The 144179-nt window shown below is 42.7% G+C and overlaps 2 protein-coding genes, 12 non-coding genes and 1 pseudogene across 14 annotated transcripts; 14 read left to right on the top strand and 1 right to left on the bottom strand.

Annotated features, from left to right (window-relative positions):
• Positions 1-33827: 33827 nt before the first annotated feature.
• LOC120052313 lies at positions 33828-56133 on the bottom strand (annotated as a pseudogene).
• A 23269-nt stretch (positions 56134-79402) lies between these two features.
• On the top strand, positions 79403-79475 carry trnaf-gaa. The gene has a single exon. It is a non-coding gene; the product is annotated as a tRNA-Phe (tRNA).
• Positions 79476-80540: 1065 nt separating this feature from the next.
• On the top strand, positions 80541-80613 carry trnaf-gaa. The gene has a single exon. It is a non-coding gene; the product is annotated as a tRNA-Phe (tRNA).
• Positions 80614-81034: 421 nt separating this feature from the next.
• trnam-cau lies at positions 81035-81106 on the top strand. The gene has a single exon. It is a non-coding gene; the product is annotated as a tRNA-Met (tRNA).
• A 574-nt stretch (positions 81107-81680) lies between these two features.
• On the top strand, positions 81681-81753 carry trnaf-gaa. Its single transcript has one exon. It is a non-coding gene; the product is annotated as a tRNA-Phe (tRNA).
• A 421-nt stretch (positions 81754-82174) lies between these two features.
• trnam-cau lies at positions 82175-82246 on the top strand. Its single transcript has one exon. It is a non-coding gene; the product is annotated as a tRNA-Met (tRNA).
• Positions 82247-82820: 574 nt separating this feature from the next.
• trnaf-gaa lies at positions 82821-82892 on the top strand. Its single transcript has one exon. It is a non-coding gene; the product is annotated as a tRNA-Phe (tRNA).
• A 421-nt stretch (positions 82893-83313) lies between these two features.
• On the top strand, positions 83314-83385 carry trnam-cau. The gene has a single exon. It is a non-coding gene; the product is annotated as a tRNA-Met (tRNA).
• A 574-nt stretch (positions 83386-83959) lies between these two features.
• On the top strand, positions 83960-84032 carry trnaf-gaa. The gene has a single exon. It is a non-coding gene; the product is annotated as a tRNA-Phe (tRNA).
• Positions 84033-84453: 421 nt separating this feature from the next.
• trnam-cau lies at positions 84454-84525 on the top strand. The gene has a single exon. It is a non-coding gene; the product is annotated as a tRNA-Met (tRNA).
• A 574-nt stretch (positions 84526-85099) lies between these two features.
• trnaf-gaa lies at positions 85100-85172 on the top strand. The gene has a single exon. It is a non-coding gene; the product is annotated as a tRNA-Phe (tRNA).
• Positions 85173-85593: 421 nt separating this feature from the next.
• trnam-cau lies at positions 85594-85665 on the top strand. Its single transcript has one exon. It is a non-coding gene; the product is annotated as a tRNA-Met (tRNA).
• A 574-nt stretch (positions 85666-86239) lies between these two features.
• On the top strand, positions 86240-86312 carry trnaf-gaa. The gene has a single exon. It is a non-coding gene; the product is annotated as a tRNA-Phe (tRNA).
• A 7324-nt stretch (positions 86313-93636) lies between these two features.
• On the top strand, positions 93637-96569 carry LOC120056003 (GTP-binding protein RAD-like). Its single transcript, XM_039004125.1, has 5 exons — positions 93637-93734; positions 94069-94434; positions 94953-95026; positions 95235-95439; positions 95618-96569. The coding sequence occupies exons 2-5, from the start codon at positions 94080-94082 to the stop codon at positions 95893-95895; spliced, it is 912 nt and encodes a 303-aa protein (XP_038860053.1). The 5' UTR covers positions 93637-93734; positions 94069-94079; the 3' UTR covers positions 95896-96569.
• Positions 96570-100110: 3541 nt separating this feature from the next.
• Positions 100111-125348, top strand: LOC120052304 (cadherin-17-like). Its single transcript, XM_038999139.1, has 19 exons — positions 100111-100134; positions 101034-101168; positions 101911-102040; positions 102813-102971; positions 103486-103682; positions 103825-103974; positions 107958-108083; positions 108424-108450; positions 109499-109649; positions 109883-110095; positions 110458-110534; positions 112240-112356; positions 113036-113227; positions 115634-115875; positions 116013-116143; positions 116851-117090; positions 123295-123411; positions 124839-124955; positions 125248-125348. Exons 1-19 carry the CDS (start codon positions 100111-100113, stop codon positions 125346-125348), a joined length of 2646 nt encoding a protein of 881 aa, XP_038855067.1.
• Positions 125349-144179: the final 18831 nt, after the last annotated feature.

Raw genomic sequence — 144179 nt, 5'->3', positions numbered from 1 at the left:
ATGGTGACCAGTGAGCTGAGATAAGGCGGGGCTTTACCTAGCAAAGACTTATAGAAGACCTGGAGCCAGTGGATTTGGCGACGAGTATGAAGCGAGGGCCAGCCAACGAGAGCGTACAGGTCGCAGTGGTGGGTAGTATATGGGGCTTTGGTGACAAAACAGATGGCACTGTGATAGACTGCATCCAATTTGTTGAGTAGAGTGTTGGAGGCTATTTTGTAAATGACATCGCCAAAGTCGAGGATCGGTAGGATGGTCAGTTTTACGAGGGTATGATTGGCAGCATGAGTGAAGGATGCTTTGTTGCGAAATAGGATGCCGATTCTAGATTTAATTTTGGATTGGAGATGCTTAATGTGAGTCTGGAAGGAGAGTTTACAGTCTAGCCAGACATCTAGGTATTTGTGGTTGTCCACATATTCTAAGTCAAAACCATCCAGAGTAGTGATGCTGGACGGGCGGGCAGGTGCGGGCAGCGATCGGTTGAAGAGCATGCATTTAGTTTTACTTGCATTTAAGAGCAGTTGGAGGCCACGGAAGGAGAGTTGTATGGCATTGAAGCTCGTCTGGAGGTTAGTTAACACAGTGTCCAAAGAGGGGCCAGAAGTATACAGAAAGGTGTCATCTACGTAGAGGTGGATCAGAGAATCCGTGTCCAAAGATCTAAAGGTCCCTGGTTTCGGCAGGCACTCTTTTTGAGACAGTTCTAATTGAAGCCAGAAAACAGGGTTGCTGGTTTGAATCCCAGGTTCAAAGAGAAAATCTGGTGTGGAGAGATTGTAGGAAGATTCTCGTTTGGACAAAATACCATCCTCAACTCCTCCATCCTTCCTCTGTGACCCAACCTGGTCTCAGAGCATTTCATATTATTCAGTAATTATATCAAAGATACAATATGAAATGTAACATATACTAAATGGTGTATGTATTATTTGTGGATGTCCATCATCCATTTCGTATGAGATGTTATGAATTACAATTTGTATGATGTTACGAATTTCCTAAATGTACTATACGTTACGAATTAGCAAAATGTACAATATGTTAAGATTTTGCAAAACGTATGATATGTTACGAATTCCAATTTGTCTTTCACAACTGACTTAATTTGTTTTTATGACTTTACACATTTATTTTGGGATCCAACACTGTAAACGTACATTTTCTGATGAAGCGCGAGTGGAAAAGGAGCTTCTCATTTCATACAAGCGCATTTGTGTCCAAGTTGACTCTCCTTGCCGCTTCTCCTCGATTACATTTGACCTTTTTCAAAATGAGGGGAGAGAATACGCAGGAGAGATGACGCAGGACATGAACAAAACTAATTGAGAAAATACCAATTAGTTAGGCGAACGGAGGAGTGTCCAAACCTGCTTGAAAGCCTCGGCTCGGAGAGGAAGCACAAGATCATCCTACCTGAGTCCTTTGCGGAAGAGTTTTGAGATCTGCCACACCCCCTTTGAATCAGCTGTTGTTTACTGGGAGGAGAAAAGCACGCACATATTTTAAAACAATATGCTACTTATCCTTTTATCTATAAAATGTCTAGCAAAACTAGCTACATGTCTTGTCACTACTTTACACATTTCATTTGTGATTAAACCCTTGTAGTCTAAATGTAATTAATTATACTTAATTACACTTAATTATATATCATTGTAATTATTTGTGTTCAATTTGTTTGTCCCTCTGTGGTGTTTATTTAACTGTATTACTATTTTTCAAGCTTATACAGCATAATTTTTCATTGATGTATTGCTCAACAGCAGTCTCCCCTTCCTCTTAATTCAGTCTGAGCACAAAAGCCCATATCTGGATGCTCTAATTACATTTTGATCAATTAATGCTCCATTGTATAAACTACACTGAACCAAAATATAAATGCAACATGCAACAGTTTCAAAGATTTTACTGAGTTACATATAAGGAAGTTAGTCAATTGAAAATAATTCATTAGGCCCTAATCTATGGATTTCACATGACTGGGAATACAGATATGCATCTGTTGGTCAAAGATACCTTTAAAAAAGGTAGGGGCGTGGATCAGAAAACCAGTCAGTATCTGGTGTGACCATCATTTGCCTCATGCAGCGCAACACATCTCCTTCACATAGAGTTGATCAGGCTGTTGATTGTGGCCTGTGGAATGTTGTCCCACTCCTCTTCAATGGCTGTGTGAAGTTGCTGGATATTGGCGGGAACTGGAACAGGCTGTCGTACACGTCGATCCAGAGCATCCCAAACATGCTCAATGGTTGACATGTCTGGTCAGTATGCAGGACATGGAAGAACTGGGACATTTTCAGCTTCCAGGAATGGTGTACAGATCCTTGTGACACGGGACCCTGCATTATCATGCTGAAACATGAGGTGATGGCGGTGGATGAATGGCACGACAATGGGCCTCAGGATCTCGTCACGGCATCTCTGTGCATTCAAATTGCCATCAATAAAATGCAATTCTGTTCCTTGTCCGTAGTTTATGCCTGCCCATACCATAACCCCCACCGCCACCATGGGGCAGTCTGTTCACAACGTAGACATCAGCACGATGCGATACACGTTTTCTGCCATCTGCCCCGGTACAGTTGAAGTGAGGATGATGAGCACGCAGAAATTCTTCGGTTGTGGAAACACACAGTTTCATCAGCTGTACGTGTGGCTGGTCTCAGACAATCCTGCAGGTGAAGAAGCCAGATGTGGAGGTCCTGGGCTGGCGTGGTTACAAGTGGTCTGCGGTTGTGAGGCCGGTTGGACGTACTGCCAAATTCTCTAAAATGACGTTGGAGGCGGCTTATGGTAGAGAAATGAAGATTCAATTATCAACAGCTCTGGTGGACATTCTTGCAGTCAGCATGCCAATTGTATGCTTCAACTTGAGACATATCTGGCATTGTGTTGTGTGACAAAACTGTACATTTTAGAGTGGCTTTTTATTGTCCCCCAGCACAAGGTGTACCTGTGTAATGATCATGCTGTTTAATCAGCTTCAGCTTAATCGGTCCTGCCCCCAAACCAGGCGCGAACGGTACTTGCAAGCAGTGAATTGCGAGTGAGGAGTGCCGGTGGAGCATCATGTCTCTGCTTCCTAAAGAAAAATCTGGCTTCCAACGAAAAGAAAGACAGGAGAGAGAAAATAAAGGGCAATGGTATGTCACCCAATTCTTCACAAAGGAAGGTGGGTGTAGTCTGCGGGGGGTGGAAATGAACCTGTTAGCTTAGTCCATAGTGAAATAGGCTACTTTTGCTCCCCTAACATTTCGCCTCTCTTTTAGCCGACATTTAATCAATGCAGGCAAACTTTTAGCAAGCTATTCATACTAAATCAGTTGTCCCTGCCCCTGCCTGGTGCCAGGCCCAACAGATGCAGCTTCAGGCTCAACAGCCCTGTCTCCCCATCCCCATACCAACTGAAGAAGGAGGTGAGCAGCATTGTGTTGAATGACACGTCAGTTGGCATAATTGCAGGTACTGCAATGCATTGATTAAAGGAATGTGATTCTCCAGTCAGGAAAAATCTCACTTGACACAGAGGCAGCCAATTACAGAGCCTTAAAGGAAATAAAGACTCTTAGAGATGGATGGGAGTTTCTCCTGTCTGAGGCAACACTGACTGCTACGCAAATGGATGTTGTACCTCAATTTAGCAAGGAACACAGCCGCCAGAGGAAAAGCAAGAGATTCCATGATGAGACCTCTCAAGAGGAGTGTCACGAACCGGCTCAAAGCCCGTAACAAAAGGGAGACAACATGGAGATAAGGAATAACAAAATATATTTATTAACTAAGTACAATATACAATGGTGTGTGTAATCAGTAGTGTAAGTGAGTGTTTTGCATGCATGAATGCGATAATGCAGGGTGTTGAAAGGTGCTAAAGCAAACAACCAAAAAACCACCAAGATACACAACAAAATCTATAAAGGTGTCTGCATGGAGAGAGTCTCCTCCATGAATGGGGAAGTGGTGTATTTATTCTATGACACAGCGGGGCCAGGTGTTTCCCATGTAGCTGACGACCCTCCCAACTCCGCCCACCGGCATCCTAATAAGGAAACAAGAACAAAGAGAGAATACGGCAGACAGAGTGGGAGGGTCGTCACAAGGAGACAGCTCAGGACAGTGCAGCAATGGTGTTTCGGAACAGTGTTTTTTACTGCTATGGACAACATTATAAGTGACTTAGACACCAGGTTCCACACCACTGCAAAAATTGTAGAATAATTTTCTGCTGTTCTGAAAGTTGGGTAGATTAGTGAGGATAAAGTCCCTTCTTTGTGCCAACCACTGATGATGAAGTATTCCAGAGATCTTACACTTGAGTTTCAAAATGAAGTAAGACACCTGAACACTGTATATGCTGCCACTTTCCCCCCCGTCTGCTGAATGCAATTGGTAAGATGCACCTGCAAAGCATTTTTGGAGAAGTGTGCATTGCTTTACGTATATTTTGTACACTGCCTGTGACTGGTGCTGGTGGCGAGAGAGCTTTCAGTAAGCTAAAACTGATAAAAAACTATTTGAGGTCCACTATGTCCCAGGACATGCTTTGCAGTCTTGCCATGCTGTCCATTGAAAGTCAGTTAGCTAGAAAGCTGAACTTCAAACACTTGATCAGTGACTTTCCTAGCAAGAAGGCTCAGCGCTGGGCTCTTGGTGAGTAAGGCTGAGCAAGGGCCAGTTATACATTTTAAATGTTACGGCTATGGATATTGGATCACTACACACAATGCCCACAGGCTGAGAACAAGATATATCTCAAAGTAATGGCTGGATTGCCATAACATTTGTTGTGCACAATCAAGACCCCAAGTGGAAGAAACCTATTCATTTGGTGACCACTTGACCTTTCCTCTAGCACTACCATCAGGCCTTTTCATTTCCGTTACCATTTTGTTTTCCATTTCCACATTTACAGCTGCTTATTTTGTAGTTGGTATGTATACTTAGTTAAAAAAATCTGCTGCTGATTTGATTATTTTGCTTGTTATATAATTCTATAGATGATAATGTTAATCTTTTTTAATTGAAGAGGTTAATGTATATTTAAGTTATATTTATTTAAAATTATTCATTAATGTTAAGAGAATTTTCCCATTAAAATTACATATCAAATCAAACTTCATTTGTCACATGCGCCGAATACAACAAGTGTAGACTTTACCATGAAATGCTTACTTACAAGCCCTTAACCAACAGTGCAGTTCAAGAAGAAGAAAATATTTACCAAGTACACTAAAATGAAAAGTAATAATAAAAAGTAACAATAAGAATAAGAATAACGAGGCTATATACAGGGGGCACCGGTACCGAGTCAGTGTGCGGGGGTACAGGCTAGTTGAGGTAATCTGTATATGTAGGTGGGAGCGAAGTGACTATGCATAGGTAACAAACAAACAGCGAGTAGCAGCAGTGTACAAAAGGGAGGGGGGAGGGGAGGTCAATGTAAATTGTCCGGTGGCGATTTTATGAATTGTTCAGCAGTCTAATGGCTTGGGGGTAGAAGCTGTTGAGGAGCCTTTTGGTCCTAGACTTGGCGCTCCGGTACTGCTTGCCGTGCGGTAGCAGAGAAAACAGTCTATAACTTGGGTGACTGGAGTCATTTTATGGGCTTTCCTCTGACACCACCTATTATATAGGTCATGGATGGCAGGAAGCTTGGCCCCAGTGATGTACTGGGCCGTTCGCACTATCCTCTGTAGCGCTTTACGGTCAGATGCCAAGCAGTTGCCATACCAGGCGGTGATGCAACCGGTCAGGAGGCTCTCGATGGTGCAGCTGTAGAACCTTTTGAGGGACCCATGCCAAATCTTTTCAGTCTCCTGAGGGGGAAAAGGTTTTGTGGTGCTCTCTTCACGACTGTCTTGGTATGTTTGGACCATGATAGTTTGTTGGGGATGCGGACACCAAGGAACTTGAAACTCTCGACCCGCTCCACTATAGCTCCATCGATGTTAATGGGGGCCTGATCGGCCCGCCTTTTCCTGTGGTCCACGATCATCTCCTTAGTCTTGCTCACATTGAGGGAGAGGTTGTTGTCCTGGCACCACACTGCCAGTTCTCTGACCTCCTCTCTATAGGCCGTCTCATCGTTGTCGGTGATCCTACCACTGTTGTGTCATCAGCAAACTTAATGATGGTGTTGGAGTCGTGTTTGGCCATGCAGTCGTGGGTGAACAGGGAATACAGGCGGGGACTAAGTACTCATCCCAGAGGGGCCCCAGTGTTAAGGATCAGCTTGGCAGACGTGTTGTTGCCTACTCTTATCACCTGGGGGCGGCCCGTCAGGAAGTCCAGGATCCAGTTGCAGAGGGAGGTGTTTAGTCCCAGAGTCCTTAGCTTAGTGATGAGCTTCCTGGGCACTATGGTGTTGAACGCTGAGCTGTAGTCAATGAACAGCATTCTCACATAGGTGTTCCTTTTGTTCAGGTGAGAAAGGGCAGTGTGGAGTGCGATTGAGATTGCGTCATCTGTGGATCTGTTGGGGCAGTATGTGAATTGGAATGGGTCTAGGGTGTCCGAGAGGATGCTGTTGATGTGAGCCATGACCAGCCTTTCAAAGCACTTCATGGCTACCGACATGAGTGCCACGGGGCGGTAATCATTAGGCAGGTTACCTTCGCTTCCTTGGGCACAGAGACTATGGTGGTCTGCTTGAAACATGTAGGTATTACAGACTCGGTCTGGGAGAGGTTGAAAATGTCAGTGAAGACACTTCACTGACAGGAAGGGTGCCCGATCTGCGGCTTCTTTTCCGGTGTCTTTTCTTCACACAAAAGGCGTGGATCTGGGTGTCACGCTGGTATAAAGTATTTTGGAGACAGGCGCAGGAATACACAATAGGTGTTTTTAATACACCCAAAACAAACACATATTTAAAAACTCTGGGCTGTGCCCCAAACAAAAGAGCGAGGGTAAACCTTGTTGAACGCCAAGGGACGATACCCGTAATACACAATATATATAGCACGCAGCATAACAGCTGCACCAATGCATAGGTACTCGCACCACCAACGGACATGGGAACAATAACCGACAGAGGGAACAGAGGGCACATATATAACATACTAATCAGGGGAAATGGGAATCAGGTGTGTGTAATCAGACAAGACAGTCCGGGATTGATGATAATGAATCCCGTTCAGTGAAGCCTAGAAAGCCGGTGACGTAGACCTCCGGAACTGGTGAACAGAATGAGCATCAGTACCGGGGGGATCCGTGACACTGGGCCTGTTGCAGTGAAAGCAGGATATCCTTCTCGTCTGACTCGTTACAGGAAAAAGTTTCTTCCCGTCCGTGGTGAGTAATCGCTTTTCTGATGTCCAGAAGTTATTTTCGGTCATAAGAGACAGTAGCAGCAACACTATGAACACAATAAGTAAAAAAATAAGTTACGCAAAAATAATAACAAAAAAGCACAATTGGTTGGGAGAATGTAAAACGTCAACCATGTTCTTCGGCGCCATCTGAAATCCATTTAGACTGTAAAAGATGGCCTTTACCACATTTCTTATAGAGCGTATCAATCTTGCATCAAATAGTGAATTCCACTGTATGCAGAATGTTGCATGCATGTCTGCACAGGTTTATATTTTCACAGCTCACTGTCAGTAAATATCGCACAGTAAATATTGGACTACAAGAGTATTGCAAGCCTGCAAAGGTAGAGTTATTTAAAGCTTTGAATGGGTCGATTGGGTTCGGGAGGTGTGTGTTTACAGCAATTGCGCAGGGTTGGTGTGGCCTGTTGTGTTGGTGCCCAATGTGATATCTTTTCATGAGGCCCAAAATCCCTGGCAGCTCCCCTGCTCGGAAGGCCCTGAAAATGATCTTAAATGTAGATTAAGCCCTTTCTCTTAATTGGGATAAACAAGATTGAACTCCTGTGGTGTTTAGGCTTAACACATTTATCCTTTTACAAGTTTGAATCCTGACGAGGGAGAGCGGTGTAATGGATGGAATTTATTTTGTGCATCTTATCTTTGATGTCATAAACAATCCTTGGTTCCAGTCTGTGTCTGGTCAAGAGAGGAGGGGGAGGGCCCCCTCCGGAGGAACATCTGTCAGAACGCCCAGAATATGTTCTTTAAGTTTAGATAGACAGAGCCAGTCACATGTGTGAAACGATCCAATGAATCATGTTGATGTAGGTTTAGATAGCAGTATGTGTGACGGTTGTCGTCGGAAGGATGAGACCAAGGTGCAGCGTCGTGAGCGTATATTTTCTCTTTATTTGAAAAAGACGCCGAACAAAACAATAAACACTACAAAACCAACCGTGAAGCTACAGGCTATGTGCCCTACACAAAGTCAACTTCCCACAAAGACAGGTGGAAAAAAGGGCTACCTAAGTATGGTTCTCAATCAGAGACAACGATAGACAGCTGTCCCTGATTGAGAACCCTACCCGGCCAAAACATAGAAAACAACACCTAGAAATAAAGAACATGGAATGCCCACCCCAACTCACACCCTGACCAAACCAAAATAGAGACATAAAAAGGATCTCTAAGGTCAGGGTGTGACAGTATGTAAGGAACACCCTTTTAGAGCTCACTTCAGACCGGTACTTATGCATCTAAGTTTGACTGTGACCTCTCCAGCTTGCTGACAATAAAGAGTGATTCATTTAATATTGACCTCGAGTGTCCTATATAAGAATTTCCATAACAATTTGGTGTCAACGAACAGGATCAGTGATTCCCTGTATTTCCCTGTATTTAGCCCATCCATCATTCCTTCAATTCTGACCAGTTTCCCAGTCCCTGCCGATGGAAAAACATCCCCACAGCATGATGCTGCCATTGATTTGCTGGATTGCTGGATTGATTTGCACTTTTCTCACCAAAGTATGTTCATCTCTAGGAGACAGAACACGTCTCCTTCCTGAGCGGTATGACGGCTGCGTGGTCCCATGGTGTTTATAATTACGTATTATTGTGTGTACAGATTAACGTGGTACCTTCAGGCGTTTGGAAATTGCTCCCAAGGATGAACCAGACTTGTGGACGTCTACAATTTTTTTTCTGAGGTCTTGGCTGATTTCTTTTGATTTTCCCATGATGTCAAGCAAAGAGGCACTGAGTTTGAAGGTTGGCCTTGAAATACATCCACAGGTACACCTCCAAATGACTCAAAGGATGTCAATTAGCCTATCAGAAGCTTCTAAAGCCATGACATAATTTTCTGGAATTTTCCAAGCTGTTTAAAAGGCACAGTCAACTTAGTGTATGTAAACTTCTGACCCACTGGAATTGTGATACAGTGAATTATAAGTGAAATAATCTGTCTGTAAACAATTGTTGGAAAAATTACTTGTATCATGCACAAAGTAGATGTGCTAACCGACTTGCCAAAACTATAGTTTGTTAACAAGAAATTTGTGGCGGGGTTGAAAAACGAGTTTTAATGACTCCGACCTAAGTGTATGTAAACTTTCGACTTCAACTGTACATCCTTATTTGATAGACATCGACATGTTATATTTTGGGTGTTTAAATGTACAGTCGTGGCCAAAAGTTTTGAGAATGACACAAATATTAATTTCCACAAAGTTTTCTGCTTCAGTGTCTTTAGATATTTTTGTCAGATGTTACTATGGAATACTGAAGTATAATTACAAGCATTTCATAAGTGTCAAAGGCTTTTATTGACAATTACATGAAGTTGATGCAAACAGTCAATATTTGCAGTGTTGACCCTTCTTTTTCAAGACCTCTGCAATCCACCCTGGCATGCTGTCAGTTAACTTCTGGGCCACATCCTGACTGATGGCAGCCCATTCTTGCATAATCAATGCTTGGAGTTTGTCAGAATTTGTGGGTTTTTGTTTGTCCACCCGCCTCTTGAGGATTGACCACAAGTTCTTAATGGGATTACGGTCTGGGGAGTTTCCTGCCCATGGACTCAAAATATCGATGTTTTGTTCCCCAAGCCACTTAGTTATCACTTATGCCTTATGGCAAGGTGCTCCATCATGCTGGAAAAGGCATTGTTCGTCACCAAACTGTTCCTGGATGGTTGGGAGAAGTTGCTCTCGGAGGATGTGTTGGTACCATTCTTTATATATGGCTGTGTTCTTAGGCAAAATTGTGAGTGAGCCCACTCCCTTGGCTGAGAAGCAGCCTCACACATGAATGGTCTTAGGATGCTTTACTGTTGGCATAACACAGGACTGATGGTAGAGCTCACCTTGTCTTCTCCGGACAAGCTTTTTTCCGGATGCCCCAAACAATCGGAAAGGGGATTCATCAGAGAAAATGACTTTAACCTAGTCCTCAGCAGTCCAATCCCTGTACCTTTTGCAGAATATCAGTCTGTCCCTGATGTTTTTCCTGGAGAGAAGTGGCTTCTTTGCTACCCTTCTTGACACCAGGCCATCCTCCAAAAGTCTTCGCCTCACTGTGCGTGCAGATGCACTCACACCTGCCTGCTGCCATTCCTGAGCAAGCTCTGTACTGGTGGTGCCCTGATCCCGCAGCTGAATCAACTTTAGGAGACGGTCCTGGCGCTTGCTGGACTTTCTTGGGCGCCCTGAAGCCTTCTTCACAACAATTGAACCGCTCTCCTTGAAGTTCTTGATGATCCGATAAATGGTTGATTTAGGTGTAATCTTACTGGCAGCAATATCCTTGCCTGTGAAGTCCTTTTTGTGCAACGCAATGATGACGGCACGTGTTTCCTTGCAGGTAACCATGATTGACAGAGGAAGAACAATGATTCCAAGCACCACCCTCCTTTTGAAGCTTCCAGTCTGTTATTCGAACTCAATCAGCATGACAGAGTGATCTCCAGCCTTGTCCTTGTCAACACTCACACCTGTGTTAACGAGAGAATCACTGACATGATGTCAGCTGGTCCTTTTGTGGCAGGGCTGAATTGCAGTGGAAATGTTTTTTGGGGATTCAGTTCATTTGCATGGCAAATAGGGACTTTGCAATTAATTGCAATTCATCTGATCACTCTTCATAACATTCTGGAGTATATGCAAATTGCCATCATACAAACTGAGGCAGCAGACTTTGTGAAAATTAATATTTGTGTCATTCTCAAAACTTTTGGCCACGACTGTATTGTACTGGTTGGTGGCACATTATTGACAGGGGTGGCCATTAGAGAAAAACTGTCATCACCATGAGAAGTCCTGAGTTTCTTCTGGGCAGCAAGGAATTGTCATGTATCTTTAATTTAATCATTTACTCAGCCTTTTTATTACCTAATAATGATGCTATTTTATAAATGTTTGTAAGGTTAAAGGTATTGTATGTTTAGATCAGCGTTCATGTGCACAGCTGTAGCCTAACATGTAGATTTTGTATGGAGTATACCTGAAATGTATACTTTTCACTCTTTGTGTATTGTTGCATTCAAATCAAATCAAAATCAAATCAAATAAATGTTTATTTGTCACATACACATGGTTAGCAGATGTTAATGCGAGTGTAGCGAAATGCTTGTGCTTCTAGTTCCGACAATGCAGTAATAACCAACGAGTAATCTAACCTAACAATTTCACAACAACTACCTTATACACACAAGTGTAAAGGGATGAAGAATATGTACATAAAAATATATGAATGAGTGATGGTACAAAACGGCATAGGCAAGGTGCAGTAGATGGTATAGAGTACAGTATATACATATGAGATGAGTAATGTAGGGTATGTAAACATATAAAAGTGGCATTGTTTAAAGTGGCTAGTGATACATGTATTACATAAAGATGGCAAGATGCAGTAGATGGTATAGAGTACAGTATATACTGTGACATCCTGGAGGGCAGGTAGTTTGCCCCCGGCGATGCGTTGTGCAGACCTCACTACCCTCTGGAGAGCCTTACGGTTGTGGGCGGAGCAGTTGCCGTACCAGGCGGTGATACAGCCCGACAGGATGCTCTCGATTGTGCATCTGTAAAAGTTTGTGAGTGCTTTTGGTGACAAGCCGAATTTCTTCAGCCTCCTGAGGTTGAAGAGGCGCTGCTGCGCCTTCTTCACCACGCTGTCTGTGTGGGTGGACCAATTCAGTTTGTCCGTGATGTGTACGCCGAGGAACTTAAAACTTACTACCCTCTCCACTACTGTCCCGTCGATGTGGATAGGGGGGTGCTCCCTCTGCTGTTTCCTGAAGTCCACGATCATCTCTTTGTTTTGTTGACGTTGAGTGTGAGGTTATTTTCCTGACACCACACTCTGAGGGCCCTCACCTCCTCCCTGTAGGCCGTCTCGTCGTTGTTGGTAATCAAGCCTACCACTGTAGTGTCGTCTGCAAACTTGATGATTGAGTTGGAGGCGTGCATGGCCACGCAGTCGTGGGTGAACAGGGAGTACAGGAGAGGGCTCAGAACGCACCCTTGTAGGGCCCCAGTGTTGAGGATCAGCGGGGTGGAGATGTTGTTACCTACCCTCACCACCTGGGGGCGGCCCGTCAGGAAGTCCAGTACCCAGTTGCAAAGGGCGGGGTCGAGACCCAGGGTCTCGAGCTTGATGACGAGTTTGGAGGGTACTATGGTGTTAAATGCTGAGCTGTAGTCGATGAACAGCATTCTCACATAGGTATTCCTCTTATCCAGATGGGTTAGGGCAGTGTGCAGTGTGGTTGCGATTGCGTCGTCTGTGGATCTATTGGGGCGGTAAGCAAATTGGAGTGGGTCTAGGGTGTCAGGTAGGGTGGAGGTGATATGGTCCTTGACTAGTCTCTCAAAGCACTTCATGATGACGGAAGTGAGTGCTACGGGGCGGTAGTCGTTTAGCTCAGTTACCTTAGCTTTCTTGGGAGCAGGAACAATGGTGGCCCTCTTGAAGCATGTGGGAATGGCAGACTGGGATAAGGGATGATTGAATATGTCCGTAAACACACCAGCCAGCTGGTCTGCGCATGCTCTGAGGATGCGGCTGGGGATGCCGTCTGGGCCTGCAGCCTTGCTAGGGTTAACACGTTTAAATGTTTTACTCACGTACGCTGCAGTGAAGGAGAGTCCACAGGTTTTGGTAGCGGGCCGTGTCAGTGGCACTGTATTGTCCTCAAAGCGAGCAAAGAAGGTGTTTAGTCTGTCTGGGAGCAAGACATCCTGGTCCGCGACTGGGCTGGTTTTCTTTTTGTAATCCGTGATTGACTGTAGACCCTGCCACATACCTCTTGTGTCTGAGCCGTTGAATTGCGACTCTACTTTGTCTCTATACTGACCCTTAGCTTGTTTGATTGCCCTGGTAACCTTGCCCTGGTTAAAAGCAGTGGTTTGCGCTTTCAGTTTCACGCGAATGCTGCCATCAATCCACGGTTTCTGTTTTGGGAATGTTTTAATAGTTGGTGTGGGTACGACATCGCCGACGCACTTGCTAATAAACTCGCTCACCGAATCAGCGTATTCGTCAATGTTGTTGTTTGACGCAGTGCGGAACATATCCCAATCCACGTGATCGAAGCAATCTTGAAGCGTGGAATCAGATTGGTCGGACCAGCGTTGAACAGACCTGAGCGCGGGAGCTTCCTGTTTTAGTCTCTGTCTATAGGCTGGGTGCAACAAAATGGAGTCGTGGTCAGCTTTTCCAAAAGGAGGGCGGGGGAGGGCCTTATATGCGCCGCGGAAGTTAGAATAACAATGATCCAGGGTTTTACCAGCCCTGGTAGCACAATCAATATGCTGATAGAATTTAGGTTGTCTTGTTTTCAGATTAGCCTTGTTAAAATACCCAGCTACAATGAATGCAGCCTCAGGATATGTGGTTTCCAGTTTACATAGAGTCAAATAAAGTTTGTTCAGGGCGGTCGATGTGTCTGCTTTGGGGGGAATATATGTGGCTGTGATTATAATCAAAGAGAATTCTCTTGGTAGATAATGCGGTCGACATTTAATGTAAGGAATTCTAAGTCGGGTGAACAGAAGGACTTGAGTTCCTGTATGTTGTTATGATCACACCACGTCTCGTTAATCATAAGGCATACCCCCCCCACCCCTCTTCTTACCAGAAAGATGCTTGTTTCTGTCGGCGCAATGCGTGAAGAAACCAGCTGGCTCTACCGACTCCGATAGCGTGTCTCGAGTGAGCCATGTTTCCGTGAAGCAAAGAACGTTACAGTCTCTTATGTCTCTCTAGAATGCTGCCCTTGCTCAGATTTCATCAACCTTGTTGTCAAGAGACTGGACATTGGCGAGTAGTATGCTCGGGAGCAGTGCGCGATGTGCCGGTCTCCGGAGCCTGACCAGAAGACCGCTTCGTCTGCCCCTTTTTCGGCTACGTTGTTTTGGTTCGCCGGCTGGTATCCGATCCATTGTCCTGGGTGGTGGGCAAAACAGAGGATCTGCTTCGGGAAAGTCGTATTCCTGGTCGTAATGAGGGTGAGTTGACGTTGCTCTTATATCCAGTAGTTCCTCCCGACTGTATGTAATAAAACCTAAGATTACCTGGGGTACCAATGTAAGAAATAACACGTAAAAAAACAAAATACTGCATAGTTTCCTAGGAACACGAAGCGAGGCGGCCATCTCTGTCGGCGCAAAATGAACTGTACTGTATATCATCATCCCAGATGTCCTGCTTGTGGTCGAAACCAGATCAATCTTCATAAAACTCAATGTTGCAGGTCACACATTGATAGACCACCTGCAACAGAGACATACACCAAAACACAAAGGGAAAGGGACAGTAAAAAGGAAACTATATTGTATGAACTATGTTGGGTCATTTTTGTCAAGCTGGCCTTTCTGAGACTGTGTCTGTTCTGATCTTGGTAAGGAAATAGGCTGCCATATAGACTGGTATCACAGCAATCAGAGAAGACTGGCTGTCATTAGAAAGAGCCTGTGTCTCTGACTGTGTCCCCCAAGACAAGGTTACCTGGGGTGGCAGGTACCTAGTGGTTAGAGCGTTGGGACAGTAACTGAAAGGTTGCTGGATCGAATCCCTTAGCCGACAAGGTAAAAATCTGTCGTTCTGCCCCTGAACAAGGCAGTTAACACAACAGGAAGTTTCCTTCATGGCCACTGTACCCTAGATACCCACCATGGGGCTTTGGCCCTACTGTCAGTGCCTGTGTGTGTTAAATGTGATTTATGCATTCTTGAAAAATAAGAATGGTTGATTATGACGTTAACAATATGAATATTGAAGTTATAACACTGTTTGAAGTTTAATAAGATACTGTATTTGTAGCAGATTTTTCCCCCCTGACCCATCCCACTCTCTTTTTCCTTCCTGATATGTTGTCGCTAGATTTTTTCATTTGATACCCCCACTACTACCTTCACCTTGAATGGGTAACGTATTTACTGCGTTGTGATCTTTGAACTGAAATTAGAGACTAACTTTAATCAGGAGTATTGTCAGGAGAATCTGCTGGTATGTAACAAGTAGCGTACACAGGGAGGTGTGAGACATGGGGTACAACGCATAATTACTGGCAGTGAATAGAGGGCTGACAATCTCCTTTAGTGGGGGCCTTTTTCAACAGGAGAATGGGGGACCCAGAGCTCACTGTGGACCCAAGAGGACTGTAAACAACCACTAGTTGCCATGGAGATGCCTGTCTTTGGAGGTGCTCTAAATGGAAGGCGACAGGGGCCTTCTTAGACAACTCTGCAGCATTGGGGTGACGGAAAACAGGCGACAAGCATGCAGAGCCTCTTAACCGGTCTGGTGTCTGGAGACAGGGGCAGCACCTGAAGCAAACTTCTCTCATACTCAGACCTTTACTCTGGCTGGACCTATTAATAATGATACTGTTGTCGTGTCTTTGCTATCGTTAAATTGAAGACTTATAGTTTTTATCATAGATTCCTGTAATTAGGGATTACGCGATCACTTGAGTAATAACGTAATTAATTAACTATGAATTCGAGGGCACCAGGGAAAGTTGTTAGATTACAAAGTTATAATTTCCCAATATAACCTTTCAGATATTTTCATATCTGATCAATAGTCTTCTAATTAATGATTTATTTACTCTACCTCACGTTAGTCTCATTCCAAACGTCGTAAATTGTTGATTATCTGCACGAACCCAGTCTTCACTATGAGTCATCCATACATCAATTGTCTTAAATCATTTATTTATTACTAACTAATTAATTCACAGAAATGCATAAACAAACAAACAAACTTAAAATAGTTACATGAAATGATGGGAGAAATATGCCCTAGTGGGCTGAACCGGCATTGCTTGTTAGACAAAGGGGAAATGGCTTTCGACTAAGAATTCACTACAGAGTCCATAATTATAACAATTGACATGCTAATCCTTACACATGAACGCTCACTCATTCGGGAACAATTGCAATCAATATATATATAGTTACGCTCATGTGTGTTGTCTTGATCGTTGGAGAGAAGTTCGTTTTGTTGGAGCGTAGTTATTGTGGATTGTTCAGAGTGACATTCGTTATAGAATGGATGTTTCGACGGTTGTCTTTCTTCGCGTTCAATGATACCGAATTCCTAGCTGCAGACTAGTAGTCAATATCAAAACTTGTTCTTATTCGTATAAGAGTTTAACCACGTGGTATGGTTAAAGATTCAGCAATATTACCTTAACCTTCGTTCTCCCCATTGAGGATAAACATGGTCTGAATGGTAACCTCCTTACTGATTGTAGCTAGACTGACTGTTGCTGGTATTGGTACTGGTGCTCAAAGGGACCAGTTATCCTACCGATTTATTCTGAAATATTATACTACCGGCACACATGATTGGAGCATTTTACTAGTTGTATTGTAGTTGAACCTACACATGGCAAGGAATGATTATTGTTGCCATTGTAACGGTGGTCCTCCTCCTCTTCAACCGAAAAGGAGGAGTAGTGAGGGAACCAAGGCGCAGCGGGTTGTGAACACATAATTTATTTAAAGACAAGACGAAAAAACACGAACTTCACTATAACTAACAAAACAACAAACGGAGTAGACAGACCTGGACGACGAACTTACATTAAACACGAAGAACGCACGAACAGGGAAAATAGACTACACAAAATGACGATGTACAAAAACAAACCGAACAGTCCCGTATGGTGCGACAAACACTGACACAGGAGACAACCACCCACCAACAAACAGTGTGAAAACACCTACCTTAATATGACTCTCAATCAGAGGAAATGAAAAACACCTGCCTCTAATTGAGAGCCATATTAGGTCACCCTTTAAACCAACATAGAAACAGAAAACATAGACTGCCCACCCAAACTCACGTCCTGACCAACTAACACATACAAAACTAACAGAAAACAGGTCAGGAACGTGACATAACCCCCCCCTTAAGGTGCGAACTCCGGGCGCACCAGCACAAAGTCTAGGGGAGGGTCAGGGTGGGCATCTGACCACGGTGGTGGCTCAGGCTCTGGGCGAGGTCCCCACCCCACCATAGTCAATCCCAGCTTACGTCTCTCCCTCAGAATGACCACCCTCTTACTCCACCCACCTAATATACCGGGTAACATCAAAATAAGGGACAGCTCCGGGACAAGGTAGCTCAGGACAGATAGGTAGTTCAGGATAGAGAGGAAGCTCAGGATAGAGAGGTAGCTCAGGATAGAGAGGTAGCTCAGGATAGAGGGGCAACTCCGGACTGAAGGGCAGCTCCGGACAGAGAGACAGCTCTGGACTGAGGGGCAGTTCTGGATACATGGCAGCTCCGGACTGAGGGACAGCTCATGGTTGGCTGACGGCTCTGGACGCTCATGGCTGGCTGACGGCTCTGGACGCTCATGGCTGGCTGACGGCTCTGGACGCTCATGGCTGGCTGACGGCTCTGGACGCTCATGGCTGGCTGACGGCTCTGGACGCTCATGGCTGGCTGACGGCGCTGGACGCTCATGGCTCGCTGACGGCTCTGGCAGATCCTGTCTGGTTGGCGGCTCTGGCAGATCCTGTCTGGTTGGCGGCTCTGGCAGATCCTGTCTGGTTGGCGGCTCTGGCAGATCCTGACTGACGAATGGCTCTAGCGGCTCCTGACTGACTAACGGCTCTGACGGCTCGGGACAGACGGGCGGCTCTAATGGCTCGGGACAGACGGATGGCTCAGACGGCGCTGGGGAGACGGATGGCTCAGACGGCGCTGGGGAGACGGATGGCTCAGACGGCGCTGGGGAGACGGATGGCTCAGACTGATCCTGTCTGGCGGAAGGCTTTGGCTGCTCCTGTCTGGCGGAAGGCTTTAGCGGCTCCTGTCTGGCGGAAGGCTCTAGCGGCTCCAGTCTGGCGGAAGGCTCTGTAGGCTCATGGCAGACGGGCGGCTTTGCAGGCTCATGGCAGACGGGCGGCTTTGAAGGCTCATGGCAGACGGGCAGTTCATGCGGCGCTTGGCAGACGGACAGTTCAGGCGCCATTGGGCAGACGGCAGACTCTGGCCGGCTGAGACGCACTGTAGGCCTGGTGCGTGGTACCGGAACTGGAGGCACCGGACTGGAGACACGCACTTCAAGCCTAGTGCGGGGAGCAGGGACAGGGCACACTGACCTCTCGAAGCGCACTATAGGCCTGGTGCGTGGTGCCGGCACTGGTGGCACCGGGCTGAGTGCACGCACATCAGGACGAGTACGGGGAGAAGGAACAGTGCGTACAGGGCTCTGGAGACGCACAGGAGGCTTAGTGCGTGGTGCCGGAACTGGAGGCACTGGGCTGGAGACACGCACCATAGGGAGAGTGCGTGGAGGAGGAACAGGGCTCTGGAGACGCACTGGAAGCCTGGTGCGTAGTGTAGGCACTGGTGGTACTGGGCTGGGGCGGGGAGGTAGCGCCGGAAATACCGGACCGTGCAAGCGTACTGGCTCCCTTGAGCATTGAGCCTGCCCAACCTTACCTGGTTGAATACTCCCCGTCGCCCGACCAGTGCGGGGAGGTGGAATAACCCGCACCGGGCTATGTAGGCGAACCGGGGACACCATGCGTAAGGCTGGTGCCATGTATGCCGGCCCGAGGAGACGCACTGGAGACCAGACGCGTTGAGCCGGCCTCATGGCACCTGGCTCAATGCCCAATCTAGCCCTACCAGTGCGGGGAGGTGGAATAACCCGCACCGGGCTATGCACACGTACAGGAGACACCGTGCGCTCTACTGCGTAACACGGCGTCTGCCCGTACTCCCGCTCTCCACGGTTAGCCTGGGAAGTGGGCGCAGGTCTCCTACCTGCCCTTGGCCCACTACCTCTTAGCCCCCCCCCCAAGAAATTTTTGGGGTTTCTTCACGGGCTTCCGTGATAGCCACGTACCTTCATAAATCCGGTCTCGAGCTTGATTCTCCGGTTTCCAGCCACGTCTCTTTGCTGCCTCCTCATACCACCGCTCTTGGGCTCTCGCTGCCTCCATCTCCTCACGAGCGCGGCGATATTCCCCAATGTGCGCCCAGTGTCCTTCTCCCTCTAATACTTCCTCCCAAGTCCATGAGTCCTGATCTCTTGGCCGCTGCTCGAACTTGTGCTGCTTGGTTCTGGATAGGTGGGTGGTTCTGTAACGGTGGTCCTCCTCCTCTTCAACCGAAAAGGAGGAGTAGTGAGGGAACCAAGGCGCAGCGGGTTGTGAACACATAATTTATTTAAAGACAAGACGAAAAAACACGAACTTCACTATAACTAACAAAACAACAAACGGAGTAGACAGACCTGGACGACGAACTTACATTAAACACGAAGAACGCACGAACAGGGAAAATAGACTACACAAAATGACGATGTACAAAAACAAACCGAACAGTCCCGTATGGTGCGACAAACACTGACACAGGAGACAACCACCCACCAACAAACAGTGTGAAAACACCTACCTTAATATGACTCTCAATCAGAGGAAATGAAAAACACCTGCCTCTAATTGAGAGCCATATTAGGTCACCCTTTAAACCAACATAGAAACAGAAAACATAGACTGCCCACCCAAACTCACGTCCTGACCAACTAACACATACAAAACTAACAGAAAACAGGTCAGGAACGTGACAGCCATTTGTTTTGGAGGTGGACAAGTCCACTGGACTTCCTTTACGACCAGTGTGGTACACCTCAGTACTATTTTAGATGTGCTCTAAAATAATCCCCGTCTAGGGGCCTGTCTGCTCCTCAATGTTCTCATAGGGGAGTTTACAACTAGATTTGATTTATGCTCTGGCGGCCTCGTACGGTGTTGTCCGTAGTCTTGACCCCCCCACCGGCCTCGATGAGGCTCATCATGGGTCTGGGCTACTATTCCCCCCCTTTGTGTCTCGGGACCCCCCCACCAGCGGGTGGTGTTGGTGTCCGAGGCGCAAATGAAAAGATCGGACCCGATGTACGAGTTGTCAGCGGCCGCGTTGTTATGAGAATGGCTGTAACCTTTCAACCAAATCTCCTGGTGTTTGTGCTTCAAAACGCTCAGTGGCTGTTGAGGCATGTCAGTCCCCACCGCGTGTGGCAACCTCTTCAGTACCTGAGAACTGAGACGAGGATATCGGTCTGTGATATCGCAAAGTGTTTCACCAGTGGGAATCATCGGGTCAGTTGCTGGACTGACGCCATTAGTGTCATTGTAAGGGTTGACCGTCCCCAACAAAGCGGAAGGTGTATCATCGGAAGCAGAGTATACTCTGCGCATCGATGTTTTTCTTGCTGAGACGGCCGCAGTGCTTGCGGAAATGTCTGAAGGGCAAGAGGAGTTCATCTCAACTACCTTATTGCACGACTGCACGGAGGAGGGAAGTTGCTTATTAACAGAGACAGCTGGCTCGAAATCATGAAAAGAATGGTCAATCAGGTTGGCTGATGGAATGTGTCGAGATATTGTAATATCTCCTTGGATCGGATTCTGCCCCAAGAGGTTTTTAAACGTCTTTTCCCCAAGGGGTGCTTTTGACAGATATCCCTCGTGACTGACTGCGTTGCAGCTAGCGTTAGGGGGAGACAGTGTGGTCAGTGGAGAAGGCAGGGTGGCCTGTGACCATACCTGGTTGGTTTTCCAATCCATCAATGGGAGTAACCGATCCATCAAGTCTGCTCCAAGTAGCAGGGGTACAGTTTCGAGGCTGGTAACGTACACAGGGTGAATGAGCGATACGTCCTTGAAGTGTAGCTTCAGCATGACTCTCAATGTGAGAGCCGAGGTAGTCTGAGTGACCCCTCGAAGTGTAGTGTCGCATCGTTCCACTTTTAACCAACGTTTAGTTGGCTTCAAAGCCTTTTTGAGATCATCAAACAATGTTTGAGAGATGAGTGATATTGTCGCACCCAAATCAATTAGCGCATGACAAGTTAAGCAGTCCTCCAGGACTGTTTCCAGGTACGGGCGTTTAGATTCGTGGTTAGTGGACATATTCCCCACAAAGTGGAGTGGTTGTTCGCAACCACGTGAAGTGTCAATTCTGTTCAAGGTGGAAGCAAATCGACTTTTCAGATTTTGAGTGGGCTTAGTTTTAACGAAGCGTTTGACCTTTTTCTTCGCAACCTTTGAATCAGAGTCTATAGACAAAGCCCGGGGTCTAATTTCTTGATCAAGCGGGCCCTGGATAGGGTCTTGAATGAGAGCGGGAGAAATTTGAACTTTAACGTCCTTGCTATGGGTGTTAATTCCTGCGGACCTGGTGTCCGGTAATTCCCCGTCTAGTCCTTGTGACTTATCTTTTACCCTTTTCTCAAATTGTTCTCGCTTTAGTTCTTCCCGTAGTGGAACTGCTGGAGAACATTGGTCTACGTTTTGATTGTCCTTCAACCCTTTGTTACCCTTGTGCTCTGACACTTTGTGTGGGTTGGGTGCAGGAACGTAGCGAACAGGTCGATTGTAGCGGTAGTCATGTTGATTGCGACGTACTTTACAGTTATTTCGACCGCGGAGGTTATTGGAATCATGAACGCGAAGAAAGACAACCGCCGAAACATCCATTCTATAACGAATGTCACTCTGAACAATCCACAATAACTACGCTCCAACAAAACGAACTTCTCTCCAACGATCAAGACGACACATAGATATCCCCATTGAGGATAAACATGGTCTGAATGGTAATTTCTTAGAGTTGGCTTTTATTCAGATAGCAGAGAGGGGTGGTCCTATGGTCTCTGACCAAACTGGCTCAGGGCGGTCCTTGGATTTAGTTCAAATACAACAGGGATTTGTATTTTCCTTCATTAAACAGTTCAAAATCATATTACACAATTATACAAACAGTATCATACTCACTCATTCATTTTATACAACAAACAGGTGTAAACCTCATATCTGAGGTTATTATATAAACAGCGGTATGGTAATGTGGTCCCACAGTCTCTCCTGAGTTTCCCACATGGGGACAAATGGACATGTTAATAGCTAGGATCTTCACCGATCTTTCCTACTTTTGCAGGAACATAAAATATGTTCGTACCTCAAGTTCTGTGAGGTGGAAGAGAATTCCTTTGGCCTGAAAGTTTACCCTCTGTCTATAATACTGTTGGCCATGAGGAGATTCTCAGGAATTTACGACATCTCTCTGTGATCACCGCAGGGGTTGTGGTAGGAAAGGGAGAGGGGGATGGGGTTTGCACTACCCAAGCAGGCGACGTCATGACACTGTCATTGTCTTCCTTTCTACATGGGACAGAAGCTGGGTGCCAGGTGAATGGATATGGGATTGTCCAGCTGTTAAGTTTAGGCATTTGTGTTTTGAGCAAGTGTGGAGGTGTTGCTATAGTCTGGGATAGTCTTTAAGAGGACACGAGGGTCCTACACATTAGTTACTCAAGGTGAAGTGGTCCAATTAACCACAGTCTTAACAGAGCAGAGGGCAGCCCCTGTGACATGGGCCACACTGGAGGATGCTTTTGATTGAGCTATGGATTGGTGGAGTTTGTTGTGTTATGTTAATACAACTGAGGCTTGGTTATAAAGACCGTTCAAACTCCACACACGCTATTCAGACTGGTTGAAAACATTCTCCTCATTACCCGTTGTCATCTCTAAGATCCTCTGTTTGTGTTTCACCTCTGCAGGTTTTAAGGGTGACTGGTGTCATAGTGTGTGAAAACAATCAAGAAAAAACCCTTCACTCACCCGAAGAGAAAGAAATGAGTGTGACACTACAATAACCTTTCTTATAATGAAGAAAGAAGGTTTTGGTGTATTTGCATAATCAACCTCTAATTATTTTACATCAGCATTATGTCATAAAAATAAAAATAAATGACTTTATCATCTTGCTGTTTGTCATTAAATATGGGATTATTAATCTTGAGTGCATCAGTCATAGTAATCTTCCTGACCTTGAGTGACCACCATTGTAGTCCAGCGCTCCCCTGTCCCCAAAACACATGGCCCTTGAACCCCCTTCCCTCCCTATCCATCCCCATACTGGGGCCTGGGAACCAGGCATGGGTCAGCCACTGATGCCGTGCAGACCAGGCCTCTTCCATTATATCAGAGAGAAAGTGTGTTACTGAATGGCAGCACACACATACTGTACAGGTATCCTGGAAGGATATTGACCTCATTCAGTCACTTTTTATTCTTTAAAAGTGCTTTTCTCACAATCTTAAATAAGCATGCCCCATTCAAAAAAGGTAGAACCAGGAACAGATATAGCCCGTGGTTCACTCCAGACCTGACTGCCCTTGACCAGCACAAAAACATCCTGTGGCGTACTGCATTAGCATTGAATAGCCCCCGCTATATGCAACTTTTCATGGAAGTTAGGAACCAGGCAGTTAGGAAAGCAGAGGCTAGCTTTTTCAAACAGAAATGTGCATCCTGCAGCCCAAATCCAAAAAGTTCTGGGACACTGTAAAGTCCATGGAGAATAAGAGCACCTCCTCCCAGCTGCCCACTGCACTGAGGCTAAGAAACACTGTCACCACCGATAAATCCACGATAATTGAGAATTTCAATAAGCATTTTTCTACGGCTGGCCATGCTTTCCACCTGGCCACCCTTACCCTGGTCAACAGCCCTGCACCCTCCACAGCAACTTGCCCAAGCCTCCCCCATTTCTCCTTCACCCATATCCAGATAGCTGATGTTCTGAAAGAGCTGCAAAATCTGGACCCCTGCAAATCAGCAGGACTAGACAATCTGGACCCTCTCTTTCTAAAATTATCTGCCGAAATTGTTGCAACCCCTATTACTAGCCTGTTCAACCTCTCTTTGGTATCGTCTGAGATCCCCAAAGATTGGAAAGCTGCCTCGGTCATCCCCCTCTTCAAAGCGGGAGACACTCTAGACCCAAACTGCTACAGACCTATATATATCCTACATTGCCTTTCTAAGGTCTTCGAAAGCCAAGTTAACAAACAGATCACCGACCATTTTGAATCCCACCGTACCTTCTCCGCTATGCAATCTGGTTTCCGAGCTGGTCATAGGTGCACCTCAGCCACACTCAAGGTTCTAAATGACATCATAACCGCCATCGATAAGAGACATTACTGTGCAGCCGTATTCATCGACCTGGCCAAGGCTTTCGACTCTGTCAATCACCACATTTTTATTGGCAGACTCGACAGCCTTGGTTTCTCAAATGATTGCCTCGCCTGGTTTACCAACTACTTCTCTGATAGAGTTCAGTGTGTGAAATCGGAGGGCCTGTTGTCCGGACCTCTGGCAGTCTCTATGGGTGTGCCACAGGGTTCAATTCTCGGGCCGACTCTCTTCTCTGTATACATCAATGATGTTGCTCTTGCTGCTTGTGATTCTCTGATCCACCTCTACGCAGACGACACCATTCTGTATACTTCTGGCCCCTCTTTGAAAACTGTTAACTAACCTCCAGACGAGCTTCAATGCCATACAACTCTCCTTCCGTGGCCTCCAACTGCTCTTAAACACAAATAAAACTAAATGCATGCTATTCAATCGATCACTGCCCGCACCTGCTCGCCGGTCCAGCATCACTACTCTGGATGGCTCTGACTTAGAATATGTGGACAACTACAAATACCTGGGTGTCTGGTTAGACTGTAAACTCTCCTTCCAGACTCACATTAAGCATCTCCAATCCAAAATTAAATCTAGAATCGGCTTCCTATATCGCAACAAAGCATCCTTCACTCATGCTGCCAAACATACCCTCGTAAAACTGACCATCCTACCGATCCTCGATTTCGGTGATGTCATCTATAAAATAGCCTCCAACACTCTACTCAACAAACTGGATGCAGTCTATCACAGTGCCATCCGTTTTGTCACCAAAGCCCCATACACTACCCACCATTGCGACCTGTACGCTCTCGTTGGTTGGCCCTCGCTTCATACTCGTTGCCAAACCCACTGGCTACAGGTTATCTACAAGTCTCTGCTAGGTAAAGCCCCGCCTTATCTCAGCTCACTGGTCACCATAGCAGCACCCACTCGTAGCACGCGCTCCAGCAGGTATATCTCACTGGTCACCCCCAAAGCCAATTCCTCCTTTGGTCGTCTTTCCTTCCAGTTCTCTGCTGCCAATGAGTGGAACGAACTGCAAAAATCTCTGAAGCTGGAGACTTATATCTCCCTCACTAGCTTTAAGCACCAGCTGTCAGAGCAGCTCACAGATCACTGCACCTGTACATAGCCCATCTGTAAACAGCCCATCTATCTACCTACCTCCTCCCCATACTGTATTTATTTATCTTGCTCCTTTGAACCCCAGTATCTCTACTTGTACATTCATCTTCTGCACATCCAGTGTTTAATTGCTATATTGTAATTAATTCGCCACCATGGCCTATTTATTGCCTTAACTTACCTCATTTGCACTCACTGTATATAGACTTTTTGTTTTCTTTTGTTCTACTGTATTATTGACTGTATGTTTTGTTTATTCCATGTGTAACTCTGTGTTGTTGTATGTGTCGAATTGCTATGTTTTATCTTAGCCAGGTTGCAGTTGCAAATGAGAACTTGTTCTCAACTAGCCTACCTGGTTAAATAAAGGTAAAATTAAAAAAATTAACAGGCAAAGAGACGAAATGGAGGGGATAGTGAGGGATCATGCAGAAATACCCTTCTGTCTGTTGAGCTTTCATATGAAACAATGTAGTTGAACAAAGCTGCATTTGATTATCATCAAAAGTGCACACACATATTCATAATCTTTACCAATGATACTTTATTTCAGATCATGATCATTTATCATTTTCAGGCACAAATATAAATGTTTTGTAAGTAAAATATAACTAGCATGCCAAGCCATATGATTTTGGACCCTCAGGAACTTTACTGTTGGCTGGTCATTAATCAAATGTTGAAAATTATGTAGGTGTTTCACAGTTACTATCACTGCACTCTGAAGATGGACTCCTTTGAATAATGGGACAACTTGAACTTTGGGGTTAAAGGTCAGGGCATGGAAAGTGAATGTGGTGAGCAAGCAAGTCCCCTTGGTTGAAAACAATCTCAGATAACAGATAGAAAATAGGGCGGGGGCGTTGGCTGATTTTGACGGGCCTCTAAATTTTACCAAGCTGCACCTTTTCAGGACTTCAGTGCTTTTTCCCCACAACAAGTGGACAGATATAACTACCCCCCTGAATCCTCCCACCCTAGTCCACAGCAGCATAGTGGCAGGGTTTTGGTATCAAGTGCAACACATAGCATTCATACAAAGTGTGTCAGGGACCTACAGGAGCAAGATATATTTATAAATGCCCAACACTCGCTGTGGAAAAATATTCCACATATCTGAATCGGTGCAAGGCTGTACTGAGGTCGTTCATAAAAATATCCCACCAGGCCAGATAGCATCCGCTGGATAGACTAAAAATAGCCCCACTTTGTCTTCACAGGGGCTATAAGTGGCAACTGGGATTGTATTACTATGATACTAGCAATGGAGTAGTGGCATGCTTATTATAAACAGGTTATCCAGTATTTATAGGCCTAAACGTTTGTATTAATATCCATATAGATATGACCCGGCTGGATATCCCCTGAAGTCAAGCTGAGCTTGCATGCACTCATGCTTTGATGACGTTGCCATGGTGACAGGTGGGTGTAGGTAGTATGACGCGCTGATAGCCCAACATACACTGGAAAAATGTCAACTTTGACCCACTTGCTAACCCCAAATCTTAAACCTGGTGCCGATATAGGATTCTTCTTTTGTCTGAAGGCTGTAGGCACTATCCCTAATTTACAGTGCTATTCTAAATGGATCTATTACCAGATGGTCTTTAACACTTTTCATTGATTAAGATTTTCCAATAGACTGATACTGTATGACCCCATGCCACATCGGCCTATTGGAAACCAGTTTGAAAATAGATAGATACAGTGCCTATTCAGATCCCTTGGATTTCCTTACATTTTAATGTGTTACAAAGTGGGGTTAAAATTTATTTAATTTTCTTTTTTTTGTCAACAATCTACACAAAATACTCTGTAATGTCAATGTGGAAGAAGAATTCTAACATATTTTAAAGATTCAGACAAATTAAATAACTAAAGTATTAGTTATTAGTTAAAGTATTCAGCTCCCTGAGTCAATACATTAGAAACACCTTACGTTAGACACACCTTTGGCATCGATTACAGCTGTGAGTCTTCTTGGGTAAGTCTCTAAGAGCTTTGCACAGCTGGATTGTGCAATATTTGCCCATTATTCTTTAAACAATTCTCAAGCTCTGTCAAGATGTTGGGGATCATGGCAGCAACTTTCAAGTCGTGCCATAGATTTTATAGCAGATTTAAGTCAAAACTGTACATGGCAACTCCAGTGTAGATTTGGCCTTGTGTTGTAGGTTATTGTCCGGCTGAAAGGTGAATTCATCTCCCAGTATCTGGTGTAAAGCAGACTGAAGCAGGTTTTCCTCTAGGCTGTTTCCTGTGCCTCTCTCCATCCCGTTTATTTTTATCCTGAAAAACTCCAGTATTTTCTGATGTCAAGCATACCCATACCATGATGCCGCCACCACCATACTTGAAAATAAGGAGGCAGTTACTCACTGATGCATTGAATTTGCCCCAAAGGCTTTGCATTTAGGGCAAAAAGTGTATTCCTTTGCTGTTTTTTTAGCAGTATTACTTTAGATGCATGTTTTGGAATTTTTTCATTCTGTATATTTGTATTCTTCTTTTCACTCTGTTATTTAGGTCATTATTGTTGAGTCACTACAATGTTGTTGATCCATCCCTAGTTTTCCCATCACAGCCATTGAACTCTAGCTGTTTCAAAATCACCAATGGCCTCATGGTGACATCCCTGAGCAGTTTCATTCATGTCCTGCAGCTCAGTTCAGAAGGTCGACTGTATCTTTGATGTGTCTGGGTGGTTTAATACATAATCCACAGCATAATTATTAACTTGACCATGCTTAGAGATATTGAATGTCTGATTTGTTATTGTTACCCATCTACCAATCACTGCCCTTCTTTATGAGGTTGTCAAAAAGCTCCCTGGTCTTTGTAGTTGAATCTGTGCTTGAAATTCAATACTTGACTGAGGGACCTTACAGATGTTGTATGTAGGGGGGACAGAGGAAGGGGTAGTCATTCAAAAATCATGTCAACTACTATTATTTCTAACTTAGTGAGTCCATGTAACTTGTGATTTATTAAGCCAAATTGTACTTCTGAACTCATTTAGGCTTGTCCAATGACTATATTTTAGCTAAGAATGTTTTATTTATCTTAAATGCATTTTTTGTTTTTTCTCCCACTTTGACATTACAGAATATTTTATGTAGATTGTTGACAAAAAAATGACAATTAAATACATTTGAATCCTACTTTGTAACACAATAGAATGTGAAGAAATCTAAGGGGCCTGAATACTTTTGCAAGAGCTTTAATCAAGAGCTTGATATTCAGATACGACACCAATGCATTTTAATTCGTGTCTGTTGACGGAAATACAGACTAATTTAATTTTGTTTAAAGTCAGTTGTGCTTCAACATTCAACAAACATTTTACAGACAAATCACTGATTTATCTTCCTTCACCTCTCTTCTCTAGAGTACATGTGCTTTTCATGATTTCTGTGATGTTTTGGGTCTGTGACGTGAGTTTATTGTGAGATAGCTGTCACAAGTTTTATCTAACGCACATTAATACTATCTAATCACTAACCTACAGTAGATTCTCATCACTACCACTAACTGATCAACATAAAAGCTCTACACTGGCTATTCTCAAACTGGGTTATGCATACCCTTATGGGTACGCGCAATGCAATCGGGGGTACGCCAAATAAAAATGTGATTCACATTTTCACAGTCCATTTAGATTTTCCAACGGGGCTATACATTTGGGTATTATTTTTTTCTCACCTGAGTATCCTCGTTTCACTGCCAAAAATAAAATTAAACCATCTAGTGTTCAGCGAAATAACACAATGTCAAATACAGGTAGCCTAGTCAAATAATTAACATCCAATCACATTAACCGTTACTCTCTCACGGGAATTCCACTAACGGTCCGTATGTAGCCAAACATAGCTGCTGCTCATTCCATTTGCTCGAAAATGGATAAATGGTTAAAAAAAGACCAATGTCCATAGAGACACATACCAGCTCTACTGGTAGTACTGCTACTACCAGCAGTACAACACCTGCACCTGTTGACGACACAAGTTGTTCTGCTTCCATGAGCACATCCAATGCTAGCATCAGTAATTCTACATTTGTTGTTAGCCCAGCTAGCATGGACACTGACAGTTGTGAATCTGATGCAGCCGATGAGCTACTGCCCCCCTACTCGGGGAAGCACTGAATAACAGACTGGGACGTTGGACCATCGAAGAGGCGCAAATATGATGAGAACTACATTGATTTGGGATTCACTTATATTGGGAGTAGTGCCTTTCCTAAGCCACAGTTTGTTATATGTGCAAAATAACTATCTCACAAATCGATGAAACCGTCACTCTTGCGCAGACATTTAGAAATGAAACATGCCAATTTGAAAAATGAGCCTCAGGAGTTTTTGAGCGAGAATTAAGATGACTTTCGGGCAGTAAGACACGTATAAAAGCAACAGATACCATTAATAAGAATGAGATAGAAGCGTCGTATATGGTGAGCTACCGAGTGGCTAGGACAGGCAAGCCCCGTACTATTGTGGAGGACTTAATTCTTTATGCTGCCGCGGATATGGCTGGGTCAATGCTGGGGGAAAAGGCCCAAGAAACTATAGACAATGCCTTCATCAAACATCACTGTTTCACGACGTATCAGTAACATGGCAGAAGATGTTTTGAAACAATTACTGCTTCACATACAAGCCAGTGAATTATATGCATTACAGCTGGATGAGTCAACAGATGTGGCGGGCCTGGCACAGCTCCTGGTATATGTCCGTTAAGTTTATGGGGGGTCAATTAAGGAAGACATCCTCTTCTGCAAACCACTGGAAACCAGGACAACAGGTAAGGATATTTTTTAAGTACTAGACATCTTTGTGACATTAAATTAACTTTGGTGGTCAAGATCTGTTGGTATCTGTACTGATGGCGCAAAAGCCATGACAGGGAGATATAGTAGAGTGGTAATGCGCGTGCAAGCAGTTGCTCCCGACGCCACTTGGGTACACTGCAGCATCCACCGAGAGGCTCTTGCTGCCAAGGGAAGCCTGACAGCTTGAAAGGAGTTTTGGACACTACAGTGAAAATTGTTAACTTTGTTAAAGCAAGGCCCCTGAACTCTATTGTATTTTCTGCATTATGCAATGATATGGGCAGCGGCCATGTAACGCTTTTACAACATACAGAAGTGCGCTTGTTGTCAAGGGGCAAAGTATTGACACATTTTTTTGAATTGAGAGACGAGCTTAAAATGTTCTTTACTGACCATCATTTTCACTTGTCTGACCGCTTGCATGATGACGAATTTCTCACATGTCTGGACTATCTGGGTGATGTTTTTTCTCGCCTGAATGATATGAATCTTGGATTACAGGGACTCTCCGCAACTATATTCAATGTGCTTGACAAAATTGAGGCTATGATTAAGAAGTTGGAGCTCTTCTCTGTCTGCACTAACAAGGACAACACACAGGTCTTTCCATCATTGTATGATTTTTTGTATGCAAATGAACAAGCTTACGGACAATGTCAAATGTGATATAGCGAAGCACCTGACTGAGCTTGGTGCTCAATCACGCAGGTACTTTCCCGAAACGGACGACACAAACAATTGGATTTGTTATCCCTTTCATGCCATGCCTCCAGTCCACTTACCGATATCTGAACAAGAGAGTCTCATCGAAATTGCAACAAGCGGTTCCATGAAAATTTAATTTAATCAGAAGCTACTGCCAGATTTCAGGATTGGGCTGCGCTCAGAGTATCCTGCCTTGGCAAATCGGCTGTTAAGACACTGATGCCCTTTGCAACCACGTACCTATGTGAGAGTGGATTCTCGGCCCTCACTAGCATGAAAACTAAATACAGACACAGACTGTGTGTGGAAAATGACTGAGACTCTCTCCAATACAACCCAACATTGCAGAGTTATGTGCATCCTTTCAAGCACACCCTTCTCTTTAATCTGTGGTGAGGTAGGTAGCCTAGTGGTTAGAGCATTGGGCTAGTAACTGATAGGTTGCAAGATCAAATCCCTGAGCTGACAAGGTATAAATCTGTCGTTCTGCCCCTGAACAAGGCAGTTAACCCAATGTTCCTAGGCCGTCATTTAAAATAAGAATTTGTTCTTAACAGACTTGCCTAGTTAAATAAAGGTATTAACAATTTTTGATGAACAAATAAGGTTTTATATGGCTAAATAAAGAGCAAAATTATTGATTATTATTATATTATTATTTGTGCCCTGGTCCTATAAGAGCTCTTTGTCACTTCCCACGAGCCGGGTTGTGACAAAAACTCACACTCATTCTTATATTTAAGGGAGGATTAATGGCAGGTGAATACTTGGATCAGGCCCAGGGATTGTTCCAAAGGGAAACAGAGAGGCACAGCTCAATGGAATTGGAGAAAGCCAACTCACTCGCGGGGAGCATTGTAAACTCTCTAGGTTCCGCTCATCTTTGCCAGGGACCTATTGTGTTACTTTTTATTATTACTTTTTATTTTAGTCTACTTGGTAAATATGTTCTTCTTGAACTGCACTGTTGGTTAAGGGCTTGTAAGTAAGCATTTCACAGTAAAGTCTACACTTGTTGTATTCGGCGCATGTGACAAATAAAGTTTGATTTGATAGGCACTGTAGGCCCTCGTCAGCACCAACCCAGGAGCTAGAGTTTGGCCAGGGCCAATTCACACTGGGTCAGAAATAGCCCCACTGCCTCTATTTTTGACCTGTCTGATGCTGTATGGGTATCAGGTCCATGCCTCTCTTGCTCTGGCTACAGGGTATTGAGAGGGGTCTTTTGTGGCGTCACAGTGGCTATAGTTAGGATCTGCTGTGGCGTCAGCTGACGCACACGTCATGGAGAACGGCGACAGAGGTCAAGATCACGCCTGGAGCTGAGCCTTGTGTTTGTCTATCGTCCTCATCCTCTGGGTCTGTCCAGTAAAGGCTGGTCAACGTTTCTACCAAACCTCAAACGGTTACATTCATATTGATCTCCACAATGTAAGTAGTAGTATAAGTTGTCCATGGTTGACCGGGTCCATGGTGTCCTGCTGCTAAAGAATTCTGTTGGTATAAATTGAGTGTGTCAGAAAGGTGAAGGATGGGCCGAGACGGCTTCAGCCAGGATATGCTGAGAAATACGTCTGCCATGTCAGTCTCCGCTAAGATCCCCCAGCAATACCCCAGGGAGCTGTGACGGTAGTGCCAGAGCCCTGCCCCATGGGACAGTGTAAGACAAAACAAATTGCGTATTGTGCCTTGAATCTCCATTATAAACTGGATGGTTCGAGCCCCGCTGATTGGTATTTTATTAGGATCCCCATTAGCTGTTGCAAAAGCAGTAGCTACTCTTATTTGTGCCCACACAAAACATGACATAACACAGAACATTAATAGACAAGAACAGCTTAAGGACAGAACTACATACATAGATTTTTTTAAATGCACACAGTTTGTATCTAGATCAAATAGGGAAGAGGCATTGTGCTGTGAGGTGTTGCTTTATCTGTTTTTTGAAACCAGGATTGCTGTTTATTTGAGCAACATGAGATGGAACAGAGTTCCATGCAATAACGGCTCTATATAAAATGCTGTACACTTTCTTGAATTTGTTCTGGATTTGGGGACTGTGAAAAGAACCCTGGTGGCATGTCTGGTGGGGTAAGTGTGTGTGTCAGAGCTGTGTGTAAGTTGACTACGCAAAACAACTTGGGATTTACAACACATTCATGTTTCTTATAAAAGAAGAAGCGATGCAGTCAGTCTCTCCTCAACTCTTAGCCAAGAGAGACTGGCATAGTATTTACATCAACCCTCTGATTACAATGAAGAGCAAGACATGCAGCTCTGTTCTGTGCCAACTGTAGCTTAGCTGTCTTTCCTTGCAGCACTCGACCACACAACCTGACAATAATCAAGATTAGACAAAACTAGAGCCTGCAGAACTTGCTTTTTGGAGTGTGGTGTCAAAAAAAGCAGAGCATCTCTTTATTACGGCTAGACCTCCTCCCCATCTTTACAACCATTGAATCTATATGTTTTGACCAAGACAGTTTACAATCTAAGCTAACGCCAAGTAATTTAGACTCCTCAACTTGTTCAACAGCCACACCATTCATCACCAGATTCAGCTGAGGTCTAGAACAGCCCTTAGCCGCGGTATATTGGCCATATACCACACCCCCTCAGGTCTTATTGCTTAACTATAGCTTGTACAATCTGTTCTGTGGGACAAGGAAATGTCATCATTCATCGACCCAGACCTCTTCCAGTCAATCATCGCCATCTAGTACCTTAGCAGTGAATTTGAATAATTTAGCCAAAAATATATATATATATTATTAAATAAATTACAACCTATCACATGTCCATCATTGTACTAAAGGGATATCCTTTATTACAAAATATACATAATTCACTCTTCAGAAGCAAGAAAGAAAAAACAATTTGATTATGATAAAAAAGACCCAAACTTAGATGTTCATCGAACATTTTTAAAAGCAATTATTGAGCTTGTTAATTAATCTCAGTTAACAAATAAATCCTAAAGCTGATTTGGCTTTTAGTAAAATAAATGTCATGCTTAAGGATAGTCTTTATAGGGAGAACCTAATGGGCTTGTTCTGAGCTAGTCTGGTGAGTTCTCCTTTTCAACTGGTCATCCTCCCCACCTCCCTCCTCGTCATAGTAGTAGATGACATCGTCCTCCTGAGGCTCCTTCTCACCACCTCTCTTCCTCAGGAACATGAGCAGCAGAAGAGACAACACTGGAGCACAACAAACAGAGCCTTAACACACTAGCACTTCACTGTGTATTAACAATTACATACAGTATGTACGCTTCGAGGACAGCACTGACTAAACACTTTAGTGCCGGGTTAAACAAATGAACAACTTACATAGTTGTAAGACTGCTCCTAGAATTCCCAGAATGCTAGAGGCCGAAGCCTGCTACAGCTTTATCGGTGCACTGGACATCTGCTCCTTTGCAGTCACACACGGAGACCTGGACGGTGCTCTCATGGTGCAGGCCCTGGTTGTCAGACACTCTCAGGACAACCGTGTAATCTCCACTGTCCAACATAGTCTTCAGAGTCAGGATAATGCCAGTCTCTGAAATGGAAAACGGGTAACATATATTGTTAAAAGGGGGAATAGTACTGTAGTTCTGGGAAAAATCAATGCATACTTGTGTCGTTCATTCTGGCAGTCCAGTTAGATTTGGACGACCCCTGAAGCTGTACGGTGTATGGAGCAGCAAAGCCCGCGCTGTCTTTATCAGTGACTGACAGTAGCTGTGGGGAGGACTCCTTGTTGCAGACCTTGATCACACTCTCGTCGATGGTTGGAGCATTATCATTCACATCTTCCAGCTCTATGATAAGGGTGCCAGTGCCAGTTGCCGGGATTTCATCTGCATATCCAAATTAGAGCACTGTTACTCAAAGGGTCAAGTTTAGGGTGTGGTCTTTTACTAAATTTTAAATATTAACATTAGAAAAAGGGAACATTTAAATACCGTTGTCGATGCCCAGAACAATAACAGAGTATTTGTTGTCTTGGACAAAAGTGGATTCTCTGTCCATGAGGCTCTTGACTTTGATCAGCCCAGTGTCTTTGTTAATACTTAGCCATCCAGCAGGATCATTGCGTATCTTGTATCTGTGTAGTAAATGTAAAAAAAATAAAAAAAAGCATTGTACAGTCGTCATTTGAAAAATGTCCCCCTCTTCAAATCTTACAAAACATAAGAAATTTTAAATGTAGTTCTAATCTTACGAGACTTTCTGACTCCTTGCAGTGTCTGGGTCTGTGGCTGGGTACAGAACCAGGTCACTGTCAACAGGGAGGTCCTCAGGTTTCCTGATAATCTTCTCCACTGGGGTGAAGACTGGAGCTTCATTCACATCCTCCACATTCACTACAACAGTAGCAGTGGAGGTGGGCAGGCTGATTGCAAATGGGACTTCATTCTGCACAATGACCAGCAGAGTGTACTTGTTGTTCTTCTCAAAGTCAAGTGGCTGTGTTGAAAGAACAGAAAAGCCCATCAGCATAGGAATCCTTCAGACATTATAGAATCAGGATAATGGTGTTTATATCTACAAGCATATATGGACAGTGTAGCCAAAACATTTTATTTTGCTCTATACTCCAGCATTTTAGATCAAATGTTTCATATGAAGCGACAGTTCATACCGTGACTTTTATTTTAGGGTCTTTTCATAAATATGTTTTACCGTTTATAAAATGTAAGCACTTTATGTATCTAGTCCCCCCATTTGAAGGTGTCATAGGTATAAGGACAAATTCACATAGTGTATTAAACTTGTCAAAAGTATAGTATTTGGTTTCATATTCCTAACACGCAATGACTACATCAAGCCTGCGACTACAAACTTGTTGGATGCATTTTCAGTGTGTTGGTTTTGTTTTGGATTATGTTGTGCCCAATAGAAATTAATTGTAAATAAGAATCACTTTTATTGTAAATAAAAATGTTTCTGAACAATTTTACATTAATGTGGATGCTACCATGATTACGGATAATCCTGAATGAATCCTGAATAATGATGTGAGTGAGAAACATAAAGATCATACCCCCAAAACATTCTAACCTGACTAGGCATCCCCCTTTCCTTTCTATTCTTTAACATCTCACCATTACCAATAATAACAGGGGAGGTTATACTTTTTTTTGGGGGGGGTATGAGGGGTATGATATCGAACTCTCACTCAACGTGATTCAAGATTTAGTCATGATTATCCACAATAATGCTATCATCCACATTAATGTAGAAGCGTTCTATTCTCATTTACAATAAAATAGACTCCCAAATGACAATACATTACTTACCATTCATTTCTATAGACCCTTTCGGACGTCAGGCAGCCTAGTGGTTAGAGCGTTGGGCCAGTAACCAAAAGGTTGCTGGATTGAATCCCTGAGCTGACAAGGTAAAAATCTTCTGTTCTGCACCTGAGCAAGGGAGTTAACCCACTGTTCCCCAAGCACCGAAGACATGGATGTTGATTAAGGCAGCCCTCCGCACCTCTCTGATTCAGAGGGGTTGGGTTAAATGCGGAAGACACATTTCAGTTGAATGCATTCAGTTGTACAACTGACTAGTATCCCCTTTTCCCTTTTTGTGTTTGCAAACATTAATGCACAAGTGCGATGCGTGCAAGTTGTGGCAGAACAAGGGGGAGTTCTTATAGAACGACGGCAAAAAAAAGCATCTCTACATGTTGCTTACGAGTGCAATTCACACTACTTTTGGATTATAATTGGACTCGTAGGAATGCCTGCTTAATATGTTTGTGTCATCATCGCAAATCAACAGCATTATACTTTTTTTTTTAAACACTTAACTTCAACCAGTAAAATGGCTCTTTGGCTAGCTTTTGCTACAGCCTATATCAATAAGCGTAAGCATTCTAGCTAACAACTGCTGCATCCAAAATAGATAATTTTGCAAAGACCACAATCAAATATAACCTTAGCGACTGTCCAAGCAAGACAGTGTTTATTTTTTTGGCTTGCCCGTTTTGCATGTTATTATGACATTAATACGTGTAACATATCAGTTTGCAAACAATGTAAAAAAAAAAAATCATTGATTTGTTTCCTGAGTAAGGCAGCTCCAAAATGCAGGTGTTCCAGCCTAGCTCAGTGCTTTCTGCGGTGGTGGGGCAGCCAGTGGAAAATACGGAGCGTACAGTAGGTGTTGGTAATATTCTCTAGTTGCGCCGTGATTGGCTCAGTGTTCTGTCACTCATGGGGAAACTACGTCACCTCCAAGTCTAAGGGTAGAGCTAGAAAATTCAAGCCCCTTGGGTGCTGCCATAGAGTTACATTAGAAGTGCCCATCCAAGAAGGCTCAAGGTCATTGGCCACAGATAAAATGACGTCAAATCATGTTATATCTACAGTAGCTTTGATTGGACTGATTATAGTTACAAACTCTAAACTAGCGGTCATCATCATGAATCAAGTTGACAATTTACTGGCAAATCCTTTTTAATCCTTGTCATATGAAGGGAAATTACAGATAAGACGTATCGGTGCTCATCGGCCAAACATTACACAACAAGTTGAAATGGAAAATTCAACAATGAGTGGTTTGGAAGGAATCAGTGGCTAACTGCAAGCATTACAAAGCAATCACTAGCCTGCTATTCAGTGGAGTGTCTGTGTGGTCTCAAGTCTAGGATTAAGGGTTTCTTTTCCAAGCTTAAAATGATAAACATTCAACATTGGCCATGCTGTCAATGAAGCATGATTTGTGCCGCGCTCAAAACTGTTAACGCGAAATTTGACTTTAGTGATTTCAAGACAACTAGGAACTCGGGGGGGAAAAACAGCTCCGACTGGGAAAATACGTTTTTTACGGTCATCCAACTCAGAATTGTAAATCCGGAACTTTGGTCTATTCTCACCTCTTATTTTCTCCTACTGTTCTGACTTGGTGGTGCACATGTAGCCTATAACCTGTTTTAGAGAAATGTAATCATTTAATATTATAAGAGCTTTCATTGTCTGCTTATAAGCCCCTTTTATTTATCATACGGTTCTGACTTGGTGTACAGGGACAACACTTTAAGAACTGCCCATGTTCTGAATTCTGTCGCTGTACATTTAAAAAGTGCTGATCAAAATAGTTATATCGACTATGTTCGTCCTAGCTTGCTCGTTCATGTCTTAATCGAAATTACAGATTGCTTCTTATCCGCTTGTCATCCCCTTATGCCATAGTTTGTACATCTCAATTGTCAGTAGAAACCACATTTGTTTAAGCAAGTCAGCCTGATTTTTTAAAAAGGCAGTAAATGTGGCTGAATGAACTGTTTCGCTGCCAGACAAGGCTCTGCTGATAGCCAGGTGTAGCAGTGATAAGGTGTTGGGACTGCTGATGGCACTCTGCTGTTGGGACAGCTTTATGTAGGCCCTAACAACGTGTTCACCGTTATAGCACAATTCATGTATTGTGTAGTGGCTTTGCTGGCATGCATCCCACATTTTTGTTTTGATTGCCCACCAAGATGTACATGCTAAAATTGCCACTGATTGTAAGCGTATGAGAACCCCAAAACGTGATTTTGTTTAGAAGTAATAAAGTAATACATTTAAATCTAGGCCATGTTGAATTGGCGCAAGTGGCGATGACTTTCTTACTGCCGCCAAGAGTCGCGCGCAACTCAAGGGTCTATTGGGCACAACATAATCAGAAACAATGAAAGCAAAGTAGAGTCAAACTTGATGTAATCATTGTGTGCTAGGAATATGGGACCAAAATACTACACTTTTGACTACTTTAATACACCATTAATGAATTTGTCCAAATACTTACTACACCTTCAAAATGGGGGGGCTAGATACATAAAGTACTTTCATTTCTAAACGTTAAAACAGATATGTATGAAAATACCCTCAAATAGAAAGGTCACATTGTGTACTGTTGCCTCATAAAACATTGGATCTCAAATTTAAAAAATGCTAGAGTATAGAGTCAAATTAAAAAATTTCAGCCTTACAGTCCAAATAAATAGGAAGGGGAGTGCAAGATAATTCCTTCAGGAAATCATTCCAGAGTAGCAGCTAAAAAGCTACATTGACAGGCTGCTTTTGCTACACCTCCAGAGTAGCAGCTCAAATATATCTATAGGAAAAAATTTCAACATACCTTGGCTGTTGTAATGATGCCCTCCAGGTTGCTAGGGCCTGTGCTCACACTGAAAAGGCCTTGAGGGTCCCCGTCAACTATCTTGTAGGTGGTGGAACAGGTAGAGGAGTGAGGCGCATCTCCATCAGTCACATCCACTTTAATAACCTGTTGAGGACAGAGGGCGCTGTTTTCACTTTGGGGGAAAATCGTGCCCAATTTAAACGGCCTCGTACTCAATTCTTGCTCGTACAATATGCATATTATTATTACTATTGGATAGAAAACACTCTCTAGTTTCTAAAACCGTTTGAATTATATCTGTGAGTAAAACAGAACTCATTTTGCAGCAAACTTCCTGACAGGAAGTGGAAAATCTGAAATCGATGCTCTGTTCTAGGGCCTGCCTATAAATGTCCTTGATATTTATTAGTATACATGCACTTCAAACGTCTTCCACTAGATGTCGACAGGCAGTGAGAGAAGAAATGGAGTGTATAACTTGATCTGGGGTCGAACAAAATCTCTTGGCATGACGTGTCACCAGTTTCCTGTTTTCTGGAGCGCGCGAGAAGGGACCTGGTATTGCCTTCTGAAAAGCTGTCGTTATAGACGACTAATATCTCCGGCTTTGATTTTATTTGATAAATGTGACAATATCATCGTAAAGTATGTTTTTTCAATATAGTTTTATTAGATTATTGAAATTTATTCGGGACGTTAGGCGTGTTGCGTTGTGTGCCTTTGTTCAGGAAGGAGAGCTTCGCGCTACTTTGCTAGCTTTCCGTGCTAATTGACTGGAGAAGAGGACATTCTAAAACCAAACAACGATTGTTCTGGACAAAGGACCCCTTGTACAACATTCTGATGGAAGATCATCAAAAGTAGGACCCATTTTATGATGCTATTTCATATATCTGTCGAACATGTGAAATAGTAGTTTGCGCCCAGATTTTGGGTACTCTCTCGCTATAACTAAGCTGGATGTCGTAATGAAGTTATTTTTAGAATTCTAACACGGCGATTGCATTAAGAACTAGTGTATCTATAATTTCCTATACAACATGTATTTTCTAGTAACGTTTATGAATAGTTATTTGGTCAGAATAGTTGAGTGTCATAAAAATATCCGCACATTCTGGGAAAAAGATGCTACGTTAGCACAATGTATAACCACTGATTTCAGCTCTAAATATGCACATTTTCGAACAAAACATAAGTGTATGTATAACCTGATGTTATAGGACTGTCATCTGATGAAGGTTTATGAAGGTTAGTGAAAATTAATATATTTTGCTGGTTTATTCGCTATCGCTAACGTGCCTATTGCTATCGCTAACGTGCCTTGATGAATGAATGCGGTAGTGTGGTAGGCTATTGTAGTAAGCTAATATAATGCTATATTGTGTTTTCGCTGTAAAACACTTAAAAAATCGGAAATATTGGCTGGATTCACAAGATGTTTGTCTTTAATTTGCTGTACACCATCGATTTTTCAGAAATGTTTTATGATGAGTATTTAGGTATTTGATGTTGGTGTCTGTAATTACTCTGGCTGCTTCGGTGCTATTTCTGACGGTAGCTGTGATGGTAGCTGCAATGTAAAACTGATTTATACCTCAAATATGCACATTTTTCGAACAAAACATAGATTTATTGTATAACATGTTATAAGACTGTCATCTGATGAAGTTGTTTCTTGGTTAGTTTGGTTGGTTCTTGGTTAGTTAGGTTGGCTTTGTGCATGCTACCTGTGCTGTGAAAAATGTCTGTCCTTTTTTGTATTTGGTGGTGAGCTAACATAAATATATGTGGTGTTTTCGCTGTAAAACATTTTAAAAATCGGACATGTTGACTGGATTCACAAGATGTGTATCTTTCATTTGCTGTATTGGACTTGTTAATGTGTGAAAGTTAAATATTTCTCAAAAATATATTTTGAATTTCGCGCTCTGCCTTTTCAGTGGAATGTGGGAGGAGTTCCGCTAGCGGAACCCCGGTGCCAGACAGGTTAATATCTGAAACTGACACGGTGTACTGCAAAGGAGAGAAGCATGATTATAAAGCAACAAACAGAGGGCAATTCCATTGTGTTTTAAAACAGTTGTAAGGCTTCAATTTGAAATTGTCTTCAGAAATGTGCTTACCGAAGGCGCGTTGTCATTGCTGTCCGTTACTGTAATGATGGCTTTGCCAACGCTGGTAAGGCCATTTCCCTCCATATCGGCAGCTTGGATTGCCAAAGTATATTTGGGAATTTTCTGAAACAAATTAAGTAGCAAATTAAGTCAGGGTCACAAATGTAACGCAAGTAGAATATACACAATGAGTAAATGATCAACAAGACTATTGATTTGAAAAGAGACCAACCTCTCTGTCCAACCCAGCTGCGTTAACCCGAATCCCTCCGGTCACAGAGTTGATGACAAACATGTTGGGGCTTGGTAGTGGAGGCTCCTGACTGATAATGGTGTATCTGACATCAGAATTGGCAGAGCCCTCCTCATCAGCATCAGGGGCCGTTACCCGCATGACCTCGTCACCTGAACAGAGTGAAAATAATTATAGCAAAATATAGCATAATTTTTCTTAAAAAACATCACATCGTTAAGCATTGTAAATACTGAGTGTGTGTGAACAACATACCTGGTTTTGATGCTTCAGGAACTGTTCCCATAAATGGATCTTGGGTAAATTCAGGTTTGTTGTCATTCATATCAATGACTTTCACAATGATCTCCATGCGATCCTCAGCTGTACCTGCACCCACTGCAACAGCATGGGCTAGGAGCTAGAGAGAAAAGTAACGACAAACATTAGTTTAAAACGACATATAATCAGTTTTCAATTAAGTCAAGGGAAGAAAATTAGGATACGCAAACCGTACAATGTATTTGTCTTTTTTCTCCCTGTCCAAAGGCTGGGTCACATAGAGAGTTCCAGAGGAGGTAGGTCTGCCCCAGCGCCAGTGATGCTGTACTGGATCTTCACCTCTTTATCATTGTTGGACCTGATCTGGTTTACAAGGATAATAGAATTCACGTCACTGACGAAATGTCCAACACTGATATTAAAGTCATGGAAAAACGATCCTTAACCTACAAGACACTTACCTGCACCATATTCTTGGGGAACGGGCCTCGGTCATTCTCTGGGAAGTTGATGGGAGGAATGATCCAGTCCCTCTTCCTTCTTTTCAGACCTCCTGAAGACTTGGGGAAGTTCAGAACAGGTAGAGACAGACTTTCTCCTGGCTGTGGAATTGAAACAAACCATGAAATATCAAGTCTATGGTTTTACAAGCACCAAAATACATATATGGAGCATTTTACAAAAACTGCCATCAAACATCATATCTTAACATAACATTTTTTTAAATAAATAAGTTTCAATGACAGAATATTTCCAGCTATTTTGCAATGACCACAACCAAATATAACCTTAGCGACTGTTCAAGCAAGAATCAAAACATCATTGTAAGCTTATGAGAACCCCAAAAAGTTATTTTGTATAGAAGTAATACAAATTGAAATCTAGGCTATGAGGAATGGGCGCAGAAGGCGATGGCTTTCTCTGCCGTCAAGAGTCGCGTGCAACTGTGTGTGACGTCAGTGTGTCATGAACTGGAAAAGGGTCTATTGGGCACAACATAATCAGAAACAACGAAAACTTGATGTAGTCATTGCGTGCTAGGAATACGGGACTAAACTTTTGACTACTTTTATACACCATTAGTGAATTTGTCCAAATACTTATGACACCTTCAAAATGGGGGGACTAGAAACATAAAGTACTTTCATTTCTAAACGTTAAAACAGATATGTATGAAAATACCCTCAAATTAAAAGGTGACATTGTGTACTGTCGCCTCATAAAACATTGTATCTCAAATAAAAAAATGCTAGAGTATAGAGTCAAATTAAAACGTTTTAGCGTCACTGTCCAAATAAATACGAAGGGGAGTGAAAATTGGTTCCTCCAGGATACCATTCCATAATAGCAGCTGAAAAGCTATATTGACAGGTTGCTTTTGCTACGCCCCCAGAGTAGTAGCTCAAATATATCTATTGGAGAGGATTTCAACATACTTTTACTGTCATAATGATGCCCTCCAGCTTGCTGGGGCCTGTGCACACATGGAAAAGGCCTTGAGGGTCCCCGTCAACTATCTTGTAGGTGGTGACCCAGGCAGAGGAGTGAGGCTCATCTCCATCTGTCACTGGCATTTTCACCACCAAGGCATCCACTTTATTCTCTGGGATTGACACGGTGTACTGCAAAGGAGAGAAGCATGATTATAAAGCAACAAAGGGTAATTCCATTATGTGTTAAAACGGTTGTAAGGCTGCAATTTAAAATGTTGCCTTCAGAAATGTGCTTACCGAAGGTGTCACAAACTGTGGCGCGTTGTCATTGCTGTCCGTTACAGTAATGATGGCTTTGCCAACGCTGGTAAGGCCATTTCCCTCCATATCGGCAGCTTGGATTTCCAAAGTATATTTGGTAAATTTCTGAAACAAATTAAGTAGTAAATTTAATCAGAATCACAAATGTAATGCATGTAGAATGTACACAATGAATAAGTGATCGACAAGACTATTGATTTGAAAAGAGACCAACCTCTCTGTCCAACCCAGCTGCGTTAACCCGAATCCCTCCAGTCACAGGGTTGATGACAAACATGTTGGGGCTTGGTAGTGGAGGCTCCTGACTGATAATGGTGTATCTGACATCAGAATTGTCAGAGCCCTCCTCATCAGCATCAGTGGCCGTTATCTGCATGACCTCATCACCTGAACAGAGTGAGGAAAAAAAAAAAATCTGAATCGTCCTAGCATAATTTTCCTTAAAAAACATCATTAAGTATTGTAAATACTGAGTGTGTGTGAACAACATACCTGGTTTTGATGCTTCAGGAACTGTTCCCATAAATGGATCTTGGGTAAATTCAGGTTTGTTGTCATTCATATCAATGACGTTCACAATGATCTCCATGGGATCCTCAGCTATACCTGCACCCACTGCAACAGCATGGGCTAGGAGCTAGAGAGAAAAGTAACGACAAACATTAGTTTAAAACGACATATAATCAGTTTTCAATTAAGTCAAGGGAAGAAAATTAGGATACGCAAACCGTACAATGTATTTGTCTTTTTTCTCCCTGTCCAAAGGCTGGGTCACATAGAGAGTTCCAGAGTTTTTGTCCACAGTGAAGAGTCCCACAGGAGGTAGGTCTGCCCCAGCGCCAGTGATGCTGTACTGGATCTTCACCTCTTTATCATTGTTGGACCTGATCTGGTTTACAAGGATAATAGAATTCACGTCACTGACGAAATGTCCAACACTGATATTAAAGTCATGGAAAAACGATCCTTAACCTACAAGACACTTACCTGCACCATATTCTTGGGGAACGGGCCTCGGTCATTCTCTGGGAAGTTGATGGGAGGAATGATCCAGTCCCTCTTCCTTCTTTTCAGACCTCCTGAAGACTTGGGGAAGTTCAGAACAGGTAGAGACAGACTTTCTCCTGGCTGTGGAATTGAAACAAAAACCATGAAATATCAAGTCCATGGTTTTACAAGCACCAAAATACATAGAGCATTTTACAAAAACTGCCATCAAACTTCAATTGACCTGAAAAAAAAAAATCTGTTTCAATTACAGAATATTTCCAGCTATACATGTCATTGAAACACTTCGAGACGCAGTTGCCCATCTATCCACTAGAGGACACCATAGTCTCATTAATTTAACCAGTCATATACCTTGGGCTGGGTGGTCATCTCATGGTGATTGTGGTGGTGGCCATGTCCTGCCTCATGCAGCACTCTGACTGGAACCATGATCTTCTTGCCCTTGGACTGGGTAGAGACATAGAACTCCTTATGTCCATTATGCAGAGTCAGCCCCCTCTTCAGTTTCAGCGTCCCGTCGCCATCTACTTTGAAGCGTGAATCCTCGGAGTGAAAGAGAAAGCTGGTACGGCTGGTGCAGTCATCAAAAGTCACTGCAAGGTCAAAGAGAAAGGTGGTCAGAGGATAACATTTTTTTTTTTTAAATATCGCAACCATAATACACGTGGGCCTAAAAAGTAACCATTGAAAGCAATTCAACAACAGGAGCAGATTTAAAGCACTGTTGCATTCATTTCAAATTCATATCAGGAGTCATATTCCATCAGTGCCTTCTTGTGAGAAACTGAGAGCCACCACAGACTCTCTCAGTAAATGTATAAATGGAATACTGGTCATAGTAACAAAGCAGCAAAATGGCCTAAAAAAAACCTAGGCCTAGTCGCCTCATGATCGCAGTTCTGATCTGCTGCAAAGACATTATGCAGGGCTTATTATTTGCACAATGTAAAAACCCACAACATGTCGGACTTGCAAAGGAGTAAATTGACCCATATCCTCATGTAATTATTAACATGACATGTATAACTAGTACTGTGCAACTTAGAACAATATACCAGGTAGAGATTAAGCTGTCATGGTATACAAGTAGTCTACTAGAATCATCCTGTGTGGACAGAGAGCAGGGTTGACTTGCCCAGCCCTGGGTTGAGACTCAAGGACAGGCAGCAACATCTGGTTTCACATGACTACTAGAAACATCCTGAGGCATAGGCCTAGCTATACAAAGAGGTCTGAATGTCTCATTATGCTCCTATTAGCTTACAAAAGTTGATTGAATATTATTTAGAAACCCCAAATCAATACACCTCTTTCCAGCCTAATGAACTGGCTAAATGTTATGCAGAAATTGTGCAATGACACAAAACAAGAAATGTGTGGTTGAGAAAGATATGGAAGTGTGGTTTTCAGAAGTAAAACTGAACTGGATGTATGCCACAGTACCCACTTCTGCTTTCTGCTCATTCTTTGGCTTTCTAAAGTATTCACCCCCCTTGGCATTTTTCCTATTTTGTCGCCTTACAACATGGAATTAAAATGGGTTTTTAGGGGGTTTGATTTACACAACATGCCTACCGCTTTCAAGATGCAAAATATTTTTTATTGTAAAACAAAGAAGAAATTAGACAAAAAAACAGAACTTGAGCGTGCATAACTATTCACCCCCCCAAAGTCAATACTTTGTCGAGCAACCTTTTGCAGCAATTTCAGCTGCAAGTCTCGAGGTATGTCTCTTAGCTTGGCACATCTAGCCACTGGGATTTTTGCCCATTCTTCAAGTCAATACTGCTCGAGCTCCTTCAAGTTGGATGGATTCCGCTGGTGTACAGCAATCTTTAAGTCATACCACAAATTCTCAATTGGATTTAGGTCTGGGCTTTGACTAGGCCATTCCAAGATATTTAAATGTTTCCCCTTAAAACCACTCGAGTGTTTCTTTAGCAGTATGCTTAGGGTCATTGTCCTGCTGGAAGGTGAATCTCCGTCCCAGTCTCAAATCTCTGGAAGACTGAAACAGGTTTCCCTCAAGAATTTCCCTGTATTTAGCACCATCCGTCATTCTTTCAATTATGACCAGTTTCCCAGTCCCTGCCGATGAAAAACATCCCCACAGCATGATGCTGCCACCAACATGCTACACTGTGGGGATGGTGTTCTTGGGGTGATGAGAGATGTTGGGTTTGCACCAGACTTAGCGTTCTCCTTGATGGCCAAAAAGCTCAATTTTAGTCTCATCTGACCAGAGTACCTTCTTCCATATGTTTGGGGAGTCTCCCCCATGTCTTTTGGCGAACACTAAATGTGTTTGCTTATTTTTTTCTTTAAGCAATGCCTTGTTTCTGGCCACTCTTCCGTAAAGCCCAGCTCTGTGGAGTGTACGGCTTAAAGTGGCGCTATGGACAGATACTCCAATCTCCACTGTGGAGCTTTGCAGCTCCTTCAGGGTTATCTTTGGTCTCTTTGTTGCCTCTCTGATTAATGTCCTCCTTGCCTGGTCCGTGAGTTCTGGTGGGCGGCCCTCTCTTGGCAGGTTTGTTGTGGTGCCATATTCTTTCCATTTTGTAATAATGGATTTAATGGTGTTCCGTGGGTTGTTCAAAGTTTCTGATATTTTTTTATAACCCAACCCTGATCTTTACTTCTCCACAACTTTGTCCCAGACCTGTTTGGAGAGCTCCTTGGTCTTCATGGTGCCGCTTGCTTGGTGGTGCCCCTTGCTTATTGGTGGTGCAGACTCTGGGGCCTTTCAGAACAGGTGTATAGTATATACTGAGATCATGTGACAGATCATGTGACACTTAGATTGCACCCAGGTGGACTTTAAATAATTATGTGACTTCTGAAGGTAATTGGTTGCACCAAATCTTATTTAGGGGCTTCATAGCAAAGGGGGTGAATACATAAGCATGCACCACATTTCAGTTTTCTTTTTGTTTTTTTCCCTTCCATTTTTTGAAACAAGTAATTTTTTTAATTTCACCAATTTAGACTATTTTGCATATGTCCATTACATGAAATCCAAATATAAATCAATTTAAATTACAGGTTGTCATGCAACAATATAAGAAAAATGCCAAGGGGACGAATACTTTTGCAAGGCACTGTAGTTAGGTATTAGAGAATCAGGTAGGTAGAGGTACAGCAACTACCACTCTTTAGGCAAGATGGCGGTTGTCACCAAAGTTTTGAACAAATTAAAGAAAGATGTAGGTGGTAAAGCTGAAGTCCAGAACAACAAATAATCAGGCCCCCTGTCACAAACACATTTGTTTTACAACTGGCTGTCTCGTTGTTGTTGGTAAATCAGGCCTAACACTGTTGTGTCGTCTGCAAACTCAATGATTGAGTTGGAGATGTGCATGGCCACGCAGTCATGGGTGAACAGGAAGTACAGGAGGGGGATAAATGGAGATTACAGTGACTCAACGGTCAGGTGGTATTTGACTGCGGTCATGCCTCATTTCTGCCAGTGTGGCGGTAATACGATCACCACTACAGCCCTAGGTATAGACTACTGACCATATCAACTTGTTTTCTGAAAATGTCTTCGGTACATAATTAGTCTAGCCTATACTCCAAAATTAAACAAATTCTAGTAATCGTGGGGCCTGTATTATTATGCGAACTGGATGGACTGGCTACCTTATGCTACACTCCAAACTTTCTATCCATGAGTCTAAGAGAGAACATATAGGCCTAGGTGATGAATAACAGGGCATTTTCATAATTAGTAGGCTGACATTAACTTAGCTACAGAATCTCACTGTGCGTCTCCATCTCCTCCCCTCTCATTAATTTCGTTCTTGAGCGTGCATAGAGGGGCTGTCAACAGTTTAATGAAATATGTTTTGTCATGAAAACATGTTACTGTCAATGTTCCCAAACAGATTTCACTTTGTTTCCCAAATTAAGCACTGGGTAGCTGCAGGAGCTGGGTTGGAGAGCCCATGGCATAGAGTTTGGGCAGAATATCACCTGTCGCACAGCAAAAGGCTGCATGCTCCTCAAACAGTGACTGTTGCAGAGTGAAACTATTGTTCTTATAAACCCAGACATTTCTATATGCAATCCCATGTGAAAGCAAAGTTGGTTGCCACTAAAAACAGGAGGATCCCAGCTGCTACTATATTTATTTCTCAGCTGCTAATATTAAGTAGACTACCTGGCAGGAGTGAAAAACGAACTGCGGGAAAGTGGCCTCCAGTCGCTATTCAAGTGCATACAGATGACATGTATTTTGTCTCCCGCCAATTTGATAATGAACAATTCTAAATCAAAACAATTTTGACATATTGGTAAAAGACAAGATTGAATTGAGAATAGTCTGATGGGTGAAAATATGATATCTTGAGAGAACAATGTGTGCAGCAAGCTTTGTTTGGACTTAATCAAATAGCTAATAGCCTATAGTCGCATCAGGGGTCGATTTAGAGTTAAGAAATCTGCATATTCAAAACGCAGACCATCAACAACAAAAAAACGTAGTTTTAAACCATGTCACCTGCGTTTTATATTGAAAGTCAGTGTTTTTTGCTACAATAGAGTGATCAGGGGCGTGCAACTATAGTTTTCATTCACACAAAAGTGTCAAACGATAGAATATAGTGTGGAAGGACCATCAGAGGGCAGGCTGGGCTCACGGATGGTAGCCCAACAAGGCATGGGAGACAAAGTAACCAGAGGCAATTAAGCACAGCTGACACTACTAATGAGATATTCTCCTTCCCCTATAAGAGAGAGTATGGAACCAGCAGAGGGGGGAACTATCTCTGGAAGTTGGCCACCGAGACAGAGGAGCTATCTATGAAGAACCATTAAGACGGTGACAATGCCGTGACTTTTTGTTGTTTAAAGACAATCATATTGTGTTCCTGTTTTGATCTGGAGAAGAAGATATGTTTTCTTTTTCCTTTGGGAGATTTTCGTTGATTACGTTGGAGTGTTTGTGTTGACCAAATGCCCTCAATATAGAACTATGTTCAATCAAGAAAACCTACTCCTGACTCGTTTGTTCCACCTTCCTGCTTTTGAGTGACGCCCAATTACTTGGTCCGCTCACAATAGCTTCATTTTGATCAGATGAGAACAGAAGTGCAATGCTATTTGGCTAGCAGCCATATAAGTAAATGAGCTTACAATTAAAAAGGACGATGCATGGCCATCATATATAAGATATTTATCATAGAATGTAGCCGGCTACATTTAATGTTTTGCTTGAAGTTAATCTTGCATTTAAGATAAAGTAGGCTACACTGAGAAAAGAACTGGAGAAAAGTAGCTACACAGTCAAATAACCGTTTGTGAACTCATGTGGAGAAGTGCAAAGGAAGCACAAAATTAGTCTGATGTCGAGCAGAAATTACAATAAGAACAATTTTAGATCTGCGTTTACAAAACACAGCAAGATACTTAAGCATTATTTTTTTCCGGCGTGAAAAATGCATAATTCTGTATTGAGACCCCTGATCATGCAGCCCAGATAATCTCAGCAAAAAAAGAAACATCCACTCGCTGTCAACTGCGTTTATTTATTTTCAGCAAACTTAACATGTGTAAATATTTGTATGAACATAATATTCAACAGACATAAACTGAACAAGTTCCACAGACATGTGACTAACAGAAACGGAATAATGTGTCCCTGAACAAAGGGGGGGGTCAAGTAAAAAAGTAACAGTCAGTATCTGGTGTGGCCAACAGCTGCATTAAGTACAGCAGTGCATCTCCTCCTCATGGACTGCACCAGATTTGCCAGTTCTTGCTGTGAGATTTTACCCCACTCTTCCACCAAGGCACCTGCAAGTTCCCGGACATTTCTAGGGGGAATGGCCCTGGCCCTCACCCTCCGATCCAACAGCTCCCAGACGTGCTCAATGGGATTGAGATCCGGGCTCCTCGCTGGCCATGGCAGAACACTGACATTCGTGTCTTGCAGGAAATCACGCACAGAACGAGCAGTATGGCTGGTGGCATTGTCATGCTGGAGGGTTATGTCAGGATGAGCCTGCAGGAAGGTGACCACATGAGGGAGGAGGATGCATTCCCTGTAACACACAGTGTTGAGATTGCCTGCAATGACAACAAGCTCAGTTCAATGATGCTGTGACACACCCCCTCAGACCATTGAAGGACCCCCACATCCAAATCGATCCCGCTCCAGAGAGTACAGGCAAGCGCGAATCTGACCATCACCCCTGGTTAGACAAAACCGCGACTTATCAGTGAAGAGCACTTTTTGCCAGTCCTGTCTGGTCCAGCGACGGTGGGTTTGTGGCCATAGGCGACGTTGTTGCCGGTGATGTCTGGTGAGGACCTGCCTTACAACAGGCCTACAAGCCCTCAGTCCAGCCTCTCTCAACCTATTGCGAACAGTCTGAGCACTGATGGAGGGATTGTGCGTTCCTGGTGTAACTCGGACAGTTGTTGTTGCCATCCTGTACCTGTCCCGCAGGTGTGATGTTTGGATGTACCGATCCTGTGCAGGTGTTGTTACATGTGGTCTGCCATTGTGAGGACGATCAGCTGCCCTGCCCTGTCTCCCTGTAGCGCTGTCTTAGGCGTCTCACACTACGGACATTGCAATTTATTGCCCTGGCCACATCTGCAGTCCTCATGCCTCCTTGCAGCATGCCTAAGGCACGTTCACGCAGATGAGCAGGGACCCTGGTCATCTTTCTTTTGGTGTTTTTCAGAGTCAGTAGAAAGGCCTCTTTAGTGTCCTAAGTTTTTATAATTGTGACCTTAATTGCTTACCATCTGTAAGTGTCTTGATGACCGTTCCACAGGTGCATGTTCATTAATTGTTTATGGTTCATTGAACAAGCATGGGAAACAGTGTTTAAACCATTTACAATGAAGATCTGTGAAGTTATTTGGATTTTTACCTATTATCTTTGAAAGACAGGGTCCTGAAAAAGGGACGTTTCTTTTTTTGCTTAGTTTATATGTTTGATTTCTAAGACATTCTAAAAAGGTTTGTATCATTCACAACTAAGTTACCAAATAACTCTAAATCTAGCGTATAGGACTGGTTCCAAATTATCACTTTTATGCTCAACATAGCCAATTCACATGCGAAAATCGGTCCAGAATGGGAAAAGTATCCTTTCTATTTTATTCAGCTGAGCTCAATTACACTCACCAGTTTATTAGGTACATCTAGTACCAGGTGAGACCACCCTTTTCTTCCAGAACAGCATGAATTATTCAGGGCAATTTTTTGTTGAAGGTTCAAATAGATATTTCCCATTCGGAGCTCGTTTTTCCCCCCAAGTTTTGAACACACTGAAGTTGGAGATTTCCGACTTCCCAGTTGTTTTGAACGTGATGTTAGCACAAGACAGGGCAAAAATGTATGACAGTTAGGAAGCTACCATTAGTTAGTTCTTACCTTTCCCAAGACTCTGGCCACTTTGTAAGTGGTTTCTTTCCACTTTGAAAATGTACATTTCTGAATTGAAACCTGGAAGACATTTTGACTCCTCCGACAACCCTGGTTTGAAAGCCTTACAAAAGGAAAAAAGTAAATAAACAGTTTAATTTTTCATAGTCAACTGCACAAGGTCATAAAATAAATATTCACCAGATTTCCATAGAAATGCAATTATACTATGACCATATTACAGACACATATTTCCCTCAGATTACACAGACCCATAAAGAAGTCTAAAACAAATCCATTTGTGATGAACTCCCATATCTATTGGGTGAAATACCACAGTGTGCAATCACAGCAGTAATATTTGTGACCTGTTGCCACAAGAAAAGGGCAACCAGTGAAGAACACCAATGTAAATACAACCTATATCTATTTATTTTCCCATTTGTACTTTAACTATTTGCAAATCATTACAACATTGTATATAGACATAATGACATTTGAAATGTCATTATTTTTGAACTTTTGTAAGTGTAATGTTAACTGTTAATTTTATTGTTCATTTCACTTTTGTTTAGTATCTATTTCACTTGCTTTGGCAATGTAAACATATGTTTCCCATGCCAATAAAGCCCCTTCAATTTCAATTGAACTGTACCCAACGTATTCCCAGGTAAATGGCGTAGCCTACATTACGTGTTACTTTTAAAGTAGAATAAAAAAAATCTTACCTGGAGAAATAATATTAATACGCCCAGCTCCACGAACCAAAATGCCCCCATTTGTTTTAAATAATTTGTGGACAGTCGTTCCACCAACAGTAAAAAGTAATGAGTTTATGCGTAGAGGGGAAACGTCTCTCTCGTTCAAATCTATGCTTTCTGGGTTGTCGCTTAAATAAGACAAATGAGCTTCAGGAGGTAGTGATGTATGCAGGCAGGAGACCTCTCCCATCCGCTCGCTCTAAATTTGGGGATGGTGAAGAACGGCTCCTTATACCCGCACCTATGAAACACAAGTAAATTGTCATAATCCAGAAACCCACAGCAGGGTCCTATGTGCCAAAATATTACATGAGAATATGAGAATTCCAATCGAGAGGAGAAGCACTGATGAAGAAGAGTGGGTTCAGGATCAAACACGAATGTCAGTCATTCCATTTCATGATCTAAGTAGTTTGAAATAAAACAGTCAGCAACACTGACAATAATTTGTCAAAAGCTATAATTTGTCAAACTAAGCTTTACATTTTAACAAATGACTGATAAATACATATATATTTTAATCATGGTAAAACATTTTATTTACCATTACTCCATTTAGCCTAGTCGAAATAAATGCTGTAGATATTCTTCACCATACACTTCCTCAGCTTGTAGTAAAGTCTGTGTCAATGTGAGAGACCCTGTACTATCTCTCAAAGGAACCATTAATTTAGCTAGTTTGACCACAGACTGCATGATCCTAAAGCATCTCCAGTTGGGGAATGAGACTGGGACACTTTATTAAAAACAACCCAATTTCAAAAAAACATCATAGAACTTGAATACTATTTATGTTGATCTCACTTTTACTCCTCAATGCTCATGCTGCTGTACTGTAGTTTACATGGCTGCCCTACACAACTAAACATAATCATAATGAGTAGCCTAAACATCTCCAGTCAGCAGAACATATCAGTAATAAAATGGTGTATTGTAGATGGGCTTTACCACCTGAGGTTTTCTGTGTATCCGATTGGCTACAAATACAGGTAAAATTGCATCAGTAAGTCCTCCATGCATCCTCTTTATCACATCTCCATCATCCTCACCTCAGACATGGTGGCAGAACAACATTACAGACCCTGCTTGCTTTGGATTCCCAGCAGCCTTGTGAAGCAATGGTTGAATGATAAGGGATGCGAATTGACTTATAAGTCTATGGTGTTACCTTGTAGAACCAAATACGTCCTATAGACCTAGTCTTCGGTTGTAAGTAACCTATATAATATCAATCAAATTATTAAGATATGGAGAGACCGGCCTGTTGGAGAAAATAAAGTGTTTGAGGGTTCCAAAGGGAAGGGAAAGTATGACATGCAAGATATTTCTTTATCCATTCAGTCAGTGACCTGAAGAGTACAGATAATATTGTGGATCATGAGTTTCAAATGCGATCAGTTCATGACCCACATCCAAACATCACTTCCTTCACTTTAAAGGCTTTTACTCATGATCCACAATATTGGTATGCATTGCTAGCTAGGATAATCATAACCTCCAAAGTAGTTTGTCACACCCTGATCTGTTTCACCTGTCTTTGTGTTTGTCTCCACCCCCCACCAGGTGTCTTTCATCTCCCCTCATTATCCCCTGTGTATTTATACCGGTGTTCTGTTTGTCTGTTGCTAGTTTGTTTTGTTCGTCAAGCCTAACAGCTTTTTTCCCCCCTTGCGCCGGCCTGTTTCTAGTTTTCACGGTTTTGACCGTTCTGCCTGCTCTGACCCTGCCTGCCGTCCTGTACCTTGTCCCACCACACTGGATTATTGACCTCTGCCTGCCCTGAGACTGCCTGCCGTTCTGTACCTTCTGGACTCTGATCTGGATTACTGATCTTTGCCTGCCATTGACCTGTTTGCCTGCCCCCTGTTCTAGTAATAAACTTAAATAGAGCTTGACCCTGGAGCATCGGACCATAAAACAGGGTTTCCCAACCATCTCCACTGGCCCCCCATAGAAGTTTCACATTTTTGTTTTAACCCTAAATTACCACACCTGATTTAGTTAGTCAAAGGCTTGATGATTAGTTGACTAATTGAACCATGTGTGCCAGTTAAGGGTTAAAACTCAAATGTGAAATGTCTGGAGGGGCCGAGGAGAGGTTTTGGAAACCCTGCCCTAAAGGAACCCCAACGGAGATGCCAAGAGTGAGATCTCCCTTGGGGGATTTCTTAACAGACTTATCAAGGCTAGAATTGTTACACTACTCCCTTGGTTCAGAAAACACAACCGGTGCTTCTCGATCACAAATCCCTAACGCCTTAATAGGATTTGCGTTTGACCTTCATACACTATCCTACTTCTGCTCATTTGACCTGAGGTAGGTTTGAAGCCAGGTCGCTTGACCCTAAGGAAATCACGCTACACACAACCCCAAGAGAGTAAGGGCCTCATCAAGGCCAGAGTCGTTCAACTTGTCAGGCAGCATGACTACCACTTAGGACATTTCTAACTAGTACGAAATGCAGTTGCAATATACTGATGAATTTTAGCTGGCTCATTGGCTTTCATTTCAATGTGGGATTAAAATACAAAATGGTGCTATACAACTTTCAAATCCTCAGACTGATTGACTGTAACCTAAGCCTTTGTCTTGCAGGCATGAACTCTTAGGTTGCATGTATTGAAAATAGATTCAAAATCCTCCCGCAGTACTCATGCTCCTGCACCTATCCCCCCATGATACAGGTACAGTATGCTAGAATGCCAAACCTTTAAAAAATGTAATACAGCCAAGCTATTATTTTCATGAGTTCTCCCTGACTCCCTGATGCAGGACCTACAGGAGCTGATAGAGAGTTTCACAGGGCCAGATTGTCATGTAACTCCAAAGGTGACTTGGGCAGAGTGCATACAAGTGGGGGGGAAAGAGAGGCAATGGTGGACAGCATGCTCTCTGCTGAAGGTACTGTGTTGGGCCAGTGTCAGTATTGCAACAGTGAGGATGCGGTTGTGCTAGAGAGGACTGCCCAGGCATCTTCTCTCTGCCACATGTGACATAGCCACCCACAGCACCAAGGTTTTGTACAACAGAGTCTCTGAAGGAGCAAAGTGTGCGTTTATAGTTTTGCTGTTTCAAATTAAATCTGATAGTACCTCCTGCAATACCAACTTTTTGTCATGCTGCACAATTTAATGCATCAGTCCAAATATATATATATATATAACAATTTACTTGTGATTCTTTGTCACATTTTGGTTTCTAGTTTGTCTTTTACCACAGCTGTGTGGTTGCGCCCCCAGTGCCCTGACAGTGATGAGTGGCAAGCAGGTCATCCTGATTGGAATAAAATGGTAAGTATGTGGTTTTTAAGGACTTTACTTCTATTCACATGCTATTAAAGAACATAATTAATTACTCCTGACTCGGAACTACAACCTGTCCCTTTCTGCTCTGAACTGCTCCGGGTGTCTGAGACATTGGACAGTGGGGGTGGACGAACTTGAAAAGTGGCTACTGGCCAGCCACCGTGACTCACAGGACCATCGTCACAGTGGACCTCTTCAAGTCCTTTGAAGACATGAAGGTGCTGGCCCCAGGATGTGCCCGTCAAGCATTTGTGGGAATGCTTGATGGAAGAACAAAGCACTTTGGTAGAGTAAGTGTGTGTATATACTAATCAAATGATAATTTGAATGAGTCGTTAATATTGCCCTTACACCTCTACGTTTTGCATGTTATTAGAGTGGAAAGATATGTCGACACATTCCAGAAGGCATTCCCCGAATGGATGCATGGGCGGTTGGAAATGGACAAGCTTTGTGTAAACGATCTCCTCCATTGTCCTGCCTGCTGTCATGACTGTCCTGTGAGGATCCAAATAGGTCAGATCAGCTTTGCAGTAAATAACTTCAGCCAGACCCCCTTTCACCCGCAGAGGTGTGAGAAGGGAGCTGGTTGCAGTTGACAGCTCACGCCCTGCTGTAAATCAAGGACAGAACATTCAGCTCTCTCGCTCTCCAAATTCACCGGAGGGATGTGCCTTTGTTTCACATATTTTCCCGCCGAAACTCTAACACGTTTTAAAGCGAATACTGGAACAATATTTCTAAAATAGAATGAGGGGAATGGTCAGAGGCGACCTAAAAGAACACAGATGTCGGTCTGGTTGTTATTTTGTGATGTCATTAAAAAATATATAAAGGAAATACTGTACACACACTACATGTACGAAGTTTCCATCCTCTACGTTGTGCATGAACTATGAAAACATTTTGTTAAGAGGGACATGATTTTTAGGAGCCATAAAATATAAGTTTTGCATAACTTTGTACAAGTGACAAGCCTTGCTCTTAGTTAGGTCAGAGAGCGTGTCAGTCTGACGAACCACCCCTTTTAAAGAACTGTATAAAATGAGGGGTTAAGAGTTAACATATCAGACCAGAGAGGCGTGTAGCTGCAGCTCACGTCCAAAGTGATTTGAACTCTGAAATCTCAACACGAGGTAGAGACGATAAAGTCACCTCCCGGACAAATCACTGGTACGGCTGATTAGCTGTCCTAAGCACCTAGAAAAATGTATTTAAGTGGGACCATTCTATTAGTCTGTTCAAACCATCATATTCTCCTACTTTCATCAACCCCCTGGGAACTATCTTCAAAGAAGCATCTTCCAGAGCGAATGGAAGTAGAATAAACTCTGTTGTCCTGTTCAGGACTACACGACAAGTCACTGGATACCGAACGACTGCAGAGGAGAACAACATTAGAAGACGGGTGGGGACCCCTTTTAGGACAATCAGAGCCTTACAAGCGTGCCGCAAAAAGGCCCAACACCCTTTCCAAAAAGGTCATGTAAAGAGAGAAACCAAGGATTTCACATAAATGAATGATCTTTCTCCAAGCAGGCAGTGGTTCGTATGCAAAGTGAAAGTAGTCTCTAAATGTAACAACATTAAGTGTCTGTCCCTCTCTCGATCTCCCTCCATGTACTTTTATAACAAGCAGCCGTATTGTTGTCAGTCTGCTTGGGACCGGTTTCTAATGTATTAAGTGTATATGTTTATGTTACCATTTAGTTAGCTAGTAAATAAATAATTAAACCAATTTGTGTAGTACTGAATCATAAGGCTCAGGTTTCTGCATATGCCGGAGGTTACGACTGTTCAGAATGATGATATGAGGTTATGATTAATAAGTTGTTTATAGATGAAATAAGTAAAGACCTTGAGTTTAATTTGGGAGATGGTAACTATTTAAAGAACCGCTTCGTGGTGCCCCAAATCCTAATGGGTTAACTGTTACATAATTTAAAATCAGGTAACAACTTAACATAGTTAGTTGATTAGATAAATAAGTCAGATTAAATGTTAAAGTTACCGCACTGCTCACAGGAGATGCATGCTATATCAGTGGATAGGAATCGCAAGCAATACCACTTCCGGAAAGCCTCAGGGGTTGTACTACCTTCTGTGTTGATGTTTTGTTCAGGGTATAATTACACCTTCTTAAAGTGCATGCTGGTCTTCTTTTTGTTATGAAGTATGTGTTTGTGATGTTATATTGTGGGACAGTGATTTGTCTTTTTGCTTTATCTAGATCCCTCCGAGACACACAGACACACACAGAGAGGTTGGGACTTGAACCAGCAACCCACCTCTCTAGGCTACTTGCCACACCCTGGCGGTTTGGTTTTATGTATAATTTTGTGATATAATCTTGCAGTCTGACTCTCTTTTTCATGTTGGAAAGGGCTACTATGATGTCTTCCTGGCGAAAGACGATGTGTCATCCTTCATCAAACATGTCCATACAAAGACCAATCACAGTTTCTATAGCATAGCTTAATGTCACCTAGTTCAGAACTTGTTTCTTTTAAGTTAATCTCTGCACCACTGTGATTTTCATGTTGTAGATGCCAGGCAAAGGAGTTTGTGGCACGTTAGAGTGGACAGCAGCCAAAGAGACTTCGGGAAAATCATCTGCCAAAGTAGATGAGGGCCTAGAGATAGCAGTTTGCCACACGGCATGCTCCTTAAGCCTCTCAATATGTACAGAGGCGAAATATATGCCTAAGCAATGTACTTGCAGAAGGAGCTGTCTTCTACTGGCACGGTGGGCTGCGATGTTGTATGCCAATACTGGCTTTACTTGCAGAAAGTTGTGCAGGCATGCCCAGAGTTAGACCTGCTCCTAAAAATGCACCCTCTCCGTTCTGCATGTGAATGGATGGAATTGCCACCTTGCATGTCTAAGATAAACACTCTGTTGTTATGCAGAAACACTAAGTTCCTCTCACTGGTATTGTCATGGCCTGCCTAAGTCTAGGACCCTCACGGGCATGGAAGTGTATGTGTGGAATAGGACTGTAGTCAGATACCGCCCCCCCCCCAGCGTCTTCTCTCTTCAACTGCTGACCTTATCTCAAGTTGAGTTCCACATCCCTCATTGTCCCAGTTCCACAGAAACTGGCCTGCCTTATCAGGAACTGAATCCAAACTGCTACCCTTTGCCTCCTTCCTTAGAAATATTCATATTCAGCAATAACATGTTTGAACAGAATATGAACTTCTTGCACTTCCCCCTGTCTTACTCAGTAACTTTCCATACCCAAAGTTCCTATTCACCCTTCATTGACCCCTAAAACATACATTTCTTATACTTGTAAAGTAATCAATACTTTCTATTATGATGATAGGAATTAGTATATTTCAAGCCAGAATCCAACAGGTAGAAAAGTGAATGTTTCTCTGACTCAACTTCATAATTGCATTGATGTCAGTGGAGTCATGTTTGTAATATGCCCTGTTTGACAGCCACACTTCAGACAGGGCAGACGGAGCATCTCCAGAAGAGGGTTGAGGGGCTTTACCTCAGTGTGAAACAGAGGAAACACTACCTCTACTGTTTGACAATGAATTAAGCAATAACAGCTGTGTGTGTTTCAATCGATTACATAGTATGAATGTATTATTGATGTAATAAAGTGTTGGTGCAGCATGTTGTAAGTCATTGCTACCCCTTGCAACATTGTAAGTACAACATCTTTCTAATCTGATATTGAGTGGAAGGTACTGTTGCCCAACCCATATAAACTCAGCAAAAAAAGAAACATCCCTTTCAGGACCCTGTCTTTCAAAGATAATTCGTAAAAATCCAAATAACTTCACAGATCTTCATTGTAAAGGGTTTAAACACGGTTTCCCTGCTTGTTCAATGAACCATAAACAATTAATGCACATGCACCTGTTGAACAGTCATTAAGACGCTTACAGACGGCAGGCAATTAAGGTCACAGTTATGAAAACTTAGGACACTAAAGGGGCCTTTCTACTGACTCTGAAAAACACCAAAAGAAAGATGCCCAGGGTCCCTGCTCATCTGCGTTGAAGTGCCTTAGGCATGCTGCAAGGAGGCATGAGGACTGCAGATGTGGCCAGGGCAATAAAATGCAATGTCCGTAGTGTGAGACGCCTAAGACAGCGCTGCAGGGGAGACAGGACGGACAGCTGATCGTCCTCACAGTGGCAGACCACATGTAACACCTGCACTGGATGGGTACATGCAAACATTGCACCTGCGGGACAGGTACAGGATGGCAAGAATAACTGCCCGAGTTACACCAGGAACGCACAATCCCTCCATCAGTGCTCAGACTGTGCGCAACAGGTTGAGAGAGGCTGGACTGAGGGCTTGTAGGCCTGTTGTACGGCAGGTCCTTACCAGACATCACAGGCAACAACGTTGCCTATGGGCACAAACCCACCGTCGCTGGACCAGACAGGACTGGCAAAAAGTGCTCTTCACTGACGAGTCGTGGTTTTGTCTCACCAGGGGTGATGGTCAGATTCACGTTTATCGTTGAAGGAATGAGCATTACAGCGAGGCCTGTACTCTGGAGTGGGATCGATTTGGTAGGGTCCGTCAAGGTCCGGGGCGGTTTGTCACAGCATCATCGGACTGAGCTTGTTGTCATTGCAGGCAATCTCAACGCTGTGCATTAAAGGGAAGACATCCTCCTCCCTCATGTGGTACCTTTCCTGCAGGCTCATCCTGACTTGACCCTCCAGCATGACAATGCCACCAGCCATAATGCACAGAACAAGCATAATTCCCTGCAAGACAGGAATGTCAGTGTTCTGAGGTGAGAGCCAGGATCTCAATCCCATTGAGCACGTATGGGACCTGTTGGATCGGAGAGTGAGGGCTAGGGCCATTCCCCCCAGAAATGTCCAGGAACTTGCAGGTGCCTTGGTGGAAGAGTGGGGTAACATCTCACAGCAAGAACTGGCAAATCCGGTGCAGTCCATGAGGAGGAGATGCACTGCTGTACTTAATGCAGCATGTGGCCAGACCAGCTACTGACTGTTACTTTTGATCCCCCTTTGGTCAGGGACACATTATTACATTTCTTAGTCAGATGTCTGTGGAACTTGTTCAGTTTGTCTCAGTTGTTGAATCTTATGTTCATACAAATATTTACACTTGTTAATTAAGTTTGCTGAAAAATTAAACGCAGTTGACAGTGAGGACTTTTTGTTGTTGCTGCTGTGTTTAATTTGCACTGCATCCTACACCATCATGTGTCCTGTTAAAGCTTAGTGGCTGATGAAGAAAAATAACGTAGCATGACTATTTATAGCAGCATATGATTTAATAGTTGTTCCACCATAATGAATTGATGTCAATTGATATTTTCATGGTATAAAAAAATATAATTTTACATTATAAAGTTCAAACTATAGCCTACTAAGAGGCACCTGGCGCAAAGCTGATTGATATACAGTCCAAGAAAAGTGGGAACCCTTTGTGAATTACCTGGATTTCTGCATAAATTGATTAAACTTGATCTAACCTTCATCTAAGTCACAACAATAGACAGTGTGCTTAAACTAATAACACAAATTGTATTTCTCGTCTATATTGAAAACATCATTTAAAAATTCAGTGTAGGTTGGACAAATGTGTGAACTCCTAGGCTAATGACTTCTCCAAAAGCTAATTGGAGTCAGCTAACCTGGAGTCCAATGAATGAGATTATTGGAGATGTTGGTTAGAGTTGCCCTGCCCTACACAACTCACAAAATTTGAGTTTGCTATTCACAAGGAGCATTGCCTGATGTGAACCATGCCTCGAACAAAAGAGATCTCAGAAGACCTAAGATTAAGAAATGTTGACTTGCATAAAGCTGGAAAGGGTTACACAAATTCTAAAAGCCTTGATGTTCATCAGTCCACATTAAGACAAATTGTCTATAAATGGAGAAAGTTCAGCACTGATGCTACTCTCCCTAGGCGTGGCCATCCTGCAATGATGACTGCAAGAGCACAATGAGGTGAAGAATCCTAGAGTGTCAGCTAAAGACTTACAGAAATCTCTGGAACATGCTAACATCTCTGTTGACGAGTCTACGATACGTAAAACACTAAACAAGAATGGAGTTCATGGGAGAACACCACGGGAGAAAACACTGCTGTCCAAAAAACTAAATCAACAGAATGGCTTCAGAAGAAAATACATCTTATGGAGTGGCCCAGTCAGTCCTGACCTCAACCCGATTGAGATGGTGGCATGACCTCAAGAGAGCGGTTCACATCAGACGTCACAAGAATATTGCTGAACTGGAAGTTTTGTAAAGAGGATTGGTCCAAAATTCCTCCTGATCGTTGTGCAGGTCAGATCCGCAATAACAGAAAACGTTTGGTTGAGGTTATTGTTTCCAAAGGAGGGTCAACCAGTTATTAAATCCAAGGGTTCACATACTTTTTCCACCCTGCACTGAATGTTTACACGGTGTGTTCAATAAAGAAATGCAAACGTATAATTGTTTGTGTGTTATTAGTTGAAGCACACTGTCTATTGTGACTTAGATGAAGGTCAGATCAAAATTGATGACCATTTTATGCAGAAATCAGGATAATTCCAAAGGGTTAACATAACTTTTGCCAATGTAGGTTATGAGCAGTGGATTGGTCTGAACAACTTTAGTAGGCATAATGATTTTGAGGAATGAGAATAAAATCAACAAAAGTGATGGGAATATTGCATTTTGAAAACCAGTGTACCTGCATGAGGGGTGTCAGGAAGAATTAGGGCATTTTGAAAGGGCTGATACAAATGGTAACATTGTAACAGGGAGCAACTTATATTGCCGACTGACCGTCCAATAGGCTACGCAATATAGGACTATTGGCGATAATAAGCGCATCTTCATAGATGAGCCTATTATAGGCCTTTAATAGGCTACGTGTTGCTATAGATTAAAATACACACACGTGTATATATATATATATATATATATATACATATATATACATATATATATATATACATACACTACCATGCTATTATGTTTATTACCTTACGGTCATTATTTTGTAGGCTACCACTGCATCACATTGACACGGCATATTTTCCTACAGGTAGGTTTATCTGTTTGGGTTCTGTGGGCTACTTAAAGGGACATTTTCTGAAGGTGAAAGCCAAATCATAGCACAGCTGCTCTATTTGGCTAGTCAGTGAGAAGTCAGTGCATTATTGTCTTGCTTATCAGAAATATGCTGTGCTGAAGACCATGGTAACAGGTGTATGCGAATAATGGGCATAGGGGTTGAAAGGCCATATAAAGAGTGTAGAATGTTTAAATAGTATATTTCCAAGGATCTCAATGCTCCAATATCAAGATATATATTTTTTTATAAACATGTACAAACACTTGTTCTGCCTTGAAGCTCTATACACTGCAAGAAAACCATATTTTTTAACAAGCCATGTCTGGTCATGGAATCCCCCAAATTGTCATCACAGCAGTTTAGAAACTGCAGTAAAAGTGCATTAACTGCAGTCAGTCTGTCTTGTGTTAGTTTATTCCCTTGCCTGCTGAAAAGCCGATAACGAAAGAGGAAGTTGTACATTTGGTGTGCAAGCCACCCTTCATTGTATATTGGTTTAACACACCAACATTTTGAGAGCGAAGTTAGATAACCTTTGGGTAGTGCAACATCATTGGTTATAAGCTAAGTAAAGAATATTTGTGTTAATCTGCATCCATCCCTTATGGCACATTTCCTCATAGAGTCATATGTCTGTAAAATGCTATGTTCTCATTGCAATATGACATGTATACACTTGCATTCTTAAAACACATGGGAAACAGAGTTGCAGTTCTTGACACTCACACCCGTGCACCTGGCACCCTGTTTAAAGGCACTTCAATATTTTGCCTTCTCAATAAGGGATCATAGCTTTCACCTGGATTTACTTGGTCAGTCTGTCAAGGAAAGAACAAGTATTCACAATGATATTACACTGATTGTACAAAACAAGTATACTTACAGTAGAGTAACTTCTCAAACACAAATCTAAGGGCAGTGTGAGACACCGTCTCCTCCTCTGACAGGCCCCTAGAGGTGGTGAGGACCTGGGCTTTAAACCGCCCCAATGTGCATTTTTATAATCTGTCAATATGTACACAAATTCTTAGGCTAATTGTTTAATATCATAAGAATTCCAGAATGAGGTAGTAAGTAGAGGGTTATTTTGGATATTAAATTGCCCACATCAGGAACAAGATCAATAAACTGATTAAGGCTGATTCAGTTATTGGCCTGACTCGACTCTGGAGGTCATGACATAGCAGAAAACCAGATAGAAACTGGATCTGTATAGCACTTCAAATGACCCTAGGAGTACTTTTAACTGGATTGTAATGCCAAAGTGTTCAGAAAGATTTATGAGGTCCGTTTTACCTAATGCAATAGTTTATTTTTCTATGGCCGTACTTGAGGGTCACGCACAAACGCGCTAGATCATAAAGGAACAATTGTCCAGAGTATTGAGCTTATGAATTCTGTAACTTCCTCCTCCTCTTCATCCGAAGAGGAGGAGCATGGATTGAACCAAGGCGCAGCGTTGTGATAAGACATGATTTATTTAAACAAGACAAAAAACGAACTATACTTGATACTAAACAAAATAACAAAACGAAAGTAGACTGACCTTAACGTAAGAACTTACATGTAACGAAGAACGCACGAACAGGGAAAACAGACTACACAAAACAAACGAACGAACAAACAAACAAACCCGAAACAGTCCCGTGTGGCGCAACATACACAGACACAGGACACAACCACCCACAAACAAACAATGTGACACCACCTACCTTAATATGATTCTCAATCAGAGGAGATGAAAACCACCTGCCTCTAATTGAGAACCATATCAGGTACCCATTAAACCAACATAGAAACACAACACATAGACTGCCCACCCAAACTCACGTCCTGACCAACTAACACATACAAAACTAACAGAAAACAGGTCAGGAATGTGACATAACCCCCCCCCCAAGGTGCGAACTCCGGGCGCACCAGCACAAAGTCTAGGGGAGGGTCTGGGTGGGCATCTGACCACGGTGGTGGCTCAGGCTCTGGGCGAGGTCCCCACCCCACCATAGTCAATCCCAGCTTACGTCTCCCCCTTAGAATGACCACCCTCATCTTACACCCACTTAATTTACCTGGTAACTTTAAGATAAGGGGCAGCACCGGGACAAGGGGCAGCACCGGGATAAGGTAGCTCAGGACAGAGATATAGCTCATGACAGAGAGGTAGGTCAGGATAGAGAGGTAGCTCAGGATAGAGGGGCAACTCCGGACTGAAGGGCAGCTCCGGACAGAGAGACAGCTCTGGACTGAGGGGCAGTTCTGGCTCAATGGCAGCTCTGGGCTGAGGGGCAGCTCATGGCTGGCTGACGGCTCTGGACGCTCATGGCTGGCTGACGGCTCTGGACGCTCATGGCTGGCTGACGGCTCTGGACGCTCATGGCTGGCTGACGGCTCTGGACGCTCATGGCTGGCTGACGGCTCTGGCCGCTCATGGCTCGCTGACGGCTCTGGACGCTCATGGCTGGCTGACGGCTCTGGACTCTCATGGCTTGCTGGCGGCTCTGGCAGATCCTGTCTGGTTGGCGGCTCTGGCAGATCCTGTCTGGTTGGCGGCTCTGGCAGATCCTGTCTGGTTGGCGGCTCTGGCAGATCCTGTCTGGTTGGCGGCTCTGGCAGATCCTGTCTGGTTGGCGGCTCTGGCAGATCCTGACTGACGAATGGCTCTAGCGGCTCCTGACTGACTAACGGCTCTGACGGCTCGGGACAGACGGGCGGCTCTAATGGCTCGGGACAGACGGATGGCTCAGACGGCACTGGGCAGACGGATGGCTCAGACGGCGCTGGGGAGACGGATGGCTCAGACGGCGCTGGGGAGACGGATGGCTCAGACGGCGCTGGGGACACGGATGGCTCAGATGGCGCTGGGGAGACGGATGGCTCAGATGGCGCTGGGGAGACGGATGGCTCAGATGGCGCTGGGGATGACGGATGGCTCAGATGGCGCTGGGGAGACGGATGGCTCAGATGGCGCTGGGGAGACGGATGGCTCAGATGGCGCTGCGGAGACGGATGGCTCTGGCTGATCCTGTCTGGCGGAAAGCTTTGGCTGCTCCTGCCTGGCGGAAGGCTCTAGCGGCTCCTGTCTGGCGGAAGGCTCTAGCGGCTCCTGTCTGGCGGAAGGCTCTGTAGGCTCATGGCAGACGGGCGGCTTTGCAGGCTCATGGCAGAAGGGCGGCTTTGAAGGCTCAATACAGACGGGCAGTTCATGCGGCGCTTGGCAGACGGACAGTTCAGGCGCCGTTGGGCAGACGGCATACTCTGGCCGGCTGAGACGCACTGTAGGCCTGGTGCGTGGTGCCGGAACTGGAGGCACCGGACTGGAGACACGCACTTCAAGCCTAGTGCGGGGAGCAGGGACAGGGCACACTGACCTCTCGAAGCGCACTATAGGCCTGGTGCGTGGTACCGGCACTGGTGGCACCGGGCTGAGTGCACGCACATCAGGACGAGTACGGGGAGAAGGAACAGTGTGTACAGGGCTCTGGAGACGCACAGGTGGCTTAGTGCGTGGTGCCGGAACTGGAGGCACTGGGCTGGAGACACGCACCATAGGGAGAGTGCGTGGAGGAGGAACAGGGCTCTGGAAACGCACTGGAAGCCTGGTGCGTGGAGTAGGCACTTGTGGTACTGGGCTGGGGCGGGGAGGTGGCGCCGGAAATACCGGACCGTGCAGGCGTACTGGCTCCCTTGAGCACCGAGCCTGCCCAACCTTACCTGGTTGAATGCTCCCCGTCGCCCGACCAGTGCGGGGAGGTGGAATAACCCGCACCGGGCTATGTAGGCGAACCGGGGACACCATGCGTAAGGCTGGTGCCATGTAAGCCGGCCCAAGGAGACGTACTGGTGGCCAGATATGTAGAGCCGGCTTCATGGCACTTGGCTCAATGCTCAATCTAGCCCTACCAGTGCGGGGAGGTGGAATAACCCGCACCGGGCTATGAACACGTACAGGAGACACCGTGCGCTCTACTGCGTAACACGGCGTCTGCCCGTACTCCCGCTCTCCACGGTTAGCCTGAGAAGTGGGCGCAGGTCTCCTACCTGCCCTTGGCCCACTACCTCTTAGCCCCCCCCAAGAAATTTTTGGGGTTTCTTCGCGGGCTTCCGTGCTAGCCGAGTACCTTCATATCTCCGGTTCCCTTCTCCGGTTGCCTCTGCTCTCCTCAGTGCCTCCAGCTGTTCCCATGGGAGGCGATCCCTTCCAGCCAGGATCTCCTCCCATGTGTAGCAACCCTTGCCGTTTAATACGTCCTCCCATGTCCATTCCTGTTTCGTGTTCCACTGCTCGAACTCACGCTGCTTGGTTCTGGTTCGGTGGGTGGTTCTGTAACGGTGTTCCTCCTCCTCTTCATCCGAAGAGGAGGAGCATGGATTGAACCAAGGCGCAGATAAGACATGATTTATTTAAACAAGACAAAAAACGAACTATACTTGATACTAAACAAAATAACAAAACGAAAGTAGACTGACCTTAACCTAAGAACTTACATGTAACGAAGAACGCACGAACAGGGAAAACAGACTACACAAAACAAACGAACGAACAAACAAACAAACCCGAAACAGTCCCGTGTGGCGCAACATACACAGACACAGGAGACAACCACCCACAAACAAACAATGTGACACCACCTACCTTAATATGATTCTCAATCAGAGGAGATGAAAACCACCTGCCTCTAATTGAGAACCATATCAGGTACCCATTAAACCAACATAGAAACACAACACATAGACTGCCCACCCAAACTCACGTCCTGACCAACTAACACATACAAAACTAACAGAAAACAGGTCAGGAACGTGACAAATTCACAGTTTGTTAACCACACTTTAAGAAGGTGTAATTATACCCTGAACAAAACAACACAGAAGGTAGTACAAACCCTGAGGCTTTCCGGAAGTGGTATTGCTTGCGATTCCTATCCACTGATATAGCATGCATCTCCTGTGAGCAGTGTGGTGACTTTAACATTTAATCTGACTTATTTATCTAATCAATTAACTATGTTTAGTTGTTATCTGATTTTAAATTATGTAACAATTAACCCATTAGGATTTGGGGCACCACGAAGCGGTTCTTTAAATAGTTACCATCTCCCAAATTAAACTCAAGGTCTTTACTTATTTCATCTATAAACAACTTATTAATCATAACCTCATATCATCATTCTGAACAGTCGTAACCTCCGGCATATGCAAAAACCTGAGCCTTATGATTCAGTACTACACAAATTGGTTTAATTATTTATTTACTAGCTAACTAAATGGTAACATAAACATATACACTTAATACATTAGCAACCGGTCCCTAGCAGACTGACAACAATATGGCTGCTTGTTATACAAGTACATGGAGGGAGATCGAGAGAGGGACAGACACTTAATGTTGTTACATTTAGAGTCTACTTTCACTTTGCATATGAACCACTGCCTGCTTGGAGTAAGATCATTCATTTATATGAAATCCTTGGTTTCTCTCTTTACATGGCCTTTTTGGTAAGGGTGTTGGGCCTTTTTGCGGCACGTTTGTAAGGCTCTGATTGTCCTAAAGGGGTCCCCACCCGTCTTCTAATGTTGTTCTCCTCTGCAGTCGTTCGGTATCCAGTGACTTGTCGTGTAGTCCTGAACAGAACAACAGAGTTTATTCTACTTCCATTCGCTCTGGAAGATGCTTCTTTGAAGATAGTTCCCAGGGGGTTGATGAAAGTAGGAGAATATGATTGTTTGAACAGACTAATAGAATGGTCCCACTTAAATACATGTTTCTAGGTGCTTAGGACAGCTAATCAGCCGTACCAGTGATTTGTCCGGGAGGTGACTTTATCGTCTCTACCTCGTGTTGAGATTTCAGAGTTCAAATCACTTTGGACGTGAGCTGCAGCTACACGCCTCTCTGGTCTGATATGTTAACTCTTAACCCCTCATTTTATAGTTCTTCAAAAGGGGTGGTTCGTCAGACTGACACGCTCTCTGACCTAACTAAGGGCAAGGCTTGTCACCTGTACAAAGTTATGCAAAACTTATCTTTTATGGCTCCTAAAATCATGTCCCTCTTAACAAAATGTTTTCATATTTCATGCACAACGTAGAGGATGGAAACTTCGTACATGTAGTGTGTATACAGATGATTCACATATTTTATTGTATTTAAAAAAGAAAATGCAATAAAGCATCTGATGGAAATCCAACGGCACAAGTATGATACTATCTATCCCCCACCGCCCCAATTTTTATCTTTATTTTTACAGGTGATATATTAACTAAGGCCTTTCTCATTCAGTGTCAGGGCCACTTCCCCAGTCTTTGGGCTTACATGTCAATGCGTACTTTGAGATCACTTCATTTATTAGAGATGTATGCAAATTACGTTTAGGCTACAAGGGTTTAATCACAAATTGTATATGTAAAGTAGTAAAAATACATGTAGCTAGTTTTGCTAGACATTTTATAGATAAAAGGATAAGTAGCATATTGTTTTAAAATATGTGCGTGGTTTTCTCCTCCCAGTAAACAACAGCTGATTCAAAGAGTGTGTAGCGGATATCAAAACTCTTCTGCGAAGGACTCGGGTAGGATACTCTTGTGCCTCCTCTCCGGGAGGAGGCAATCGAGCAGGCGAGGGCACTCCTCCGTTCGCCTAATAACTAATTGGCCTTTTCTCAATTAGATTTGCTCGAGTCCTGTGTTCTCTCTTCTGTGTCCTCTCTCGCCTCCTTTTCAAAAAGGTCAAACTTAATTGAGGAGTGGCGGCAAGGAGAGTCAACGTGGACGACAATGTGTTTGTATGAAATGAGAAGATCCTTCTCCACTCGCGCGTCATCAGGCAAATTACGTTTACAGTGTTGGATCCCACAATAAATGTGTAAAGTCATAAAAACAAATTAAGTCAGTTGTGAAAGACAAATTGGAATTCGTAACATATCATACGTTTAGTAAAATCTTAACGTATTGTACATTTTGCTCATTCGTAATGTATAGTACGTTTTGGAAATTCGTAACATCATACGAATTGTAATTCATAACATCTCATACGAAATGGATGATGGACATTCCCAAATAATACATACAATATGAAACGTAACATATCATACTAAATGGAGTATCTTCGATATACATACAGAATAATATGAAATGCTCCGAGTACAGGTTGGGTCACAGAAAAAGAATGGAGTTGAGGAGAGGATATTCTGTCCAACCGATATTTTCCCTTTGAACCTATGTTTCAATCCTGCAACTCTCCGTTTTCCAGGCCAAATTTAGAAGAACTCAGGCAAAAATGATTTCCTGCCGAGACCCGGGATCGAACCACAAACAGTAGCCTGTGTGGAGTTGGTAAAGTGCATGCCGATCTTCTTTTTGTTATGAAGTATGTGTTTGTGATGTTATATTGTGGGACAGTGATTTGTCTTTTTGCTTTATCTAGATCCCTCCGAGACACACAGACACACACAGAGAGATTGGGACTTGAACCAGCAACCCACCTCTCTAGGCTACTTGCCACACCCTGGCGGTTTGGTTTTATGTATAATTTTGTGATGTATTTCTTGCAGTCTGACTCTCTATTTAATGTTGAGAAGGGCTTCTATGATGTCTTCCTGGCGAAAGACGATGTGTCATCCTTCGTCAAACATGTCCATACAAAGACCAATCACAGTTTTTATAGCATAGCTTAATGTCACCTAGTTTAGAACTTGTTTCTTGTAAGTTAATCTCTGCACCACTGTGATTTTCATGTTGTAGACGCCAGGCAAAGGAGTTTGTGGCACGTCAGAGTGGACAGCAGCCAAAGAGACTTCGGGAAAATCATCTGCCAAAGTAGATGAGGGCCTAGAGATAGCAGTTTGCCACACGGCATGCTCCTTAAGGCCCGGAATATGTACAGAGGCAAAATATATGCCTAAGCAATGTACTTGCAGAAGGAGCTGTCTTCTACTGGCACGGTGGGCTTTTTCTGCTGCGATGTTGCATGCCAATATTGGCTATACTTGCAGAAAGTTGTGCAGGCATGCCCAGAGTTAGAGGAGCTTCTAAAAATGCACCCTCGCCGTTCTGCATGTGAATGGATGGAATTGCCACCTTGCATGTCTAAGATAAACACTCTGTTGTTATGCAGAAACACTAAGTTCCTCTCACTGGTATTGTCATGGCCTGCCTAAGTCTAGGACCCTCACGGGCATGGAAGTGTATGTGTGGAATAGGACTGTAGCCCCCCCCAGCGTCTTCTCTCTTCAACTGCTGACCTTATCTCAAGTTGAGTTCCACACCCCTCATTGTCCCAGTTCCACAGAAACTGGCCTGCCTTATCAGGAACGGAATCCAAACTGCTACCCTTGCCTCCTTCCTTAGAAATATTCATATTCAGCAATAACATGTTTGAACAGAATATGATCTTCTTGCACTTCCCCCTGTCTTACTCAGTAACTTTCCATACCCAAAGTTCCTATTCACCCTTCATTGACCCCTAAAACATACATTTCTTATACCTGTAAAGTAATCAATACTTTCTATTATGATGATAGGAATTAGTATATTTCAAGCCAGAATCCAACAGGTAGAAAAGTGAATGTTTCTCTGACTCAACTTCATAATTGCATTGATGTCAGTGGAGTCATGTTTGTAATATGCCCTGTTTGACAGCCACACTTCAGACAGGGCAGACGGAGCATCTCCAGAAGAGGGTTGAGGGGCTTTACCTCAGTGTGAAACAGAGGAAACACTACCTCTACCGTTTGACAATGAATTAAGCAATAACAGCTGTGTGTGTTTCAATCGATTACATAGTATGAATGTATTATTGATGTAATAAAGTGTTGGTGCAGCATGTTGTAAGTTATTGCTACCCCTTGCAACATTGTAAGTACAACATCTTTCTAATCTGATATTGAGTGGAAGGTACTGTTGCCCAACCCATATAAACTCAGCAAAAAAAGAAACATCCCTTTCAAGACCCTGTATAATAATTCATAAAAATCCAAATAACTTCACAGATCTTCATTGTAAAGAGTTTAAACACTGTTTCCCTGCTTGTTCAATGAACCATAAACAATTAATGCACATGCACCTGTGGAACAGTCATTAAGACGCTTACAGACGGCAGGCAATTAAGGTCACAGTTATGAAAACTTAGGACACTAAAGGGGCCTTTCTACTGACTCTGAAAAACACCAAAAGAAAGATGCCCATGGTCCCTGCTCATCTGCGTTAAAGTGCCTTAGGCATGCTGCAAGGAGGCATGAGGACTGCAGATGTGGCCAGGGCAATAAAATGCAATGTCCGTAGTGTGAGACGCCTAAGACAGCGCTGCAGGGGAGACAGGACGGACAGCTGATCGTCCTCACAGTGGCAGACCACATGTAACACCTGCACTGGATGGGTACATGCAAACATTGCACCTGCGGGACAGGTACAGGATGGCAAGAACAACTGCCCGAGTTACACCAGGAACGCACAATCCCTCCATCAGTGCTCAGACTGTGCGCAACAGGTTGAGAGAGGCTGGACTGAGGGCTTGTAGGCCTGTTGTACGGAAGGTCCTTACCAGACATCACCGGCAACAACGTCGCCTATGGGCACAAACCCACCGTCGCTGGACCAGACAGGACTGGCAAAAAGTGCTCTTCACTGACGAGTCGTGGTTTTGTCTCACCAGGGGTGATGGTCAGATTCACGTTTATCGTTGAAGGAATGAGCATTACAGCGAGGCCTGTACTCTGGAGTGGGATCGATTTGGTAGGGTCCGTCAAGGTCCGGGGCGGTTTGTCACAGCATCATCGGACTGAGCTTGTTGTCATTGCAGGCAATCTCAACGCTGTGCATTAAAGGGAAGACATCCTCCTCCCTCATGTGGTACCTTTCCTGCAGGCTCATCCTGACTTGACCCTCCAGCATGACAATGCCACCAGCCATAATGCACAGAACAAGCATAATTCCCTGCAAGACAGGAATGTCAGTGTTCTGAGGTGAGAGCCAGGATCTCAATCCCATTGAGCACGTATGGGACCTGTTGGATCGGAGAGTGAGGGCTAGGGCCATTCCCCCCAGAAATGTCCAGGAACTTGCAGGTGCCTTGGTGGAAGAGTGGGGTAACATCTCACAGCAAGAACTGGCAAATCCGGTGCAGTCCATGAGGAGGAGATGCACTGCTGTACTTAATGCAGCACGTGGCCAGACCAGCTACTGACTGTTACTTTTGATCCCCCTTTGGTCAGGGACACATTATTACATTTCTTAGTCAGATGTCTGTGGAACTTGTTCAGTTTGTCTCAGTTGTTGAATCTTATGTTCATACAAATATTTACACTTGTTAATTAAGTTTGCTGAAAAATTAAACGCAGTTGACAGTGAGGACTTTTTGTTGTTGCTGCTGTGTTTAATTTGCACTGCATCCTACACCATCATGTGTCCTGTTAAAGCTTAGTGGCTGATGAAGAAAAATAACGTAGCATGACTATTTATAGCAGCATATGATTTAATAGTTGTTCCACCATAATGAATTGATGTCAATTGATATTTTCATGGTATAAAAAAATATCATTTTACATTATAAAGTTCAAACTATAGCCTACTAAGAGGCACCTGGCGCAAAGCTGATTGATATACAGTCCAAGAAAAGTGGGAACCCTTTGTGAATTACCTGGATTTCTGCATAAATTGATTAAACTTGATCTAACCTTCATCTAAGTCACAACAATAGACAGTGTGCTTAAACTAATAACACAAATTGTATTTCTCGTCTATATTGAAAACATCATTTAAAAATTCAGTGTAGGTTGGACAAATGTGTGAACTCCTAGGCTAATGACTTCTCCAAAAGCTAATTGGAGTCAGCTAACCTGGAGTCCAATGAATGAGATTATTGGAGATGTTGGTTAGAGTTGCCCTGCCCTACACAACTCACAAAATTTGAGTTTGCTATTCACAAGGAGCATTGCCTGATGTGAACCATGCCTCGAACAAAAGAGATCTCAGAAGACCTAAGATTAAGAAATGTTGACTTGCATAAAGCTGGAAAGGGTTACACAAATTCTAAAAGCCTTGATGTTCATCAGTCCACATTAAGACAAATTGTCTATAAATGGAGAAAGTTCAGCACTGATGCTACTCTCCCTAGGCGTGGCCATCCTGCAATGATGACTGCAAGAGCACAATGAGGTGAAGAATCCTAGAGTGTCAGCTAAAGACTTACAGAAATCTCTGGAACATGCTAACATCTCTGTTGACGAGTCTACGATACGTAAAACACTAAACAAGAATGGAGTTCATGGGAGAACACCACGGGAGAAAACACTGCTGTCCAAAAAACTAAATCAACAGAATGGCTTCAGAAGAAAATACATCTTATGGAGTGGCCCAGTCAGTCCTGACCTCAACCCGATTGAGATGGTGGCATGACCTCAAGAGAGCGGTTCACATCAGACGTCACAAGAATATTGCTGAACTGGAAGTTTTGTAAAGAGGATTGGTCCAAAATTCCTCCTGATCGTTGTGCAGGTCAGATCCGCAATAACAGAAAACGTTTGGTTGAGGTTATTGTTTCCAAAGGAGGGTCAACCAGTTATTAAATCCAAGGGTTCACATACTTTTTCCACCCTGCACTGAATGTTTACACGGTGTGTTCAATAAAGAAATGCAAACGTATAATTGTTTGTGTGTTATTAGTTGAAGCACACTGTCTATTGTGACTTAGATGAAGGTCAGATCAAAATTGATGACCATTTTATGCAGAAATCAGGATAATTCCAAAGGGTTAACATAACTTTTGCCAATGTAGGTTATGAGCAGTGGATTGGTCTGAACAACTTTAGTAGGCATAATGATTTTGAGGAATGAGAATAAAATCAACAAAAGTGATGGGAATATTGCATTTTGAAAACCAGTGTACCTGCATGAGGGGTGTCAGGAAGAATTAGGGCATTTTGAAAGGGCTGATACAAATGGTAACATTGTAACAGGGAGCAACTTATATTGCCGACTGACCGTCCAATAGGCTACGCAATATAGGACTATTGGCGATAATAAGCGCATCTTCATAGATGAGCCTATTATAGGCCTTTAATAGGCTACGTGTTGCTATAGATTAAAATACACACACGTGTATATATATATATATATATATATATATATACATATATATACATATATATATATACATACACTACCATGCTATTATGTTTATTACCTTACGGTCATTATTTTGTAGGCTACCACTGCATCACATTGACACGGCATATTTTCCTACAGGTAGGTTTATCTGTTTGGGTTCTGTGGGCTACTTAAAGGGACATTTTCTGAAGGTGAAAGCCAAATCATAGCACAGCTGCTCTATTTGGCTAGTCAGTGAGAAGTCAGTGCATTATTGTCTTGCTTATCAGAAATATGCTGTGCTGAAGACCATGGTAACAGGTGTATGCGAATAATGGGCATAGGGGTTGAAAGGCCATATAAAGAGTGTAGAATGTTTAAATAGTATATTTCCAAGGATCTCAATGCTCCAATATCAAGATATATATTTTTTTATAAACATGTACAAACACTTGTTCTGCCTTGAAGCTCTATACACTGCAAGAAAACCATATTTTTTAACAAGCCATGTCTGGTCATGGAATCCCCAAAATTGTCATCACAGCAGTTTAGAAACTGCAGTAAAAGTGCATTAACTGCAGTCAGTCTGTCTTGTGTTAGTTTATTCCCTTGCCTGCTGAAAAGCCGATAACGAAAGAGGAAGTTGTACATTTGGTGTGCAAGCCACCCTTCATTGTATATTGGTTTAACACACCAACATTTTGAGAGCGAAGTTAGATAACCTTTGGGTAGTGCAACATCATTGGTTATAAGCTAAGTAAAGAATATTTGTGTTAATCTGCATCCATCCCTTATGGCACATTTCCTCATAGAGTCATATGTCTGTAAAATGCTATGTTCTCATTGCAATATGACATGTATACACTTGCATTCTTAAAACACATGGGAAACAGAGTTGCAGTTCTTGACACTCACACCCGTGCACCTGGCACCCTGTTTAAAGGCACTTCAATATTTTGTCTTCTCAATAAGGGATCATAGCTTTCACCTGGATTTACTTGGTCAGTCTGTCAAGGAAAGAACAAGTATTCACAATGATATTACACTGATTGTACAAAACAAGTATACTAAAGTCAACTGAATACACCATATTGCATTTTCTTTTAAAAATACAATAAAATACGTGAATGATCATTTGAGTTGTTTTTTTCTCACTTATCTGAGTAAAACAGAACTCAAGTTGGAGCAAACTTCCTGTCAGGAAGTGAGAAATCTGAAATCAGGCACTCTGTTCCAGGGTCAGTTTATTAATTTGCATGTATTCTATTGGTCGACATGCACTGCATACGCCTTCCCCTAGATGTCAGCAAGCTCATCAAAAAGTAAGAACTATTTATGATGTTAATTCGTTGTTCTGTTGAAAAATGTAAAACTACTATTCCGCCATTAATTTCGGTGCGGCCTCGCTTTAACGCACGCTGTATGTCGTAGTAACGTTAATTTTAAAAATCTAACACAGCGGTTGCATTAAGAACTAATGTATCTTTCATTTGCTGTCCAACCTGTATTTTTTAGTCAAGTTTATGATTAGTTATTGATTAGATTAGGTGCCTCTCCCAAGATTTCTCCCGACATTTTCTTTGCAGCTTGGCTACTATTCTCATTGTATAACCACGATTTGTGCCGCTAAATATGCATATTTTCGAACAAACAATATATGTATTGTGTAATATGATGTTATAGGACTGTCATCTGATAAAGTTTTGAGAAAGTTAGTGAAAAATGTAATATCTTTTGCTGGTTTATTCGCTATCGCTAACGTGCATGAATCAATGCTGCTGTGTGGTTGGCTATTGTAGTAAGCTAATATAATGCTAAATTGTGTTTTCGCTGCAAAACACTTAAAGAATCTGAAATATTGGCTGGATTCACAAGATCTATGTCTTTCATTTGCTGTACGCTGTGTATTTTTCATAAATGTTTTATGATGAGTATTTAGCAGTGGTGGGCCGTCAGGGCCTGCAAGGCCTTCTCTGCTGGCCTAAACATCATCAGAATATAATTTTTTTTTAAATATATTTTCCCACAAATATGTATTAAATTATTCCCCAGAGTAAGAGTTATACTCTTCATTTCATAGCTTTCCTCTTGGTTGCACTGCTTCCAGCCCCAGGTTGAGATTTGGAGGGCTGGTCTTTATGTTAGATCTTTTATTCAATCATATTCAGCCATCATGTGTTGCCAGGGGTCTAAAATCTGCCCTCAGGCCTTCAGAATCAACAGTGCGGGCGCTTGTAGCTTATAGTGAATGGAAATGAAAATTTAGTGTCAACCAATCAGCTTTAGAGTTGGCTATTGTACGCCTTCTGGCTGGCTCCAGTGTTACACAGGAGCCAGCTAGCAGGCGTAGTGCGTGCACGTCTTTTGATTGGATTACCAATATTGAGAGGCAGGTCCTATGGAGATCTAGGAAACTGAATTTGATAAACAAATTAATTCGCGTACTACTAAGCTGTTTTTTCAACCCACAATGGCGGAAGGAGGAGAAGATATCGATTTGGTCGAGGATATAATTATAACGCCATTCTCAAGACGAACTTTTCAAGAAAAGTTAGACATTGTAAGGAGAGGTCGCCCGGCTTCGTTCGCTCGCCACTTTCAAAGTTTCAACTACGAGCGCTGTCAATGGCTCACAGGCTCCTTGGCTCCGAGAAGCACTGCAAACTGTACTGCTGGGAATGCCTATTATTTGCAAATGTAAAAGTGATCGATTTGGTGTTTGGAGCCACACTGGCTTTGCAAACTTGAGTTGTCTAACCAAGGCAGCAACGAGACACCAAAGTACGGCTGGGCACTAACAAGCAATGGTGCTTTTGAAAACTTTTGGGGACACCGGAGTGGATCTACAGCTCAAAGAACAAGTGCGCAGGGCAACGGAGCTGCACAATGAAAAGGTGAAGGGAAATATTGAAAAGACTCATTGATTGTGTCATGTTTTTGGGTAAACATGTCAATTTGTCAATTTCAAGGTGACGCAACACCTGGTTATACTGTGTTCTGTCTAAATGTATAGTGTCTAGAGCCATGGCATCATAATGAGGTGGATTAATTCGGGTGGGACTGTGTAGTACCTCACTGAAGGCCCAGGCCCCAGGCCCACGGCACGCCACTGGTATTTAGGTAATTCACGTTGCTCTCTGTAGTTATTCTAGTTGCTTTGGTGAGAGTTGTGATGGTGGCTGCAATGTAAAACTATGATTTATACCTGAAATATGCAAATTTTTCGAACTAAACATATGCTATACAATAAATATGTTATCAGACTATCATCTGATGAAGTTTTCTTGGTTAGTGACTATTTATATCTTTATTTGGTCGAATTTGTGATAGCTACCTATGCAGGAAAAAAATGGTGGAAAAAAAAGTTGTGTCTTTTGCTATGGTGGTTAGCTAATAGAAATACATATTGTGTCTTCCCTGTAAAACATTTTAAAAATCAGAAATGATGGCTGGATTCACAAGATGTATATCTTTCATTTGGTGTCTTGGACTTGTGATTTCATGAACATTTTATTATATGATATCCCTGTGGCTTTAGATTAGGCTATGCTAGTCAGCTTTTTTGATGGGGGGGATCCCGGTGCGGCTTGGTTGGGTTGTGCTTCGGAGGACGCATGGCTTTCGACCTTCGTCTCTCCGGAGCCCGTACGGGAGTTTCGGTCCATGACCCAGGGGTTGATGGATCGAAACCATCCTCTGCTATGTAATTTTAAGTGTGGACAAGGAAAAGAACAAATTAAAAATGTTACATTAAAAGCCTTTATGCAATAGAAATGATACCAGAGTCTCTGGGTAAATACATAGTTATGATTCAACAAAATAAAAGCAGAACTTTATTTTCAAAGAATGTGTTAAAATTGTGTTTGTGAGCAATACTATAACTTATATAATATATCAATTATAAAGAATGAATGGGTCAGTTAGACCACATTAATATTGCGTCATCCTGAAGGGTAAGTGCAAATTTGATGTGTTCACTACCACTTACTCATGGACAGCGGATGAAATAACAGGTCATTTTATCTGAGTAGTTCTAGAAGTTCCACTACACATTGAGAGCCTGTGTCTGTTAGCAAGAAGACTCCCGATCAACTGAGGCTCATTTTCGTACCTGTCGTCAGTAAAAGGTTAGCCTAATTTGAACAAAAATTCAAACTAAAAGTATGTGTGAGTTTGTCAGGGGACCAGCAGGTGGAAGCATTGTCAACCACACACCTTAGAAAATAATGAGAAAGTGTTTTGGGTCACCTTATTGGTGTTTTGGGTGTATTTATGCAGGGCAGCCGAAATAGCTCAGTTGGGAGAGCGTTAGACTGAAGATCTGAATGTCCCTGGTTCGATCCCGGGTTTCGGCAGCAAATCAATTTTGCCAGAGTTCTTCTACATTTGGCCTGGAAAACGGAGAGTTGCAGGTTTGAAACACAGGTTGAACGGGAAAATATCGGTTGGACAAAATATCCTCTCCTCAACTCCTCCATTCTTTCTCTGTGACCCAACCTGTAGTCAGAGCATTTCATATTATTCTGTATGTATATCGAAGATACTCCATTTAGTATGATATTTACGTTTCATATTGTATGTATTATTTGGGAATGTCCATCATCCATTTCGTATGAGATGTTATGAATTACAATTCGTATGATGTTACAAATTTCCAAAACGTACTATACATTATGAATGAGCAAAATGTACAATACGTTAAGATTTTACTAAACGTATGATATGTTACGAATTCCAATTTGTCTTTCACAACTGACTTCCACTATTCACCAGATAGCAGAGTGGCGCAGCTGAAGCGTGCTGGGCCCATAACCCAGAGGTCGATGGATCGAAACCATCCTCTGCTATGTAATTTTAAGTGTGGACAATTCTGCGAAGGGAAAACACAAATTAAAAATGTTACATTAAAAGCCTTTATGCAATAGAAAGATACCTACATAGTTATGATTCAACAAAATAAAAGCAGAACTTTATTTTCAAAGAATGTGTTAAAATTGTGTTTGTGAGCAATACTATAACTTATATAATATATCAATTATAAAGAATGAATGGGTCAGTTAGACCACATTAATATTGCGTCATCCTGAAGGGTAAGTGCAAATTTGATGTGTTCACTACCACTTAGTCATGGACAGCGGATGAAATAACAGGTCATTTTATCTGAGTAGTTCTAGAAGTTCCACTACACATTGAGAGCCTGTGTCTGTTAGCAAGAAGACTCCCGATCAACTGAGGCTCATTTTCGTACCTGTCGTCAGTAAAAGGTTAGCCAAATTTGAACAAAAATTCAAACTAAAAGTATGTGTGAGTTTGTCAGGGGACCAGCAGGTGGAAGCATTGTCAACCACACACCTTAGAAAAATAATGAGAAAGTGTTTTGGGTCACCTTATTGGTGTTTTGGGTGTATTTATGCAGGTTGGCCGAAATAGCTCAGTTGGGAGAGCGTTAGACTGAAGATCTGAATGTCCCTGGTTCGATCCCGGGTTTCGGCAGCGAATCAATTTTGCCAGAGTTCTTCTACATTTGGCCTGGAAAACGGAGAGTTGCAGGTTTGAAACACAGGTTGAAAGGGAAAATATCGGTTGGACAAAATATCCTCTCCTCAACTCCTCCATTCTTTCTCTGTGACCCAACCTGTAGTCAGAGCATTTCATATTATTCTGTATGTATATCGAAGATACTCCATTTAGTATGATATGTTACGTTTCATATTGTATGTATTATTTGGGAATGTCCATCATCCATTTCGTATGAGATGTTATGAATTACAATTCGTATGATGTTACGAATTTCCAAAACGTACTATACATTACGAATGAGCAAAATGTACAATATGTTAAGATTTTACTAAACGTATGATATGTTACGAATTCCAATTTGTCTTTCACAACTGACTTCCACCAATCACCAGATAGCAGAGTGGCGCAGCGGAAGCGTGCTGGGCCCATAACCCAGAGGTCGATGGATCGAAACCATCCTCTGCTATGTAATTTTAAGTGTGGACAATTCTGCGAAGGGAAAACACAAATTAAAAATGTTACATTAAAAGCCTTTATGCAATAGAAATGATACCTACATAGTTATGATTCAACAAAATAAAAGCAGAACTTTATTTTCAAAGAATGTGTTAAAATTGTGTTTGTGAGCAATACTATAACTTATATAATATATCAATTATAAAGAATGAATGGGTCAGTTAGACCACATTAATATTGCGTCATCCTGAAGGGTAAGTGCAAATTTGATGTGTTCACTACCACTTAGTCATGGACAGCGGATGAAATAACAGGTCATTTTATCTGAGTAGTTCTAGAAGTTCCACTACACATTGAGAGCCTGTGTCTGTTAGCAAGAAGACTCCCGATCAACTGAGGCTCATTTTCGTACCTGTCGTCAGTAAAAGGTTAGCCAAATTTGAACAAAAATTCAAACTAAAAGTATGTGTGAGTTTGTCAGGGGACCAGCAGGTGGAAGCATTGTCAACCACACACCTTAGAAAAATAATGAGAAAGTGTTTTGGGTCACCTTATTGGTGTTTTGGGTGTATTTATGCAGGTTGGCCGAAATAGCTCAGTTGGGAGAGCATTAGACTGAAGATCTGAATGTCCCTGGTTCGATCCCGGGTTTCGGCAGCAAATCAATTTTGCCAGAGTTCTTCTACATTTGGCCTGGAAAACGGAGAGTTGCAGGTTTGAAACACAGGTTGAAAGGGAAAATATCGGTTGGACAAAATATCCTCTCCTCAACTCCTCCATTCTTTCTCTGTGACCCAACCTGTAGTCAGAGCATTTCATATTATTCTGTATGTATATCGAAGATACTCCATTTAGTATGATATGTTACGTTTCATATTGTATGTATTATTTGGGAATGTCCATCATCCATTTCGTATGAGATGTTATGAATTACAATTCGTATGATGTTACGAATTTCCAAAACGTACTATACATTACGAATGAGCAAAATGTACAATATGTTAAGATTTTACTAAACGTATGATATGTTACGAATTCCAATTTGTCTTTCACAACTGACTTCCACCAATCACCAGATAGCAGAGTGGCGCAGCGGAAGCGTGCTGGGCCCATAACCCAGAGGTCGATGGATCGAAACCATCCTCTGCTATGTAATTTTAAGTGTGGACAATTCTGCGAAGGAAAAACACAAATTAAAAATGTTACATTAAAAGCCTTTATGCAATAGAAATGATACCTACATAGTTATGATTCAACAAAATAAAAGCAGAACTTTATTTTCAAAGAATGTGTTAAAATTGTGTTTGTGAGCAATACTATAACTTATATAATATATCAATTATAAAGAATGAATGGGTCAGTTAGACCACATTAATATTGCGTCATCCTGAAGGGTAAGTGCAAATTTGATGTGTTCACTACCACTTAGTCATGGACAGCGGATGAAATAACAGGTCATTTTATCTGAGTAGTTCTAGAAGTTCCACTACACATTGAGAGCCTGTGTCTGTTAGCAAGAAGACTCCCGATCAACTGAGGCTCATTTTCGTACCTGTCGTCAGTAAAAGGTTAGCCAAATTTGAACAAAAATTCAAACTAAAAGTATGTGTGAGTTTGTCAGGGGACCAGCAGGTGGAAGCATTGTCAACCACACACCTTAGAAAAATAATGAGAAAGTGTTTTGGGTCACCTTATTGGTGTTTTGGGTGTATTTATGCAGGGTGGCCGAAATAGCTCAGTTGGGAGAGCGTAGACTGAAGATCTGAATGTCCCTGGTTCGATCCCGGGTTTCGGCAGCAAATCAATTTTGCCAGAGTTCTTCTACATTTGGCCTGGAAAACGGAGAGTTGCAGGTTTGAAACACAGGTTGAAAGGGAAAATATCGGTTGGACAAAATATCCTCTCCTCAACTCCTCCATTCTTTCTCTGTGACCCAACCTGTAGTCAGAGCATTTCATATTATTCTGTATGTATATCGAAGATACTCCATTTAGTATGATATGTTACGTTTCATATTGTATGTATTATTTGGGAATGTCCATCATCCATTTCGTATGAGATGTTATGAATTACAATTCGTATGATGTTACGAATTTCCAAAACGTACTATACATTACGAATGAGCAAAATGTACAATATGTTAAGATTTTACTAAACGTATGATATGTTACGAATTCCAATTTGTCTTTCACAACTGACTTCCACCAATCACCAGATAGCAGAGTGGCGCAGCGGAAGCGTGCTGGGCCCATAACCCAGAGGTCGATGGATCGAAACCATCCTCTGCTATGTAATTTTAAGTGTGGACAATTCTGCGAAGGAAAAACACAAATTAAAAATGTTACATTAAAAGCCTTTATGCAATAGAAATGATACCTACATAGTTATGATTCAACAAAATAAAAGCAGAACTTTATTTTCAAAGAATGTGTTAAAATTGTGTTTGTGAGCAATACTATAACTTATATAATATATCAATTATAAAGAATGAATGGGTCAGTTAGACCACATTAATATTGCGTCATCCTGAAGGGTAAGTGCAAATTTGATGTGTTCACTACCACTTAGTCATGGACAGCGGATGAAATAACAGGTCATTTTATCTGAGTAGTTCTAGAAGTTCCACTACACATTGAGAGCCTGTGTCTGTTAGCAAGAAGACTCCCGATCAACTGAGGCTCATTTTCGTACCTGTCGTCAGTAAAAGGTTAGCCAAATTTGAACAAAAATTCAAACTAAAAGTATGTGTGAGTTTGTCAGGGGACCAGCAGGTGGAAGCATTGTCAACCACACACCTTAGAAAAATAATGAGAAAGTGTTTTGGGTCACCTTATTGGTGTTTTGGGTGTATTTATGCAGGTTGGCCGAAATAGCTCAGTTGGGAGAGCGTTAGACTGAAGATCTGAATGTCCCTGGTTCGATCCCGGGTTTCGGCAGCAAATCAATTTTGCCAGAGTTCTTCTACATTTGGCCTGGAAAACGGAGAGTTGCAGGTTTGAAACACAGGTTGAAAGGGAAAATATCGGTTGGACAAAATATCCTCTCCTCAACTCCTCCATTCTTTCTCTGTGACCCAACCTGTAGTCAGAGCATTTCATATTATTCTGTATGTATATCGAAGATACTCCATTTAGTATGATATGTTACGTTTCATATTGTATGTATTATTTGGGAATGTCCATCATCCATTTCGTATGAGATGTTATGAATTACAATTCGTATGATGTTACGAATTTCCAAAACGTACTATACATTACGAATGAGCAAAATGTACAATATGTTAAGATTTTACTAAACGTATGATATGTTACGAATTCCAATTTGTCTTTCACAACTGACTTCCACCAATCACCAGATAGCAGAGTGGCGCAGCGGAAGCGTGCTGGGCCCATAACCCAGAGGTCGATGGATCGAAACCATCCTCTGCTATGTAATTTTAAGTGTGGACAATTCTGCGAAGGAAAAACACAAATTAAAAATGTTACATTAAAAGCCTTTATGCAATAGAAATGATACCTACATAGTTATGATTCAACAAAATAAAAGCAGAACTTTATTTTCAAAGAATGTGTTAAAATTGTGTTTGTGAGCAATACTATAACTTATATAATATATCAATTATAAAGAATGAATGGGTCAGTTAGACCACATTAATATTGCGTCATCCTGAAGGGTAAGTGCAAATTTGATGTGTTCACTACCACTTAGTCATGGACAGCGGATGAAATAACAGGTCATTTTATCTGAGTAGTTCTAGAAGTTCCACTACACATTGAGAGCCTGTGTCTGTTAGCAAGAAGACTCCCGATCAACTGAGGCTCATTTTCGTACCTGTCGTCAGTAAAAGGTTAGCCAAATTTGAACAAAAATTCAAACTAAAAGTATGTGTGAGTTTGTCAGGGGACCAGCAGGTGGAAGCATTGTCAACCACACACCTTAGAAAAATAATGAGAAAGTGTTTTGGGTCACCTTATTGGTGTTTTGGGTGTATTTATGCAGGGTGGCCGAAATAGCTCAGTTGGGAGAGCGTTAGACTGAAGATCTGAATGTCCCTGGTTCGATCCCGGGTTTCGGCAGCAAATCAATTTTGCCAGAGTTCTTCTACATTTGGCCTGGAAAACGGAGAGTTGCAGGTTTGAAACACAGGTTGAAAGGGAAAATATCGGTTGGACAAAATATCCTCTCCTCAACTCCTCCATTCTTTCTCTGTGACCCAACCTGTAGTCAGAGCATTTCATATTATTCTGTATGTATATCGAAGATACTCCATTTAGTATGATATGTTACGTTTCATATTGTATGTATTATTTGGGAATGTCCATCATCCATTTCGTATGAGATGTTATGAATTACAATTCGTATGATGTTACGAATTTCCAAAACGTACTATACATTACGAATGAGCAAAATGTACAATATGTTAAGATTTTACTAAACGTATGATATGTTACGAATTCCAATTTGTCTTTCACAACTGACTTCCACCAATCACCAGATAGCAGAGTGGCGCAGCGGAAGCGTGCTGGGCCCATAACCCAGAGGTCGATGGATCGAAACCATCCTCTGCTATGTAATTTTAAGTGTGGACAATTCTGCGAAGGAAAAACACAAATTAAAAATGTTACATTAAAAGCCTTTATGCAATAGAAATGATACCTACATAGTTATGATTCAACAAAATAAAAGCAGAACTTTATTTTCAAAGAATGTGTTAAAATTGTGTTTGTGAGCAATACTATAACTTATATAATATATCAATTATAAAGAATGAATGGGTCAGTTAGACCACATTAATATTGCGTCATCCTGAAGGGTAAGTGCAAATTTGATGTGTTCACTACCACTTAGTCATGGACAGCGGATGAAATAACAGGTCATTTTATCTGAGTAGTTCTAGAAGTTCCACTACACATTGAGAGCCTGTGTCTGTTAGCAAGAAGACTCCCGATCAACTGAGGCTCATTTTCGTACCTGTCGTCAGTAAAAGGTTAGCCAAATTTGAACAAAAATTCAAACTAAAAGTATGTGTGAGTTTGTCAGGGGACCAGCAGGTGGAAGCATTGTCAACCACACACCTTAGAAAAATAATGAGAAAGTGTTTTGGGTCACCTTATTGGTGTTTTGGGTGTATTTATGCAGGGTGGCCGAAATAGCTCAGTTGGGAGAGCGTTAGACTGAAGATCTGAATGTCCCTGGTTCGATCCCGGGTTTCGGCAGCAAATCAATTTTGCCAGAGTTCTTCTACATTTGGCCTGGAAAACGGAGAGTTGCAGGTTTGAAACACAGGTTGAAAGGGAAAATATCGGTTGGACAAAATATCCTCTCCTCAACTCCTCCATTCTTTCTCTGTGACCCAACCTGTAGTCAGAGCATTTCATATTATTCTGTATGTATATCGAAGATACTCCATTTAATATGATATGTTACACTTCATATTGTATGTATTATTTGGGAATGTCCATCATCCATTTCATATGATATGAATTACAATTTGTATGATGTTAAGAATTTCCAAAACATATTATACATTACAAATTAGCAAAGTGAACATGTTAAGATATTGCTAAACGTATGATATGTTAAGAATTCCAATTTGTCCCTCTGTGGTGTTTATTTTTACTATATTACTATTTTTGAAGCTTATACAGCATAATTTTTGATGTATTTATTACTCAACAGTATTCTCTCCTTCATATTAATTAACTCACAAAATACCTTATCTGAATGCTCTAATTAGATTTTGATCTATTCATGTCAGTCTTTGAATGCTCCGTTGTATAAACTACACTGAATAAAAACATAAACGCAACATGCAACAATTTCAAAGATTTTACTGAGTTACAAGGAAATCAGTCAATTGAAATAAATTCATTGGGCCCTAATTTATGGATTTCACATGACTAAGAATACAGATGTGCATCTGTTGGTCACAGATACCTTTAACAACAATTTCAAAGATTTTACTGAGTTACAAGGAAATCAGTCAATTTAATTAAATTCTTTGGGCCCTAATTTATGGATTTCACATGACTAAGAATACAGATGTGCATCTGTTGGTCACAGATACCTTTAAAGAAAAGGTAGGAGCATGGTTCTGAAAACCAGTCAGTATCTGGGGTGACCACCATTTGTCTCATGCAGAGCGACACATCTCCTTCGCATAGAGTTGATCAGGCTGTGGCCTGTGGAATGTTGTCCCACTCCTCTTTAATGGCTGTGTGAAGTTGCTGGATATTGGCGGAACTGTAACACGTTGCCGTACACATTGATCCAGAGCATCCCATACATGCTAAATGGGGACATGTCTGGTGAGTATGCAGGCCATGGAAGACCTGGGCCATTTTCAGCTTCCAGGAATGGTGTACAGATTCTTGCGACATGGGACCCTGAATTATCATGCTGAAACATGAGGTGATGGCGGCGGATGAATGGCACGACAATGGGCCGCAGGATCTTGTCACGTTATCTCTATGCATTCAAATTGTCATCGATAAAATACAATTGTGTTAGTTGTCCATAGTTTATGCCTGCCTGCCCATACCATAACCACCACCGTCACTATGGGGCACTCTGTTCACAACGTTGACATCCGCAAACCCCTTGCCCACACGCTGCGATACACGCTGTGTGTCGAAGGTGAGCATTTTCCCGCTGAAGTCGGTAACAATGCCGAACTGCAGTCAGGTCAAGACCCTTGGGAGGACGATGAGCACAAAGATGAGCTTCCCTGAGATGGTTTCTGAAAATTTGTGCGGAATTTCTTCGGTTGTGGAAACCCATGTTTTCATAAGCTGTACGGGTGGCTGGTCTCAGACGATCCTGCAGGTGTAGAACCCGGATGTGGAGGTCCTGGGCTGGCGTGGTTAGACATGGTCTGCAGTTGTGAGGCCGGTTGGACGTACTGCCAAATTCTCTAAAACGACGTTGCAGGCGACTTATGGTAGAGAAATTAACATTTAATTTTCGACAGCTCTGGTGGACATTCCTGCAGTCAGTATGCCAATTGCATGCTCCCTAAACTTGAGACATCTGTGGTATTGTGTTGTCTGACAAAACTGCACATTTTAGAGTGGCTTTTTTATTGTCCCCAGCACAAGGTGCACTGCACAAGGTGTAATGATCATGCTGTTTAATCAGCTTCTTGATATGTCACACTTGTCAAGTGGATGGATTATCTTGGCAAAGGAGAAATGCTCACTAACAGGTATGTAAACAAATTTGTACACAACATTTGAGAGAAATACACTTTTTGTGAAAATGGACATTCTGGGTTTTATTTCAGCTCATGAAACATGGGACCAACATTTGACATGTTGCGTTCATATTTTTGTGTGCTATGTGCACTGATTTCAAACAATTTGAGTATATTTGTCATTGTCACGGCTTCAATTACTTCCTTGATTTACATTCAAAACAATTTCTCTAACATTAAGTTTTCGGTGTGAAAATTATCTTAAATGTATAGATTAAGCCCTTTCTCTTAATTAAGATAAACAAGAGTGAACTCCTGTGGTGATAGGGCTTAACACATTTACCCTTTAACAAGTTTGAATCCTGACGAGGGAGAGCAGTTTGACGAAAATAAACAGGTTTTCATATTAAAAAGTTATGGATGATGATGACAGATTTACGGGGTAAGAGTCGCGAGAATTGTCAGAAGAAGCCCAATGCTTTTCTACTGTCAGATTTTCACAGTAGGAAAAGAAAGCAAAAAAACAAACATTCAAGTCTAAATACAGCAGCAGTGTCGGGATTCGATACAGGGTCGGCATCGGCGAGTATGTTCATTCTTGGTAGAAAATATCCCCCGAATTCGCAACACTTGTTCATTCCTGGTGGAAAAACCTTGTCTAATGAGTGATATCCTTGGCGCAGTAGGGCGTTAGACTGAAGATCTAATGGTCTCTGGTTCGGTTTTGTCAGGTAGCCTTTTTCAGGCAGCAGCAACCTCAAGGGTTGCAGGTTTGAATCCCAGGTCGAAAGGGAAAATCTGGTGGGGAGCGATCCTAGACGCCATCTCCTGACAATTGAAACGTAAAACAAGACACATTTCTGTTTTCTGTAAACAATGGCAATAAACTATTCTTCTTTTAAGATGTTACACTGAGGATAAAGTACACCATACCTTTTAACATTGCATGCTACGTTATTTAGAGATACATGCAGTAGTTAATTTAGAACTAGCCTACTATGATTAATAAAATGTGTGATATAGTTTGTTTGAAACAAAGCTAAATTAAATGAAGTTGTTGAAATATTCTGGAGTTATTATGCCCGGAGACTTCTCTCAGTTACCACTCGAATCTGCTGCCATTGCTGTGCATTAAAAATGGATGAGTGATACGGTTTCTTCTAAATGTAACAGAACACTTTTCCAATGCTGTTCCATTTTGCCCATTTAAAGACCATCTGCAATTCCCTGAGGGTTGTCAGTGCCTTCCACCAATATAGCACCAAATCTATGCTGTTACCGATACACACAACAAAGCAATTTGTCTGAAGTCATTTACCCATATAGAAGTTCACTAGTTTGTGTTCACCTGAAACAACTCTTTGTGTTTGTGTGAAGGGTCATCAGAGGTCAGGAGGGGGTCAGTGTGGTGGGCTAAGGTGTTGAATTTGAAGGTTACCATTGCCAATGCATTGTCAGCTAACATGTGGTGTCTCAGATTGGGGACCAGAGAAGAGTTGTTTCAGACTCCTGTAGATACAATCTGCCTGATCTGAAGTAGTCTCCTAGTTGCATTGGAGATGACTGTGGTAGCCTATCCAAGCAGCATTGGTTGAGTAGCATTGTACAAAAGCAACATGACGATATCTTATACACAGCATAGCTGTGTTCGAATACTCATACTAACCGCACTAACCGTACTATTTGTGACGTGAATTGAATATGTAGTATGCTTATTGGTCATAGTATGGATATAGTTAGTATGCCAAAAGTTCCCGGATGTCGTACTAAATTCGCCAAAATATGAAGTATACACGCAGAGGACACTATTTTTGTACTGTAGGGCCCATAATGCAATTCTTCAGGAAATGAACATTCGAGTGCTTTCATAAAATTCGCTCTGGCTATCTACTCCGATTTCAGAGCACTCCGTCTGAGTGTACCAGAGCGCAGAATAATGAATATACCAGCGCTCAACACCCGTTGAATATGGCCAGTGTCAGTAAATGTCTGCAAAAAAGTGTAATTAAATTGTTGCCAGCAGCACAGTTACTGTCACCAACGCTCTGGATAACATGAAAACTTCCTAACCAGCTCTGCTAGGGTGAGTAAAATGGTGAGCGTGGTCTCATTTGCTTCTGGAAGTAGCTAGCAAGCTAGCCAACGTTAGCTTGGGTGCATGACTGCCGTTGTAAGGTCAGAATGCTCAAATGAACCCTACTCTTCGGCCTGAGCGCCCAGTGTGCACGCCGAGAGCGAAACGCTCTGAATTTACACAGACGATCTGACAATGCTCTCAAATTAGGAGCGCACTCTGGCACTCCACATTGAATTTAAGAACACACCCCAAGTCGTAAAATGTCTAACTAGTAATTTGTTAAGCTAACTAGCTAGCAAGAGTTTGCATAGCAACAGCATCAACTTCCAGTAGACAGGCGAAGAGCTAGTACGCTCAACTGAAAGCATACTGTTCGTTTATAGTATACTAAAATGAACTAATAGTATATAGTATGTAGTATGTAGCATACAGTATGTTAGTTTGGGTATTCGAACACAGCTCATGTCTCAGTGGAGCTGACTAGTCCTTGCATGACTACTTACTTACTCCTCTTCATTCCCTATGGAACATTTAAGTACATAAGACTTTTCCTTGTGACATAGGTTATTATTGTGTTATTACCATTTTAGCATTTATTTTTTAAAGTAAATACCTGAAAAATCCAGAGCCAGGCTGCAGAGTCTTATACTAGGAATGTAATTTGAGGAGTTAGCAGGTAACTTTGGTCAACTCTTGAGTTCAACTTGTGACAACCGATACCAATAAAGTGGCTCTCCTTTTAGCCAGGTAAATGTAAATGTCACTGAAATCTTCAGAGCTAACCTGTTCCAGGGCAGGCTAACTCAGAGCTAACTATATGTATCATGAATGAAGTGTCTGTGCCACAAGTTGAGGACCAATTACATCAGATTCCCCCACTCTCACAAAGATTGCGCTCTTTTTGTGTGCTAAAACATAGTAACGTTAAAATACCGGTGACATTACACATTTAGTAATGACAAATGCATTTGAAACTTCACGCAAGGTAAAACTTTTGTACAACTTAATACAATTATTTTATCATAGGAGAGGGAAAAAATGTGCTAGTGCATTGATAACCACACCAAAGTAATAAAATAAAGACAACACTTCTAAACGTCTATTTCACACGATAGCCTGCTGAATTTGCAAGATAGCTTATTTTAATTTCGATTTCAGCACAAATTAAAATGTACCACGACTTGCCCATTGTTTGAAGTTTCAGCATTGTTTCAATGAAGAGTTCGGCGTTGGACTAGCCAGCCACGTGCGACATGGACGCGCAGTTTACAATCCTGCTAGAGTTAGCGGCAGGCATACGCGCAATATCCACCGTTGTAGCGCAGATAGAACAATGAGACAGATATTTCACCGGATGTATAAATGTGAAGAATCCGCTTGGCGTTTCTACTCACTACCAAATATGGTGGTAGGGTAAACCCAGTGCTGGCCGTGGGAGAAGATGGAACGAGATGGATTTTGGCCGAGAATTTTCTCATCGATGAAACATTTGATCTCAATACAGATTTCTGTTCCCAAAACTAGAATCTGTTTCCTGTTTCGAGCAGAGTGGACTAAGATGTGGTATTTAGGAGTGCGTGGTTTAGGAGTGCAAAGGCGAATTGTGTTGTAGGAGTGCAAAGGCGAATTGTGATATTGCACACGCGCACTTTCACAGAGTATGCGTTTCCTAACGGAAATATGCAAATCTATTTCTGTAAATAACAACAGCCTACACCCTGGGTTCTCCCGCTGAGGTGTTCATACTTATATAGCCCACAATCAGTGAACACCACTCAGACCACTCAGCAGGCTTCTGTAGGCTACGTAAACACTGACTGATCTATTATTCAATGTTTAAAATGTTATACTTATGAAACTACAGGAGCAACCCAGTATAACGTGTGAGTCACTGAGGACAAAACAGCTGGTAGCTTAATGTGGACTTTGTTTATAAGAATGGAGAAAAACATCTCCATCTCCACTGTTCTGCATGTGTATGTGAGTGATGGAGACAGAAGATAAAAAGTACAAGCTACCACTGAGTCAGAGCAATCCAGTGAGTCAAACACGTTTCATAGAGCACCAAAAGAAGCCCTGACAACAAAGAAAAACATCAATCAATGGAAAGATCTGACCAATACATGTTTTTGGAAACATTGTGCTATTCAACTGAAAACCTTTGGGAACTGTGTGACAGTTAATGTCACTTGAGAAGGCGTTTAACATTAGTCTGTCCACCAATACACCACCCAATGACTTTATGCATTGAGCATTGTCTCCAATCATGGGGAATGAGGCTTGCCAACTTGCCAGAGATAATAATGAAGTAAGCTAGTAATACTTCGTTTGTCACTGGTCTTCTCTCCTTCTCAGGAAGCAGAATTGTAAAAGACAGACCTTGCAGTCCCAGCAGCCTACTATAACATTGTGCATTTCACATAACCACCAACAGATGGCGACTACAGACTAGGTTAACTAACCTCAATCAGACTGATGCAGGTGAAATCATCATTATTTTGGATCGCAATGGTTTTCTTTCATGGTCTTTCTTTCCTGTCGCCTGCTGAGTCCTTTGGGATACATGTGGCCCCAGTGATATGTCTAGGCGTCGTTTTAAGTAATAATGTGTCCTATTTCTGTGGTGAACAGCCACTTTTTTTCACATTAGCCTCATTCACAACTCGTGTCACCAAGGCTACGCGACCTATGGGCCGAAATGCTGAGAAGCATCTATTGGAAATGCTTGACGTCTCAGATGCTCTTGGCTAATCCACTGACAATTTGTGTCAGATCATTTATCAATTACAAACAAATCGTGTTATTTAAAAGTATTGATTGACTATGGTAAACCTTGCGAATGGCTGGGAACACCTCACCTGTCCATATACATTGTGGCGCGCGCCATCACAAAGCACGGAGGCCGTGTCAGGTCAACTCTCCATGGCTCTGGGCCAACTGGTGTTAAAACTATGCTAGTTAGCCTACCCCTTCAACGCAGGTAGGCTATAACTTATTGAGAGTAAATGGCCGAATTACTCTGCAAAATAATTACATCACTGGCATGATGGCATTGCATTGCAGGAAGGGAGAATCCCTCTGCCCGCCCGCGCATCATTTCCAATCACGTTTTTGTGGAGCGCTCCTCACTTCCTCTCCTCCCTTCCTGGCATGATGTTACGTACCACTATAATGAGAAGAGACGTGACTCTCAGAGGCAAACCTCATGGTGACGTAACTCGCTCGGCAACTAGATAAATATGGGGATCCGTACCGTTCACTGGATCAAACAGAAACTTCCCTTCACTGAGTGACCACGCTAACGAAAGGATAGATCACAAGTGGATTGTCTGATTCAGGATTTTGGAATACAGCAGACGCACATCAAATGTAAGTTTGCTTATGGAATTGAATGATTTTGCAGTCGTGATAATACATTAATTAGGCTATGGCTGTTTCAAATAATTTGAGTTCAACTTAAATGTTAACATTGCTCAATGCTCCATCAAACCGTAATTAATATTATAGGATACAGGCACATGATTGTCTTAAATTAATTTGTTCAAATAAATATGACACAAAAGTTCATATAAACTGTGGCCTAATAAAGGATTTTTTTTAAATCAACATCTAGGCGTAGTGATGAGAAATGCATTCTTTGTCAGAGCTAGTTGCTTTTCATGTTAACAGCAGAATCTTACTAAAGAGCGCATCTATTTCACAGACAAAAAAATCATGACTTTGAACAAAGGTGACAAATTGCGGAACATGGACAAAAGGAGAGGGAGCATGCCGTTTCCCATGCACCTGCAGAACCTGCACAGAAGAAGCATGCCAGTGGACGACCGCGAGATGCGCAAGGTGCAAACTGGAGAGCTGTCCAACCTCATGCGCTGCACGTCCTACACCCCCGGTGAGCCTCACCGAGACAGCTGTGTATCGGACTCGTCCGATTCCGTTATCTCCTCCGGCAGCGACTCGGAGGGACATGTGTACAAGGTGGTTCTCCTCGGCGAGCAGGGTGTCGGCAAGTCTAGCCTGGCACGAATTTTCGGTGGAGTCGAGGATGGTCACGACTGCGACGAGACAGGTGTGTGTCTGATGACGGTTACTGAAGATGATGGTGTTGAAGTTTATATAGCATTGAGAATGCACCAAAAAGCAATACTTTTTTTAAACAAAGAAAATAACTGTTTGACTGTGGCTGTTCTCAGCACCCCATTAGAGCTAATGTACATAGGCTCCAAACTAAGTAAATATAGGATTGGTTTCGATATCATCTTGGCACACAAGTTGAAGTACATTGATTATTGCTATTTCCATCCAGTCAGTAAGGCGCCACATATATCAAAAGTACTGCTGTTGACATATACAGCCACAGAGATAGTGGATGGGAGATATGAAAATCAATGACTGAGGGAAGGAGACAGTAATGCACAGTAGTACCCATCACAGATATAGGTTAATAAGCTGATATAGGTTAATAAGCTAAAGGCATCATGAAATGGGCAATATAAATGGGCAATAGTGAGTGAGACATCACACTCGATAGTGGGTTTATAGAATTTTGGCCAGGAGTATTTATCTGTCTGCTTGCTTTTGTTTCAGGAAACACATATGACAGATCGATCGAGGTGGACGAGGAGGAGGCGTCCATCTTGTTGTACGACATTTGGGAACAGGTGAGGCATATAATGCAAATTATGCAATTTCAGTTTGACCCTCAGTAAAATTGGTCTTAGTCATAGCATATCATTTGATGTAATGTGTAGTGCTCTAATGCTGGTGTATAATATCATATATCACTATAATAATGTTTATTTGAGCACCTGTAGCTTTTGATTAGACAAGCAATGTAGCTAATCTAATTCTATTTCTCTTCGCCTACAGGATAACAGTCAGTGGCTGAAGGAACAGTGCATGAGGATAGGTGACGCCTACATCATCGTCTACTCAGTGACAGACAAGTCCAGCTTTGAGAAGGCGTCAGAGCTACGCATCCAGCTACGCAGAGCTCGCCAGTCTGAAAACATTCCCATCATCCTTGTGGGCAATAAGAGCGACCTGGTGCGGTCCAGAGAAGTCTCTGTGGATGGTAAGTGACGGTGATCTCTTCTGTCCAAGGCATCTCTGTATTTGCATAGTGCTACTTATTTTAGAATGTTAAAGCTAGTATCAAGGTGTTATGCAAAGGCATAATGGTGAGGGTGAAGTCACTGTCCCCAGGGAACACTATAGATTCTCACCTGCGCCTCCCCTCTTTTTTTTTGCAGAGGGCAGCGCCTGCGCTGTGGTGTTTGACTGCAAGTTCATCGAGACCTCAGCCAATCTCCACCACAACGTCAGGGACCTGTTCGAGGGCATCGTCCGGCAGATCCGACTGCGCAAAGACAGCAAGGAGGAGAATGCTCGCCGTATGGCCAACTGCAAACGACGCGAGAGCATTGGCAAGAAGGCCAAGCGTTTCCTGGGCCGTATGGTGGCCCGGAAGAACAAGAAGATGGCCTTCAGACAGAAGTCCAAGTCCTGCCATGACCTCTCGGTCCTCTGAGAGTACAGTATCTGGACTGCTGTTTTCTCTTAGGCCTTCAAGACCAGACGCTGTGTGTTTTTATCACTAACCCCAAGGACTGATAGAGCTGTACAGAAATGATATATTTTATTATATTAATTAAACACAACAGACATGTTCATGTTAATGATCTGCATGAGGTTTAATTTTTTTTGTCTGCCTTATGTGTATGTATATTAAATCCACCAAGGCTTGTTATTTTAAACCATGAGTTGTAAGATTGCCTTGATAATGGGGGACAGTGTGTTTGGTTCTACTCCATATAGTGTTGGTAGTGTTGTATATAGCCCTCATGAAATATTAGATTATGGTACACTGTCCTGAAAAGCAATGGAAATGTAAGCACTATGAGTGATTTCACTGCATTCTATCACCTGGAGTCATTTTTACTTGAAACTGGGTACGCAGGTTCGTACTTTGGCCATGATACTGAGAACATGAATAATGTGTAATGGGGGTTAGGCCAGGTTTTGAAAAAATACATTATTCTATTGTCCTTACCTTCAGTCCAGATGTGAATGAAGAAAGCAATAATAAGTTATATTTGTCATGTGAATTTAATGTTTTGCTTTAAATACAGTTGATTTGCACTTCCTTTTAATAATTTTGTTATGTTTACATTTGAATTTTTTTAATAAAAAAATGAAATACAACTATTCCATATTTTTTGTTACCCAGATCATAAAACAATTAGGCTACACCAAAAACGAAAGGTATATATATTTAAAACGGACCTCTTTGTTATTTGATTTATGTCCTCATAAATATTCATTCATTAGATTGTTCAGTGGACTGGAGTCTTGTTGACCAACAGAATTACTGGAAGGAAACAAGGTAGTAAAACATTAAACTGGAGAGTCCTGCAAACCCACTTTGTTTTTCCACACTATTCAAACCGTTCTCCCACCTTCATAGGGAACACGCACATGATTGAGAGAAGGTAAGACAAAAGAAATATAACGTTTTCGAATTAAAATTGAATTATAAAAATGATCATGGAGTGTTAGGTAAATAAGTGATGTTTGCCAATCATTTATTCAGATTTTGTGGGGTATAGGTTCTTATTCTGGCCTACAGGTTGAGGTTGAGAGAGTGAGTTTGTTTTCATTTGCTGGTCTTTGTAAATCATAATAAGACATGTAAATATTGTTCCAAGCGATGGGTGTTGTGAATTGCTGTTCCTCGGCGCGATGGGCCATCAGCGAGGCACAGAGGTTCCTTCGACTTGTGCCCAGCATAAGTTTATTTTGGGGTGATTTATTGGAATGCCAAATCTCATCCTTAACTCTTTCTTGTGCCAATTTCCTTCTCCTTTGTGACCATATAACACATACTATAAAGTCATAATATGTATTTATTTATTATTTTTATTGAGAGAACAATTCATTGCTAGGCTGTTTTGTGTCGCAGGTGTAATCGTGTGCTGGAAACAGAGAGTGCAGCCCCGGTCTCATAGACTAGACGTGACATAGTACACTCAAAATAGTATAGTTTCGGTATGGTTACACAAGACAGAAGGCTACTTAAGGCAAAAACTAAAGGAGGGTTGTTGGTCGGGTGTATAACTTTGTAACTACTTACTACTTTTTTGTGACTTTGCAACTACTTAGCATGTTAGCTAACCCTTGCCCTAACCCTTAACCCCTAACCTAGCTAATGTTAGCCACCTAGCTAACGTTACTGTTAGCCACCTAGCGAACGTTAGTGTTAGCCACCTAGCTAACGTTAGCCAAAACAAATTGGAATTTGTAACATATTGTAATGAAACAGGCAGGGGGCAGGTCTCGAACCCTCGACCTTCTAGCCCGAAGTCCGGCGTGCTATCGACTGTGCCCCAAAAGCATGCTCGTGCGGCAGAGTCAATTTCCGCGCTTATAAACCCAGGGTTGTTACACTACCCTCTTCTTTCAAAGAGCGCGTCCTCGCGACTCTACGTCTTACAGGATCGTGCTCACCGGTCAAGCACACGCACTGTCGTGGATGCAAGGTCCGATCACTTCTGACACTAATGTAATGAAACAGGCAAGGAGCAGGTCTCGAACCCTCGACCTTCTAGCCCGAGGTCCGGCGCGCTATCGACTGTGCCGCAAAAGCATGCTCCAGCGGCAGAGTCGATTTCCGCGCTTATAAACCCAGGGTCGTTACAATATCATTCAAATTTGTAACATATTGAACAAATTGTAATTCATAAAATATCACACAAATTGTAATTCGTAACATATAGAAATGGTAATTTGAAACATATACTAATTTGAGTGACCCTGATTTTAATTTACTATGTTACGTCTACCCTTGAGTCCAGGTTGCAGGGTTAGTTCAGCTTTTAAGTCTGTGAATGTGCTGAGACATTAATGTACCATGTAGGCCTACTGCCTGTGGCTACTGAGTATATGTTTAACCTAACAGGCAATTAAATGCAACATTTTCTTGCACAGGTGTAGGCCTATTGAAGTTGTATTTACATTTTAAAGATGGTTGATTCCGCAGATTGGCAGGTCTAGTTTTTAAAAAATAATTTAAAAGATTAGTAAAATAGAATAGTTGCACATGCAGCATTCACACAGTTTTTTTCTCTGTCGTTCTCTTTCTCCATCTTTCTTTCTCTGCTTTATAACAGTGAGAATCAATCAGTAACAAGACAGAAATTATAGAAACCATGTGTTCCCAAACGTAAAAGATAACCACTGTTTGATTGGAAATGTTGTGCATCCTGACTTTACAGATATACAGTTACAGAAACACATGACTAGAAGATAAGTTATGTTCATCTTTATTATTACACTGACTGTAAGTATTCTTCCTTTGAATGTGGCCTTCACAAGTTATTATAGCAATCTCAGATTAGTATACTTTTTTTATACTGTTAGTGTGAAAACAAACTTCAACTAAATTATTGAAATTCATGCTGTCCTTTGTCTCCTTGGAATTGTGTAGTTGGTGGTACTTCAGACTCCTGCACAGTGCTCAGGGGCCAATCTTAAAATTGGCGTCCCTGAAAACTATGATGGTATTTTCCCATGGTACCTGGCTAAGGTAAGACTTTTCAGTTAGATTGACCATTTATGCAACAAAAAACATTTACAACAAAGCAGCTTGCTTATTGGGAAATAATAATTAAGGAATAATTCTCTCCATATTGCTGCCAGTCTGTGTGATGCATCATATCATGGGCCTGCTGAGATTGATGTATTAATGGCTGTATGCAAGTTAAAGAGAGAGAAGGGCCATAAAACGTTTCGCTCTTGCACTACACTCAGTGCTCAAGATATAATTATGACGGAGCTACTCCCGCATAGCCCCCTCATCACTAAACAAAAATTGGAACGCCTCTGGCTGTCTGTTCATTGCTAGACCATCAGCCCTGCATTCATGGCAGGAGGATTCGTTTCAAAATGGCACTTATAAATCATCAGGTTTGTCCTGGCTGTGCATGTGTTTGACACTGTATTTGGACACCTTTTGAAGCTGTGTAGTCCAGTCAATGTTCTTCCCTTTTGCATGATGTATGATCAAAACACACCTCAGATCCACTCTAATGGTGGACATGGTGGAGGTCGGATAATTGGCACAACTTTGTGTTAGGGTGGAAAGGACAACATTATTACCTAAAAATGTGTGTTCTTGAGCAGAAACGGCACTGACAGAGTTGTTTTCTCACCTGTTTTAACGGCTCTGATCTTCTCAGATATTCTGCTCTGGCACATGATAGTTGTTTTGTTTAATCACAACATAAATGTAAGAATGAAAAAGGTACATTTCTGTCATGAAAACATTTGCATTTCATGTCAACACATTAGAGGCCTAACAAGAGAAGAATGTTTGGTGTGAATGATTAGCTACTTTGTCAACCACTGCATAGCCTTAAATATAAACTTTTCAGCCTGTTGGTCTAAAATTAGGTTATGGAGCAGTCAAAAAATACGTTTCCCAGACCAAATCAAAATGTTGGGTTCTCGGGAGTTAAACGCATGCTGAGATCATTGGCACGGCTGTGGCGGCTGAGAGCCAGTTGCTATGTGGTACGTGAAGCCATAAAACATGCAGTGCTGATTGGAAACACGAGATCACCAGCATGCTGCTGTTTCATAGGCTGCTCTAGCCATGCAACAATAACACCATACCAGGCCATGCTGCAGTCCTCTACGACAGACAGTCACACAGTACCATGACTAGGATACCCATTCATACCTGACCATGGCCGGGCCAGACACGGGCATTGTGGGTCTGGACCAGAGGGCGTCTGTTTCATGACAGCCCCTCTGCCAGCAGCTTGTGACACCCTTGAGAACAAACTGTCAGCGGTGAACAAGTTTTCCATAAGGGGGAAAATATCAACGGTCATTATTACACATAACCGCTCACTCAAAAGATTCAAAAGGATTGCCAGATGGAGCTATACATACACATACTCAACCATTTACACATCATAGAATGGGTGAATGTTCAATTGACTTTATATGAGCAGAGTAAAAATACATTACACAAGGCCCAGAGATCTCCTGTGCTTGCAGTGACATATAGTTATCTTTTCAACTTTGATGTAAAAGGTCAACATTTGCCAATACACAGTAAGCAGAAGTTTTATTTTAGCTGCACATGTGACTCTTGCCGAGAATACTAAAGTTAAAGTCTAATTGTATTGAAGATATCAAGGCACAAGGCGAGACGCAGATGCAGACACATGAGGCAGATGGTTGGAGTCTTACAATGTTTATTAATCCAAAGAGGTAGGCAAGAGAATGGTCGTGGACAGGCAAAAAGGTCAAAACCAGATCAGAGTCTAATAGGTACCGAAGGGCAGGCAGAATCAAGGTCAGGGCAGGCAGGATGATCAGGCAGGCAGGAAAGTAGTCCAGAGTCAGGCAGGGGTCAGAACCAGGAGGACTATAAAAAGAGAACAGAAAAGGAGTACGGGGAAATACACACTGATTGACTTGACAAAACATACAAGATGATCTGGCACTGAGAGACAGGAAACACAGGGATAAATACACTGGGGAAAATAAGCAACACCTGGAGGGGGTGGATACAATCACAGGAACAGGTGAAACAGATCAGGGCGTGACAGAAGAAGGAATTGTAGATTTAATTAATATTTTTGTACTTGTCCAACACAGCTCCCTAACCTCCCAGCTACCTCCACTGACGTGGTGGTGACAGGGGACGATGAGGGGATCTTTGGAGTTGAGGCAGGATTTCTTTACGCCTTGAAGCCTCTGGACAGAGAGAAGCAGCCATCTTACTCTCTGCAGGTTGACAGTCACACATTTATGACATTATCTAAGCATGTAGTGATATGTTTACAATACATGTGATTATGACCTGTGAGATTGCATGGATGGAACGATATTATAATCATCCTCATCAAAAATACCATAAAATTGAATGCGATATATTGCAATGATTTGTTTTAATTGGGGTGTATTATCTCTGGCTTGAGAGAAACAATGTCCTCAAACAATGTACTGTTTAGCAACACCAAATGAGACATAGACTCCTTAGTTAATCACAATCAAATTAGATCTTCAGGTTACCGTATGTCTTTATTAACTTATATTCGCCCTTCATACTTACAGTTGCATTTACTTTAAGCTGGAAGTGAGTTTTTCCCCCCAATTTCTCAGCTGTAATTGCCACTAGAGAAAATAATTAGCACAGGAAGTCAAGTAATGTCACCCACGTTAGCCCAGGATTGAGTGACAGGCATAGCCAGTCATTACAGGAACGGAAGGCAGACCTAAATTAGGAAGTCAATATTTTCCATTTGAGTAGCAGTCTGAGTGAAAGAATGCTATTACCTCCATGCTTAATTTGGATCTCTGTACGACATTCCTAATACAATCTTAACATTTTAGATTGGAGATTGGTGAGAAATACTGTTTATGTAAAAGTGAGAGACTACAATGTCTTCATATAGCATTGGTGACATCTTTAGCGTGTTATGAGGGGCACGTTTAGATACAAAGGGCTTGAAACCTTGTGTGCTTTTCGCAGGTGTCCTTCTCAGCATCCGTGCCGTCTCAGAGCTTTATGGTAGAAGTATGCGTCATTGACAAAAACGACAACGTGCCTGTGTTTATCGAGGAGAGCATGAGAGGCAGTGTGCAGCTGGGACTTCTGAAAGGTTGGTTGTACTAGCCAGAATATAGAGCCCGTCGACCATTCAGGAGAAAACAAATACCGGAGTTCACAGAAGGGATTTTAATTTGTGACACAGTCATGAGTTTATTTCTTAATACATAACTGATGAGTGATGTTTGCATTGTCTGAATCTTTATGACTTTTACATAAATAGTATCACCTGAACTATCCACATGGCTCTAGTGAAGGACATGTACGGTATGTGTATTGGAAGTAGAGGTGATTTGCTTAATAATTTTTATTGAAGTCTTACTACAGTCTGATCTTGGGCTATTGTGGGGTAGTTCTTTGAGTTTTTGCGTCAGAGATGACTCAAGCGTCTGGATTTATGTCACTGAGGGGACTCGCGTTTGAGTGGAGGGAGCTGTGTGCGTGTGTGAGCATCACACCACCAGATAATAGTGGGTTACCATTGATTACATTGTGACATGACCTTCAGGAAATTATAGAGCAGACTTTACATTGAGAGGATATTACATTAATAACCCCATAAAGTGTGCCTCTATTGAAATGAACTACAGTAGATACAAATATGTTAACAACTAATGTTTTTACCAAATGCAAAGTTATGTCAAATTATGTTAGAATAAAGTCAGAAGGTTATCATAATTAAATCAAGATTGTCCAGGAGGAATACTAGCATTTGAACTGAGTAAGGATGTTTCACTATAAGAATTAGGCATAGTCATCCTAGTCAAATTACAGTGTGAATGTACACAGCTGTACAGAAGCTTGTCTATCTTTCTCTTGGCTAGGGATCTCATTCATGCAGGTGGGGGCATCTGACCGTGATGACCGTAACACAGCCCATGCTGACCTGCGCTTCAGCCTGATGGACCAGACCCCCAGGATCCCCTCCAGTCACATGTTCTTCATAGACTCTGTGACCGGCGAGGTGTCTCTCACTGAGGACGGTGAGTTACAGGCCCCTCACTCAACTGCCCTGTTATATTCTACATGGTGTTGTCTTACTTTTATCTGTTTACTGTTAAATGAATTACTTAGTACACCCCTTCTCAATCCACATACACACACGGGCACAAACGCACACGCATGTACACACGCACATTCCCGTACACACATACACATACACACATACACACGTACACCAGTTAAATTGAAAAAAGTCCCAATTTGGACAGTGCTGGTGTTATTTCTGGATTTATTGACTATTTCTGCACAGTGCTGGTGCCCCTATGTTACAGCTTGACTGAAGCTAGACAACACTAACAACCCCAATCCACCACATTGGCTGCCGCTATAGGGCCATTTAACTGTGAAATTGGCTAATTACGTCTTTATGATGTACTTGTTAGTGGGTTATTAACAATGTTTTCCCGCTTTTTTCAACGTGCTGTCTGTGAACAACATAATGCAGCTCTCTGATTGTAATATATTGATATGTGTGTGTGTGTGTGTGTGTTCCAGGGGCTTCCACCCTGGACCCAGAGATGTGTGGTCGCTACAAGCTGTCAGTGATGGTGAAGGACATGGGGGGGAAACCCAACGCTTTCTTCTCCACAGGCATCGTGACAGTGGAGGTGACGGGGAACACCTGGGCGTCACCGGACCCTGTTCGCCTCCAGGAGAACCTCCCTGGCCCCTACCCCATCCCCATCTCACAGGTACCTCCTTGGCCCCTACCCCATCCCCATCTCACAGGTACCTCCCTGGCCCCTACCCCATCCACATCTCACAGGTATAACCTTCCTGGCCCCTATCCCATCTCACAGGTATAACATTCCTGGCCCCTACCCCATCTCACAGGTAGAACCTCCCTGGCCCCTACCCCATCCCCATCCCACAGGTACCTCCCTGGCCCCTACCCCATCCCATCTCACAGGTACCTCCCTGGCCCCTACCCCATCCCCATCTCACAGGTACCTCCCTGGCCCCAACCCCATCCCCATCTCACAGGTACCTCCCTGGCCCCTACCCCATCCCCATCTCACAGGTACCTCCCTGGCCCCTACCCCATCCCATCTCACAGGTACCTCCCTGGCCCCTACCCCATCCCCATCTCACAGGTACCTCCCTGGCCCCTACCCCATCCCCATCTCACAGGTAGAACCTCCCTGGACCCTAACCCATTCCCATCTCACAGGTAGAACCTCCCTGGACCCTACCCCATTCCCATCTCACAGGTAGAAACTCTCTGGCCCGTACCCCATCCTCATCTCACAGGTAGAATCACCCTGGCTCCTACTCCATCCCCATCTCACAGGTAGAACGTCCCTGGCCCCTACCCCATTCCCATCTCACAGGTAGAACCTCCCTGGCCCCTACCCCATCCTCACCTCACAGGTAGAAACTCCCTGGCCCCTACCCCATCCACATCTCACAGGTAGAACCTCCCTGGCCCCTATCCCATTCCCACCTCACAGGTAGAACCTCCCTGGCCCCTACCCCATCCACATCTCACAGGTAGAATCTCCCTGGCCCCTATCCCATCTTACAGGTGACTAGTATCATGCTCCTTCTCCATCCCCATCTCACAGGTGACACACAGTGATGCTTTCAGGGATCACAGAGATATCTGTATATTCCTGCATACATTACATGCTCAGGTGACCTTTGCCTCTAGTATAGAATCATGGCAAGGGATCATCTGACAAATGTCAAACACTGTGAACTTTCATCCAATATTTTATTTGACTGTTCATTGTAAAATGTAATAATGGAATGGAATGGGTGAAGCATCAGGATACTGCAGTTGTGTTGTTGTCTTTTTAGTCTCTCCCCCCCCCCCCCCCCCCCCCCCCCTGGGCTTTCCTAAGAGACCAAGGTGTGCATTATTAATGTCATTCATACCCCTAGGCTTTCCCCTGCCTGAGTCCCTGCAGCCTGAGGTTCCGTTCCCGCTGTTGGTGTGTGTGTGTGTGTGTGTGTGTGTGTGTGTGTGTGTGTGTGTGTGTGTGTGTGTGTGTGTGTGTGTGTGTGTGTGTGTGTGTGTGTGTGTGTGTGTGTGTGTGTGTGTGTGTGTGTGTGTGTGTGTGTGTGTGTGTGTCTATAATGTCAAAGATTGTTCAATCAAACCTCACACTTTGTTTCTGACTTAGCGGTTGTGATTGAATAGGGATCAGTCTCTGTGCTCTGTGCAGGGCCAGTGTCTCTGTATCTGCACCTGGTCTTCTTTACAGTCTGACCTTTAGCTTGTTATTCAACATTTATAATATCAGCCACGGCCCAGTGCTTGCATCAGCACCAAATCACTAAAGCTGTGTAAATAACTGGAAACATCTGACATTATCAGAAAGAGGAAAACAGGACGTTCTGTAACTGTACAGTAGTATGGATCTTCTCTGCATCTCTATCAACATTTATTAGTCTGGAAAACAATAGTCTGTTTTCTATATATAGGTGCTTACAACAATGGAACAATAGTCTGTTTTCTATATATAGGTGCTTACAACAATGGAACATGGTCAGAAATGCAAACTCGAGACCTCAAGACAGTAACGCGAACATAAAGTCATGATTTGCTGCAAATATGTGTATTTCTACATTTCAGTGTGGTCTGTGGGTGTCGCCACAGTAACTCTCCTCCTCTTCCCCCTCTCCTCCTCCTCTCACTCACGCCAGTGCCATCCGCCCACTGAAAACGTGTGGACTCAAAACGTGGGCAGATTTGATCTTTTTCACATTTTCCATGCCAATTTACCAACATAGAATAAAATCTATCCAAATGTGGACAGGCAAAATCTCAAGCAAATCCTCCTAATCTCTGCCGGAACATAAATGTGTGTGTCTATGTGTGTTTGTGAGAGAGATAGAGAGAGAATGTGCTAGAGGTTGTACTCTAGAGCTCTTCACAGCTCAGAGGCAGGGTCGGGGAGGTGGGCTGCTGACAGAAAAGCATGGCTCAGGTTTAAAGTACAAGATGACTCTGTTCTTGAGATTCTCAAACCCTCATAAAACTATACGCTTCTTTTAAATCTGACTGCAAAATAATAACAATATATGCCATTTAGCAGTCGCTTTGATCCACAGTCATGCGTGCATATATTTTATGGATGGGTGTTCCCGGGAATCGAACCCACTACCCTGGTGTTACAAGCGTCATGTTCTACCAACTGAGCCAAGAGCTACAAAGGTCCACAAATCATCATGATGTATACTATTTTATCATGATGTATACTATTTTATACTGCGATGTAAAGATTATATTGGCTATTACTTGTGTTTTTTACAGTGCATGTACTTAGTAGGAATCTGTTTGTCAACATGCTATTACTATATTACAATTATAGTTGTCAGGGCAGCACATAACATCACATTTGCATGTCCATGTAAAGGGTTAACAGTGTAGAATCCACCACTGGTGACCATGCCTATATGATGGGAAAAGCCTCTTTCCACCCACTCTGCATTTACCACCATGTGTTTGTAGGCGGTAGGACTCATAGCTGTGCTGTTACCAAGCAGATGGGGGGGGTCATGTTGAAAGACTGAGTATGGCTGGGAGCCCTTTACTATCAGCAGCATGGAAAGTCATGTTTCTACTCAGTAAAATGTTGTGAGACACATAAAGTGTTATGCTTATGGGTTTCTCTTCTATCATGCATTTTTCTTTCAAAATATTTTCCTTCAGTCATTGATATTGATACAGGTGCACTTTGGTTGTTGATCTCAAGAAGCATTGCTCATCTTTGGTCATTTTTGGTCTTTTTCCAAAATAACAATTAGGCAAATCAAGGCAGGAGAATTCCACATTGTGCATACTTCTTATACACGGAAGTCAGATTTGTCCCAAAAAATGTATCTATTAGAAATACAGTAGTGGTGCACTTAACGGGCAATTACCCCACTTTTCAACCTCATTTTCATTATCTCCAGCACAATACCAGTGTCTACAAATGTGAAAACGGCGCATTTCAAAGTTTTGAAGAAAAATATACAAAGTTACAAAGTTCTACCCGATGACATCATCAAAAGTGAAAACATTTAAAAAATTGTGATTTTCAAACACTATGAGAATTTCTTGGTGACGTGAGGAGCAAGAAAATACCCTCCCTCTGGCTAGAAACTCGTTGCAGGTTTGTCACAGATAATGTCACAGATACATTTTTAGGACCTTTCTTCTTATCTTTTTAACCACAGATCATAGAAACGCGCCGTTTTCACATATGTAGACACCGGTATGATGCTGGAGATAATGAATATGAGGTTGAAAAGTGGCGGAATTGCCCTTTAAGACTGCTTATTCACAAGGTGACATAGAAGACAGAGCGTGCACTGCAAGCTGTTAAAAAAAGCACAGAAAGCAAAACATTACATCAGCTACAGTGTACTCTATTCATATCCATTTTTAGAACAACCAAGTCATTAATCACATTGTTATATACTACATCTCTTCAAAGCACTGAGGCCCTGAAATACCATGACACTGGGAGGAAGGCAGTCGTGAGAAGAGGGGCTTGTGTATACACGGCCTCAGCGTTTGGGGAGCCAGCTCCAAAACAATGGAGTGGAGTGTGACAGTGGGTTGAGGAGATGCACATGCCCCCTGTGTTTCTGCCGGTGACCTCTCCTTCTTGGGTGCTGTTTCATGGGGTCCTCTGAGCCAATTATACAGCTCCCTGTCCGGCCCTGTGCTTTAAATCAGTAGAAGCTCCCCATCCAACATGTATGAGCTTTTGTTTTGGCAGAGGTCTCTGGTCCTCATTACATCCTGTACATTGACTCAGCACTTTATCATTTAAACACCTCACAGGTTTTTACTAAAGGACAGGGTTTCCCTCTCTAGTAAAGCCTAGGTACATGAGAGAGAGACAGAGAGTGGGAACAGCAGAAGGGGGGGCTCAATCCTACAATCACGCAGTGCAGAGAGAACGTTGAATTGACCATGTTCAGTTTATGAGCTGTTTTGTGCCTTCCCTGCTTCGCTATGCTGTGTCTAGGTGAAGTGGAGTGGAGGTCTGGTAGAGTATAGCCTGGAGGGGGAATTCCCAGAGATGCTGTTCACTGTCAGCAGAGAGGGAGTCATCTCTCTCAACGCCCCACTAGACAGAGAGACTCAGGACCAGGTGAGTGACCACACAGTTTTCATTCATAATGTATTGTACCTCCTGTCTTAATCATATAGTAAGGACTTGTTAGGGCTGTGAACGCATAGTCATGTCATGGGGTAGCCTAGTGGTTAGAGCGTTGGACTAGTAACCGAAAGGTTGCAAATTCAAATCCCCCAGCTGTTGTTTCCTCCCTGAACAGGCACTGTTCCTAGGCTGTTCTTGAAAATAAGAATTTGTTCTTAACTGACTTGCCTAGTTAAATAATGGTAAATTACACTGTATGGACAGAGGAAAATTGTGGTGAAAAGGAGTGTCATGATTCAAATCCCAACGTGTCTTTTTTCCTCCTCTGCAGTTTGCCAAGAAGCTAAGCTCCAAAGCTGTACAGGATTAGATAAACATCACTTTTTGGCACAGGTTGACTTTGGGTTCATTCTGCAGAGTAGCAAGCAACGTGTCTGGCCAGAGACCTTACTGCTCACTGGTCTGACACAAGGAGAAATACATCACTGTATTGGATGTGCTGTTTCTACAGAAAGCCCTCAGAGAGTCTTTTCTGTCTGAACTATAACTATAGTACAGTAATTATAAAGCCAGACACCCCCCCTCTTCCCTCCTTCTCCTCTCTCCCTGCCTGGCAGTGACTGTCACCTATCATGATGGAGTTGTCATGTTCCAGCATGCATCACACTGAGTCACAGCCTATCGATCCACCTCCTCACACACCTGCCTCACAACACGAGTGAGGCAGTCCAGGTTCCCTGATTGAGATGGTTCCTCGCTGACTGACTGAGACTCATATGTCAGCGACATGTGACTCTTACAGCTGATGGAGGGAAGAGGGAGGAGAGGAGGAAGGGGATGCATGCACATGTACAGTACCTCTCGCTTGGTGTTGACAGAGTTGCGTGCCCGTATAGGGCGCAGAGATGATGAATCATCTCTGGATGTGTCAAAGAAGGCGCTATACAAGCAAAATGCCTCAGTTCTGTGAGCTGAGTAGCAGTCCAAGAATCAATGGACACGCTGAGTGTTAGCACTGTCACTGCCTATCGTTAACCTAATGGCTTCATCTTCTGAAGACAGGTCGGAGTGAAAGGGGGGAGGGGGGGGGAGCAATCTGCACTCTAAAAAAGTAACAACTTATTTCATTCACACACATACACCCCACACACCTCCCACCCCCCATCTATTCTAAGAAAGCTCAATAAATAATGAATACAAAATTGTTGTGGCTTCATCTCAGACTGTGGTTCCAGTGTGTAATTGTGCCACGTTCAATACAGAACATTAAGGTCTTTCCTGGCTGAGAGCTGGCGCTTTGTGTTATTCCAGTGTGTCTGTCTGTGGTCTCACTGTGTGTCCAGACAGGGAGATTTGATCTGGACACTTTGTGAAAGCACATGACCCCATGTGGCTCTGTCTGTTAGTTCCAGATCAGCATCGTGGTGGAGCGTCCGGACGGCAGGGAGATCGCCAAGCCTGTGGAGCTGAGGGTGATGGTGGGCGATGCCAACGACAACAGGCCCACGTTCCCTACCACACAGTACCACACCGTGGTCAAGGAGCTCGCCCCACGGGGTGAGGCACAACCCTCAGAACACTCATATAACACACTCGTACAGACAACTCCGGAACATACTGGATCACAAAGGCCTTTTGTTTACGCTTGAAACGAAATACTCCGAAATAAAAAAACATGGAGAAATTCATCAGTACGCTCAAAATAGGATTCTGTGTTTCTCACTTGAGGGTTCAAAGAAAATTTGTTTTTGCCCACACACTAATCTGTGAGGACTTTGCTCTTTTCTCAGGGACGGAAATCCTCACAGTTCAAGCAGCCGACAACGATGATCCGAAAACAGATAACGTGAGGATCTTCTACCGGCTGGTTGGCCAGATCCCAGAGAGCCCTCGTGCCTTGTTCCGGGTGGACCGTGACTCTGGGGTCATCTCAGTGCAGGCAGACAACCTGGAGGGAGCCGCCCCACAGTACACACTGACCATCACTGCTGAGGACGCTAAAGGTGACCAACAGTACTGCATGGCAATGTGGTTCTGTGGTGTTAGGGAGAGGGGTGAGGGATTACTTCCACAAAGATAATGTATACATAGTACAATGTAAAGATAATCCAGAGATACTCTATAGTCGTAACCTATTGTGATATGTAGACACGGGTGCAGTGGTAGTGTAAATTAGTTTTAGACTAGCAGATGTAACGTTGGAGGTTTTCCCTCTGCTTCCTTTGAGGAGAATATTGTTTAAATATGACACTACGGTGACTGATGATCATGATTAAGACTGAGGGCATCAGTATGAAAGAGGCATGCCAAACTAAGTGACTCACTAATGGAGCCTATCTCTCTCTGATGATGATTTCATTTGCAGGCTTAAACAGCTCCTGTACTGTGGTTGTGACAGTGCAGGACGAGAACAACAACCCACCCATCTTCACTCCACACGAGGTACCTTTACACAGGCTGAAGAGGGGACTGACAGTGTGATTTTGGGTTTGGGGGACAGAAGTGATTCAGGGCACTCATTGCAAATCTCTCTCTTATACAGTATATTAGATGTTTCTCTTCTGTTGGATGGCTGCTGTGTGAACTCTCCCTCCAGGTCACTGATTTGATTTCCCAGAGGGGAGCTAGATGGAGTGCTTTGTGGGGGATCCAAGCTTTAATCTCAGGCTTATACAAATGTAGGACCTTCATTTGAGCCAGTTTGCTACAGCAGGAAAGTAATCCTTCAGCAACAGAAAATGTGAATTATTATGTGGATTATAATTAATGGACAATTTTTCATAAGGGAAAATCAAGTCTGAAATTCCAAAGAGGAAATTCCAAACTTCAGAAGCATTTTTAAACCTCAAATACACTACACGTTTTACATTTCCTCCATTGCAGGAAAGTTCTCCTACAACAGGGTGATCAAATTAATATCCTACAACTTTAAAGATGGAACCATATTATTGTAGGGTTTTTTCTCATTGTGCTCCAAATGGACAATGTTCTTAGTTAATCTGAATAAGCCTCAGATGAGGCCTGTGAGAATCCTTTATTTATAGAATAGGCAAATCCACAGCGTCGCCATAAGAAAGCTCTAAATGATATCCCTCACACATACAGCAGTCGGAACATTTCACATCTTTATAGAAAAATCATCGCACTGAGCAATATTTACTATTATGTCTGAGCTCACTGGTTCAAAAAAGCAGTTCTAGATTAAATATTAAGTACTTTGTTAAAAGTGAAAAATGCATCCCTTCGAGTACAGAAATTAACTGCGTTGTTCTGGAATTTGTCAATAAAAAGCCCTGAGAAGTGACTCAGAAGAGATCTCATTAGCCGCACAGTGTCGTCATCTCCTCTGGTACGGGGGGGGGGGGGGGGGGGGGGGTGTCCCTGAGCCTACCAATTAAAGGGACCTTAGTCTTAACATAAACACTATTTTTGGTCTATGAGAGCATCTTTGGGGACAGTCAGTGTTTCCAGCGGTCTTTTCCATAGTCGATCCTCATGAATAATGAAGTCACCGCTGAGGTCACAATGAGACAACATTGGATTAGCGCTGGTCTCAAGGTATGCAGTATCCGGGCCAAAGATAGACCATTTTCTCACATACTGTTCCAGAATGGAAAACAGTCTACACCCACACCGCCTGAATAATGCAGGAGAAATGATTGTTGTGAAAGATGTAGGAGCAAATCGTCATCTTAAGATGGGGACATGTGACAATGAAGTACAAAGCTGTTGTTGTCCTCACTGGTGCTAGACTAAGTCAATGTAAACCCCAACTGTGCTTGTTATGTTTAGATGCTCTTGGAGTGAGAGAAGGTACTGTTAAGATACAGGAGACATATTCATATTCTAGAGTTATTCCAGAGTCATCCAGTTTGTTCCTCATTGGGTTCAAGCCATGCCAAAAGATTTACAGCCATTCTCATTTTGGATTCTCTATGCACCTCAACAATGCTGTCGATCATTTTTTGAGTCGATGCCAGCCCCAGGCTCATATTCTCTCTCACACACACACACACACACACACACACACACACACACACACACACACACACACACACACACACACACACACACACACACACACACACACACTGAGGTGGAAAAAGCTCTTGAGTGGGTCACGCCAGAGTGCCCCTGCTTTTTCCAGCAACATGTGAACGGGTTTGTAGGGAGCTGGCAGGTGAGTGGTGAGACCCATGGTATCAGTGACCCTCTAGCCCAGGCAGGCAGATCAGAGACACAGCCGTTTCAGTGGAGGGCCACAGTGAGTGGCTGATTAAAGGACTCCCAAGCAGAGAGATAGGAGGTGTGTGAATGAAGGTCAACAACACAGGGCCACAGGGGACATGCCTGCATACACACACCAGACCTGGGTCAAATACATAACCTAGATTATGTCAAATATGTTCAAATATTTGAAATGCACTTGATATAGTTAGCTAGTTAGCCTGGAACAACGGAACCAATGGAGTAGTCCTAAAAGTGCAAATTCCAAGCTAAATCAATCTAATACTAAATAATACATTTTTCAAATATTTCACAATCAATCACATTTATTTTATAAAGCCCTTTTCAACAGTGCTTTACAGATACCCAGCCTAAAACCCCAGAGATATTTTTTTTTTTTTTTTTACCTTTATTTAACTAGGCAAGTCAGTTAAGAACAAATTCTTATTTACAATGACAGCCTACACTGGGCCAATTGTGCACCGGACTCCCAATCACAGACGGTTGTGATACAGCCTGGAATCGATCCAGCATCTGTAGTGACGCCTCTAGCACTGAGATGCAGTGCCTTAGACCGTTGCGCCACTCGGGAGCCCAAAAGAAAGCTATGCAGTAGCCCCTGCTTCATTATCTTTTCCTTCTCCCTGTCCTCATCCCCCCTCCTTGCTCCCTTTCTCCTCTCACCTTTCTCTCTCCCTTCTCCCCTTCTCTCTTAGTACGGCCCCTTCCACCTGGCAGAGGATGCTCCTTTGGGAGCCACGGTAACCGCGGTGTCAGCGTGGGATGCTGATGAGAGGGGAGGAGACAGCTGGCAGGTGAATTACAGGCTGGAGTCTGGCAACGAGGAGGAGGTGTTCACGCTGGTCACAGACAAGCAGACCAATGAAGTTTCACTCATCCTCTCCAAGGTACGGCAATCTCCTTCATTCAACAGTCTCTATTCTCTCTTGTTCAATCACAAATAAGACACAACCCAGAGAGACCTAGACATCGATGAATAGGATGCATTTTAACATGGTAATAATATCTTCATAGAAATATGCAATATTGACTCTAATAATTATGCATTTCGTTAAGTAACCATAAGGAAAAGATACATGCATATCGAATCTTGCTTTGTATATCACTTTCTATGTCTCTTCATACGCACATACATGGGTATTTCAATGACACGTGTCCCAAAAATAAGCCACGACAAAAACAATAGTTTATCCCAAAATAATCTGAGCCCATCCCTGGGGTGTCTCTGGCTCGTCCCTGGTCTCCTGTAATCCCCTCCACTCTCCCAGCCCCGCCCCAGCACTGCCCTGCCTCAGCTATCTCCCCTGGCCTGGACAGGAGGGCTTTGGAGACAAAGAGGGAGTGTTTGTCATTGTTTGTGTCCCCATTCTCTGGAAGCGGGGCAACTGCGTTCTACCTCTCTATGGGAGTAGAGGAATGTTACCTATATTCCGCAGAGGTAAACCAGGAGTTGCCTCCGGTATTGTCTAAACTAATACAGGACTGGAGCACATCCCCTTTGCATTGTCTCTGATGAACCCTGCCATACAGTAATGATGTGCCGTATAAGGCTGACATAGTCCTACTGTAGCTCATTTTGAAGCATCACATATGGTGTATATTTAGTACAGCAGTTACAGGCTTAAAGCCAGCCAACGACCGTCCATCTGGTAAAATAGCTTGTTAGTACATCAGAGCATGCTCACTAATATGTGATCTTGTGGCGAGACTGAGACAACCCAGAGGGCAGTCCCGTTGTCTCAATAACAGCAGCTTGCACAAAGTCTAATTGAATAATTACACAGTGCCATTAGTCTGTAGAAAGCAATTACAGTTTCCTCACTATAAACCACATAGGCAAGGCACCGCTGACTAAACACTAGCTAATCTGTCTCTCTGGTGCTGTGCAACAGTTGTTGTGAGAGCGTGAGGGTAATATCAATGAGAATATTCAGCTCCTGCTGTGCTGTAGGCGGATGTGTCTGAGGTTGTGTGTAGCGTGCTAATCCATGTGACCGGATCAGGAAAAACTCCAGGCCTTTTACCAGACCCATGTCAAGCATGTGTTCTGTTGAAATGTCTCCTACAGAGACAGAGGCAGTACCTGCCGTCATGAATGGTGAATGAGAGAGGATGGCGTAAAAAAGAGTGGTCAGTCACCTTGAGCTGGGTGGCAGGTGCACATAGCTGATTCAAACCTTTTCAGGGGGAAGAATAGAGATTACAGACGAACACACACACACATAGCATACACACACACACGCACACGCACGCACACACACCCACACACTGGACTAATGCTTTGATCTTATTATGATCTTGCTATGAAAGAGGGGATCACAAGTAATCGTCTCCTTCTTTTTAAACCCATTGAGCTGGAGACTCTCATGCTTCAAGTGTCCCCATTTAACCTAGTGGGCCGCCCTCCACACAGCAACTTAAGGCCAGCAACAGCAGCTGAGTGGTGGTTGGATTCTTCTGGTTGTTGCCTGATACAAACCTGCACTTCACTTCCAGTCAACACCATTAGTCACTCCAACACTGAACAACGTCTGTGTTTTCTCTCTAGCAACAGAGGTAGCTATTTGGGCCAGGCGACATGTTATTAGCAACAGCAATCACTTCATTTCACCCGAACGTAGACAACACAGGGGATACAATCCCGGGCTGTGACCTCACAGAGTAAGCATAGCAACGGCTGTCCACTAACGGGATTCTCTGTCACAGGCAGGATTCATGTCAGGTGAAACGTGAATCAAATGGCCGTCCCTGTCATTCCAGTTTGTTTTACAGTGGAAATAAAACTCCTCTTTGCCGGTAAATCAGCTTGTCTCACACGCAGGTGACGGTATTATAGAGGCCTTGTTTAGAGTCACTGTGCAGTGTTCTACAACCCTCTCCTTTCCAGTAGGATCAGCCTGTAAATCTGTGGAACACGTCGATTCCCAGCAGATATATACAGGCTCTTTCTGACCTCCTGTGTTTGCTCCATGAGCGTAATACAATCCCATGCCTCTGTTGGAGGGGGCGGTTCGATATGTTGCTCAGTCTAAATGAGCAGCCTGTGCGTCTCATGGAGTGCTGAAATGGCACATTCACAACACATTCACTGACTGCTTTTATGCTCTTTAGATAAAGTCTGCTATTTTCTGGGAAATGTTAGTAAATCCCTCCCATGATTATTTTCCTGGTATTCATTCTTGCACTGTAGAACACTATGTTCCCATGTTTCACAACTATTCGAACACTACATGTATGTAAGTGCATGCCCTTCCATATGAGCAGCATTTCTATGGCAACCTGTATGCATGCAGGTGCTGGACTTTGAGCGGGAGAGCGAGTACATCCTGGTCCTTAGTGCTCAAAACCCAGTGGCCCTGGTACGAGGGAGGTATGGCCCAGCGTCCACGGCAACCGTCTCCATCTATGTGGACGATATCAACGAGGGCCCCATCCTGTCCCAGAGCCACTACGAGGTCACCGTCAGAGAGGGGGAGGAGCCAGGACGGGTTATTGCCACTATTCGTGGATATGACCCAGACTCACACCCAATCAGGTGAAACATCGTTCATTGGAAATAATATAAAAATAAACATTAATTCACAGTTTAAAGGCATGGATCATTGTGTTATCCCACCCCGTCTATACTTTGAAGGAATACGTACTAATGGTTTGGGTTTTGTTTTTGTCCAGATACTCGCTCAGAGGAGACACAAAGAGGTATTTCTCCATTGGGAAGTACTCAGGTGAGCTGAAGACCGTCCAGGCCTTGGACAGAGAGGAAAACAGCACCTACACTATGGAGGTCATGGCTGAAGATGGACGTAAGATGGTTTTCTGAGAATAATGTCTACTTCATATCTTTCCAGACAGAGGGTCCAGGGCAGCTTAGACCTCGGCCTTCTGTTTGTCCCAGGGGGTTTCAAATGTAATAAGGCAAGGGTTAAAGCAATACTTACATTGAGAATTCAAGACCACACTGTATTCACTGACAATGTAATAAGCAGGGAGTGAGTCATGCGAAGTGACAGCCAGTGTGTAGCTAGCTAGCTGGTGGGTGTAGAGTGGGAAGTGAGGAGGGGGTGTATGTTGTATAGAAAACTCCAATCCAATCCTCCCCCACACTAGTTAAGCATGACTCAGAACAGAAGACAGACTTGCAGGGTCTGAGAGCTGCACACGGCACCTCTCCAATTACCCGCTGCCCTTATCCCTCGCATGCACTGATCGCGTCTAGTGAAAAATCTACTGGTCCATTATCCACAGAATGGGGGCTCTGACTCACATCTTGAATCCACACCTATAGAGGTTAGAGAGGGCAGTGGTGTTAATTGGTGGAGGAGATCATGTATTATGTTGGTTGGATCGAATTGTACAGGTATCAGAAACATTTTAAAATATGCTTTTAATGTCCCTCTGTGCTTGTCAAAGCCAGGCCAGCAGCACCCAATACGGTACAACACAAGGACTGTTGTTACGAATGATTCAGTGGGTACTAATGTTTATTAAAACTGTACTGTTTGCCTCCCAGGGAACTCTTCTCTGTCAGCTTCAACACTGGTCACAGTCCATATCCTGGATGTGAATGACAACAGTCCGGTGTTGGTGGGAGACTACTCCTGGAAGTACCTGTGTACCCCTCGCTGGGAGGACCAGGCCTTGGTGCTGGCATCCCGCGACAGTGATGGTCCCCAGCACGGCGGCAGGCTCAACTTCTCCCTCCGCAGTGACGCCACCGTGCGTGGCAACTGGAAACTCACCCCCATCAATGGTCTGCCTCATCATCCAGATAAACTATCTTCTGTTTTTTCACTAACACATTTGTATTTTATCTTGACAAACAGAAAGATCAACACACGCTCAAACCAACCTCTTAGCCCATCAGATATTTTAGTAACCAGTCCAGCAGTGGAAATTGTTGTGCATATTACCATGACAATACTGTAGGTGTAGTCACTGTAGTAGCGACATGGTGACCCAACGCTATGACATTGTAGGCTAGCACCATACTGTAGGAAGTAGGACCCAGGAAACATTAACCTCTCTGCAGGATCAATCCAGATCGAGGTGTTGGATTGGTTGAGTCATGTCTGTGTAAGAACCACTACCAGACAGCTAAATTAAAGTACCAAATTAGACCACTTATTCTATTTGAGTCGTCACGGTGACGTTAGACCTGACACTCTCACTGTGGTTACCCGTGTATAGGGTAACGTCATTGACGATAAAATGGTTTTCAAAATAGAAAGCATGTACGTGGAATAACGTTGGAAAGAGAACAATCCAGGGTGTTTTGCTCCAGTGTGATGAACGGTGAATAGGATGTAATTCAAGGATCCATTCAGACCACCTGTTGATCCACAGACACGTGTAGAGGATTAGAGTGAGTGGCACTGAGACACTGACTGACAGTGGAAGTAAATTGCCCCCATCCTTTCTTCTGAGGCGCTCTGACTAGGCAATGTCTCTAATATGCCTAATGGCCCTCTTCCTGTCGCTGTGCCTGTCTGTAATGTGTCAGGCTGACATACATTAATCAGACGTGTCGACTTGGCTGTGCTGACACAGTCTCTCTATTGTATCACTGTGACAACCTTTTCTCTTTAGTTTTTTTCTCTCGCCATTTCTCTCTGACGCGTTATTATTGGAAGCTGCGGAGGCTGGCTATAATTATATTTCCCTTTTAATTTGTGTGATGTCACAGCTGGGGCCCGCCAGGCTGAAAGGCTAAGAGGCTAAAAGTGTATTTTTCCCAGCAGCACCCAGCAGCTGCAAGACTTGTCCCTAATAACACCTGCTGCAGACGTGCCGTGGCGCACCTATTTACCTCACCTTTGTGGCTCTTAGCCCTCCTCCCTGACAACTGGAGAGGCTGGAGAGAGTGACGGAGGTGTGACGCAGCCTCTGTCTTTGAGAAGCTCACATAGTCTGCTGTGCTGTGCTTGTCCTGAGAGGGTACCAGTAGATTCCACTGTTCCTGTCCACCACAGAACAGGCAGTCAGTCAATTTTAATTAATCATAAATAGATACAGCAATGATTTACCTCTATATTTTCCATTATTCCTGGGCTGTGATAAAAGCAGGTATATGTTTTTTTTAACTCTCACATACACTATTCCTGTCAATGACATCAAAGAAAAGTCCCAATAAGAACCATTGAGGGTGTGGCAGACCAAGGGCTCTTCTACTGTTTATGTCACTGACGCCTGTCGGTTGCAGCCTTACCTAACAAGATGATATACAGTGCATTCGGAAAGTATTCAGACTCCTTGACTTTTTCCACATTTTGTTACGTTACAGCCTTATTCTAAAATGTATTTTTTTTTAAAATTCCCCCTCATCAATCTACACAAAATACCCCATAATGATAAAGCAAAAACAGGTTTTTAGAAATATTTGCAAATGTATATATAAAAAAAAAAAGTTTATATCACATTAACATACAGTACCAGTCAAAAGTTTGGACACACCTACTCATTCAAGGGTTTTTCTTTATTTTTACTATTTTCTACATTGCAGAATAATAGTGAAGACATCAAACACTTTGAAATAACAGATATGGATTCATGTAGCAACCAAAAAAGTGTTAAACAAATCAAAATATATTTTATATTTGAGATTCTTCAAAGTAGCCACCCTTTGCCTTGACAACAGCTTTGCACACTTTTGGCATTCTCTCAAGGTCCCTTGCCCTCCTTTCTGCAAATCTGACTACGACTCCATTTTGTTGCTCCCAGCCTATAGACAGAAACTAAAACAGGAAACGCCCGTGCTCAGGTCTGTTCAACCGACCAATCTGATTCCACGCTTCAAGATTGCTTCGATCACGTGGACTGGGATATATTCCCGGACAGCGTCGAACAACAACATTGATGTATACGCTGATTCGGTGAGCGAGTTTATTAGCAAGTGCATCGGTGATGTTGTACCAACAGCGACTATTAAAACCTTCCCCAACCAGAAACTGTGGATTGATGGCAGCATTCGCGCAAAACTGAAAGCGCGAACCACTGCTTTTAATCAGGGCAAGGCGACCGGAAACATGACCGAATACAAACATTGTAGCTATTCCCTCCGCAAGGCAATCAAACAAGCTAAGCGTCAGTATAGAGACAAAGTAGTCGCAATTCAACGGCTCAGACACGAGAGGAATGTGGCAGGGTCTACAGTCAATCACGGACTACAAAAAGAAAACCAGCCCCGTCGGGGACCCCGATGTCTTGCTCCCAGACAAACTAAACAACTTCTTTGCTCGCTTTGAGGACAATACAGTGCCACCGACACGGCCCGCTACCAAAACCTGCGGACTCTCCTTCACCGCAGCCAACGTGAGTAAAACATTTAAATGTGTTAACCCTCGCAAGGCTGCCGGCCCAGACGGCATCCCTAGCCACGTCCTCAGAGCATGTGCAGACCAGCTGGCTGGTGTGTTTACGAACATATTCAATCAATCCCTATCCCAGTCTGCTGTTCCCACATGCTTCAAGAGGGCCACCATTGTTCCTGTTCCCAAGAAAGCTAAGGTAACTGAGCTAAACGACTATCGCCCCGTAGCACTCACTTCCGTCATCATGAAGTGCGTTGAGAGACTAGTCAAGGATCATATCACTTCCACCCTACCTGGCACCCTAGACCCACTCCAATTTGCTTACCGCCCCAATAGGTCCACAGACGATGCAATCACAACCACACTGCACACTGCCCTAACCCATCTGGACAAGAGGAATACCTATGTAAGAATGCTGTTCATCGACAACAGCTCAGCATTTAACACCATAGTACCCTCCAAACTCATCATTAAGCTCGAGACCCTGGGTCTCGACCCTGGGTCTCGACCCTGCCCTGTGCAACTGGGTCCTGGACGTTCTGACGGGCCGCCCCCAGGTGGTGAGGGTAGGAAACAACATCTCCACCCTGCTGATCCTCAACACCGGGGCCCCACAAGGGTGCGTTCTCAGCCCTCTCCTGTACTCCCCTTTCACCCATGACTGCGTGGCCATGCACGCCTCCAACTCAATTTATCAAGTTTGCAAACGACACTACAGTGGTAGGCTTGATTACCAACAACAACGAGACGGCCTACAAGGAGGAGGTGAGGGCCCTCAGAGTGTGGTGTCAAGAAAACAACCTCACACTCAACATCAACAAAATAAAGGAGATGATCGTGGACTTCAGGAAACAGCAGAGGGAGCACCCCCCTATCCACATCGACGGGACAGTAGTTGAGAAGGTGGGAAGTTTTAAGTTCCTCGGTGTACACATCACGGACAAACTGAAGTGGTCCACTCACACAGACAGCGTGGTGAAGAAGTCGCAACAGCGCCTCTTCAACCTCAGGAGGGTGAAGAAATTTGACTTGTCACAAAAACACTCACAAATTTTTACAGATGCACAATCGAGAGCATCCTGTCGGGCTGTATCACCGCCTGGTACAGCAACTGTAGTGATAATAGTAGAAGATAGAAGAAGATAAGAATGTCCTTTGTGTTGGTCCAAAGGTGAGTCACAGTCTCTCCATCTCTTTCAGAACAGAGGCACATGAAGGGGAGCAGTGTCAGAGGCCAGCCAGGGGCTTTTGGACTCCCGGATAACAGCTAACAGTCTGATAGTAGACTGTCTGTTATACACCGCTGTATTTTGGATTTGTTCATAGATTAGATAAAGTATCAGTGCATTTGCACTAGAACCAACCTTCGTCACCCCTTGGCCAGTGTGTTTGTTTTGCGTCACAGAGGGTCCACCACACACAAGTGACAGGGTCCCTCACACATACAGTATGTGTATGATAAACCGACCTAGGTCTTTCCTCCATCAGAATAATGTTGATGTGGGCTGTTGATCATGCCAGTATTTTACTCATGTTCACCAAAACCTAGTTAATCAATCAGCCATGGGTATTTATATTTAGCTGTGAATGGCATTACCAATGAATTGGCCTGTATCTCAGACTCTTTACTGAGTACAAGCAGATGTTTAAAAATATATTTGAGGTAATGTTTTTCATTCTTGCACAGGCTTTGGAGCTTTTGGAATTTCCCTCAGATGTTTACTTTGCTTTTAGACGCTAGCCAAAATGGACAAAAGTCTTCTGTGTACCGTCAGTTAAATTGGTCTTAAAAGTACACTACATGACCAAAAGTATGTGGACACCTGCTCGTCGAACATCTCATTCCAAAATCATGGGCATTAATATGGAGTTGGTCCCCCCTTTGCTGCTATAACAGCCTCCAGTTGTCTTGGGAGGCTTTCCACTAGATGTTGGAACATTGCTGCGAGGACTTGTTTCCATTCTGCCACAAGAGCATTAGTGAGGTCAAGCACTGATTGATGTTGGGCGATTAGGCCTGGCTCGCAGTCGGTGTTCCAATTCATCCCAAAGGTGCTCGATGGGGTTGAGGTCAGGGCTCTGTGCAGGCCAGTCAAGTTCTTCCACACCAATCTCGACAAACCATTTCTGTATGGACCTCGCTTTGTGCACGGGGGCATTGTCATGCTGAAACAGTAAAGTGCCTTCCCAAAACTGTTGCCACAAAGTTGGAAGCACAGAATTGTCTAGATTGTCATTGTATGCTGTAGCGTTAAGATTTCCCTTCACTGGAACTAAGGGGCCTAGCCCGAACCATGAAAAACAGCCACAGACCATTATTCCTCCTCCACCAAACTGTACAGTTGGCACTATGCATCGGGGCAGGTAGTGTTTTCCTGGCATCCGCCAAACCCAGATTCATCCGTCGTACTGCCAGATGGTGAAGCATGATTCATCACTCCAGAGAACGATGGAAACCCATTTCATGAAGCTCCAGACGAACAGTTCTTGTGCTGACGTTGCTTCCAGAGGCAATTTGGAACTCGGGAGTGAGTGTTGCAACCTAGGACACAATAATAGATGGCCATTATTTGTCATCCATTCATTTCAGTAGAATATACATTTCTGTCAGCACCACCATTGTTTGCTCTGGTAGCTGTGCTGTTATTACAGTCATGTCGATGGACAATTGAACTATCAAAAGAAACATGCAGTGTTTACAATCAATGTCCCTTCTGTGCTTTCCTTTCATGCTGGGATGTTGCAGCTGTTATTACTCTGTAATTAATGTCTGTCCTTTCTCTGAAAACAAATAGGAGTGGATTTGGCATATGCTGGGTCTGTGTTCATGTGTTTTCTCCTTGCCCTCCCACCCCTCAGAATATCTCCACAACTCAATCTGGTTGACAGCATCTGCTCTGTAAATAGAAAAGGACATCTAATAGATCCCTGTAGATTTGTTTCCCTGATGTTTGGCAGCATGTTGCCTGATGTTTGGCAGCATGTTGGAATAGAGTACTGGTCATCCTGAGACATTGTGTTCAGACTGACTCAGTCTCAGGGTAGGATGGGCCGCAGGTGCACCCTCTCCCCCTGTCGCAGCATGGTCTCAGCCCAGTCTGCCTGGTGATCCCCTCTCTACAGAGGACAGACAATGTTTTACGTGTTATGCGCTTCAGTACTCGGCGGTCCCGTTCTGTGAGCTTGTGTGACCTACCACACCGAGGCTGAGCTGTTGTTGCTCCTAGAAGTTTCCACTTCACAATATCAGCACTTACATTTGACCTGGGGAGCTCTAGCAGGGCAGAAATTTGATGAACTGTCTTGTTGGAAAGGTGGCATCCTATAACAATGCCACGTTGAAAGTCACTGAGCTCTTCAGTAAGGCCATTCTACTGCTAATGTTTGTGTATGGAGATTGCATGGCTGTATGCTCAATTTTTTACACCGGTCAGCAACAGGTGTGGCTGAAATTGCAGAATCCACTAATTCGAAGGGGTGTCCACATACTTTTGTATATATAGTGTATGATTCTAGGAAAGGTTATGTGAACAATTATTTAATTTGATCAAGAATACGTACAGAAAATGTAAAAGTTATGGAGCCCAATAAACTTTTGTCCTAAAGATTTACCATAGGCTACCAATGTAATATCTGTCTTTCCCCAGACACCCATACCAACCTGTCCCTGAACATCCCATACTTGTCTCCTGAGGTCTACACGGTCCCCTTCACCATCTCTGACAGCAGCTCTCCTCCCAGGAGCACCTTCATCAACCTGCCAGGTGACGCATATTGATACAGTTGAAGTCGGAAGTTTACATACACCTTAGCCAAATATATTTAAACTCAGTTTTCACACTTCCTGACATTTAATCCTAGTAAAAATTCCCTGTTTTAGGTCAGTTAAGAATGTGAAATGTCAGAATAATAGTAGAGAGAATGATTTATTTCAGCTTTTATTTCTTTCATCACATTCCCAGTGGGTCAGAAGTTTACATACACTCAATTAGTATTTGTTAGCATTGCCTTCAAATTATTAAACTTGGGTCAAACGTTTCGGGTAGCCTTCCACAAGCTTCCCACAATAAGTTGGGTGAATTTTGGCCCATTCCTCCTGACAGAGCTGGTGTAACTGAGTCAGGTTTGTAGGCCTCCTTGCTCGCACACACTTTTTCAGTTCTGCCCACAAATGTTCTATAGGATTGGTTGAAAAACGAGTTTTAATGACTCCAACCTAAGTGTATGTAAACTTCCGACTTCAACGGTATGTGTTGAAGCAGAATATATTGCTCTACGCAGACATGTTTACAAAATGTAATAATTTGTCATATATTACAACTGTAACTTTGATTTTGTCACAATAATTGATGGCCATTATTTGTTGTCGTTTCCTTTCAGTAGAATATACATTTCTGTCAGCACCACCATTGTTTGCTCTGGTAGCTGTGCTGTTATTACAGTCATGTCGATGGACAATTGAACTATCAAAAGAAACATGCAGTGTTTACAATCAATGTCACTTCTGGGCTTTCCTTTCACACTGGGATGTTGCAGCTGTAATTACTCTGTAATTAATGTCTGTCCTTTATCTGAAAACAAATAGGAGTGGGTTGGGAATACAGTATGTTGGGTTCATGTGTTTTCTCCTGGCCCTACCACCCCTCAGAATATCTCCACAACTCAATCTGGTTGACAGCATCTGCTCTGGGGTGGCAGGGTAGCCTAGTGGTTAGAGTGTTGTAACCGAAAGGTAAAAATCTGTCGTTCTGCCCCTGAACAAGGCAGTTAACCCACTGTTCCTAGGCCATCATTGAAAATAAGAATTTGTTCTTAACTGACTTGCCTAGTAAAATAAAATAGAAAAGGACATCTCATAGATCCCTGTAGATGTGTTTCCCTATATGCCTGATGAATGGCAGCATGTTGGAATAGAGTACTGGTCATCCTGAGACATTGTGTTCAGACTGACTCAGTCTCATGACAGGATGTACCGCAGGTGCATCCTCTCCCCCTGTCGCAGCCTGGTCTCTGCCTAGTGATCCCCCTCTACAGCACACCGAACTGATTTAGTAAAACCCTGAGGCCTCAGGGGCATGGAGATGTTCTCTCCCTGTCATCGTGGTCTGCTCAGGGTATCTGTAATGTGCTTACGAGTGCTGAATATGTCCCTGTACTTTGTGAGTTGTGTTGACTGTGTCTTAAATCACAGTGACGGTGTGCCCATGCAATGTGAGAGGAAACTGCAGGACCGCCGCTAAGCAGCTGCAAGGCATGCCAACCGTCCAGTCCACCGTCGGCATCCTACTGGGAACCCTGGGGGTCATAGGTAAGAGTAGCTGCTGTTGGATTGTAGACTGAACACCTTTAATTAAGCTACCAAGTTAAAATGGCCAAGTCAATCAATCAAATGTATTTCTAAAGCGCGTTTTACATCAGCAGTTGTCACAAAGTGCTTGTACAGAAACCGAGCCTGAAGTATAAGCAAAATGGTCCTTTGTGTAATTTTGTGTCAAGATGATCTGAGTTCACTTAGGATCTTTTTCAGGATCTTACATTTGAGTTAGTCATGGGATATTTTAGTATGTTGGGCCTAATTTTATCTTTCTTATTTATCCCAGGAATCATTCTAATCGTTGTGTTTGTGAGGCTGTCCTACCAGAACCCCAAACCGCCGAGCAAAACCAACCAGGAGAGAGAACCCCTGAGGATCTCACTGTGAGGGTACTGCCTGCATATGTCTCCAACTTTGCCCATATGGACAGGGCCATGATAGTAGAGCAATGATATAGTGAGAATGTTTATTCAGTACTGTGCATAGTATTTACCTAGTGGGTAGTTCTTATATTGCGGTGGTATTTGGGCAGTGCATTTTTTATTTATAGTAAATGTATTTGGGTACATCTTTCCATTCTAAATCAACTAATGGCAGCTTAATGACTTTAAATAATTTTCACCATTATGATAACATTGTACCATCAGTAGGAGTAGTAACACCAATGACGATAACACCAATGACACATTTTAGGTAAATTAGGATTTTCTGAAATGGAGGCCATGTATACTAAAATCTAAGGCCATTAACCCTTTAAAAATCACTTACTAAAGTGATATGAGTAATAATTCTGCTCACAATGTAATTTTCCTTCATTTAAATAGTAACACCAAGCAAGACGTTGGATTTAGACACATCAAATGATCAATGGAATCCTTAAATGTATGATATACTAAAAGGGTATGATTAGCTTGTAATTTTATTTAATAGACCTCTCCCCGGTTAACAGTTTGCCACTGGAGGGAATTCTCACTAGAGGGAATACACTTGCGTGTCATGGAACACACCTTCCAAGTTGTTCATTATTTTGCATAGAACGCATGCCTCTCGTTGATTATCCCTTACGTAATGAATGATTTTCGAGGTGGTAACACCTTTTTTTTTAATAGCCTGTTTTTATAGATCTTTACAGTATGTTTAATACTTTTGTTTACTTTCTAGCATTCAAAATAATAGATAGATATCTCTAAATCCCCCAAAACATGTCACAACAACCAGAGCCATACAGTATACTGTATATAGCGAGAGTTTGGCCAATGTAATTTCTGTCTGAACGCTCTGAGAGAGACTCCTTTTGCTCCATAGCCATTGCTAAGTGATAATCAACGCTTCCACGTTGTAATGTTTATTTCTGATCGTTTTTAAAAACCTATGAAGATGTCCAGCGAAAGCGGATATGCAATTTGTTGACACCACAACACAGTAAAGACTTGGATACACATTATTCAGAATGCTAATAATTTAAAAACATCTCTGAAAATTGCTGCTCTGTTTTGCTTGTTTACAGACCCCTCGTGAAAAAGTACTACTGAATTACTACACAAAACCTACTGATTTTACTACTTGATTGCTATTGAGATGTGTAGTAAACCAGTAGTGATTTATGTAGTAATTTAAGTAGTAATGAGTGATAAATTGGGATGTTTCATGACTGGTGAACACAACATATTTCCTACTCAAATCACTACATAATTCTCCCTTAATGACTACTGTGTAACTACTGAGCTTTTGGGTATCTACTACACAACAGTTTCTAAATGTAGTTATATCATCAAACAATTAATTATATATACATTTTGTATTACATTAATTACATATTAAATTACACATTTACACTTTTTTGTTAATCCATTTGAGGCCTTGTCTTCATTCAGTTTTGACTTAACTATCTTAAGATCCTCTTTTTTTGTTGCAGCAACATTTCTCCACCCCGTAACCTTTTAGAAAATACAGACAAGCAGAAGAGACAACCAATTATAAGCCATTATCAATCATCAGCTAACAGGGGTCACATTAGACAACACAGAAAAACATTTCATAAACGATGTTAATCTTACCAACAATGGTCTCCAGTCTTCTTATGTCAAAAGAGGTAAGTAGAATGGGTAAGTATACCAATATGAACATACCCAACATTTGCATACAAACACACATACTAATTAACTAGCATGACAAAAATAGAGGCTACATATCTACCTTTCAATGTGGCTAGCAAACAACTAGGCTAAACTCAATACATCTCTATGACAATGGCTAACGGCTAATACCGTTTTGGCTAGCAATCTTTTTGATGTAGTAAAAAGTTATATAAATGGCTAAACAACGACATGAACGTTTTCATAAAATATAAAAGATGGTGCCAGCATAACGGCTATGAAAGACTGGATTTCGAAGGATGGAAGATGATTACATTCGGGATTATCAAAAACAGTAGCTACGACTTCCTGTTTTGTCTTCTTTTGCGGTCGCGAAAAACCCGGGTAGTCTGGCTGTAGTGTTGTGATACTTATTCACTACCAACATCAAGTAGTAAAACTCTACTTGATTGCTATAGACAAGCCTGTGTAGTAAAGCTGTAATGTTTTGACTACTTATTTATCAACATCAAGTAGTAAAAATGTATTACCTGATTACTACTAGAAACACTACTGTTTTCCTACTGAATACTACAAAACTCTACTTGAGTAGTGCATAATCTACACATTCACTACACACTCCCTACAAGACTCTACATAGTCACTACTGCACAAATAGGTTTTGTGTAGTAATTCAGTAGTACTTTGTCATGAGGGGTGGGTCATTTCATAGGGAATTGTCGGAGACGCTCTCGTATAGTTACATCACCAAAATATTGTGAATAAAGGCACTAACAAGTATTTTGTTGGACAATGTATATTAGGTATAACATGCGTATCCCGTACATATGACTAAGAAAACTGGAAACTTGAAACCAACATGGCGTCCGTTCTAAAAACCTGGCTGAACTCTTTTAATATATGACTCTGACTACAACTCTACTGGGTCACAACTGGGACAAGGCAATTTGCTAACCCTAAATACTTTAAACAATGCATAAACATAAAGGCAATATTTTATCATTGACAAAAACATGTTTGAAAATGTAACTATTCGTCATTTTAAAGTGTTTTTGATGGTTTTAAATGCCACCGCAATTCAAGAACCACCCAAGTTGCAGACGTTTGGCATTGCTTATCTACAGCATTTATGAGACATTTGTTGCGTTTTAGTTATAGTATCTGTCATATTATGTGACACACACAATACTTTGTTTTTCTCGCAATTACAATATTATCATTAATTAAGATTGCGTCATACTGCTATGCATTATAGGGATGTTACATTTAGTTATCTTAGCCTGTAGCTATTTTATCTATTTCAAATATTGACATGTAATGATTTGTAAGAATCAGTAGGTTTTTCCTGTTTAATGTTGATTTTAAACCTTGTAATTAAAAGGCACGATGCCAAATTTAATCTATTCTTCGCACCATATCATTCCACTGATTACATTTCACATTGTAATAAAACTATTGAAAAGAGAAGCCTACTGTTCATTCACAATGCTTTTTAGAAAGCTTAACCACATCGAGGTTGATGTATTGTTAAAGCAATCCCAGGTTTAATACCCTGTACGTACCTTCCTTTTATGGTTTTCTAATAAAATGGCATAAAATAACAAAAATAGCTTCTTAGTAAAGAGCAATTTCTCAAGCAAGAATTTTGCTAGGACTCTCAGAGTGGTCTGAGTGGGGAGGGGATAACTGAAAAGTAGTTATTATTGGCAGAGAGGTTTGGAATTCTCTTTCTTATTGGTCTATTAACTAATTAACCCACCAAAACAGGCTGAAATTTCAGGGGGTCTTTTTAAACAGCTTTAGAAACCTCTAAAATGGCATTATCATAATTTTCACAATTTCACAGTATTATTCCAACCCTATAGTGTGGAAATGTATATAAAACACAGGAAATCACGTTTTTGAATGCACTGGGCCTTTAATCATTCCATCCCCTGTGGATCTATAATAAGCCCCTCAAAATGGTTATACATGTAAGAGAACAGCCAGGATTATCCAGAGAGCAGTCTTAATCCCATTTAGCAAGGTGCCTCCAATTTACAGGATGATGACAATAGCATACGTGAACATGATGACCTGACAAGCGTGCTGGGCTATAAATAGACCCGGGGGATGCCATAAATATCCCAATGCTCAAGGTCCACTGAATGACGCCCAGCAGCAACCAACATAATTTTATACTAAAAAGGAAAGATGTTTAGCTAAGTCGATGCATTATGGTTTTCTAATGGTGCATTTTCCCTTGGAGCAATTGGTCCAAGCTCCGTTGGCGGCCCTTAAAACAAAGACCAGCAGCCACATTATTCCCTGTCATGCATCTGGTTTATGTGGACGCTGAGAAAATAGCTATTCATGTATACATCTGTGTGCAGGTCAGCAGATGGGTTAGCGATATAATCTCCCAAGCAGGGTTAATGGGCTGTGGTGTATCAAAGCAGAAAGGAGTTCACAGGCACTCTGCTCAGCCGTGTTCCACAATGCTCCACAGGCGTACTAGGCTGTACTAGGAAAAACACAATAACAACAACAACAGGAAAGCATTAAGACGTTTCAAAATAACATTTCAATCCAGTGTACCATATATAGAACAGGTAGGCAAGATGCTCCTCCATGTTGTCTTCTAATAGTAGCCAACAGTAGTACATGTGCATGGAATCATACACAAGGGAATTACACTGGACCGAATGCACACGTGACCCAGCTAAAAACAGCATATGCTTACGTACTTCGGAATCAGAATAACCGCAAAAGCCCTGTAGAAAAGGCCCAACAAGCCTGCTTTTGACATAGGGTCAAGCATTAGTATGGCTGTGAGGGACTGTTGCTCTATTATTAGCCTCTCTGTGCCCATATTCTGCGTCTCTGTGGACCAGAGTGGTTCAGCTGGCTATGGGACAGGGACATGTATGAAGGAGACGTTTTTTGACCTGTCCACGCCAACTAGCTCAAGGAAAATGAGAGGTAATGCACCACATATGGATGCTTTGTGAATTTGCTTGCATTCTGTACTGTTTCCATTGCTGGGTCACTTAACATTGTGGTATGTCCCCCCCATTTTAAAAAGTATATTTTGAATTCTCTCAGTGAGCAATTTGACTTTGGTCAAACATGATCATGTGCTCATCTGTAATGGGGGTTATTTGTATTTCAGCAGCATGTAGGAAAGTTCAGTGCTCAACTTGGGCAGGAGTTCACTAGAGGTGAGTACCGGCACCTCAAATGTTCTACTGCTTGAACTCCTGTTCCTCTTCTAGAATATTATCTCAAAAGTCTTGTGGAGCTCCTGCACCTAAATATAAACAGTACCGTAAACCAAAATGAGTCCCGGAACCTATTTCAGTCCAAGTCAAGCACTGGGAAAGTTTGACATCACAGTACCATTATAGACCCTAACAAGTGTTTCTGAGACAATTTAAAAGCTGCCATACTGAATATTTCGTTAGGGAATCCCTGCTGGGCTTGACCTCTGCAGTGAGTGGGGGGCCCACTTCTACTGTCTATCTGTTGACCTGTTCAGTTGGTAAGAGCAGGAAGTGAATGACCTTAAAGTGATGCCATGCCAGCCTTGGCAGCAGCGTGAAAATTAGCTGCTCTCACCGCTGCCAATTCTGACAAAACTCTGGGCAGATAGAAAGTTACACACTTGGAAGGAATTTACCATCGCCGCCATCGCCTATTTATAAACCCTCTTAATCTCTCAGAAAGAGAGGGCCGCTGCCTTGATTAATTTAATAGGGCTTTGGCCACTTAGCCCCTCTCCACCTACCTCCACTGCACCGGCCTGTTTACAACGGGCAAGATTACAGAAGTCGACTGAAGGTTAGAAGACAGAATATGAAAGCCATTCTCTCTCTACCAGGAAACCTGTAATTTCCCTGATCTGGTGGATATTTAATCATATCGAGTATTTCTATCTCCTGTGGGTTTGGGAAAGGGACAATTTTGGGGTTGTGATTTGGGTCTGCTCTGCGACACACAGAATATGTCTGCAGAAAATAACTACTCTCCTTCAAATGTGTCTGTGTTTTATTAGTCTCATTTGAATAACATTCAAAACAAGAAACATGAAATCAAGAAACAGGGTGACTGAATTTAGCATTTTGATTACAAAATGATTAGATTCGCTGACTCTATTAACACCTAGTTATAATTTATCCTCTTCTTATTCCTATTAGTGTCCTACCTATGAAAAGCCCTGGCTATTCAAGGTCTTTCCAGATTAACTTGTAAACACTCAGTGACAGGAAACATTGAAAATGTTACTGAGGTATTGGATTGCATGATAGTGAGCCTCATGCTCCAGCTGGCTGCCTCTGCTCTCTGGTAGCCTAACTGTTGTTGTGCTGCATGGAACTATATCCAACATATCCAGCTGTCCCCAGCTGCTCCTCATGACGTCATAGCCTTCCCAGAAACAGAAAGGCATGTTTTGGCTCCAATAAGGTCCAATTTAGTGACAGAAACGGATTCTGCCTAAGGGGGCTGGCACTGGCACTGGCACGGGAGGGGTTTATTCCAGAAACCGGGTCGCTGTCCTGCCCTGACACAACAATATCAAATAGTAGCCGAAAACCATTGCTATCACCACTTCTGAAGAAAACGACAGGCAAAAGAATGTATACTCCAAGAATATGTACACTCCAAATGATGAATTTGTATTTCATAATGATTTTACAGTCATTTCCACGGTGCCTGTTCACGTAACATTGCATGTGACATTTGCATTGTGCTACAGTAGAGCAAGGTCATCACTTCATCAAAGCACAGAGGTGTGTAAGTAGGCAGCTAAAGAAAAGGCACTCTCCAGTCTCCAGACCCACTTTAGGCATTATTTGCCAAGCAACAGAGAAGGAGCAGAAAGTCCTTTGAAAAGAGTGAAGTACATTACTGCCCGTTAGACCGCTGAAGAACACTTTGGAACAGCTTGTACGAACTTTATGTCCGAGTCCGTCTGATTTCTTTTCCACTCTTTTTGTATGAAAAAGAACAAATTTGGAGGTTTGTTTCTGTAAGTAAGCAACAGGTTGGACCAGGTCTGTGCGTCACTCATGCTATCTGCGGGATGGCGATGCGGTGGACGAGATGTGGATGGTGCTCTTAATTCATTTGGACCTTGAAGCCTTGTGACGTAGTACAGGATAATTCACAGAGAGGCACAGACGTTTAAATTCATATAGCAGATAATGGGCTCTGCATCTTCCCTATCAAAGTAGTGATCCAGGCGTGGGCTATGGAATAGACCTTTGTGTAATTGCATTAAGGCAGTCAGTATTGGCCACCCTGTGAGAATGCTACTGCTTGGCTTTGCTAATACAATTAGCTTAGCTTTTGGTCTAGCACTTCTTATTGTACTCAGTCAGACGAATAGTAGAACATGGCAAAAGCCACTGTGATGGGCTACAACAACATGTCACAGCATACAATATAATGTCATGATAGGTAAAAGGTTACAGATGATCGTGATCCATAATTATTCCCAGTGAAAGAAGTGGGATGAATACATGGAGAGCGTTTTGGTTTGTTTGATTATTGTAACCCTCCTGAAGATCACATAATGCCTCAGTTGTATGCCATGACAAGCCTTTATCTTCTCCGTCAACTACTACATAATGCCAAGAAGAGTATCATTCATATTTTTTTCTTTGAAATCACGCCGCTCCTTTGTGACATTTTCTACTTCACAAAAGAGCGGCGTGATTACATGGCAGGGAGGGAAGAAAGTAGGCCTTCCCGTGTGATTCCCAGCTAGGTGGAGAGAGAAGAGGAGAGGAGTGGATGGCTGTGGAGAGAGGGAAGGTTGTTCAGGGACAATGGTTTCATTAAATCACATGGCTCACATTAGGATGGGGACATTGTGAGCTAAGCAGCTTTCTTTGGGAAGCCAGAACAATGCTCTGAATGGGTGCTATGAAAAGAATCAGGAGCATGAGAAGGGACCTCAGCATGGCTGGCTTTTGCCGACATGTCCAACACATACCACATACAGTACAACATGCAGTAGGTGTATGTCTGTAATTTAGTGATCTCTGCACTCAGACCCGTATTGCATGTGCGCTGGTCTGGCCATCTACTCAATGTTGCGTCTGTCAGGAAAGAATCGTAATTTAGTGAGACAATCCCCGGTAAAACAGAAAATCCATTTTAGATTCCTCCCATCTGCTCCTATAGTAACAGATAGAGGTTTGGACTTCACTAGAAAGGAAAGCAGTCAGTGCAATTCATCATGTGGGAACACAACACATGTGACTGTGCACTATCACTCATTAAATGCTGCACTCTGCATGGCCTGCTGCTGTTCTTTTAAAACACTGAACAAAACCTAGAATTGTCCCACAACACTCGTAATGTTTTTTGTCTCCAATTATGAATAACCATGTTAATTACAATCTTTCTTTTTGACCATTTATTCCCATGTAAGTGCCTACCATGACCCGAATGACCAATTTGTCACCGTCATCGATAATTGCCTAAAACAGAACACAGCACATAAATTGATTTCAAGCACTACAAACACCCTGAACAGTCACTTGCTGCCTACACAAACTGCCTACACAAACCCCTCTCTCCTACTCCCACACATACTCCTTTGCAGTGCACTGTCACACACAGACTCAGCCTCCACAGTCACTCACATCTCCTCTCAAGGCTTACTGATGGCTCAACTCAGCTCACCCACACTACAAAAGAGCAAGAGTAGCTCATTTTATCCAACATGGCCGCCCACTCTTCCCAGCACTTCCAGCTCACTCGTTCAGTATGTGATAGTAGAAGAGTAACGCCGGAGCTAAGCTGCTCCACAGTCACACTGACATACAGTAGTATCCCACACTATTCGCCCACTGTCTGAGTCTGTGGAGTGTGTAGTGCCCACCAGTGGAGTGCCAACGTGTAAGATCACAAGGAGAAGCAGCCTTGAGCTGTGTGGGATGTGATGCTTTGTCTCTGTGTGGGCAATTCCACTCAGAACAAGGCACAGGCAGTCTGTATGATATTTCAACTCCTACTACAAGGGAAATTCAAGATAGGCCAGGCATAAGGCTTCAAGGTTCATATTGATCAGCACCTTACTATGCATGCAATCAATGTATACACTTCAAACTACAGTACGCCTGGCTACATGAATATGATATTGCTTGATATCATCATAATGGGAGCTATAGTAGGTCGGTCTATTTTAAATCGAAACAAAGAAGCCAACAGAGAAGAGAACATTTTGACTGACTAAAGAAGATTAGAGGCAAAGCAGACAGCGAAGACTCTTCCTTACTCAACTGTTTGTTTTGGGATATGAGCGAGAGAGAACCGAGTAGCGTCATTTGAAATGACAAATGCAAATCTTGAACTCACTTTTTCCATTTACACAAGCCCCCTCTTTAAACTCATCGCCCCCTCACCCTCTTTCCAACGGATCATTATTTTGAAAGACCAAGCTTCACAGTACCTCTCACAGTGAGGGGACTATCAGTTCTAATCTGATGGCTCTGTCCCAGTAACAACAGAAGCACAGATAGCTCCATTAAAAGTTGAGCCTGGCAGTTGTGAAGGCTGCCGCTGCTCCGATCTCCTTCAAATCCGTCTCCCTTTCCTCTGCTGACATCATGGAGCTACGCCGGTCCTGACAGAAGCTCTCCCTTTACAGAGCCTTGTGGGCCACAGTCTGTGCACATCCAAAAATGCAAAGATACACACAGGGATGAGCACATGCACAGACAGATGTTGACAGAGGTGGATGTACTATACATTACTATAATGAAGGCTTTTAAAACAATTGAAGAGCAGATGGACCAATAATGACAATAACAAAATTAAAACGGAGACAAAACAACCCTGAAGGTTACACAAACTAAAACTATTACAAAGAGCGAGATGTCACCTAGAGTATCCAATGTTGTGTCACATGTCCACAAAGCTGCTTTGTTTTAAATGTTAGTCACATTGAGATTTCCATCTCTTTTTCAAGTGAGCCCCGGCCAAGAGAGCAGCATACATGCAGTGACACAATAGATACAACAACACATACAACTTAACAACTAATGGAAGTTAAAACAGTGCCAAGTGCATAAGAGAGCTTAAAAGAGCAGGTTTTAAAACACGTGCAGTCAGTAGTCCTCCAATCCAGGATTTAAAATCATCAATCAGAATAAAATGATCTAATTTTAAGTCCTTCTGCAAAGTGTTCCAATCATCTTGGGGCAGCAAAGCTCAAAGCACTCTTAAAGCCTGTCATATGGTTCCCAGTCTAAACATCATATATTATGATTACATTTTGTGACGTTTTTGTTCGTTTTGGTATTTGGCAGTTTTTTTTTACGGCTGTTCACCCACACAAAACATTTTATTGATGCGTTGAAGTTCAGTAGCCGAAGTCTACGCCCCGTCGTCGGTGATTGGCCAACAGTACTACTCTTAGTAGGAGTGGGAACAATGGATGGGATTCTTCAATTAAGCGTTTGTGGTCATTCACCAAGAGGCAACTAATACTGCACCAAACATTTTAGTTCGATGTAAAATTACGTGACTAGGACCTCCCTTTGCTAAAATGTCCAAATGAATTACAGATTTCTATATTGATCTTAGATCCATTGTCTATTTTGAGGATGTTTTACTGGGTATGTTGTTGCTACAGCGTCTCAGGAGGCACAAACAGTAATATTGCCGATTTTTTAATGTTTTTTAAGGGAGTATGCGAGGCACAGACATTCGCTTCGCCTAGCCGAGTTCTGCTAGGAGCAAACTGAACCTAGAATACGGGCGCCTTTACAGTTCTGTGATCTCAGACAGTATTGTCCATGACCCTGTAGGGTAAAGTGCTTAAATATATTGGCAGCTGCACTAAGATGGCCTTATAGACAAACATTTTTGTAACATGCATACAGTTGAAGGTGGAAGTTTACATACACCTTAGCCAAATACATTTAATCTCAGTTTTTCACAATTCCTGACATTTAATCCTATTTAAAATTCCCTGTCTTGGGTCAGATAGGATCACCACTTAATTTTAAGAATATGAAATGTCATAATAATAGTAGAGAGAATGATTTATTTCAGCTTTTATTTCTTTCATCACATTCCCAGTGGGTCAGAAGTTGACATACACTCAATTAGTATTTGGTAGCATTGCCTTTAAATTGTTTAACTTGGGTCAAACGTTTCGGGTAGCCTTCCACAAGCTTCCCACAATAAGTTGGGTGAATTTTGGCCCATTCCTCCTGACAGAGCTGGTGTAACTGAGTCAGGTTTGTAGGCCTCCTTGCTCACACTCACTTTTTCAGTTCTGCCCACACATTTTCTATAGGATTGAGGTCATTCCTTTGTGATGGCCACTCCAATACCTTGACTTTGTTGTCCTTAACCATTTTGCCACAACTTTGGAAGTATGCTTGGGGTCAATGTCCATTTGGAAGACCCATTTGCGACCAAGCTTTAACATAACGATGGTCATTATGGCCAAACAGTTCTATTTTTATTTCATCAGACCAGAGGACATTTCTCCAAAAAGTACAATCTTTGTCCCCATGTGCAGTTGCAAACTGTAGTCTGGCTTTTTTTATGGCGGTTTTGGATCAGTGGCTTCTTCCTTGCTGAGCGGCCTTTCAGGTTATAGGGCTCGATATAGGGCTCGTTTTACTGTGGATATAGATACTTTTGTACCTATTTCCTCCAGCATCTTCACACGGTCCTTTGCTGTTGTTCTGGGATTGATTTGCACTTTTCGCACCAAAGTACGTTCATCTCTAGAAGACAGAATGCGTCTCCTTCCTGAGCGGTATGACGGCTGCGTGGTCCCATGGTGTTTATACTTGTGTACTATTGTTTGTACAGATGAACGTGGTACCTTCACGCATTTGGAAAGGATGAACCAGACTTGTGGAGGTCTACAATTTTCTTTTCTGAGGTCTTGACTGATTTCTTTTGATTTTCTCACGATGTCAAGCAAAGAGGCACTGAGTTTGAAGGTAGACCTTGAAATATATCCATAGGTACACCTCCAATTTACTCAAATTATGTAAATTAGCCTATCAGAAGCTTCTAAAGCCATGACATAATTTTCTGGAATTTCCCAAGCTGTTTAAAGGCACAGTCAACTTAGTGTATGTAAACTTCTGACCCACTGGAATTGTGATACAATGAATTATAAGTGAAATAATCTGTCTGTAAACAATTGGTGGAAAAATAACTTGTGTCATGCACAAAGTAGATGTCCTAACCGACTTGCCAAAACTATAGTTTGTTAACAAGAAATTTGTGGAGTGGTTGAAAAATGAGTTTTAATAACCTAAGTGTACGTAAACTTCCGACTTAAACTGTATTTATATTTCTTTACCTTTATTTAACTAGGCAAGTCAGTTAAGAACAAATCCTTATTTTACAATGACTGCCTACCCCGGCCAAACCCTCCCCTAACCCGGATGATGCTGGGCCAATTGTGCACCGCTCTATGGGATTCCCGATCACGGCCGGTTGTGATACAGCCCGGGATCGAACCAGGGTCTATAGTGACTCCTCTAGCACTGAGATGCAGTGCCTTAGACCGCTGCGCCACTCGGGATCCAACCTAGCATATAACCCTATTCCATTTCTTGTTAACTGATCTGCAATGCTATACAACCTGTAATGTGGACGTGACATAACACATTACCCAGGGTGCTGCTGGTGTCTGATCATCAAGTTTAAACACTACTACACTAACTACATCAAGCAGCTTCAGTGTGTCGGCTGGGCCCTGTGGATCTCTCAGGATTAACCAATCATCAACACCCGTATTGGGTTCCTCTCAGGAATTCCAACAGCTGGCCTCCTGTCGTCCTGGCTGCGGTTGGGCTTAGCCCCTACACTCCCAGGTCAGCTGAACTCTCCCTTTATGCCATGGATACGAAGCACCAACGCAACATATCAAATCGACTCTATGGCGTTAAGTAACACAGTTGTCACGTCCAGTGCTCTGAGTCTACACCGAATGGCTACTCCAAAATAAGCCCGCTGCTGCTACGTTATCAAGCATGTTTCCTGGAAACTTGGAGGGACTTTACGTCCCTGGCCTCAGGGAAACAGGCCTGTCAAGGCTCCTGGGTGAGTGTAAGGCAGTCCTTGGTGCAAGTCCTCAGTGCTCTCTGCAAAGCCAGCTGATGGCTTCAGCTGTTTCACTCACTGAGCACAAAGCATTCAGAGGTGAAGTTTGGGGCTTTATTTGTTTGACCTTCACTTTGGTTTTCATTACGTTGTCCAGTTTATTATATAGAACATCTTTGATTAGTCATTAAGATGTTTACTTTATATTTGATATTTTTGGACAAAGGCCAAACTTGTACAGCATGCCAAAAAGTTGTAATGGAAAACTGTATGGCGTCATCCGCAATCATCTCTTTTGGAAAAAATTTCTCCAGGCCTAGTCCAGTCAAAAACGTGATTTTCCTGTGTTTTATATATATTTCCACACTATGAGGTTGGAATAATATTGTGAAATTGTGAAAATGATAATGCCCTTTCAGTGTAAGATCTGTTTGAAAAGACGTCCTGTTAAATGTGAATCTGTTTTGGTTGGTTGGAGTTTTGACCTACCAGGCAGTAAATTAGTTAGTAGACTAATAAGGAGAGTTCCAAACCTCTCTGCCAATAACAGCTAGTTTGTTTTCCCCCTCACCTCTCAGACCACTCAGACAGTCCTAACAAAACTCTTGCTTGAGAAATTGCTTTTGATAAGAAGCTATTTTTGTTTATTTTTGATCATTTTGATTGAAAACAATCACAGTAAGGTCCTTAATTGTTACCCAGATATGATTTGATATTGAGATACAAACAGCTGCATTGGGCCTTTGACATTAATTTAGCATATTTAGAGTAAACGATATCAGACAAAGTATATACAAACTTGTATTGTCATGGCAAATCCCCTATGGAGGAATTTTATAGCCTTTATATAAAATATACTGAAAAAAAATATAAACGCAACAATTTCAACGATTTTACTGAGTTACAGTTCATATATGGAAATCAGTCAATTGAAATAAATAAATTAGGACCTTATCTATGGATTTCACATGACAGGGCATGGGCGTAGCCATGGGTATGCCTGGGAGGGCATAGGCTCACCCACTTGGGAGCCAAGCCCACCCACTGGGGAACCAGGCCCAGCCAATCAGAATTAGTTTTTTTCTTCCTACAAAAGGGTTTTTATTATAGACAGAAATACCCCTCAGTTTCATAAGCTGTCCAGGTGGCTGACTTCAGACGATCCCGCAGGTGAAGAAGCCGGATGTGGAGGTCCTGGGCTGGCATGGTTACACGTGGTCTGCGGTTGTGAGGCCGGTTGGATTTACTGACAAATTCTCTAAAACAACATTGAGGCGGCTTATGGTAGAGAAATGAACATGACATTCTCTTGCAACAGCTCTGGTGCCATTTCCTGCAGTCAGCGTGCCAATTGCACACTCCCTCAAATCTTGAGACATCTTTGGCATTGTGTTGTGTAACAAAACTGCACATTTTAGAGTGGGCTTGTATTGTCCCCAGCACAAGGTGCACCTGTGTAATGATCATGTTGTTTAATAAGCTTTTTGATATGCCACACCTGTCAGGTGGATGGATTATATTGGCAAAGGAGAAATGCTCATGAACAGGGATGTAAACAAATATGTGCACAACATTTGAGAGAACTTTTTGTGCTTATGGATTTTTTAAATTTATTTATTTTTTCAGCTCACGAAACATGGGACCAACACTTTTCATACATGTTGCGTTTATATTGTTGTTCAGTATAGATGACCATAACACCGTCAATCATGTTTTTACGACAGTAGGTGCTTCTCTCATATCAATAAAGTAACCTAAAAAAGGTAAGTAGGAGGAAAGAATTTGAGGACAAGAATATTGTTAATATAATGATGAGAGCTATAGCTGCAGGCAGTATTGCTGTAAGGCAGCCTGGCTGGCCTGTTTTCAATAGACGGTGCTTCCCAGCAACGAGGGCTTACCGACATGTGACCTATTGAACAGTGACTGGAAAGCTTGCAAGTGGTGCTGTCAACAGCAGGACATAAATAAAGCTAAAGATAGGGCAATGTGGCTGAGGCTGCTGGTCAGCCCACTGCTTTTTATAGATAGACTTTGATTTATGAAAGGCGATGGGGACTATTTTAGACCTTGGGTCTTGGAAAACGTCTAATGATCTCTGGGTGTGTGATTGACCCCCTAGACCGAAGCGTGGTGGGTTCAGGAGATTGCAGATGTGGCGAGTGACGAGCCAACCTTAACCATGTTGGTTGGAGTCCATGCAGTAGGAGATATTGTTGGTCATCCATTTGATGACTTTCCTTGAACCCAGAGGCAGGCCACCCTGTCTGATGATCACATACTAGAGAGGAGGTGACTAGGATCATGTGGAGAGAAGGAGTGAGGGTTTACTACTTCACTCTCAAAGTGCCGTAATATTTCAGGTTAACTGCCGAGTTATGCAACCCTGTCAATCCTGTTGGCTGGTGTCATTGCTAGGGTCAGGGGTCAACATGTTGGCATGTTTCAAGAGGAATCCGCTGTAGAACACAGACCAAGAACAAGGAGGTCTGTCCAGACTGGAGTCCGGTCGAGTGGGTAGCACTCCCGCCTCAGGAACCCCCCTGCGGCGGGGATCCCGGTTCGATCCCTGCATGAGCCCTAGGCTTTCTATGTCCTCTAATCTGTCTCTCGCTTCTGCTCCTATAAAAATGCGTAAGTAGTTTGGAATTCTGTTCTCCTAAAAACAAGGAGGCAGCTCTGCAGTGGTCACTAGCTAACAAAGTCAATCTGATTTTAACCCAGGCCTGTGCAGTTATTTTGCATAGAGGGCCACATTAGAATATATTTTTGCAATTGCGGGCCAGAATCATGTTACGGGATAATACATAATGTGTATGACTGTGTTGACAGATATATCTACTGTAAATCACATCCAGATATGCTACTTATTTAACATGCACAGAAATAAACCACATCCATGTTCTCCTTTTGGTAGGTATTTGTATTATTAAACATGCAATGAAATACACGGAGGGAAAAGCACACTGTGCATTCAGCATCACGGACAGAACTCTTGTTAACTCTTGTTGATCTGTGCCTTGACTTATATTTATCACTGAAAATGTCTGTTCACATGCATAGGTTGACCCAAACAGTACAAACATCTTCTGAGTATGACTCCTAATCTTTGGAAACTTGTGTTCATCGAGAGATGCATAGAACCTCATCAGTGACATTGTTTTGAATATTTCTCTAAATCACTCTATCAGTCTGAAGATGGATAAGCTCAAGTTGCAGGTCAGTGGGAGCGTTATCCACATTGAAGGTGAAAGGAGAGGAAACCAACAGCAGGTCAGTGGGAGCGTTATCCACATTGAAGGTGAAAGGAGAGGAAACCAACAGCAGGTCAGTGGGAGTGTTATCCACATTGAAGGTGAAAGGAGAGGAAACCAACAGCAGGTCAGTGGAAACGTTATCCACATTGAAGGTGAAAGGAGAGGAAACCGACAGCAGGTCGGTGGGAGCATTTATCCGCATTGAAGGTGAAAGGAGAGGAAACCAACAGCAGAGTGTTATCCACATTGAAGGTGAAAGGAGAGGAAACCAACAGCATGTCATTTTACAACACTTTGAAATCCTCAAAACGACGAGGAAACTCACCATTCAAAGCACGCAGGCCTTTGCACAGTCCTGCCTTAACCACACTGCTACCCCTAATTAATGCCTACACCTAACCTTAAATTATACTGAACAAAAATATAAACGCAGCATGTAAAGTGTTTGTCCCACAGGTGCACTTTGTGTTGGGGACAATAAAAGGCCACTCTAAAATGCGCAGTTTTGTCACAACACAATGCCACAGATGTCTCAAGGTTTTTGGGAGCTTGCAATTGGCATGCTGACTGCAAGAATGTCCACCAGAGCTGTTGCTAGATAATTGAAAGTTCATTTCTCTATCATAAGTCACCTCCAACGTCGTTTTTGAGAATTTCGCAGTACGTCCAACCGGCCTCACAACAAGTGGTTTGCTGATGTTAACATTGTGAACAGAGTGTCCCATGGTGACGGAGGGGTTATGGTATGGGCAGGCATAATGCACAGAGATACCGTGACGAGATCCTGAGGCCCATTGTTGTGCCTTTCATCCTCCGCCTTCACCTTATGTTTCAGCATGATAATGCAGGGTCCCATGTCGTAAGGATCTGTACACCATTCCTGGAAGCTGAAAATGTCCCAGTTGTTTCATGGCCTGCATACTCACCAGACATGTCAACCATTGAGCATGTTTGGGATGCTCTGGATCGACATGTACGACAGCATGTTCCAGTTCACGCCAATATCCAGCAACTTCACACAACCATTGAAGAGGAGTGGGACAACATTCAACAGCCTAATCAACTCTATGCAAAGGAGATGTGTCTTGCTGCATGACGCAAATGGTGGTCACACCAGATACTGACTGTGACCAAGAGATGCATATCTGTATTACCAGTCATGTGAAATCCATAGATTAGGGCCTAATGAATTTATTTCAATAGACTTATTTCCTTAAATGAAATTGATGAAATTGTTGCATGTTGCGTTTATATTTTAGCTCAGTATATGATCAAAAAGTTGGGGAGGAAAAAAACATGAATTTTTACAATATAGCCAATTTTGACTTTGCAGATGGCCTAAGGGGAAATCACACGGTTCTGCCTCCAAAACAAGACTCATGACAATAAACGTTAAAAAAAGCCGTTCTGTCCAATATCCCACGGCAGTTTGACATTTCTCTGGATGGTATTCATGGTGGGGCTGGGGACATTGGAAAAAGGCAGTACATTAAAAAGGCAGTTACTGTATATTCTCGTGATCTCTCAGAGCTCTTAGTTATTCTCTCTGGGAAGGAGAGGGGAAAGCCCATTACCAGCATCAGCCCTGTGAGCATGCCATCTCTCTCAAACTAATCATGTGGAAGGCATCTGGCTAGACATCTCACTCCCATTGGCACCATTCCACATGTAAGTGCTCCCAGTCAGAACTAGCTCAGCATTGCCAAGAGCAGACGTGGACAGTGAGGAGTAGGCTACTCATGTTCTGTCACCAGTACTGTTGTAGCAACACTATGGAAGCAAATCAGATCACCATGCACTGAATCAGTGTGCATTTGGGGTCACTCCGTCTCCCTGTTTCCGGTGGTTCCCTAACGGTTGTCTGTGTAGTTTCTGCCAGCCTGCATAAACCGTGTGACCTCACACCAGTGGTGTCACATGATGGGTAACCATAAAGACCAAGGTAAAGTGCATGTTGTCCATTTTGCCAATCTATCTATGATATGTCAGGGACACACAAACAAATACTTGTTGTGTATTAGACCATTTATCAATTAAGATGTTTTTTTTTTGGAGAACAATATTCCATAAATCATCATGGGAGTGATTTATGTCTGCTGCCAGGGCCGGTATTACAGTCCATGGCCCTCAGTGTAGGTTGTGTGAAGAGGGTACCCACCATGTGCTTTACACTGCTTTATGTGTAAAGGGTATTGTGATCACCAGACGGATTGTTCCTATGGGATGAGAGACCCTGGTCTGCCATGTAGTCAGTGAAGCTGCACGTCTATAGGAACCCTACACTGAGACCCGCAAATCGACGCCTACACACTGCTAAATATAGATACCAACACATACAGTAAAACACGTGTATTTTAGGAGGCGTCGATGCAGTGCTCCCAAGTATTTTGGGATGGCATCCTTTATTTTCTGGCGGGTGACAGCAATTGATCACTTGTTCAAAGGCAAGTGGGGAGATACACGACAGGCTTGTGTTGGGTTGTGTTGTTTGTAGCCATGGTAACTGTGACATGTCAACTGATGAAGAGAAAGTTGGTGCCCATTATTGCCTATAACAGTCTTCCAGGCCTGACATATTGAGTAACAAAACTTGATTTAGGACCCTTTTCCACTTTGCGGATGTAAATTGAGAATTAAATCAGAAAAAAAAACTTACAAATGTAGTCTGTGTAGTAGTACTCACTGTAAGGGTTACATAAATAAGAGATAAGACAGTGTACAAACAAACAAAGGAAAATGAAGACATCAGTCCAATGTGCAGTGAAGGAAAAGTCTTAAAAACTAAACCCCATTAC

Source organism: Salvelinus namaycush, chromosome 1 (genome assembly GCF_016432855.1).
Source record: "Salvelinus namaycush isolate Seneca chromosome 1, SaNama_1.0, whole genome shotgun sequence".
Lineage (NCBI taxonomy): Eukaryota > Metazoa > Chordata > Actinopteri > Salmoniformes > Salmonidae > Salvelinus > Salvelinus namaycush.
This window is presented reverse-complemented; position numbering and strand designations above follow the sequence as displayed.

Bases quoted from the DNA above. Each gene is read 5' to 3' on its own strand.
- LOC120056003 (XM_039004125.1), top strand. From the start codon at position 94,080: ATGACTTTGAACAAAGGTGACAAATTGCGGAACATGGACAAAAGGAGA. The intron at 95,027-95,234 runs GTGAGGCATATA...CTTCGCCTACAG, and splicing joins TGTACGACATTTGGGAACAG to GATAACAGTCAGTGGCTGAA. The intron at 95,440-95,617 runs GTAAGTGACGGT...TTTTTTTTGCAG, and splicing joins CAGAGAAGTCTCTGTGGATG to AGGGCAGCGCCTGCGCTGTG.
- LOC120052304 (XM_038999139.1), top strand. From the start codon at position 100,111: ATGGCCGGGCCAGACACGGGCATT. The intron at 101,169-101,910 runs GTTGACAGTCAC...TGCTTTTCGCAG, and splicing joins AGCCATCTTACTCTCTGCAG to GTGTCCTTCTCAGCATCCGT. The intron at 110,096-110,457 runs GTGACCAACAGT...TTTCATTTGCAG, and splicing joins CACTGCTGAGGACGCTAAAG to GCTTAAACAGCTCCTGTACT.